This window comes from Sminthopsis crassicaudata, chromosome 1 (assembly GCF_048593235.1).
Source record: "Sminthopsis crassicaudata isolate SCR6 chromosome 1, ASM4859323v1, whole genome shotgun sequence".
Taxonomy (NCBI): domain Eukaryota; kingdom Metazoa; phylum Chordata; class Mammalia; order Dasyuromorphia; family Dasyuridae; genus Sminthopsis; species Sminthopsis crassicaudata.
Window position 1 is genome coordinate 285206443 of NC_133617.1, and position 144179 is coordinate 285350621.

Consider the following 144179-nt stretch of genomic DNA (forward strand, 5'->3'; position numbering starts at 1 on the left):
TCTATAAACCATCCCAAATGCAACACACATATATTATATGCATCCTGAATTCTGACATTCGGAATCTTCTAAAGCTTTTTGTAGAGCTTCTCCTCCATTCGCAGATCATCTTGCCCTGGATCGTATACCAACCTTGCACATTCTGGGAGTTCCCTCTCTGGAAGAAAGGTTGTATGGGTGCCCGTTGTACCAATTACTAGTACATTTTTCTTGAGATCAATATTACACTGATGTCGCTTAAGCATATCCAGACCCAAAAGCATATCCATAGGTTGCTCCTCTATTATAGAAAAAGAACATGCCAGAAAATCTCCTTCAATCTGAACCTGAGCTAGATGCACCCTACCAATTATTTTCTGAGTTCCCACACCTTTAGCAATTCCTGCCCACCGCTGGTCCACAAGTCTCAATATGTTACACCGCACTGCGCAAGCCTGGCTCATGATAGTCATCTGAGCGCCTGTGTCAACAAAGGCTTTCACGGGGTGTCCATTCACTTTACAGTTAATGTATAGCATCACTACTTGGCCAAAGCTCTCGGGGGCCTCTTCCATCGCTATGGACATGTTTTCCTCAATGTTTTGTTGCCTGATGGCTTCTTCTATCTTGGCTTGTGCTTCAAGATCAAAGGGGTCAGCTGCAAAGAGGCGAAACGTCTCTTCATCTCTCATTGCTTGGTCTTCTTGTTGTTCTATCAAAACCCTCGTAAACTCCTCAAGGTCCCCACTGAGCAGGGCTTCTGCCAGGGATGGGTTGCGCTCCCTGAGCAGGGCCAATTCGTGGGGATTAGAAAGGAACATATCTCGGAGCACGGCAGGATTGTCTGTGGCCTGGGGAGGTGAAACCATCTCTGCAAAGCTCTCCGATGACTGGGTGGGTTGCAGGTGCTGGGAGGACGATGTGCTAGGCACGGCAATACTGCTGAAGTCTATCCCTGTGAATTCATCTGGGGAGCCTGGCTCTACATTGTGCAGCTGCCTTAAAATCACCACATCACCATCTTTCAGGCCGTAGGACGCCAAGGATCTGTGGTTATCTTCCAGAGGGCTCTCCGCAAAGACAATTTGTGCCTCCCCTGCAGGGATGCCGGACTCTACCTCACAGAGCACCCGGAAGTTGTAGAGCTCAAATTCCCGGTCCACCTGAAGGGAGAAGGTCACCTCCGTGGAGTCCCTACGCACGCAGTATACAGTGAGCTGCATAGCCGGGCCTCCCTGGCCTGGCCTCGGAGGGAGGTTGGGTCCTGCAGGGCCGCGGGGCCTCACGGCCCCAGCACGGGACCACTTTCCTCAGTCAGTTGAGCATTCAAAGAGCAACTGTCATTGCTAGTGGGGCCGATTCCCGCCTAGGAGGCCGAACCCTTCTAACCCGTGGCGTGGCAAGCCTAGCCGGCCGCCCGGGGCAGCTGTCGCAAACCTCGCTGTAAAGGAAAAGGAGCCGTAAAGAAAGGAGCTATGTCAAGGGAAGCAATATCTAGTAGCCTCATTTGGAGTTCCCAGCCTGCCTTTCAATAGGAACTGGGAGTATGTTGGAGGAATAAGCAGACTCAGGGCCAGAGTTTCTAATTGTTCCCGTTTATTTATTTTTTTTTTCCTTTTCATACCTTTTATTTGATTCTAGCCAAGCATGATAATAACACACTGCCCTAAAGAGATAAAAAATTTGACCCTTCCCAAACCCCTGTGAAAGGGAGGGAACTGAGGCTCGGGGATGTCATCCTGGAATACCTCTCTTCAGCTCCCAACTTAATCGCGCGGCCTCTGCCTGGTTCACTGTCTCTGACCTCTTTCCAAGCTGTTCTGGCCCATTTGACTCATTGTTTCTCCATTTATATCAAAGGACCTTGAAAGTGGACACTGGTTTATGCTTTTTTCTGTTTTTTACCTTTGGATTACTCACATTTTGCACAGTGGCTGTCATATATAAGAATTTATTCTTGAAACGATTGACTTTGACTTCGCAGTCCCACAGATATTACATACAGGAGCCTGGGTTTGAGTAATAACCAAGATTTACAGATGGAAGCGAAAGCAGAACACACCTTAATCCAACCCCTTGATTTTATAGAGGAAGAGACTGAGAATCACTGAGATTAACTGATTTAATAACCAAAATTCAATAGTGGGACTTGAACTGTTATTTTCAGATTACGGACAGCTGCTGCTTCTTTCCCCCTAATTCTGCAGTCTTTCCAGTTGTAATTTTGGAAGAATACAAATACTAAATTTTTTGGGGAAGTCTCTATCGACAAATTTGTCTGGAGGATCTGGGAAGAACATCTGCATTGCCGTTCCAGAGAATATTTTTATAGACTAAATGAAAATATTAAAGTCTATCACAGATTTTTGGCAAATGTTCCTGCTGTTATCCATTCTTGGGTTTTAAGATTTCAAATGAAGGTTTAAGGGTACTTGCATAGGTAATTTTAATGCTAAATGTTTATTTGGGCAATTTCATTACTTCAGCCACTAAACTTCAAAGTCTCTTTCATACATTGAAATCTTTCAAATTCGGTTAGTGTGTGACACAAATAAAAAGAGGGCTTTCACTAACATTTGGAAATCTATATGAGATCAAAGATTTAACTTCAGTAGAAGAAGAATCACAAATAAAAATTAAAGGTAAAGTTTCATAGTCTTTTGGGCCTTTACCCGGCCACTAAATACAGCATATTTTTGTTTACATATCTCCAATCTCACTCTACTTGCTGACTTTCATGAAGCATTTCTGGCAAAAAAAAAAAAAAAAAAAAAATAGTATGTATATGTGTTTACACCTGAATGCGCGTATTATTGGAAGATTCATTACTTCTAAGAAAAACAATTTTAAATACAGTATTGAATAATTTTTTCAAAGCAACTTTTATTTAGGGTGTAAAGAGGACTGTTAGCTGATAGTAATGTGTGGGTTTATGTGCAGCTATTTAAAAATTGAATTTCTATTTTTGTTTATTTGTTTTTCCATGATAGTCATTTTCTAAGACTGTCAGACTGTCCCTCCTCAATATAAAACTAGGTACATAAGCATACATATCAAATTTTGCTTTTTTTTTTTTTGATCTCATTGTTTTTGTTATTTTTCTTCCACTTAGTATATTTATTTTTAATACACATTGTTTTATGAATCATGTTGGGATAGAAAAAAAATAGAGAAAAATGGAAAAATCATGGGAAAACTAATTAAAAAGAAGTGAACATAGCATGTGCTAATTTAGATTCAATTTCCACAGTTCTTTTTCTGGATGCAGATGGCATTTTCTGTCTAAAGTCTATTGGGATTGCTTTGGACTATTGAGAAGAGCCAAGTCTTTCATAGTTGATAATCACATATTCTTGCTATTATTTTGTACAAAGTATTCCTAGTTCTGCTTGTGTCACTCAGCATCAGTTTATGTAATCTTTCTAGGCTTTTCTATAATCAGCTTGTTCATCATTTTCATAGAACAATAATATTTCATTACTTTCATATACCACAACTTTTCCAGTCATTCCCCAATTGATGGGCATTTACACAATTTCTGATTATTTGCAAACACAAAAAGCACTGCTACCACTCTTTTTGCACATGTGTTTTTTTTTTCCTTTTTTATGATTTCTTGGGGATACAGATCTAATAATGGCACTGCTAGGATCAAAAGGGTATGCACAATTTGATAGCCCTTTAGGCATAGTTTCAGATTGCTCTCCAGAATGGTTGGATCATTTCACAACTCCACCAACAATGTATTAATATCCCAGTGTTCTCACATCCTCTCCAACATTTATCATTATCTTTTCCTATCATTTTAACCAATCTGAGAGGTATGAAGTATTACCTGAGTTTTAATTTGCATTTCCTTAATCTAGTGATTTAAAGCATTTATTCATATAACTTCAATTGGATTTAATATCATCTGAAAATTGTCTATTCATATTCTGTGACCATTTATCAATTAGGAAATGCCTTGTATTCTTATAAATTTGACATAGTTCTTTATATATGCATATATATATATATACACACATATATATATATATATATATATATATATATATATATATATATATATATATATATATATATATATTAGAAATGAGATCTTTATCAGAAACACTGTAAAGATTTTCCCCCAACTTTGTATTTCCCTTTTACTCTTGTTTCCCTTGTTTTTGTTTGTGCAAACAATTTTAATTTGTTGAAAATTCATCTGGAAGAAAAAAAGGTCAAGAATATCAAGGGAATTAATGAAAAAAAATACAAATAATTGTGGTTTCGCAGTACCAAACCTAAAGCTATATAATGTATTTCAAAGGAATCTGGGAGATCTGGAGCAGCTTCTTGTCTTTACTCTGCAGTCTTTCTTTTTTAATAAAGAAAAACAGTTAAGGAAGCTCAACAAACAAGTCTGACAAAATATATTGCAATCTACACCTCTTCCCTAGAGTCCAGATCTGTTAAATGAAGGATGAAATAGATGACATCTAAGGTTCTTTTTAGCTCTAAATGCTATGTAAGAAATGGTAAGAACTCATCATCAGTTAGGTCTGAATATGTCTCACAAAATCTAAATATATCAGTGAACATGATGTAGATGAAGATAATAAAGTGATTAAATGATGAATAAAGCAGCTTTGTTAAATTTGAAAGGCAACTTTGTAATGAATTTATTTTATTGTGGCAAATTTTCAATGATTATTTTTCAGTTTATATTATTTTTCTTTCAAAAATATCTCATTCTAGAACTGTAAACTATATTTATTTTTCAATTTATATTTTTTCCTTTCAAAGATATCTCATTCCAGGAGTTCAAATTATATATAGACCAATAGTGTAACTTGAAAACTGATGGAATGGTATTTACTGGTTAATTGAATTTTATGGTGAATTCAGGGTCGATCAGATGCCTTTCTGTTTTAACCTTTTTAAATGAAAATCAGTTTTAAATGTATTAACCAACTTACCTGCCTTAATAAATGAAATTTAGCAAACATATTTCAATATTTCTTCAACAAATGATTATAATCTATCAGGTAATCATTTTAATTAGTAACACTCCCTGTTTTCCCCCTTTTTTATTTCTTTACTTTTATTTTTTAAAGCTTGAAGCAAAGATGATACATCCTCTATGAAAGTCTTCAGAAAGGCTGAATGTTTATTTTTCAAATATATCATTGTGGGGTTTGTGTGTGATTCTGAAGGTCCTTTCTAACTCTCAAAACCTCTGATTCTTTAAAAGATTTTGATTATGAATTATTCTCACCAGATATGTTATCTCAGTTCACCTAATTTATTCAAATTTCACTGCCAAGTTTTTCTGATATTACAAGTTGAAGGGAAAGGCATTCAGGGACTCATGAAATCCCTTATAATATGTCTTGTGGGCTCTTATCCACTTGCATTTTATATCTCCTGTGCTATATGTCTCCATTGCCTATTCATGTTTCTATTAAATGCTTGTCTTTAGTAGCTTATGGATGAATATTTTTTGTTGTTGATTATAAGTAAAGTTTTTCTATTAAGTAAATTCTTTATGCCAGTTTCTTTTTTGTACATTTACTGCCTAAAAATCAAGTGCTAAAAAAAAAATCCATTTAATTTAATTTCTTTAGGTTTTAGTTAGCTGAAATTTAGTGCTTTCTGAATTTTCTTTGCCCAATAAAATTTTAAAATCAGCTAATGGAGCTACTAAGATTGCAACAATAGAGTTTTAAACAAGGGGAAGAATGCTCCATATTGAAAATAATTGTTTTCAATAGATGTTTCCCCTATTTCATCTCTGCCATTACAAATTGAAAAGATGAAGTATTTGAAAGGCCTTGAAAGAATGTAGAGCTGCTTTTAGTGTTTTCCTATTGAAAATACAGAATGATAGAATTTTAGAGTTAGAAGAATGATCTATATCCTCCAGTTCATTTAGTTCAAAAACTCAGGCTTAGTGAAGGGAATTTCTTGAGGTTCATACTGATAGTCAAGCCTAAAACCCATATTTGCCTAAAGTTTTTATTGTTTAGCTTTTCTTGGGAGAAAAACAACTAAATAGCCCCAACTTTTTGTTGATAATTTTGTTTTTTATATCATCTTTACTTCCGAAGGCATTATTTTCCTCACTCTGACCCAGTGAGAAACTGACTTTACTAGATTTTTACAAGAAATATGATGAAAGCAATTAAAAGAAACCAACCCATAAATATATCACCTATATAAGTTACAATCATATTCAGAGGGGAAGAGGTCAATTTTCTCAATTTCAGGTCAGGGATAAGGTCAACATAATTGCACAATTCTTACTTTCCCTATGTTCTTCCCATTAAAACAGCATTTTCAAGTTGAATAAGACTTTGATGACCTTTCAGTCCAACCAATAACTCTGTAAGAATATTGCCTTTGACATTTTTAAGTGTCCAGTCAATCTTTTCTTTGAAAGACCAAGGGTGGTAGAATTGAAGCTTTGACTCAAAAGTCAAAGCACTTGTGTTCAAATCCTGCTTCTGCTTTTATTTCCTATACAACCTGGGATACTTTGCCTTAGCTTTCTCAGTTTCAATTTCCTATTTGTTAAAAGAGGGAGTAGTTCCTGTTAATAGAGTTCCCTCTATCTCTTAATCTTTGATCCTAGTACATTCAGTATGAGTCTATTATAACTTAAAACAATATATTTCATTTTTTGTAACTCTTATTAGTATTATTTTCTTTACATTAATACATAATAAACCTTGCTTTTCTGTAACTTCCATCCATTTCTTCTAATAATCTAGGATCAAACAAAGCAACTCTAATTTCTTTGCCATATATTTAGAGATATCTTATTGTATGCTCTTTCCTCTTCCCCATTTTCTCCAGACTGAATATACCGAGTTTCTTCAACTAATACTGATGGTCCCATCTCACAATCCTTCACCAACCTAATAGTCCTGCTCTGGATGTTTCTTAGCAAATTCATGTCTTTCTTAATTACATGGTACCTAGAACTATATTCTAGATAAGGTCTGGCTTCCTTGCCTCATAAATATTATTGGGAAACATTAATAATTTTTTTATCTCAGTATTCTAGCATTTGGGGCATCCCATTATATAGACAATATTAATGAACTTTTTGTTTCAGTTTTGTCTTTTTATTTGTAGTTACTAATTCAGTGTGTGGCACTGAAGAGATACTAAATAAATGTTAATTGAGTAATTGAAATGCAATATATCGAATATCTGTAGTTTGTAGGAGTTTGGCATTTAAAAAACAAAACAAAACAATGGGTAGCATTTGAAATGATGTTTAAAGCTAGAAACTGGGAAGTTGATTTTTAATTGGAACAGAAAGATTTTACTTGAAAAGAGAAATTTCTTTCTTGTAAACCCTTCTTGCAAGAACCAAGCTTTACCTAAAGAGTCAGATTTTCATGACTAGAAGAGACCTCTGAGAATGTCCTTTGTAACCTTTCCCTGATGTATATATCACTTCTCCTATAATTTTTTTCTCCAATTGAGTTGCAACCAGGAGCTATCAGCAGGTGAAAGCACAAAGTTATAGGGAAAGCTGGCTAAAATACAAAGGCAATATGCTCAGGAAAGTGAGTCATTTCCTAGATATCCTCTTGTCTCTGGACTTTTCCTATATGATATCTGGCATTTTTCTCCTGCATCTAACTTCATGTCAGGGAATCCATATATATCTTCATTACCTTTTCTCCTGTTACCCATAATACCATGTTTTTACTATTAATTAATTTTCTATCCAGGCCTCTTCCTAGACCTACCAATGGATGGTCCAGGAATTGAATAGTAAATCTACAATATCAATTACACTCTGGTCTTCTCGAAGCCTTCCAGTGCAAGTAACCCTGACTTCATTTTCATATGTCTCAAAATGTTATAGCATTGTTTCTTCTATGGAGCAGAATTTCTCCCGGTCATTTGAACAGCTTCAGTTGATTAACAGATTTGTATTCAACTTGTATGTGAATAATAAAACAGTTATGATTGGTGTCCAAATGTCCAACTTTGTTTTGTTTTGATTTTCATTTGAGTTCTATTAATTTAATGAAATAAAAAGACCTAATCCTAATGTATTCTAAAATTCTAAAATATAATTGGAGGTGGTAATACTCATTTACTGAAATACATTTGCTATGATAGATTTTGTGAGTAATTTAAACACAGTGTAAACAACTTTTCATGTAACATTCACTTTGAAAGAATAAAACTAAATTGATATATCAACTTATTTTTTGTTATTGTGGAAATAACTATTATGCATATTTATTTAAAAAGCAACAAAGACATTTTGTTGCATAAGAAAAAATGGGCATACTGAAAATCATCTTGAAAACTTGCAAAATTAGGAAAGGACAGTAAAGGATGGTGTTTTAGCTGACCTCTAACAGCAAAGTTAGCAAATGATTATACAAAGTCTTAACTGATTTGAGTCAGCATTGCTAAAACGAAAAAGAGCCAAGAGAAGAGATCAATAATCAATCTTGCAACAGCTGATGACTTCCATCTTGATTGGAAATACAGAATCATAGTAAGAGATTTTACTTTTTCCTTTCTTCTTTACTTTTTTGTGTCATCTAAGAATACTGAGATTATTACAAAGAATTCAAGAGCTAATAAATCAATCCAGAAAAAAAGTGGATTGTGATGCCTGCATAGGTAAATAAAAATTGTCTTTTACAGTTTAGTAAGATCTTACAGAATTTATATCCATTGGTATAGACCTTGAGAACCTAGGGTCATCCCCACACTACAATAAGACATTAGAATAGAATATTAGGATTTTTCTGTTATTTAGTCATTTCAATATTATTTGACTCTGTAACCTCTTTTTGTTTTGTTTTGCTTTTGTCAAAGATAGTGGAATGATTTTCTTCTCCACCTTATTTTACATATGAAGAAACTGAACCAAATTGTGGTAAGTGACTTGCCCAGGGTCACTCAGCTAAGAAGTATCTCAGACCAGATTTAAGCTCAAGATGTGTTTTTCTGACACCAGTCCTGGCACTCTATGCACTGTGCCACCTAGCCACTCCAGAGCATCAATCTAGACATATTTATAATTTGACATATTATTAAGTATGTTTGCCTTATTTTCTCAATGTGAGCATAAAATGTGAAGGAGGGTATATTTTGCTAGGAAAGGTGTATTCTCTACATTCATGGAGTTTGTTTTTTCATCTGCAGAAGCAAATATTGCTATTCATTTGAGGGTAGCAAGGTAAAACATCAGCAGCAGGTTATTTCTTGCTAATGGAGAGATAGCCCAACATCTAATCTCACAAATTGTCATTAAAAAAAAAAAAAGCTCCAGGTTTTCAAGTGTTCTTGAAGATTTAAAAGAGTTAACTGGCTAAGACTCAAGGATGTAGGTCATGAACAATGTTTTCCATGTGCATTGCTGGGTTTTGACCATTATTGACCTCAGTTGTAAAAAGCTGTGCCTAAGGCTGGGGGAAACTAGGAAGGACTATTTGTCAAAAATATCTCAAGTATAACAAACAGTGATACTGAGACCTTATAATTTTCTGAAGTTATTCAGTCTAATTAATTTGGTTAATCATAAATATTCTAAGCAAGACATTGAAAGCTAAGTGTTAGCTTAAAGTACACACTTGTGAATCTTGGGGATATGGTGTGAAAAGGACACAAATAAATCTTTTGGAAAAGTTAAAGTAAGTTTATTTAAAAAACCTACGAACTTTTTAATATAAAAATATATAAGGCTATATAGGACTGTATTTCATAAAATCTACTGTCAATATATAAGGTGAAATAGTTCTAAATTATACTTTTAAAATAGCTTTTTATTCTCAAAATAAATATAAAAACAGCCTTTAACATCCACCCTTGCAAAATCTTGTAATCCTAATTTTTTCTCCTTCCCTCTCCCCACTTTCTCCCCTACACAGCAAGTAATCCGCATATGTTAAACATGTGCAAGAAAAATCAGATCAAAGAAAAAAAATGAGAAAGAAAGCAAAAAGCATGCAAACAAGAAAAAAGGTGAAAATACTATACTGTGATCCACATTCACTCCCAACAATCCTCTCTCTGAATGCAGATAGTTCTTTATCACAAGTGCATTGGAACTGGTCTGAATCACTTCACTGTTGAAAAGAGCAAAGTCAATCAGAATTGATCATTCATTACACAATGTGATCTCCTGGTTCTATTCATTTTACTTAGCATTGGTTTATGCAAGTCTCTCCAAGCCTTTCTAAAATCACTCTGCTGATTATTTGTTATAAAAAGTAATATTCCATAACATTCATATACCATAACTTATTTAGCCATTTCCCAACTGATGGGTATCCACTCAATTTCCAGTTCCTGGCTACTACAAAAAAAAGGACTGCTATAAATATTTTTGCACATGTGGGTCCTTTTTCTTTCTTTATGATCTTTTTGTGATACAGATCTAGTATAAACACTGCTGAATCAAAGAGAATGCACAGTTTGCTAATCCTTTGGGCATAATTCCAATTTGTTCTCCAGAATGGTTGGATCAGTTCATAACTGCTATTAATATCCCAGTAATGCCTTAGTATCCCAATTTTCCCCACATCCTCTCCAATATTTACCATCTTCTGTCTTGTCATGTTAGCCAATCTGAGAGGTGTGTAGTGGTACCTCAAGAGTTGTCTTACTTAGCATTTCTCTGATCAATTGTGATTTAGAGCATCTTTTCATATGACTAGAAATGGTTTTAGTTTCTTCATCTGAAAATTGTCTGTTCATATCTTTTAACAATTTATCAACTGGATAATGGCTTGTATTTTTATAAATTTGAGTCAATTTTCCATTTGTTTTAGACAGAGGTCTTTATCAGAATCCTTGGATGTAAAATTATATTCCTTCTTTTCTATTTCCCTTCTAATTATCTGCATTGGTTTTGTTTATACAAAAAATTAATAATATAATAAAAATTACCCATTTTGCATTTCATAATGCACTCTAGTTCTTTTTTGACTACAAATTCCTTTCTTCTCCACAAATCTGAGAAGTAGATTATCCTTTGTTTTAATTTGCTTATAGTATCACTTCTTATGTCTAAATCATGAACATATTTTGACTTTATATACCAACATTTTGGTCTAGGTTGTTAGGTGTTTGTCTATGCTTAGTTTCTTCCATACTCTTTTCCTATTGTCCCAGTAAGGACTCACTATGTTAGTTCTTATCCCAGAAGCTTGGAGTCTTTGGGTTTATCAAACACCAGATTACTATAGTTATTGATTATTGTGTCTTTTGAATCTAATCAATTCCACTGATCAACTATTCTATTTCTTAGCCAGTACCAAATGGTTTTGATAACTGTTGCTTTACAATATAGTTTTAGGTGTGATATAACTAGGTCACCTTCATTTGCATTTTTTTTTTTTTTTCATTTATCCCTGTAATGTTCGAGCTAGTTTTCTGGAGGTCCTTCAAATGGGCAGTAAAATCATCACAAGAATAGTCAGGAATAAAGTTCAAGTCTTTATTATTTCCTTCACATTGTGTCTCCTTTGCCTGGGGCTGGGCTAGCTTTCTGTGGGACTTTCAGATGGACCATAGTCTCAGTGGAGAAATGCAGGATTCAGGAGATGGAATGTCTCTCTTCCAGTCCTTGTTGTTCATATGCCTTATTGTAATTACATCATTGCAGCGTACTGATTATATGTGAACTTAGAGAACCATTACATCACCATGCTAAGTACTAAGTATATATGTAAATTAGATAACCATTGTCTCATCAATTCCTTTGAGTTAACACCTTGTTTCAAGTATACTTCTCCAGAGTTCTGGCTCTCTACATCTCCAGCTTTCTTTTGTTTTAGAATACAGGTGCTCTCTACATCTCCAGCTTTCTTTTGTTTTAGAACACAGGTGATCACATCCTCTCTGACTTCTCAGAAAGGGGGGTGAAAACACCAAAAAAGAGATGGTCATGCCCTCCCTGACATCTCAGGAAGGGAGATGAAAACACTAAAGGGAAATGGGGAGTCAAACCAGATTTTGTTAGAAGGTTTCTGAAGAGTCTCACTTGAAATAGGTATATATAAATCCAGCAGCATGGAAAGTATTATACAAGCACATAGTAATATAACATAGGCTAGTAATGATGACTCCTGCTGGTGCAGGCTCAGTGTGGTGTAACAAACACGAATTATATATGCAAGTAGTGATATGACAAACAATATGAATAAACATGGTATTGTAAAATATTTCCATAAGTCCTAGAAGGAATGTATATAAATAACATATCTTCATGAAATCTACAAAGGATTCATTTGGACCTTGCTCAATTTTCATGAAGACTTCCCCTCTATCTTGTTTTCCTGGGAGGGTTCCCCATGCTTTGATAGCAGCAACAGCAATTTGCTCATATACTATCAAAGAGTAATTAATCTGCACTAAAGTGTGTGCATAATAACCTATACATGCTAGTTGATCAATATATTAACTACAGTTTGCCTATTTCATTGGTCTTGCATTTTATAGAGTTCACTATACTCCCAAAGTCACAACAAGTTTTGTCCAGGTTGTAAATATGTCCTTGGTATAGATTTCCAAGACTAGGGGTTAAAATTTCTGTTTTTTTTTTTTTTTTTTCTTTTCTTTTTCTTTTTTCTGAGGCTGGGGTTAAGTGACTTGCCCAGGGTCACACAGCTAGGAAGTGTTAAGTGTCTGAGACTAGATTTGAACTTGAATCCTCCTGAATTCAGGGCTGGTGCTCTATCCACTGGGCCACCTAGCTGCCCCTTAAAATTTCAAAAGACAAATTCTCTAATACCATCTTAACATAAGATGATATAGCCCCATAAAGACTGCAACCCTTTTTCAGATCTTTGATAATTTCCAGATCAAAATCAAAATTTTCAATCATAGGGTATGTTTTTATTCTTAAATCAGATATATCCTGTCCTTTTTTAGCTTCAAATAGTGTCTTTTTAAATGATGTCATAGGGGGTAAACAAAGCTGCTTCATGGCTGGTGCTGATTGGTGCTCCTCATCCTCTCTCCACCCATGAAGGAGAAATTGAGGAGGGTGGGTCAAGGGATGAGGAAACCCCCTAATGGTTCTTGTTATGAAGCACCACATTCCTTAATTTCATCAGCATTGTACTTAATGGTTTTCAGCTACTTTGTCAATACAACCCCCTTCCTTCTCTTTCTCCTTTTTTCTTATTCTAATACTTATGCAATTCCTTAAAGCTAATTGCATTATGTTGTATATATAGAATGTTGCTTCAGGATTTGAATCAGGACATTATCATTATAATCTTTAATTAGTTACTATCCCACTAGTTTCCACTTATCTGGCTCTAATTTTTCCTCTTTAGAGAACCAAGGAGACATGTAATGTAATGTTTCTAAGAGTTCAATGATCTGCTTCCAAGTTACCATCAAACTTTGGACTTTTATTAGCTTAAGTATTCTTTCTACACACTTCCCTTGGAGTAAAGAAGATTCTTTTTTAAGCATATGTCCCAATTCAGCTGAAACACTAGTTTAGCCCTTAGCAAAGTTTTCTGCTTGCCTATTTTTGTCCTCACACTATTTCCAGGTCAGGGGGAACTTCTCCACTGAACTCACAATTATGTTAGTCAAACTGCTGAGTATATATGTCTTTACTTCTGTTAATCTGGTAATGTGTATTTTTGTAAATAGACATCCGTTTTGATTAGATTGTCAGACTTGCTCACATAATAGATGGACAAAATAGCTCCTAATTATTTGATTAATTTCTTTATCATTGGTGGTAATTTCACTCTTTTCATTTTTGATGTTGGCAATTTGTTTTTGTTTTTTCTTTCCTTTTTCTATTCAAATTAACCAAAAGTTTATTTTTGTTGGGCTTTTCCATAAAACAAAATATTAGTTTTATTAATTAGTCCAATAGTTTCCTAATTTCAATTTTATTAATCTCTCTTTTAAGTTTCAGAATTTCTATAGTTTAGTATTTAATTGGGGTTTTTAATTTGTTCTTTTTCTAATTTTTTTTTAGCTGCATGCTGAATTCATTGATCTACTCTTTGTATATTTTATTACTGTAGATATTTAGAGATATAAAATTTCCCCTAAAAGTTGCTTTGGCTGCATCCCATAGGTTTTAGTATGTTGTCTTATTATTGTCTTTCTCTTGGATGAAATTATGGTTTATTTCTGTAATTTGTTGTTTGACTCACCTATTTTTAAATTAGATTATTTAATCTTCAATTAGTTTTTGATCTATCTTCCCTTGCCCTTTGATTGAATATAATTTTATTGCATCATGGTCTGAAAATAAATAAAATTTAAAAAAAATAAATAAATAAAATAAAAAATAAATAAAATAAAAAGTTATTAGAAATAATTCACAACTTTAGCAAAGTTGCTGGATACATAATAAATCCACATAAATCCTCAGCACCTTATACATCACCAACAAAATGCAATAGCAAGAGATACAAAGAGAATTTCCATTCCAAACAAATGTTGAAAGTATAAAATATTTGGGAATCCATCTACCAAAGAAAAGTCAGGAATTATATGAGCAAAATTACAAAACACTTGCCACAAAAATAAAGTCAGATTAAAATAATTGGAAAGACATTCAGTGCTCTTGGATAGGCCGAGCGACTATAATAAAGATGACAATACTCCCCAAACTAATCTATTTATTTAGTACTATACCAATCAGACTCCCAAGAAACTATTTTAATGACCTAGAAAAAATAACAACAAAATTCATATGGAAGAATAAAAGGTCGAGAATTTCAAGGAAACTAATGAAAAAAAAGTCATATGAAGGTGGTCTAGGTGTACCTGATCTAAAGCTATATTATATAGCAGCAGTCACCAAAACCATTTGGTATTGGCTAAGAAATAGACCAGTCGATCAGTGGAACAAATTAGGTACAAAGGACAAAAAAGGGTACATCTATACAATCTAGTGTTTGACAAACCCAAAGATACCAACATTTGGGATAAAAATTCATTATTTGAAAAAAACTGTTGGGAAAACTGGAAATTAGTATGGCAGAAATTTGATATGGATTCATACTTAACACCATATACCAAGATAAGATCAAAATGGGTCCATGATTTAGGCATAAAGAATGAGATCATAAATAGATTAGAGGAACAGAGAATAGTCTACCTATCAGACCTGTGGAGGAGGAAGGAATTTATGACCAGAGGAGAACTAGAGATCACAAAATAGAATATTTTGATTACATCAAACTAGAACATTTCTGTACAAACAATACTAATGCAAACAAGATTAGAAGGGAAGTAACAAATTGGGAAAATATTTTTACAGTTAAAGGTTCTGATAAAGGTCTCATTCCAAAATATATAGAGAACTGACCCTAATTTATAAGAAATCAAACCATTCTCCAATTGATAAATGGTCAAATTATATGAACAGACAATTCTCAGATGATGATATTGAAATTGTATCTACTCATATGAAAGAGTGTTCCAAATCACTACTGATCAGAGAAATGCAAATTAAGACAACTCTGAGATACCACTACACACCTGTCAGATTGGCTAAGATGACAGGAACAAATAATGATGAATATTGGAGAGGATGTGGGAAAACTGGGACACTAATGCATTGTTGGTGGAGTTGTGAAAGAATCTAGCCATTCTGGAGAGCAATTTGGAATTATGCCCAAAAAGTTATCAAACTATGTATACACTTTGATCCAGCAGTGCTTCTACTGGGCTTATATCCCAAAGAAATACTAAAGAGGGGAAAGGGACCTGTATGTGCCAAAATGTTTGTGGCAGCCCTTTTCATAGTGGCTAGAAACTGGAAGATGAATGGATGTCCATCAATTGGAGAATGGTTGGGTCAATTATGGTATATGAATGTTATGGAATATTATTGCTCTGTAAGAAATGACCAGCAAGATGAATACAGAAAGGTTTGGAGAGACTTACATGAACAGATGTTGAGTGAAATTAACAGAACCAGAAGATCGCTGTACACTTCAATGCTGTATGAAGATGTATTCTGAATGAAGTGGATATCTTCAACATAAAGAAGATCCAACTCACTTCCAGTTGATCAATGATGGACAGAAACAACTACACCCAGAGAAGGAACACTGGGAAGTGAATGTAAATTGTTGGCACTACTGTCTATGTACCCAGGTTACTTATACCTTCGGAATCTAATACTTAATGTGCAACAAAAAATCGGATTTACACACATATATTGTATCTAGGTTACACTGTAACACATGTAAAATGTATGGGATTGCCTGTCATCTAGAGGAGGGAGTAGAGGGAGGGAGGGCAAAATTTGGAAAAATGAATACAAGGGATAATGTTATTAAAAAAAAAAACTACTCATGCATATATACTGTCAAAAATTTTATAATTATAAAATTAAAAAAAATTATTTCTAATTTTAGAAATGAAACTATTTCTAGGTTTTCTAGGATCCTATTAACTTCCCTAGTTTCTTTATTTTTTATTTTGTAGTTATGATTTTTTTTATTGCTTCAGCTGAAGCATAATAAATTCTGCTTCAGTCTTTTATACCATTCACATTCACACTTATGATTATGAGCCCTTATTTCCTTCCATCCTATTTTACCCCCTTGGCATACACTTTTGTTCTCTCTTTCCATCCTGTTCCTCCTTAGTAGTGTTTTGTTTCTAACTGACTCCACCCTCTATGTGCCCCATCTTGTATCACCTCCCCTCCCCTTTTTTAGCCTTTCTCCTGGTGTTTCTGTTGTCCCTTCTATCCAGCCCCTCCCTTTTCTTTCCCTTTTCTCTCCCTACTTCTTTATAAGTTAAGATACATTTATATCCCAACTGAATGATTCTGTTATTTCCTCCTTGAGCCAAAACTGACTAGATCAAGTTTTGGGCAATGGTTATACCTGTCCCTTCTTTCCCTTGATTGTAATAAACCTGTTGTGCCTCTTCATGGGATCTAATTGGTTCCATTATATCTCCCTTTTCCTCTGCTCATAGTACAATAGACCCCTTAATGTCTTTTTCTTTGATATCATCACATCACAGTCCATTTACAACCATACCTTCCAACCATATATGGCCCTTCTACCTGCCCCAATAACAAATTCAGTCCTTAAGAATTACAGATGTCATTTTCCCATCTATGAATGTAAACAGTTTAACTTTAAAATAATATAATCCTTATTTATCTTTCTGTGCTTCTCTTGAGTCCTATGTTTCAGATCAAAATTTTCAGATTAGTTCTGTTTTTTTTAATAGAAATGATTGAAAGCCTTTTACTTCATTGAAGAAGCATCTGCTCGCATGAAAGATGATGCTCATTCTCACTGATTGTAATCAAAATTACCAGAATATGGTAATCTAGCCTTGATCTCTTATTGTAGAAACTGCCAGATCCTGTATAATCCTGACTGTTGCTCCTTGATACCTGAATTTTGTTTGTCAGCTTAGTTTTTCCTTTGAGATTATAGTTCTGGAGTTTTGTCACAATGTTCCTTGAGATTTTCTTTGTGGAATCTCTTTCTGAAGGTAAGATCTCTTTCTGAAGGTGATTTATGGATTCTATTTCCTCCTCTGTTTCTAGTAAATCAGGTCAATTTTCCTTGATGATCTCTTGAAGTTTGCTATTCAGGCATTCATATAGACCAATAATTTTTAAATGGTCTCTCCCAGATTTATTTTCCAAGTAGAGTGTTTTTCCAATGAACTTGTGATCAATGATAGTAGTCCTTTGTATTCTAGTGTCATAGAAAGGAATGATAACTACTAGCTAGAATACTTAAGTGCATATGATGCTGATCATTAAAGTGGATGAACCATGAATTTTCATGCAATGATTTGAAAACTTTCATTATGAAATGATACTTTCTTGTAATGGAATTTGGTAGATTATTCAATGTAAAGAATATTGGGCCTGAGTAAGGAAGACCCGATTTCAAATCTGACCTCTGACATCAGCTGTATGAGCCTGGGAAATCATTTAATTTGTGTGCCCTAATTCATCAGAGAAGAAAACTGGCAAAGTACTCCAGTATCTTTGTCAAGAAGACTACATGGACAGCATGGACACACTATGGTCCATGGGATCACAAAAAGTGAGACGTGATTAAAAAACTGAATAACAACAATAATAATTAAACTTGAAATATCTTGCCAGTTGTAGGCAAGAGTTTCAAAGTTTTGTTTTATTTTTAACCATACAATATATTTCTGATCTGTGAAAGATAATCACTAAAAAAAAGAACTCAATAAAATTTGAAGCACCCAAAGTAATTGGGGAAAAAGCAACCAAATACAATAACCAAATAACCAATAAATGATAACCAACAAAACCCCCCAAAATCCAAATAACTTCAGTTCTTATATCTAATACAGACAAAAGGAGCATAATATCATAAAGTGTTTTTTAAAGGGAGATGGACATACGTAGAATGGAATTTTGAAAAAAAAAGTATTTTTTTTAGTTTGATGGAAACTAGAAAAATAAATTATATCAAAACATTAACTCCAAGAAAAACTAGTAACTGCTATCCCCATGTTATGAAAGCATTCTCATGTAGCATTTAACAAAGTTTAAAAATATTTCAATCCCTCCTTTCATGAGCTTATGCAGTGATTGTTACAGTAAAATGAATAGAGTAATGCTGGAGTCATCAAACAATACCCCTTAGGATAGACAATAGGCAGAAGAAAATTGAGAGAATTATTGAAAATCTGTAAAGCCACTAGAAAATTAGATATCTATCTAGCTGATGCACACAGTAGAAAATTTGAATTTTTCAAAGCCCCATTAAAAGGCTACTAAACAGAAACATTCACAAAACAAAAACCTAAGAGAAATTCTAGTTTATCTTAGCAGTTTCAAGAAAATAAAAATAGCAAGGCACTATCGGATTCAAGAAACACAAAGAAAAAAATAAGCTACTCAATGTAATTTAAATATAGAGATAGAGATATTAAAATCTTTATAAGTAAAGAAAAAGTGAAAGAAAATATAAGGATATGGGAAATTTTTGATTGTTTACAAGATAGTGAAAAGTCAAAAATAAAAAAAAATGCAGGTTCAATCAAATAAGACCCTCTTCCTAAAACTAAATAAATAAATAAATAAACAAATAAACAAACAAACAAACAAATAAATAAATAAATAAAAAATGAGCCTTACTTTAAAATTGTAGAAGTTGAATGAAACTCTCAGCTCTTTAAAATTAGACAGCAGCAGAATAGGGTACAGATAATTTACTCTACTTTAAGACACCTTTGCTGCTGGAGAAAGGAAAGAAATCCCTACCCTGCATTCTACCTCCCAAGGCAAAATTATTCTATCCTACAGATAAAGTTCTTTTACATACTGCTTTCCTTTTTATGTCCGCAAATGATTGTTTTGACTAACTCTGTAGAGTGGGTAACTTATTAAAGGCCACAGGTATGTGGTGAATACTTCAGTCAGCTAGCTGTTAGCTCTTCTACAATTCTATCAAGTTTGGCGCATGAATCAATCAATTTTCACACTTCATTAAGAACTAATAGAGTGTAAACACTTTTTAATACTTGTTTTATTGGCTCAATACTTTATTATCTCTATCACTTACTTCCTCCTTACATCTTATAATTTCATCAAGTGGACTGGGAGAAATTCCAGTTGATTTGAGGTTATCTGATCAACTCTCCTTCATTAGGCTTTTTGCCTAATTTTATGCCCTCAATAAATTGATCTGGAGGATGTTATGTTTTTTGTATATCTCCTGTTTTGAATACTATAATAATGATTTGGGAGGGGGTGCTTAAAGTTGTCCTACTGAATGTCTCCTAAGTGCCTTTTCTTCTAAAGAATCTCAGTAAAGGCCATATATTTCATTTCTTAAATAATCTTCCAAAGACTTTTGGTAAGATTTCATTTATTTCCAAATGAATGTTTGAGGAAACAAAACAAAACAAAAATAACTTAATGAAAATAATGGGTGAGCTGGCCTAGCCTTCTTACATATGTACTGTTCTGCTTGCATTCATACTCTTGTAGGTTCCAGAGGCTGTACAGATATTTTATGAATATTTCCAGTTCACTTACTGTATAGTAAAGAATTGAATATTCATACAAAAGGATACCAAAGAAAGGGCAAAGAAGGTTCTCTTTCTTTCCTAAAGGCAAACAAAGAGGAGCTACCAGGGGCCTCCCAGTCAAGGAGGTGCTTTAAAGCCTATACAAAGCTAGGAGGATATGGTTCTCTACCTGCTTCTGTTTCTTACTCTATCTTCTAAATTTCTTTAAGGTGCTTAATGTATTCTGGGGAGAACAAAAATCTTTTTAGAGTTAATAATCCCTTTAACAAACAAGGGCACATTCTAAATTAAACTTGAAACTCATCACTGATTAGGATTTGTGGGAGAACTTAAAAAACAAATGCAGATAAGCTTCAAAGAGATTTTTGGAATCCCCAAACTATATCAAATACTTTGATGGATTATTTAGGGTTTATTAAGCCATCTGGAAAATTTTATGTTATAAAATTGTTGTTTATAAGACTCTTACATAGGCAATCCAAATTCATGCCAAAATCAAATAAGAAAAAAAAAATCCCTGAGAATGCTTGGGGTAGAGTCAAGATGGCAGAATAGTCAGGAAGCTGCTCCAGCTCTCCCATTTTCCTTAGAAAACAACATGAATCCAAGTTTCTGAATAAGAGTCTGATGGAATGAAACCCCTTTCCAGTTCAAGATGGATGGAAAAAACTGCAAGAAAGATTAGTCTCACTGGGATGAAAAGGGTGTTCAGACCAGGTCAGATATTTTCTGGAAAAGCCAAAGAGTCTTAATCACAGCAAATTAGCAACTAACACTCTCAGTCCTGGCTCAGTAGAGGAGCAAATTAGTGGAGCAGCTTGCAGACCCATCTCAGAAGGCAAAATATGGGAAACCAGGCTGTTTACTGAACAGAGGAGGCAATGCTAAACCTGCAAACACAAGGGGGTGCTGTGCTCAAAGCCAAGGCTCAGAGATGAATAGGAAGTTTGGGATAACGGCACATTTACCCCAGGAGTAGTGCTTCACCATAAAAGTTAAAAATAAAAGAGAAAATAACAAAAGAAAAGGAAAGAAAATGAGCAAGAAACAGAAAAGAACCTTAACTAGAAAGCTACTTTGATGACAGAGCATACCAAAACACAAACTCAGACAAAGACAATGTTTACAGAAGAAATCTCAACAAGTGACATAAACTGGTCTCAAGCTCAAAGAAGCTTCTTGAAAATGCTCATAAAAGACTTCAAAAAGCAAATAAGAGAGGTAGAAGAAAAAATGAGAAAAGAAACAAGAGGTATGCATGATAGAGATAATGTTTGGAAATGAAAGGAAAAAATTGAAGAAAACAACTACTTCAACAGTAGAATAAACCAAATGGAAAAAGAGATACAAAGAATAACTGAAGAAAATGACACATTAGTAACTGGAACAGCACAAATGGAAGCTAATGACTTTGTGAGATATCAAGAATAAGGTAAAAAAATAATGAAAAAAATGGAAGAAAATGTGAAATCCCTTATTGGCAAAAGAGATGACCTGGAAAATAGATCCAGAAGAGACAATTTAAAAATTATTGTCTTACCTAAAGGCTATGACCAAAAATAAGAGCCTGGATAGCATTCTGCAAGAGGTCATTAAGGAAAATTGCACCAATAGTCTAGAAACAGAGGGAAAATACTCATTGAAAGAATCTATCAATCACCTCTGGAAAGAAATCTACAAGTAAAACTCCAAGTAACATTGTTGCAATAGTCCAAAACTATAATCTTAAGGAAAAAATATTGGAAGCTACCAGACAAAACAATTCAAATAATGAGGAGCAACACTCAGGATTACCCATCATCTGGCAGCTTCTACAATAAAGGATTTGGAGGGCCTAGAATATGAAATTCCAGAATTCAAAGGACTTGGGGTCAGCATCATCTTTCAGGGAAGAGGATGAGGCTTCAATTAAGTAGGAGACTTTTAATCATTTCTATTGAAAAAAAAAACAGAACAGAAAATTTAGTATAAAACACAGGACTCAAGTGAAGCATAGGAAGGTAAACAGGGGAAAAACATATATTACTTAAAGGTTAAATTGTTTACATCCATAGATAGGAAAATAAAACAAGAAAGAAACTAGAGAGCTATTAACCTCTCTAGTTCCTTTCTTGTTTTATTTTCCTATCTATATATTACATATTATATATTATATTATGAGACCTAAATATGATAGACCAGTGGAAAAAATTGAATAGGGACAGAAATGAATATGTATTTTGCTTGGCAGTATAGGGTACCTACACAAATATTGACCATGTATTAGGACATAAAAACTCCACAATCAAATTCAGAAATACAGAAATAGTAAGTGCTTCGTTTTCAGACCACAATGCAATAAACATTATATTCAATAAAGGGCCATGGAAAGATAGACTAAAAATCAATTGGAAAATAAATACTCTAATACTAAAATATTGGTAGGTCAAACAACAAATCACAGAAGTGATCCATAATTTCATCCAAAAATGACAATAATGAGAAACATACTAAAATCTATAGAGCCGAAACAGCTCTTAGGGGAAATTTTATATCTCTAAGCAGCTACATAAATAAAATAGGGAAAGAAGAGATCACTGAATTCAGCATGCAACTAGAAAAGCTAGAAAAAGACAAATTTAAAAAAATTAATATCAAATTATAAATTTTGAAACTCAAAGGACAGATTAATAAAATAGAAACTAAGTACACTATTGAACTAATAAACAAAGCTAATAATTGGTTTTATGAAAACTCAACAAAATAGATAAACCTTTGGTTAATTTCATCAAAAACCAAAATAACAAAACCAAAGCACCAGCATCAAAAATGAAAGGACTGAACTTACCACGAATGAAAAAGAAATTAAAGCAATAATTACAAGCTATTTTGCCTAATTCTATGGCAGTAAACCTAACAGTCTGACAGAAATTGATGAATATTTACAGAAATATAAATTGCTCAGGTTAACATAAGAGAAAATAAATTACTTAAATAGTCCCATTTTAGAAAAGGAAATTAAGCAAGTCATTAATGAACTACCTAAGAAAAAGTTTCCAGGGCTACAAGTGATTTCTAAAAAAAATTAAATTAAAATTAATTCCTTCGATGATACAAATATGGCATTGATACCTAAATCAAGAAGGGCCAAAACAGAGAAAGAAAATTACAGATCAATCTCCCTAATGAGTATCGATGTAAAAATTTTAAATAAAATATTAGGGAAGAAATTACAGCAACATATCTGCAGGATAATACACTATGATCAAAGGGGGTTTATACCAAGAATGCAGAATTAGTTCAATATTAGGAATAATATTGTCATAATCAACCATATCAATAATAAAATGAATAGCAATCATATGATAATCTCAACAGATGCAGATTTAAAAGCTTTTGACAAAGTATAGCACCCATTCATATTAAAAAACACTAAAGAACAGAGGGATAAATGAAGCTTTCCTTAAAAGAATAAAGAGTATCTATCTTAAACCAGAAGCATACATTATTGATAATGGAGAGAAGCTAGACACATTTCCAATAAGATCAGGGGTAAACAAGGATGACTATTATCACCCCTATTATTCAACACTGTACTAGAAATGTTGGCTTTAGCAATAACAAATGATAAAAAAAGAAATTAAAGGCATTAGAATAGGCTCTGAGGAAATAAAAAGTATCATTCTTTGCAGATGATATATATTTAGAGAATCCTAGAAAATCACCCAAAATCCTACTTAAAATAATTCACTGCTTTAGCAAAATTGTAGGACATAAAATAAATCCACACAAATCATCAACATTTTTATATATTACTGACAAAGCCCATCATCAAGAGATAAGAAAGAGAATTTTACTGTGGACAAAATAGAATCTTTGGGAGTCTACTTGACAAGACAAACCCCAAAACTATATGAACCCAATTATAAAACATTTCTCACACAAATAAAGTCAGATCTAAAAAAATGGACAAATGTCAATTGCCCATGAGTAGGCTGAGCTAATATAATAAAAATGACTATTTTGCTAAATTGGTCTACTCATTTAGTGCCATAGCAATCAAACAGCCCAAAAAATTATTTTATACAACTAGAAAAATAGTAACAAAATTCTCATGGAAGAACAAAAGATCAAGAATATCAAGGGTAGTAATGAAAAAATACAAAGGATGGTGGTTTAGCAGTACCAGAATTAAAACTATGTTATAAAGGATCAGTCATCAAAACTATTTGAGAATGGCTAATAAATACAGTGGTGAATTAGTAAAATAGATTAGATACATACACATGACAAAATAATCAAGGACTATAGCAATCTAGTATTTGATAAACCCCTAAACTTCAGCTTCTGGAATAAGAATTCACTATTTGACAAAAATTTTGCTGGGAAAACTGGAAAATAATATATCAGAAACTCAGCACAGATCTACATCTCACACCTCATATCAAAATAACATCAAAATGAATAAATGATTTGAACATAAAAGATAATAACATAAACAAATTAGGAGAAGAATGGATATTTTACCTATCAGATCTATGTATGGCAAAATGGACAACTTTGATTACATTAAATTAAAAAATGAGGGAATAAATTAAAAGGGAAGTACAAATCTGAGAAAAAATGTAGACTGTATATCTGATAAAGGTTTCATTTCTAATATATATATATTAAAAAACTGTGTCAAATTTATAACAAAACAAGTCATTCCCCAAGTGATAAATGTTCAAAGTATATGAACAAGTTTTCAAAAAATGAAATTAAAGCCATTTATAATTATATGAACAAATCACTATTGATTAGAGAAATGCAAATTAAAACAATTCTGAAGTACCACCTTACATGTCTCAGATTGGAGGATGATAACAGCAAGATAACAAGAAAAGTTAATGATAAATGGTAAAAGGGATATGGGAAAACTGGGACACTAATTCATTGTTGGTGGAGTGAAATGAGCCAACCATTCTGGGAGCAGTCTGAAACTATGACCAAAGAGCTAAAACTGTGTATATCCTTTGACCCAGCAATGCCATTACTGGATCTGTATCCCAAGGAAATTATAAAGAAGGTAAAAGGACCCACATGTGCAAAAAGAGTTGTAGCAGCTCTTTTTGTGGTAGCAAAGACTTGGACAAGGAATGGATGCCTATCAATTGAGGAGTGACTGAACAAGTTATGGCTTACATTGTACACAATAACAGCAAGAATGTACAATGATCAACTATTAAATTCATCTCAATAGTTCAGTAATCCAAAGTAATCCCAATAGACTTTGAACAGAAAATGCCATCTGCAGCCAGAAAAAGAACTAAGGAGACTAAATATAAAATCAGCACAGGCTACGTTCACTTCTTTTTTTCCTGTTCTTTAAAATTTTTCTCCCATGGTTTTTCCCTTTTTTTCTGATTTTTTCTCTCCCAACATAATTTCTAAAGGGATACATATTAAAAATTAATAAAATTATGACAATAAAAATAAATAAATAAAATGAGAAACATTGAGGGAAAACAAAAACAAAGCCATCCAAGAAAAGCAAGATTATGAAAAAAAAGTTAGAAAAGGAGGAACAGAGTCTCAAGGATGAAAATAATTCTTTGAAAATTAGAATTGGCCAAGGGGAAGCCAGTGAAGCTATGAAAGATTAAGACATATCAAAACATATTATAAAGAATGAGAAAGTAACAAATCTGTAGTACATATCAAAAAAAGAAAATATAAGAATAATTGGACTGCCAGATACTTGTGACCAAAAAGTGAACCTTGACACAATAATGCAAGAAATAATCCAAGAAAATTATTCCGGTGTGATAGAATTTGAGGGGAAAGTAGAAATAGAAAATTCCACCAATCATTACCACAAAGAGATCCTCTGTGGAAAGCACACAGGAATAAAGCCCCACATCAAAGAGAAAATTTTGCAAAAAGTGAGAAAAAAAAAACACAATCGAATACACTGGAGCTACAACTAGAATTGTACAAGACTTATTAGTAAGTGCAATAAAAGTCTGCAGTTCCTGGAATCATATCTAATGACAATCAAGAGAGTGAAGCATGCAGCCAAAAATATCATATCCAGAAAAATTGTAATTTTTGAATGAGAAGAAAAATGGATATTTAATGAACTCTCATATTTTCAGGACTTTCTATTAAGCAAATTGAAACTTAACAAAAACTTAACATATAAGACTCAATATTAAATCAGTTTTAAGGAACTCAACATCATCAAACTGTTTAAACATGGACAAATTATGTTTTTTTAACACGTGAAATGTATAATATATTTAATATTCACATCAACAATAAGGGAACTCAAAAGAAATATTGGTGGAGTTAAGGTAAAAATAGTAATCATATTATACAAATGAGGGGAAGAGAAAGAATTGACACAGAGGAATTAGAGGGGAAGGACTTGAAGTTCTGAAAACCTACTCACATAGAGAATAGAGTTCAATAGGCAACACTACATATATACCAAAAAGGATAGTATAGCACCCTCCAAAATATGTAAAAAAAATAAGGAGGGGAGGGATGGGCAAATTGGGAGCAAAAAGTGAGGAAAGAAAACAAGAGAGGGATCCTTGGGTGGAAGGAGGTTAAACAATATCAAGGCAAGTTATGGAGCAGAATTTAATTAAATTTAATTAAAGAGTCAGCAGGGATAGGAAAGATGTGTATGAATATGAGGTGTGTGTACATGTGAGTGTGTAGTATGTATATATGTATATACATAAATAAATATATATTTTCTTAACTGTAGCTTGCTTGAGGGTTAGTAAGAACGAAAGAAGGAAAAAAAATAAACTCAATAGGGTGCACAGCAGAGAATCAAAAAACAATTTACAAGAAAATAAAGAAAAATTGTCATTTATTTTTCAAAAAATAAAATAAGTAAAAAAAAAAAAAAAGAATTACAGTGAAAAAATAAATTTGTTTTTTGTAAACATCATACTGGAGGATTCTGGTTTTTTGTCCAATCTGCTGTTATCATTTTGTGGGAGATTTCAACTCATTCACATTCAAAATTTTGGTTATTGACTATATATTTCTCTATATCCTCTTTTCCTTCTTTTCTTTCTTCTTTCACCCTGTCCTTCCTCACCAGTGTTTTGCTTCTGAATAGTATTTCCCCCAGTATGCCTTTCATTCTATCAGCCTTCCTCCTGTTCCTTTCCCCTTTTCCGTCCTACTTCTACTCTCTATTCTATCTTCCCATCTATCAATAGCCCCCATCCCCAATTTTATTTTCCTTTTCCTCTCAGTGGACTCTTTAAATGTTTTAAATGTTTAAATAACTGTTTTGCCTTTTTCCTAGGATTTCATCATTGCTTTCAAGTGGTATAATAATTTTTAAATTATCCCCATTGGATCTATTTGCTATGTCATTTGTTTTGCCAATGAGGTATTTTACACTTTCTTCTATTTTTTTTTTCATTCTTTTGATTTTGTTTGCCTTATTCTTGTTGTTTCATAGGATCATTAGCTTCTACTCATCAATCCAAATTTTTATGGAATTATTGTTTTCAATTAGCTTTTGAACCTCCTTTTCCACTTGGTCAATGCTACTGGAGCTGTTTTATTCAGTAGATTTTTTTCCTATTTGACCAAGTCTTTTTTTTTTTTTTTTTTTTTTTAAGGAATTCTTTTCTTCCGTCATTTTTTGTGCTTTCTTTTCTGAGCTGTTGATTCCTAATTTTCATAATTCTCCTGCATAATTCTCATTTCTTTTCTCAATTTTTCTTCTACCTCTATTACTTGACTTTTAAAATTCTTTTTAAGCTTTTCCAAGGGTACTTTTAAAGTTGGTGACCAATTAAGTTGAGCCTCTTTAAGGATTCACATGTTGACATTTTAATGTTTTTTTGAGTTTATGTTTTGATCTTCCTTTTATCCACCATAGCTTCTTATAATCAGTGCTCTTTTTGCATTTTATTTTTGCTCATTTTTAAAAAGGTGAATTCTGCTTTTGGGGTACAAGGGTCACTATTGTAAGTTGTTTGCACTGAGGACCAGGAGCCTAATCACTTATTTATTTATTTGCATCAGGGCTTCTGTTGCTTGCAGCTTGCTCACTAAACTAGAATAAACTAGAATACCCTGGCCTAGTTATATTTCTTGTGCCCTGAGTTTCAGGGGCTGGCAGTTTTCTTGCTGTACTGGGGATGGTATCTGCATAGCTGGCCTGTTGTACCACTACTAGCCTGCTGAACCAGAATTATGGGACCATTGTTGCTGATCTCAAGACATGACTCAGATACTATCTGTACCAGGCAAGGATCCCTTTTACTGCAGTGACACAGAGGTTTTCTGAAGTCCTTCTAAATTATCTTGGGGTGGAAATTTGTTTTGTGCTATAGTTTTTTATGAATTCTTTCACTCCAGAGTGAGTGAGGCTTGATTTAATGTTCTTTCTAATGGGAAAGGGAGAGTTCAAGTAACTTTCTGGATTCCCAACACCATCTTGGCTCTATTATTACTTTTAATACATACGGTACTACAACAGACAACAACTTAAAACTTCAACCAAATGCAAGTTATCTCAACAAAACTGTTTGGATTTGTAAAATAATTTTAAAGGAGAATTAATTCTCTATTTATGGTCTTAAAATACAATAAAACAAAACAAACTGTTAATATTTCTCAAATGTATCCTACAAAAATACAGGATCCACCATACAAGAGAATCAAGAAAAAGTCCTAATAAAAAGCATCTTCTCTGAGGCTATCCTGTCAACTCAGTTTTCAACCAATAAACATTTGATTTGTGAAGTGTCTACTATGTATTAGGTAAACTACTGGGCATATAAATGCAAAGAAATATAGTCCCTGCTTTCAAGGAGTTTGCAATTTAATGGAGGGAAGACTATACATGAAAGGAAGCTGAAAAGAGAGGGTGCTATTGGGGGTATTTGGCTAACAAAGGTATCTGATGAAAAAAATGTCAGAGAATTCCCTAATTGTGCAGTCAGGTAAGAAATAAACATTTGAAGGCTGTGTCCAGAGAAGCATGGTTGAATCAATACTTTGAAAAGTACTATGTAATACTGCATTCCTAAACTTAGAACCTGCAATCTAATAGCTTTTACCTTCAGTAGGTAGCCAGAGGACAAAATAAAAGTTTTACTGAAATGACACAACATAAGCAATAGTAACATAGAATATCACATAAACATAGTGAGTAATTTAAGCAATTTTTCTGGAAACTAGAATATACTTTCTCATAAATATAGATAGCATCAGGAGGAGAATGGGAAGCATATAAAAATAATACAACAATAGAGGTATACATACAGCAAATAGATGGTCAAGACAACAGTGAATGGTCAACGATAGGCCCTTAATAAGTATGGGTGTGTGTGAATTTAACAATAATACTTTGTCCTTCAATACGTTGACTGATATCCTTAAGTGAGTACTAGTTATTCATCTCTGCCTTTGAATCATTGTTGCCAACCATAATGTTTTCTCAGGGGAAAAAAAATTGTGTTCTCCAAGTTTGAGAGATCTAGGCACCTCAGTTTGATTTAGGCATTTAAAAATAGATTAGTTAACATATATACACCCTAAATAACAGGGGAATTAGGTTGACAACTTAGCTCAATTTCTTTGTAAGTCATCTTTGATTCTATGAAATTGAGTCTTCCTTCTTATTTGACAGTAATAAACATTTATTAAGTGCCTACCATGTGCCAGGCAATTACCAAAGTACTGAAGATCCACAGTATTGTGTATTTATGAACTTTTCATATTTTAATTTAAATTATATTTATTGGTGTGTCTAATACCAAACTTATTAGTGTGTCATACCCAAGCAATCTCTAGGGTATAGTTAGATATCCAGTATCTTCTTTAGTTCTCACCTTAGTCCTTTCTACATAGCAGGCACTTATGCCTGTATAGGGAATGAGTTAATGAATGAATAATGTAGAATGGACTAGTATGGAGTAGCAGTAATAACCCTTATTGGCCTACTAAAATATTTTATTAAATATCTTGACATATTTTCATAGTTACTTAAAATTATCAATAGCATATAAGTCTAGATATCACTTTGTGAAAGAAAAAACTTTTAAACTACCTTTGACATTCTTCTGTGATAGTGAGAGAAACCTGGGGGTGAGAATTTTAAAAGAGACAGTATTTCTTGCAATTGTCATGGATGGTCCTATTTCCTATAATTAGTTATTAAAAATGCATTTGGGCATCAGTGCTTAGAATGCTCTTGAAACTTGACACTGTCTCAAATCAGGGTTGGGATAGCAGCTCCAGGGGCAAAAAGAAATTAAAGATTTCAGCTTATTTGTATTCTACCTCAGAGTACATGGTTCTCAAAAAGATAGATTGTTCTATTCTTTAGAACTACAATATAATGCATCTAGAGTAACTGCTCTGCTACTTTCAGAATTAGCTGGGCAATCCTTGTTGTTGCCTTAAGAGATTTTTAATTATATAGTTTATTTCAATAATACTTTATTTTATAGTGCTCTTACTTTCTCTAAGTGCATTTTGTATGTGTGACAACTGTTATTCCTTTAATTATATGGTTAAGTATCATATAATTACAGGGTAAACACATAGTTATTTTTGTCCACTGTGACCAGTGTTTGGGTTACACAGTATTCTTAACAAAAGAACAAAATGGTGCTTGTGAGTCCTTCCTGTGATGCCCTAAACAGGTTCAAGCACAAACCTAAACCTTTATCTGATTTTTTCCCCTTTCAAATCAAAACTGCAGTGCCAGTCTAAAGTGCACCTTTATGTGGAAAGCCGTGTTACTTTGAAAGTGAAAGCTCTCATACCACTGAGTTTTTGATGCTGTTTTAACATCTTAGTAATACAAATATCAAGCAAAAAACATTCCAAGTTCAGTTCTCATATTTGTCAAAGAATCACAGATGCTCAAAGTTAGAAGGGACCTTATAGGTCACCTGTTCTAATCCACCCCTGAAGCACAAATACCCTTTCCATCACTACATATTCTTAGAAATTCGCTTCCAATTCAATGGACTTATCTGAAATATACACAATGATTTCAATCTAAGAGCTATTCTTTATATTTTAAAGGGAAATGGGGAGTTAAAATGACAAAGTTTCAATAAATAGAAGTGCATGATTTTGTTAGGGGCAAATTATACTTATTACTCTCTATTCAGTGGAGCATTAAATTTTAGAATGTTATAAATTGTTATCATTGCCATTTGAAGTTCTCGTTTGATCTTCATCAATTTAATAATTGCTCTTTTTATCATGAAATTGTGTGCTTATGTTATCATTTTAATGTTTCATAAAACAAGCATTATTATTTCTTTGCAAAATGTTGAAAGTGTGCATGAAAAGATATCTTAGATTTTAGAAATTTGTTTTTTTTTTAGTTTTATAGATATCATTCATTGTTAACTATTACCTGAAATTCCCTTTTATTAAAAAAACTGACAGTATATCTTACCTTTGTTCTTTAGAAAACTAGAGATGCAGTAACTTTTCTTTCATTAGTCTGCTCCCTTTTTTGATATTTTTCTTTTGCTCAAATCAAAACCATCATTTTCCTTTGTTGTTGTTAATCATATATAATGGACAATAGAAAACCAAACTCAGTTTTCTGGGGAGAAATAAGTTAAGTACTATTCACAGAGTGTTATGGTTATTTTTTTGTTTTGTTTTGTTTTGTTTTTGTTTGAAAATGAAATCTTAATAAGATTCACTCCAAATAAAGTAGCTACAGGATCTGACAAAGTAAGTGAAAATTTATCAATAGCCAGTCAATATACATGTGCTAAATAAACATTCTTAGTTCCTGTCAAAATCAAAATAAGTATAAAACCATCCTTACTTCATGGATGGTATAGTCTATGGGAGGAGCTCATATAAATATATCTAAATGCAGGCAAAATAAACAGGAAGTAATTGTAAACAATGGACTGTCAATCAAGGCATCAGATAAAAGTATTACTTGAGCTAAATTTTGAAGGAAATCAGAGATTATCCAAAGATATCTGGAGAAATTACTTTTTGATATGCAAAGTAACTAATGTGAATGTTTAGAGATGGGTAACTGAAAGGCTAGAATATATCACAAAGCATTTAGTAAAAACCTGCTATGCAAGTATATTAAATGCTTAGGATATAAGGTAAAAATAAGGTCACCCTCAATGAGTTTACAAGAGAGACAGGCTGAATAAATCATGGCAATCCTGAAAGGATTCGTATCTGCTTTTTAGTAAATAGGTGACCTTGGACATAGCACTTAATCTCTCAAAGTCTCAAGTTTTTCATTGGCCAAAAATTGGGCTAGATTAAATAACTTCTAAGATCTTTTGGTCTCCTCTCATTGCAAATCTACAATTCTAACATCCATAATTATTTTCCATTAATTATGCAATGTCATATTTTTGCTATTGTGTTATTCACTACCAAGTGAATAACCAAATTTTAACCAAGTGTTAGAACATTTGGCAACTTCATGTTGGGCATACTAGACACCCTACACATATGAAACACTGTATCCTCATCCTCAGTATACTTCTCTAGGAAAGTGCATTCTATATTTATAAGCAGTGTTTTGTTTCTGACAGTGAAATTTGAAGATTAAAATTTTCTTCAGGCAATTGTCAACACTTTGTTTTTCATATATTTCATTCTGTTACCCATATTAGTCTTTCTACAATAATATTAATATGGAGAGATTTGTGAAATATGCATTGTAATCATATTTTCACTTATATGTTTGTTATATGTCATATCAAATTATCTCATTCTCTTGACATATACATGCATTCCTAAAGAACAGAATTTAATATAAGCAATCAAGAGTTTTGAAAGTAAGTCTAGAAGATACTCCCCCTTCCAATTTGTATATGTTGTCACAGGTTCTCTCAGGAAAAAAAAAAAATCTGCATTTATTTACAATGTGAAATTCTTTTTGTAGCTTGTCATCAAAATTGTCTATTTTTATATTATTATTGAATGAATCGATACAATTCTGGAAGCCCCATATTCATTATATATTTTCATAGTGTTTTAAGTCATACAATTATGTACATATGCATAAGTCATATGGGAGTAGTTATATTTAGTTGGGACAGAATAACCAAGTATATGATATAATTATTTTCTATTCTTCTCTACACTCCATAATTAAGAACTTAATTTCCCATAATTTCCCATTATAATGATAAAAAAGAGAACTCTCCATGCATATATCACAATCTGAGGTGATTTTTTTCATGGATAAAGTACTAATATAGATAGATAGATAGATATAGATATAGATATAGATATAAATGTAAATATCTATCTATCTATCTATCTATCTATCTATCTATCTATCTATCTATCTATCTATTTATCTATCTATTCCTTGATTCAGAGATTTCCCTTGACTCCAAATGTTATCAACTGCTACTCAACCTTTGCCCTTTGATCTCTGTCTTTAAGATTGTTATTTTCTGCTTCTGTGAGAAATTGTTCTTTGCTATCACATGCTAGAGATCCCATGTGTGGTTGAGGTTGCTGTTTTTTTCACATTATTACTACTATTATATGTTGGAGAAATTCTCTATTGTCTGCAATTTCTTTTTGCTGAGATAATTTTATTGATCTTTTGTAAAATTGATCTCTGCTGACATCATTATTTAATAACCTTTTTGTTAATTTTTAGTTTAAAGTAATTTACTCCCATGGAATACTTATTTTAAATTTAATGTTTTAGCTTTTCTTTCTGTATTTTGATAGTATTATATAGATATATTTCGTATTTATGTGGGTTTATTTGATCTCCTTCAATTATGACAAAAATTTTAATTATCTTGACAATCAGTCAGTTTTTAGAGTTTTCCAAGTATAACATCATATCATTTCAAAAAGTGAAATAGTTTTGTTTTCTTGTTGCCTGTTCTTATTCCTTCAATTTCTTTTTAAAGGTTTCAGTTCTTTTCTAATTACATATAATACAGATTTATTATTCATTTTTAAAAATTGATATCCAAATTTTCTGTCTCCCTCCATCACCTTCTCCATCACTAAGACAATAAGCAATTTCATATATTTACGTATGTACAATCATGGAAAAACATTTCCACATTACTCATGTTGCAAAAGAGGAAACAGAACAAAAACATACAGCAAAAATACTATCCTTTGATCTGCATTTAGAATCTATTAGTGCTTTTTCTTGATGTAAATAGGTTTTTTATGAGTCATTTGGAATTAATTTAGATAATTGTATTTCTGAGAAGAGTCAAGCCTATCATAATTTATCATCATTCAATACTGCTATTATTATGTACAGCATTCTCTTGGTTTTGTCTACTTTGCTTTGCATCACTTCATGTAGTATTGCCTGTTTTGTTTCTGAAATCTGCCTGCTTGTCAGTTCTTATAGCAAAATAAAATTGCATTATATTCTTACATAAGAACTTGTTCAGCATTCCCCAATTCATTAGAATTCCTTCAATTATCAATCTCATTGCCAGCACAAAAAGAAGTATTGTAAATGTTTAAATGTTTTAAATGTGTTTATATAAATGTTTTATAGGTCCTTTTCCTTTTTTTCACCCAAGCTCTTTGGAATATAAATCAAGTAGTGGTATTGCTAGATCAAAATCTATCTATAGTTTGATTACCCTTTAGACATAGTTCCAAATTGTTCTCCAGAGTGGTTGGATGAGCTCCAACAATGTTGTGTCAGTGTCCCAATTTTCCCGCATCTCTTCTAACATGAATCATTTCTCTTTTATGTCATATTAGCCAATCTGATAGTTTTAAGTTGATATATCAGAGTTTTAATTCGAACTTCTTTAATCAAAAAAAGGTTTAGAGAATTGTTTTTTATGACTATAGGTAGCTTTGATTTGTTGATCTGCAAACTGCCTGTTCTAATGTCTTTTTATCATTTATTTTGAGAATGGTTTTTATTCTTATAAATTTGAGTTGGAAAAATAAAGCCTTTATCAGAGATATTTGCTATAAAAAGTTTGCTAGTTTTCTGTTTTTTTTTTTTTTATTATTTTGTTTGCATTGGTTTTGTTTTGTGTATTTTTTTTTTAATTTAATACAATCAAAATTAACATTTTACATTTTGCAATGCTCTTTCTTCTTTGGATATAAATTCTTCTCTTCATTAGTTATCTGACAGGTCAACTATTTCTTCTCATTTACTTATGGTATCACCATTGTTATCTAAATCATGTATCCATTTTGATTTTATCTTGGTATACAGTATAAAAAATTGGTTTTGTAATATGGTTTTTCAGTTTCTTTCTACATTTTTGTTTTTCATTAATTCCCTTGATATTCTTGACCTTGTGTTATTCCCCATGAACTTTTTTTTTTTGCTCTATAAAAATAATTTTGGTAATTTTATTGGGAAGGAATTGAATAAGTAAATTAAATTAGGTAGAATTAATTATCATTTTTATCAGCATTATCATTATTATAATTATCATTATAATCATTGACTTTTTCTCTCCATGAGCAATTTTACATTATTTAGGTCTGACTTCATTTGTGTGAAAACTATTTTTTATATCCCAAAAAGATCATAAAAAAGGTGAAAAAAGACTCACATATGCAAAAATACTTGTAGCATCCCCTTTTTTTAGTGGCAAAAAACTGGAAACTGAGTGGATACCCATTAGTTGGAGAATGGCTGAATAAGTTATGGTATATGAATGGTATGGAATATTATTGTTCTATAAGAAATGATCAGCAGGAGGATTTCAGAAAGACTTGGAGAGACTTACAAGAACTTAAGTGAAGTGATTAGAAGCAAGCGAACATTGTACACAACAATAATAAAATTATACAATAATCAGTTCAGGCCAGTTCCAATAGACATGATGGAGAGCCAACTGCATCCAGAGAGAGGACTGTTGGGAGTGAATGTGGATCACAACATAGTATTTTCACCTTTTTGTTGTTGTTGTTTGCATGCTTTTTGCTTTCTTTCTCATTTTTTTTCCCTTTTTGATATGCTTTTCTTGTACAGCATGCTAATTGTGGAAATAATGTATAAAAATATTGCACATGTTTAACATATATGGATTATTTACCATTTAGGAGAGGAGGTGGGGGGGGAAAGAAAGAAAAAATTAGGAATACAAGGTGAATGTTGAAAACTATGCATATGCTTTGAAAATAAAAAGCTTTAGAAAGAAAAAAGTGTTTTATAATTTTTTCATATAATTCCTGAATTTAGTCAGATAGACTGCCCAAAATTATTTCATTTACTTTATGTTATCTACAATTATTTTATTTTGTGTGTCTGCATATGCATATAGATTGATAGATGGATAGATAGTAGATATTCATGTGCATACATGAATACATCCTTTCTTAACTATAACTGCCTTGGGAGTGATAGGGAGCCTGAAAGGGGGAAAAAGAATAAAGTGAAAACGGTTTGCAGCAGAGAACTTTAACTGGTTGATTTATTGTTCTATATTTTGAATCCTCCCTGATGTTGTTCTGGGCACATAGCTATGTTCTTTTTGTATTGTTTTATTTTGTTTAGTATTCTTTTTCTAATTTTCTTTCCCCCCCTCTGTTTTTGAAATAAACTAAATTAAAAAACAACAAAAAAGAAATTTGGAATGGTTTGGGGGAGACGTTTGGGGAGTTCTTGCCTTTATTCCACCATCTTGACTCCACCTCCTATCTACAGTTACTTAAATAGAATTTTTTTTCTATATTTTGCTGGACTTTGTTGGTCATATAAAGAAATGCTGATGATTTCTGAATTTATCTTATATTGTATGACTTTGCTAGACTGCTAATTATTTGAAGTAGTTTTTAGATGATTCGCTAGGCTTCTCTTCAGTATACCATTGTTTAATCTGTAAAAAAATGATAATTTCTTTCCTAATTAATATAGCTAATATTTCTCATATAGTATTGAATATTAGTGATGATAATGGGTATCTTGTTTCATTGCCTGCTCTTACTGGAAAAACTTAGCTTATCTCTATTTCAAATAATACTTGCTAATGGTTTTAGATAAATTCTGTTTATCATTTATTTTCATAGTGTTTTTCATAGGAGTGTGTATTGTTTAAAAAACATTTTTTTTATTTAGTGACATGATCATATGATTTCTTTTTTTTATTGATATATTAAATTATGCTGATATTTTTTCTAATATTGAACCAGCCCTGCATTCTAGATATAAATCCTGCTTGGTCAAAGTTTATGATCCTTGTGACATTTTTCCCTTGTTAGTATTTTATTTAATTTTTTTTTGCATCAATACTCTTTAAAGAAATTGATTTTTAATTTTCTTTCTCCATTTAGTGCTTTCTTGTGAAATATGAGCATTATATCTGTGTGAAAAAAGTAATTTTTGGATTTTTTGCTTATTATTATTTTTTTTGTTTGTTTACAAATAGTTTGCGTTATTCCTTAAAATGTTTGGTAGATTTCACTTGTGAATGCATCTGACTTTGTAGATTTTTTTTAGGGAGTTTAGCAATAACTTGTTCAGTCTCTCTTTCTCTTTCTTTTTTTTTTTTTTTTTTCCTAATATGGGCTCTTTTAGTAATTTGTTTCCTCTTCTTTTAATCTAGGCAAGTTATATTTATATAAATTTAGATTATATAATTTTAGATTGTCAGACTTATTGGCATATAATTGGACAAAAGTGATTCCTAATGTTTCCTTTAATATCCTCTTCAGTAGTGGTGAATATTCCCTTTTCATTTTTGATTCTAGTAATTTGGTTTTCTTCTTTCTTTCTTTTTTAAATCAAACTAACAAGCTATTTTATTTACTTTTTCATAAGATAATATTCTAGTTTTATTTATTAGCTCACTATTTTCTTACTTTCAATTTTATTAATCTCACCTTTTATTTCCAGGCTTTCCAATTTAGCATTTAATTGGGAACTTTTCACTTATTCTTTTGCTAGGATTTTTTTTTAATTAGTTGCAGGCCCAATTCATTGATCTGTTCTGTCTAGTAAGAGGTTAGAGGTATACATTTCCTTATAAGTTCTAGTCTGGCAGCATCCCATAAATTTTGATATCTTATTGTTGTCCTCATATAAAATTATGTTCTTTAACTCTTTCATTCAATCTGTTTCCATAGCCATTTATTTATTTTGGTTTTCATTGCAATATGATTTAAAAAGTATACATTTGATTGTGAACTTTTTATGCTTCAATCTCTGATCACTTTTTGTATAAGTATTATATACCCCTGCAAAAAGGTATATATTTTTTCATTATCATTCAGTTTTTGTTTATCATATGTTTTATCATATCTAATTTTTCTAAAATTATATTCACCTCCTTAATTACTTTTTTTGGTTGTTGTTAGATTTATCTAGCTCTGAGAGGAAAAAAGTATATTTATATTTTAAAATTAGATCTATTTTTGGTTTTGTTTTTGTCTGAATTCATGATTGACGTCTTTTTTTTTTTTTTAACATCAGCTGAAAAATAATAGATTCTTTTCCACTTCCTAATCTTTACTCTGTAGGTGTCTCTCTTCAGATACTTTTCTTATAACTAACTCATTGTAGAACTCTGGTTTTAAATCCACTTTGCTCTCTGCTTTAATTTTATGGATGAGTTCATCTCATTCACATTCATATCTGTAATTATATATGTATTTCCTTCTAGCTTATTTATTCTTGTATAACCTTCTGTTCCTTTCACCATTTTCTTACTCACCAATGTTTTTCTTCTGACCACCAGCTCTCCCTTTGCTCTCCCTTTTGTCAGCCCCATTTCCTTTTTTTTTAAACCCTCCTTCCTTCCTACTTCTTGTAGGATAAGATATATTTCAATACTCAATGGTTATATATGTTATTCCCTCTTCTGGATAATTTCTATGAAAACAAGGTTCAAGGGATGCCCATTACTCCCTTCCTGTCTTCCCCGCACTATAATAGACTTTTTTGTGCTTCTTCATGTCATATTATTTATCCCACTCTACACCAGTTCCTTCTGTTTCCATTGTAATCCCTTTTCTCACTGCTTAATTTTTAAAATAGCGTTCCATCAAAGTCACTTTCTACTTGCACCATCTGTCTATGCCCACTAATAGTTATTTATAACTTACAAGTTATAAATATCATCTTCCTGTGTAAGGGTGCAAGCAGTATTGCTTTATTTGGCCTTTCAATTTTCTCTTTCTCTTTTTTCACATTTTTAATGTTTCCCTTGTATAATTCAAAAAATTTTACCCCCAGTTCTGGCTTTTCTCTCAGGAAAACTTGAAAGCATTTTCTTTCATTAAACAACCATTTCCCCCCTCAAGGATTTTACTCAGTTTTGCTTAGAAAGTGATTCTTGATTGTGGTCTTAGCTTATTTGAATTCTGAAATACCATGGATGTTCCATGATATTAGATCCTTTAATAAGGAAGCTAGTTCTATGTAATCCTTATTGTGGTTTCATAACATTTGAATTGTTTCTGGTTTCTTGCAATATTGTCTTCTTGACTTGGGAGTTCTGGAATTTGGTTATAAGCAGCTTATATTGTGGAATCTCTTTCTTTAGTTGATTGGTGGATTCTTTCAATGTCTATTTTATCCTCTGTTTCTAAGCTATCAGGGCAATTTTCTTTAATAATTTCTTAAAATATGATGTCCAAGTTCTTTTTTTTTTCTTTTTTCTTTTGTTCTTGTTGTTTGTAGTTTGTTAGTATTGTTTTTTATCATGGATTTCAAGTAGAAATGCTTAAACACTCTCTTGGATCTATTTTTCCAGGTTTGTTATTTTGCCAATTAGATATTTTATATGTTCTTCTCTTTTTTCTTCTTTTGCTTTTGCTTATTTGATTCTTGATATCCCATGCAGTCATTAACTGCCACTTGTTCAATTACAATTTTCAAGGAGTTATTTTCTTAAGTTATTTTAAACTTACTTATCCATTTGGCTAATTCTACTTTTTAAGGAATTATTTTCTTCAATAAATTTTTATATATCGTTTCCTTTTTTTGTTGCTTTGTTCAGCAAGGTGTTAATTCTTTTTTCAAATATTTCTTGTATCATCTTGATTTCTTTTCCCAATTTTTCTTCTATCTCACTTCCTTGATTTTAAAAATCCTTTTAAGCTTTTATAACTCTTTGTGGACCAGAAACCAGTTCTTGTTTTCTTTAAAGACTTTCAATGTAGTTATTTTAACATTGCTGTCCTCCTTTGAACTTGCTTTTGTTTTTATCTTCCCTGTCACCATAACAACTTTCTAAGCTCAGATTTTTTTCTTTTATTAATTGCTCATTTTCCAATCTATTTCATTACTTTTGCATCTGAGCTCTGTTCTTATGTTGAAGGAGGACTGTTCCAAGATTCTCTTTTCATGGGTTGCAGGCACTACTGCTAGCTCCAGTTCACTCCTACTTTCTACCATGCCTGTTATTCCTATTAGATAAATGAGTGAGGAGGGATAGGTTAAATAGAGTATGAATTGGATGAATTGACTTATAAATTGAATAACAATATGTTGCTTTTAGAAAACATAATACTAATGAGAGATAAACACAAAGATTTTTTTTTTAAAGAGTTGTAGAATTTATTATGTGAAACAAGTAGGAGTAGTAGTCATGATCTCAGACAAAGTTTTTTTTTTATAATTTAATTTTTATTTTATTTTATAATTATAACTTTTTTTTTTGACAGTACATATGCATGGGTAATTTTTTTTTTTTTTTGCTGTCACAAATTATATTTGCTATGGTACTTTCCAAATGCTAAAGTACTTTACAAATTAAAGATAAAATGTTTTCCTAATGACAATTACAGAGTTTCCAATAGTTCATGGCATTATGAGGGATTTAGAAGGGGAAGAAAGCTCCCTGGGTCATCTAGTCCAATCTTATCACTTCTAAGAAATGAGGACTCTGAAGGTTAAGTGGTTAAGTAATCTTTCCCAAGGTTACACAGCTTGCAGGTACCAGGAGCCAGCATTTATATTCAAGTTCCTTAGTTTTGCATACAACAATATGCTCTACAATCATTCTTGAAACAGGCAGAATTAAAAGAGGATGATTTGGTTGCTGCTATGGTGATTCCATTCATGATCGACTCTTTGTAGATCTCAGACAAAGTTAAAGCTAAAATACATTCAATTAAGAAGGAAAAACTTAGAAAATAAGTGCTATTCAAAATTATTTTATACCATGTAAAATACTTAAACATTATAAAGTAATCATTTCAAATTATTTCCAAACCAATTGCCATGCTCTCACCATTACACATCCTGATCTACTTTCCAATTTGAAATATTTGCTTCTGATCCTTGTTATGCTAGTTTTGTTCTTGGAAAAGTTTGTTTTTAATTGTATATAATCAAAATCATCTATTTTATCATATATCTTTCATTCTTTCTTCAGTTAAGAAATCTATCTCAGATATAACTATGAAAATTTCCTGATTTGTTTGTCTGGGGTTGTTTGTTTTTGTACAGCTTTTGTATTTATATGCATTTGCAACTTGTTTTTATCATATTGTATAGGATAATCATTTATATCAAACTCTAGTTTTCTAGCTGTAATGTCCAGCTAGCTCTCTGGAGGACTTTGGCATCAGCCAGAATCCTTGGTCTTTAGGTAGAGAAGTGAAGGAGGTAGGAGAGCTATCATGTGGCTGGTCAAAGATGGATTCTGGAATCGAGTCTGGAGCCTAAAGTCTTCTCTGTCTAAGAGTACTACAGTCAAGAGAGCTCTCTGACCCTCCTTCAGTACGATTACCTCACTATATCGCATTGAGCATGGGCAGCCATAAGCACCATGCTGTGATCCAAGTGCATCTTTTCAGAGTTCCAGCCCGGCCTGCTACATCTAGCAATTTTTAATCAAGTAAATTATGTTCATAAGTTCATTAAATTAATTTATTTATTTATCCAAGTTTATTTTTTCTTATTTTTCTCTTATAATCTGGTCCTGTGATCTCTTTTTTTTAAACCACATAGTTTTGTGCATTGCTGCTTGTAAAATTAGGGTCTGCTATCTTCTTGATATTCCATACCTTTTGGTCTTTCAAAAAATTGTTATTATTTTTCTATATAAAGTGTAATATTTAGAGTTTGATAACACTAAAGTGTAAATTGATGTAAGGATTATTGTCATTTTTATTATATTGGGGAAGCCCAACTTTCAACCTTGAATTTCTATTCAGTTATTTTCAGTTATTTGTCATTCAGTATTTCTTAGTATTTCTTTAAAAAATATTTAGTAATAGTATAAATCTTAAATGCCCCTCTTGTCGATGCACATCAATTGGGGAATGGCTAAACAAGTTATAGTATATGAAGATAATGGAATATTATTGTTCTATAAAAATGATGAACAGGTTGTTTTTAGAAAGGCCTAAAAGATTTACACTAATTGATGCTGAGTGAAGCAAGCGGAACCAAGTATAATTTGTATACAATAAACAGCAAGAATGTGTGATGATCACCTATGAAAGACTTGGTTCTCAGTGGTTCAATGATTCAAAGCAATCCCAATAGATTTTAAGAAAAAATATAATCTGCATCCAGAAAAAAGGACTAAAAAGAATTGATACAAATCAATATGTTATGTTCCCTTCTTTTTTCTGTTTTTTTTTTAAATTTTCTCCCATGCTTCCCCCTTTTACTCTGATTTTTCTCTCCCAATATGATTTATAAAACATGTATATACAAAGTAGATAAATTAAAATAAAAAAGATTGTTTAGGGAAACAATAAAGATGTACAAAAGAGAAAACAAAAAGAACATATAGGTTCTTTTCCTTTTTCTCTCTTTGCTTTAGGAAATATATCTAATAGGGATATGACAGAGCCTGTGTTATTTTGTTCTTTGGATGTGGTTTCAGATTGTTCTCTAGCATTTCAGAGTTCTGCCATTTGTGTCTCAATTCCAATTTTTCCATATGTCCATAATCATTGCCTTCTTTCATTTTAGCCAATCTAGTTGGTATGAGATAGTTACTCAAATTTGTTTTATTTTGTATATCTCTAATCAGTATTCATTTTGAACATTTTTTCATATGACTGCAGAAAGTTTTAACATTTTTCATCTGAAAACTGATCATTTTTAAATTAGGAAAATGATTCATTTTTTTTTTAAAAATTCATCACTTTTCTATATATTTGAGAAATGACACCTTTATTTGAAAAACATTTTCCCTTTAGAAAAAAAAATTCCTTTAAATCTTGGCTCTATTTGTTATATTTGTAAAAAAACATTTAAAATTTAATGTTATCCAAATTATCAGTTTTAGGTTGTACTCTGCTTACTGGTTCTTATTAATTTATAAATTCTTCTATTTACCAATGTAATAGGTAATATGTTTAATATTCTTCTAATTACTTATAATATCTCACTTTATGTTTAGCTCACATATCCTTTTTGGCTTTATCTTGGTGAAGGGTATAAGAAACCCAGTTTCTGCCAGACTGCTTTCTAGTTTTCCCAGCAACTTTTACCACATAGTGGGTTCTTAACTCCAACACTTAGATCATTATGTTTATCAAACACAATTTTACTATAGTCATTTACCACTGCATTCTTAAGACTATGCCAATATATGAGAAATTCTATCAGATTCTAAAGATTTTGGATCTAATTGTAGAAGCAATCTATGCCTTTTCTCTGAGGTTTATACTATACCTTCTATCCAGAAAGCAGCCTAAGTATGTATGAAAAAAATAATTTTCAGCTGGTTGACTCCTATGTGTCATATATGTCTGAATATAATTCAGAATCTTTTGTCTATAATGATTCATGAAACAGATGAAAATATACACAAACATAGAGACACACAAATAAAAAAAAAACTTTTCTATCCTATACACTTCTCTTCTTCTAATATGATTGTGGTAATCTTATGCTTTCCTCTAAGATTGCTTCCAATTCATTCTGTCTGATTATCATATTTATATATCATTCTTTACATATTGTCTTCAGATTATTCTGTGGACTCTTTGAAGTCAGGGACTTTGTTTACTTGCTTGCTTTTTGCCTTTCTTTGTATCCCTAATGCTTATCACTGTTCCAGGCACAGAAGAGGAACTTGATAAATGCTTCTTGATTTGATTTGACTTGTGGTAGAATGGTGGAAAAAAGAGAGAATGAGAAAGAATGTATCATCTACAAATACACATTTTATTGATGGTAATATATAGACCAGATCTTTGTTTAAGGTTTGGTACATGACTGGAAGAATTAAACCACATGTATATTGGCATCCTTACATAAATGATTCCAAATGAAATAAATAATAGTACATGAAAAAACATACCACATTCTCTTCAAAAAAGAAAATAAAAAGAGATGGCAAAATCATTTCAGAAGTAGCATTTTTAATACTGTATTAAATTTATAGTAACAAGATCCTACTTGACTTAAATTCTGTTGTGATCTAGAAAATGAAATGCCCTCTTGGGAACCAATAGTTTGCCCAAATGAAACAAATTATCTCAGGCAGCTAGAATAAATTGCAGAATTCTCTGGAGAAGTACCACAACTGAATCAATAGCTTCTGCATAGGGTGTATTTTTCTTACTCTAGTGAACCTGGGAACAGTTTTCTGCCCTTCATTTAGAGCACTTCTGCACTTCATTTAGAACTCTCAGAAATTCCTCAACCACTCCAAGTCTCCAGATCTATTACTGTTTTGCTTCCATTTACCTACAAACTTCTTTAGTTAACTATTCTATTTGTGTCATAATAATAAAGTAAATCACTGCAAAATAAAATGTCACAAGTTTCTAACTTTCTTCTGATTTAGGTATCCCCTTAACACTTCTCTATTGTTTGGAATTCATCATTCTATTCATAGTTCTCTGGAATCAGTCTGCTCTTGGACTTGTTATAATTTTCTTTTATCTATATATTCCTATGGTGGGCAGAATAGCATTGCAGAAAGAGTACCATATTTGTACATGACAGAAAACATGAGTTCCAATTTTGACTCTCCTAGAGCTAACTTAGGAACTTAGGAAGTTATTTCCTTTTATAGATCATTAGTTTCAATAGCAGCAAGAGAGGCTGAACTAAATTTCTCACTTTGTTCCAGCTTTAAAAGCATATGCTTATTTTTATGGATGTAGGTTGAAATACAAGATATGGCCTTCGGTTCTTCCAGATCTCTGGTTAGCTTTGTCTGTTGTTCAATTATTGATACTTGATGGTATCTTTCCTTGTGTGGGTATCTTTGGCAAATTTATTTTTGTCTTTTGGAACCAGCAAAAACTACTCTAAAAATAGTCATTTCCCCCCTTTTTCTTTTATCTGTTTTTGGTGAGAAGGGAAAGGAAATATACCTTTTCTCAGAAGACCTCATAGAGAGAGGTCATTTTAAAGAAAGTTAAAAATAAGCCTAAGATTCTAGACTGAAATGGACATTTATATATACTTCAAAGTTTTCAACACATATTACATATTAGCATTTGTCCTTTTCACTATACTATAAGTCATATATTATAGGTAGTATTATTCCCATTTTATAAATGAAGAAACTGAGGAACATTGGAACAATGTAGAAGAATACAATTCATAATCCAGAGAACTTGGATTTGAATTATATCAGTCCTTCTGATATTTATTAAGCACTTACTATGTATTAGGTACTGTGCCTTCTGGATACAAAGAAATGAAAAAAAAGTCATCCTCTCTTGTTAAAGAACTAATAATCTGATGGGGAAGACAACATGCAAATAGCTATGGAATAAACCATGTGTAGGATAAATTAGAAATAACTAATAGAGAGAAACCACAGATACTAAGGATATCAAACATGATTTCCTGCAGAAGTTGAAATTTTAATTGGGATTTGAAGGGGGTCAGGAAAATTAATAAGCGGAGATAAAGAGAGAGAGTTCATTCCAGGAATGAGGGAGCTCCAGAGAAATTGTCCAGAAGTGGGAGATGGGGATGTCTTAATTGAGGAACAGCAAGGAAGTTAAAGCCCTGGAGTGAAAATTAGTGAAAATAATAGAATATGAAATAAGACAAAAAAAGATTGGGGAGGTGGGGGAAGCAGGATTAATAATAGTTGATGCCAAGCAGAGGATTTTATATTTGATCTTTGATGTGATGGGCAATTACTGAGTTTATTGATATATATATGACATGATTAGATCTATGCTCTGAAAACATAATTTTGATAGTTGAATGGAGGATGAACTGTATTGAGGAGAAAATCTGCTATGTAATATCTGTGACTTTGGAAATTCAATTAACCTCCCTGAGGCTATTTCCTGATCTTTAAATGACTGAGATATATGAGGTGATATTTCAGATCTCTGTTAAAGTTTAAAATTTATGATCTGTTTAGAGTAACATAAATAGTATGTGTCATAGTTGGGAATTCAAATTCAGTTCTGTCACTATACTATACTACCTCAATATTTAGGAAAAAACCACTTCTGGTGAAGGTTGTGGTCAAAACCTTCAGTATGTATGTATGTTTTCTTCATGGAATCATGTAACTGGATAGATTGGCACTTCCCTCTGACTGTGTGACCAGGGACAAGTCTTAAGAAAGTGTGTAAACTTAGAGATTTTAATGACTTGTCCCTGGTCACACAGTCAGAGGGAAGTGCCACAGGTAAAATTTCGAGATCTTCCTATCTAGAAATCTAGTTTTCAAACCCTTATGCTAGAGCATAAGGCATATGGTTGTCACTTAACAACTTTGTGAAGATTTACTTGATAATTGAGTGTGAATTTAAGTTGATGATTGAGGAGGTTGTTTAGAGTTACAACTTTCTATTAACTTCAGTAATGTTTCTATAAGCTTATACTGGTAAATATACAATTAAATATTTCTCTTTATGCCTAATAAAGCCTGATTGATAAATATACTTTTTGTTGGGTCCTATCCTTTTCCCTAACTGAGCTGGCTTTAAAGGAAGATGCCAATCTTCTAACTTCCCTTCCCCATGTTCCCTTAGCCTTGTGATCCAGTCATTCAATAAAAATTTTTGGGACACTGTCAAGTCTGGCCTAGCTCCCTCTGAAGGGCTCAGAATCAGCCTTTGCCCCACATTGGGCGTCAAAAATGTTATGTTCTGATTGTCCCTCAATTGTAATCCTTCTCTGGGAGCAGGTTTCTTGGGAGGCTTCTGGAGCCTCCAGCCAGAGCGAAGGTAGATGTGAGAATGAAATCTTGACTCTGAATCTCCTAGAGTGTGGGAATCAGACTCTGCCTCCAAGAGTGTGGGAAGTCTTCTCCTTTATCCAATCCAGACTCTTCTCCAGAATCAATGTTGCCTCTTTTTAGAACGGGCTTGTGGGTACTCCCAGGGGTTTGTGGGAACTACTTACAACTAATGAATTTGCTCCTTTTAAAGGTGTGAACTAAAGGTGTGAACCCTGAGCTAGAGAATTGTTAAGTACCAACTTAGCACCTAGTAAGAACACTACTACAGCAAGCAGTTTTTTTTTTTTTTTTTTTTTTTTTTTGTTGTTGTTCCATTCAACTTTCATAGAATCTTCCATATCTTTCTTTCCTTTTTTTTTTTTTTAAACTCATGCAATCTTCTGGTTCAAACTCTAGCCTAGTAATCTAGTTTTGCCTATAGTGAAAGCTCTTGAATATCTTCCCCACACTTTCTTGCCTCCATTCTCCAATCAATTCTTTACACAACTGCCAAAATATTATCACCTTCATTTATCCATCCCTTTTCTCAAAATCCTTGTGTAACATCCTTCCTCTAGCATATGACATTTTAACTTGATAGTTAAGATCTTCTACAGTTTGTATCCAAGCTGCAAAATTAAAATTATAGTTCTCTGAAGACCCTCCTACACTTGCCATCTCTAGGCATTTATACAAACTTTCCCCTTAATCCAGATTGAATTATATTATATATCTTTGCCTTCTAAGAATTCTTACTTCTTTCCTGATCTATTTCAGTTTATCTCCATCAACATAAAGTTTTCTTTAGTCCTTTGTTAAAAATTTATTTCTACATCTATTTATTTAATCACATATTTTTGTTTAATATTGCTATTTCTACTTATAGTTTTTTTTGTTTGTTTGTTTGTTTTGTTTTTAACCACTGCACCAGCCCTACATTCCTGGTATAAACTCAACCTACTTGTAGTATATAAACTTTGAGATACATCAATATTTATCAAAAAAACTGATGTATGTTTTGTTGTCTCTTCTGTTTATGTTCTCCCTAGTTTAGACATCAAAATAATATTTGTGTCATAGAAGGAATTTTGTATGAGAGTAGTCTAATTTTGATTGCCGAATAAAATACATGAAAGTAGTGGGGCAGTGTCTAAAAAGGTACATTTGGAAGTCAAATTATAGAGGGTCTTTAATATTTCAGAGTCTGAACTTTATTTAGTAGAACATAGAACCAGTGAATGCTATTGACTAGATGAGTGAAAATCAGACCTATGCGGTAAATAGCAAAATAGCAGATATAAATCCTCCCTTATGGAAATGTGTTGGGAGAAAAGGAAAGTGTTTCTGTAGTCTATTTCAGATAGAAATCATTAAGATGAATATGAGAACACTTGACTCATCTTGTTGCCCTAGTCTCCACACTATTTTAATTCAGAGGCCTACAGAGATAAAATGACTGGCACACTAGAAACCAACTTTCTTTAGGAAAGACAAGCATGTCATACTCTAGTCACGTTCCATCAGAGAATCCAAGAGATTGTGGATTTAAGATTACCCCCAAATTCTTAAAACCTCATCAGCTTCCTCTATGGGTTATGATTCTGAACTCTCATTTCTACCATTGAGACATCTGGCTCTTAGCTGCTGCAAAATGGCCTTATTCTGTTTCCTGTTCCCCAGTGATATTCTACCACTGAAATCCTCATTAAAATATCCTGTTGTTAATCAATAATCGTGCTTAAAGAGAAAATCTAAGTTTTATGTTATGTATGCCTCCTGCCTCTGCCTACTTCTAACTATAGAAAGGATTTCCTCTAGAAGAGGGAAGGGATCAGAATTGAGAAGGAAAAAAAGAAATGTCAGAGAGTAGAGGCAAGGAAGACTATTAAGAGATTATTATTCTATTTCTTTTATCCCTCATAAATTGACATTGCAGTATAAATTATAAGTGTTTAGTAAATAAATTATATAATGAAATTTATTTATTATATTATTTATATATATTATAATGCTGAAGGAATTGAGGCATGATAGAGTTTAGAGAATATTAAATAATTTATTTAAAAGGGAGAGATTTCCTGGGACCAAATGGATCTATGGTTTGGAACCAGGGCTGGATGAGACAATCATCTCTAAGAATCCAGCAAACAATGTGAGTTCACAGTGACTTATATACATGTAGCTCAGACTCAGGGGGGTAGAGTAAAGCAGGGCAAAGTCAGCATGCTGAGAGCAGGAACAGGACTCTGACAGCATTGGGTGAGCTCCAGAGAGGGGAATGACATACTATGGGGAGGCACCCAGAGATGGGGAGAAGCATCTTGATAAGATAGTATCTGATATTCTGATAGCTTGGGATGGGGAAAGGCATTCTGGCATTCTAAAACATAAGATATTTTATCCTTATCAAATATCCTGATAAAGAGGGAGGGGTGGTTTTGCAGGATTGAGCAGAACAATTATAAACTGAGGCAGAACAATTAGGGAAACTGAGTCAGGATAATTAGGGAAACTGAGTCAGGACAATAAAAGAGAGCTGTTGCATAACATTCCACACTCTCTCTTCTGAATATTCAAATCATTGAATTACTTTCCTCTAGAAGGTCTTAGCACCAAAATTTTGACCAATTCTATGTAAAGCAAATAAACTAGAAAAATGGAACGACTTATGGCAAGGACAAGTCTCCCCCTAATAACTGCAGAGTTATTAGCATAAAAACAGCATTCCCCATTTATTCTGTTGCAGAAATAGCAGGTCCTATGCAGCTGGGGAGCATCTCAGCCAGAGAATCCAGTTTGAAATGGACAGTTCACTGTGAATTAGGTCTGTAGTCATTTGTGCATTTAATTCAGCCTCTGCTTATATAGAGAGTAACAGTGCTCAAGACAGTCCTGCTGCCCATCCTAAGAGGGCACCCCAAGTCTGTCAGGGAGTCCAAAGGCAGGAAAAGTGAGGCCTGGAGTAGCTACACCTGTCCCCTCTGATAGAACAGGAGTTGCTACTAGGAAACAGATTTCTAAGCAAATTATTCAGTTAGACCAAGGCAGGTAACCCCAAACTATTAGATGCCAGATATCAAAATGCTGAAATACTAATTAGGGAACTGGGGTAACAGGAGTGGATAAATAGTCCCAAGACAGGTGTCTGATTTCTGGTTCTTTCTAAAAAATAATCCATAAAGCTGAGTCTGCCAGGGCAATTCCAGCAGAATAAAGGACTTCAAAGTTAAAACATAACTAGTAAACCATAGTTCAATAAATTTTAATCAAGGAGTAAAAAAAGAAAAGGACTGTTTAAATAATTTCCAACTCAATCTGAACTAATGAGATGAGGGTGGGGCAGAAGTGCCTAAGAAAAATATATCAATTTCTCCAGTTTCCTAACCAGTTTCTTCCTCCCTTTTTTTTTTCTCTCAAGGAAAGGAATTATCAAATGACTATTCCACATATAAATCCCAAAAGTGAATTACAATTCCTATACAAAACAGACTAATACAGTAAGTTTCATAAAAATCCCTCAAACATACAGCAATAGTTACACAGTTTTAACAAATGCCAGGTTTTAACAAATCTTAAACACAGTAATACAATTAAAATTTTAACAATAACTCAACCACTTTCCCACTCCCCTATCTCAGTCCAAATTACATAAGGAGCAGTGGTCTTCTCAAAAACTGCTTCCTGCTGGAGAGACACTCAGTCCAGTGAGGATATGGGCATGGCTATGTTGCCTGCTACCAAAGCTTCAGATAGGCTGATCCATATTTCAGAAGCAAGTCAATTCCTGTAAGTTGACCAAAATCTAGAACAAAAAACACAAATCTAACAAACAAAGGTTAGAACAGACTGATACAAAACATGGCAAATGGCTGTCAGATAGAATCCATATAAATAAATAGCAGTTAGGTCTCACCTGTGCTAACTGTCCTCTCATTATTTAGAAACCTTTAAAAACCTGAATATTCACACACAAAAATATTCAGTAACAAATAGATGACCAGGGTAAATACTCATTAGCTATGTATTCAGAATAATATGATTAGATATAACCAGGTTGGAAATAGTAAGGTATGACATGATTGAATTGCATTAACAGTTTTTATTGACCATTGCTCTGATCATAGAAATTAGTTACAGGAGAAAAAATTCAGGGACATAAGTATAACATAATATAAGCAATCAAAACTGATCCCTAAGCTCATACATGTTAGGATTACTAAGTGAGAACTGAGGTTGTCTGGATAGTGACAAGGTGAGAATTCAGGTTTTCTGGACAATTACAAGGTGAGAACTCAGGTTGACTTGATAGAGGGGGCAAGCTCATTGGCTGGGGTGGTTCTTCCCAGAAGCCCTTGCATTATCCCACACCCATTCTCTGGGAGGATAAAAGAGACAGCACTGGGCGCAGAGAGCAGATCGGCCTAGAGAAGGATAAGAGGTGGAGGAGATTCAGAGCCAGGATTCAAGAAAAAGACTCTGCATTGCATCAGGCTTGACGGGGCTCTCTGCAGGAAGGGAAGTCACTTCTAAGGACAAGAGTTAACAGAAACTGCCTGGAGACAACGGTTCTCTACAGGAAGAAGAATCTGTCTGAAAGATTTGAGTAGACACAGCAGATCTCTTCCCAGAGAGTGATCCGGCAGCTTCTGGAGACGACAGCTCGTTACAATTATTGATTACAAAATAGAACATTGTGATTACATCAAACTAAAAAGCCTTTGTACAAACAAAACTAATGGAAACAAAATTATAAAAGAAGCAACAAACTGAGAAAACATTTTACACTTAAAGGTTCTGATAAAGGCTTCATTTCCAAAATATATAGAGAATAGACTCTGATTTATAAGAAGTCAAGCCATGCTCCAATTGATAAATGGTCAAAGGATATGAAGAGACAATTTTGAGATGATGAAATTCAATTATATGAAAGAGTGTTCCAAATCACTATTGATTAGAGAACTGCAAATTAAGACAACTCTGAGATACCATTACACACCTGTCAGATTGGCTAAGATGACAGGAAAACATAATGATGAATGTTGGAGGGGATGCAGGAAAACTGGGACATTGATGCATTTCTGGTGGAATTGTCAACAAATCCAATCATTCTGGAGAGCAATCTGGAACTATGCCCAAAACGTTATCAACTGTGAATATCGTTTGATCCAGTAAAATAAAATTACTACTGGGCTTATATCCCAAAGAAATACTAAAGAAAGGAAAAGGACCTGTATGTGCCCAAACGTTTGTGGCAGCCCTTTTCATAGTGGCTAGAAACTGGAAAATGAATGGATGCTCATCAATTGGAGAATGGCTGGGTAATTATGGTATATGAATGTTATGGAATATTATTCTTCTGTAAGAAATGACAAACAGGATCAATACAGAGAGGTTTGGAGAGATTTACATGAAATGATGTTAAGTGAAATGAGCAGAACCAGGAGATCATTATACACATCGACAACAATACTGTATTAGGATGTATTCTGATGGAAATGGATATCATCGACAAAGAGAAAATCTAATTCACTTCCAATTGATCTACGATGAACAGAATCAGCCACATCCAGAAAAAGAACATTGGGAAATGAGTGTAAACTGTTTGCACTTTTGTTTTACTTCCCAGGTTATTTTTACCTATGGGTGTGCCACAAGCAATAAAAACAGACAATGGACCTGCATATGCGTCCAAACATTTTACACACTTTTGTGCACAGTATAAGATTTTACACACCATGGGCATACCCTTTAATCCTCAAGGGCAGGCAATAGTAGAGAGAAGAAACAGAGATATTAAGACACTCCTCCAAAAACAAAAGAAAGGGGGAGCCACAGATAGCCCTAGGGAACTTCTAAATTTAGTTCTCTATACCATTAATTTTCTAATTTTTGACAAAGATGCACTGGCTCCAGCAGACAGGTTTTACAACCCACCAGAAGGGCAGTGTCCAGTGAGAGCATCTCCACTGTCCTTAGATAATCGCCAGGTGATGTGGAGAGATCCAGAAAGTGGTGAATGGAAGGGACCAGATAGGTTAACTGCCTGGGGGAGAGGGTTTGCTTGTATTTCTTCAGCAGGAGAAGGAATCAGATGGGTGCCAACGAGTCATATTCGCCTTGTCCATCAGAGAGAGACAGAAAAAGAGAAAAACCTCAAAATAAAGGAGAAGATCTAAGAAACATCTGACACTGAAAGAGCATGGATAATAAGAAGACTGTTAAAGAACTTTAAAAACCAGCAGGAATCATTGGACTTCCTCACACAAGATGAGACTAATGGACAATGGACTTATGGACATTTATAAATTTTCAATTTATGATTATTTGATTATGATTATGTTATATACTTCTAGCATGTGTTATGTTACTATGTTACTATGTGCTTATGTAATTTATGTAATTATCTGTAATACTTCCCATATTGATGGATTTATGTTTCAAGGTCATGACTGTCCTATGTTCTAAATCAAAAGAAAGGGGGAGATGTTAGGATTACTAAGTGAGAACTGAGGTTGTCTGGATAGTGACAAGGTGAGAATTCAGGTTTTCTGGACAATTACAAGGTGAGAACTCAGGTTGACTTGATAGAGGGGGCAAGCTCATTGGCTGGGGTGGTTCTTCCCAGAAGCCCTTGCATTATCCCACACCCATTCTCTGGGAGGATAAAAGAGACAGCACTGGGCGCAGAGAGCAGATCGGCCTGGAGAAGGATAAGAGGTGGAGGAGATTCAGAGCCAGGATTCAAGAAAAAGACTCTGCATTGCATCAGGCTTGACGGGGCTCTCTGCAGGAAGGGAAGTCACTTCTAAGGACAAGAGTTAACAGCAACTGCCTGGAGACAACGGTTCTCTACAGGAAGAAGAATCTGTCTGAGAGATTTGAGTAGAGACAGCAGATCTCTTCCCAGAGAGCGATCCAGCAGCATCTGGAGACGACAGCTCGCTACACATACAGGATAAATAATCCACTTTAACCCAATTTACTTCAGATGATTCCCCCAATGGAGTTTTAAAACTCTCAAATAATATTAAATACAAAAAAAAAAAAAAAAAAAAAAAAAAAAATTACATCCAATAACAAATCCCATTAACCAAAGTTTCAGATAAATCCTAAACAGATATTTATCATAACCTTATATTTGTACAGTAAGAATTTGTCTTAGTAATTCACTTCTTTCATATCTAAGTAGATATTTCCATAAGCGAACATTATATATACAAATCAGTTTGCTTTAAAAAATACCCAATACATAGATAAATATCCCAAATTACCTATTGTCCATTATAGAAATATTTTCAAAAGGACAAAAAAGATATTATTTTCAGAGGCTTTTTAAAAGGACCTCAGGATGACTCAATACAATCAATTAAAACATAGAATATCCTATACAGAATATCCTAATACCACATAAAAGAATCCAAGAGGTTCATAAAACTATTAAACTTATAGAAATACCATATAACCTCAAATTGATAACAGTAATAAATTTGTTTCAGTAAGTTCACAAGTTATTTTTCATATTTAACAGAAACATTTTCAAAAGGACAAAGAAAAACTATTATTTTCAGGAGCCCTTTAAATGATGGGCATAACCTCAGGATATAATAATTAAAATTATACAGAATACCCAATTCCACATAAAAGAATCTGAAAGATTCTTAAAAATATCCTTTAAACAGTAGAAATAGCCCTACCAAATTATAGATCAGTCAATTAACTTAAAAGCAGGCCTATCTCTTGAAATCATTTTGTCAAAGCCAAGTCTCTGCAGAAAGAGGCTGGAACCGACTTAGTATGTGTGTGAGGCAATTCTACAAGGCCGACTTCCCCCCACTCCACCTCCAAAGAGGCAGGGGGGAGGGAAGGCAAGCTAAATTTTAGCCCTATCTAACTAAGTTCCATAGCTGAAGTAGCAAAGAGCAGTGGGGGTGACTTTAATCTTGACCTTTGAAGACAAAAGATCCCTACCCTACCCAACATTTAAAGTAGCAGAAAGCAGTGGTGGAGATGGAGGAGGAAGAGTCCACTTGGCTGCCCTACCCCCCACTCCATTTAAATTATTAATTGCTTTTGCAAATCAATCTTTCTTGTCCCTTGTCTTAAAATCATTTTTTTAAAACTTTAAAATTCAAGGTTCAAAAATAACTTTGAACCAAATTTCATAAATCTTATACATATAAGCCAACAGAGCAAATAAATTTTTAAGGCATAACTTATAGTTTACAAATTACCCAATACTTCTAGAAAGCAACATACCATTAAGTAAGGGAGATACAAACATGACCTACTGAGGTAAGCTAGTGGCATTTTATTTTAATAACCTATATTTTAACTTAAAAGCAAATCAAATACAACTTTAAATTCCCAATAATATAAAACTGATTTTCCTATCATATTTCAAATAATGAATTTCACTAAACAGCATTTTTTGGTGTTTGTTTTGTTTTGTTTTTCTGTTTTTTGTTGTCTCTGGCCCCACGTGGCCATTATTCCCAATGGACTTCTCCTAAGCTCCAACTTTGGCCAGAATTGGAGCCTTTAGAAAAATGGGACCTTTTTTTTTTTTTTTAACCTAATTAGAGACACTTGACCCCTTTCAGGTAAGTTAACTTCACTCCAACAAGTTATTAAGGTCTTACATTCAAATATAACTAAATCTAGCCTTCATAGGCCACAGTAAAATTATTTCGGACAATTTTAAAACTGCCCAAACGAATACTCAGAACAAATCTGGCATGCAAAGGCAATAGTAAAATTATTTCTCACAATTTCAGAATCATCCTAAAATTCTTAATCAAATGTTTTCTCCAGCTAGAGTTCAAAGCAATTAGCATAAGCTCCTTTGTTCTCCAGAGGCCTTATCTAGGCTAGCTCAACCCAAGCCATGCCTGAATTTTAGTCTACTTCAAAGAAAAACCCAAGTGTCAGTTTTTAAAAGTTTAACATCACAAGCAAATTTTATACTAATACAGTTGCAACATTGAAATAACCAATTCCTAAATTTCTTAATTTAGCAAAGCTCCCAACCAACAAGACAAACAAGTCACACAGAACAAACTGACATAGACTGCACAGTCAAAACATTTAATACAGACCAGGGGCTATCTGGAAACTCAAAAATAGCCCTGAGGGAAGTTGTCAGCTCCAGAGTCTTCCATCCCAGAATCCAATCAGAAATTTTTAATTTTTTTTTTAAGCTCCATTTTGGTGCATTTCTCTGCCTTCACAGAGAATGCCCAGATTAAAACCAGGTAGCACCAAAAAGTACCCAGAACCAGGTAGTACAAAAAAGTACTCAGGTACCCAAAGGGTACTTCAGATTCAGAACCAGATAATGCCACATAGCATCCTATTGGCATTTCCCAGACTTGTATGGCTCCTTAGCCCAACTGTTTCTGGGGACCAGATTTGCTAGCAATCAGACCAGACAGAAAACTTGCCCTGCAGGGGTTTCAGACCATATTCTCCCATGTGCACCATCAGGCCAGTTGTGGCTTGAAACTTCTCTTTTTTGGAGGATCTGGAAAAAAATCTAGAGGGCCGGCCTCTCTGAGCCAAGAACCCAGATCCCCAGCCATCCTGAGACCCAAACTGGAGACTCTAAGATCTTCTAATCTCTAATCCTGTTCATATTTTAACATCTTGGTGGGAAGCGTTCAAAATGTAATCCAGAAGAAATTGAGTTAAGATAGAGATTAGAGAGTATTTAAAAGGGAGAGATTTACTGGATCCATGGTTTGGTTCCAGGGCTGAATGAAACTATTATCTCCAAGAATCCAGCAAACAATGTGAGTTCTCAATGACCTATATATACATGGCTCACACACAGGGGGTAAACTGAGTCAGGGGCAGAGTCAGGGGAGAGAACAGGACTCTGATAGGGTGGATCAAGCATTGGAGAGGGGGATGACATAATGAGGGGAGGCATCAGAGATAGGGAGAATCATCTTGATAAGACAGTATCTGATATTCTGATAGCTTGGTATGGGGAGAGGCATTCTGATATTCTAAAACATAAGATCTTTTATACTTATCAAATATTCTGATTAAGAAGGAGGTATGGTTTGCAGGATTGAGAAGAACAATTATAAACTGAGGCAGAACAATTAAGGAACAGGATAATTAGGGCAACTGAGTCAGGACAATAAAAGAGAACTGTGGCATAACAATATATCACATTATTTATCATAATTCTATAAAGGAGTGGATGTCTAAACATTACAATTGTAATGGAGGAGTTTCACTATGTACAGGGCTGAAGGAATATTGTTAAATAATAATTTAGTTTATTTAGTTTAGTTAAATATTTAGTTCCTTAAAGAGAGATTGAAACTGTAGGCTACAAATGTTAAAGTATAAATATTGACAAAGACTCAGAGTTTAAAGTTTTAAAGCAATAAAACTGATTTTCTTCAAGGAAATGTGGCTTTTCTTACTAAAGTTCATTTTCCCTAGAGATTCAGTCAGTCAGGCAACCGGAGGCACTGAAACCCAACTAAGATTTTCCCATTGAACTATCAATAAGGTACCTATGGCCATAAGAAGAGGTACTTATCATTTGTCTGACTCACTCTCCTACCTCATCAAGCTGATTGAGGAGTGCATTGAATTTATCAGGGATTTCCCTTGATCAGCCCTCCTTTTATCACAATTTAAAAAATGTCACCATAGGAAGATTAGGTATTGTTCTGTTCACTACTGTCTGCTACTTAAACTTCACTTCTGGACTTGTTTCTTAGTGTGAAAAGACTATACTATATTTCATACAGGAATAACAGAACTGCAAAATATACAAAGAAGAGAAAAATGAGGAAATGACACATTTGAGATTTAACTTTTTTAATTTTAGAAATATTTTTTCTTTGTATGTCCTACTTCAAGTTGGTACAATTGGCTTTTCCAGTAAATATTTTGTGGTGCTCCCTAGAGAAAAGGGAAGGTGAGATAGTTTGTGTGTTGCTTACAGGGAAAGAGCTCCTCATGTACATATGGCTCAGGACATCTCTGAGGAATTCAACAGTGCTTCAGGTCTACAATGTATGCATTTGCCTTGGTAAGATTGGCCAACTTATCATTTTTTTTTTATTTTAGAATATTACCCATTCCTATCCTAAAGGGAAATCCAGTTGTAGTCCAATCGTTTCAGTGCTGAAAGGTATAGTTGTATTCCACAGTGAGGATCACTTAAAGGGCCATGCCCCCCAGTAGAAAGAGCACTAAAATGCAGAACTCCTAGGGCTTATCTTTTCTCCCCAAAATTATTGAATTTCTATCTCTGGCCTACAGAATTTACTTTCAAATCCTTCAGATACCTCTGGCCTCTCACTGTAGAAAGAGAAATAGTCTGTCCTCTAAGTGAAAGTTTAGCAGAAGAGTAAGAATTGTCCCTATCTGGCAGTGAGCCATTATTTCCAAGAGAGAGAAATTAAAGGGTCACTAGTTTGCTCTTCTTTAAAAAATGTTGAAGGATTCTGTGGCTTGCTGAAATTGACACTGGAACGTTGGTGTTTGCACCTTAAGTGGATCAAAGACCAGTGGGATACTTTGTCTTTATTCAACAAACATCAAAGCTCTGCTCTTTGGCCATTATATTACCATTGCTTTACCACAAATGGTGAACTGCAAAGGAATAGATTTATGTTCTTTCTTCATAGTGTTTGGCAGGATGCTGCCTGTGGTCTATATGGTGTTCATGTGTGCTTAATTGAAATATTTATGAGTGGTTGTATCAGAACTGTACAGAAGCTGGAAGGAAATGCTCCAAATGCCACAGACTTGTCTGGTAAAAGTTACTCAGAACAAGGGGTCATGGCACTCATCAAAGAAAATGCAACTGGCTCTGGAAGATGAGAGAATGCAGAATCATGGGCCTGGTCCCCCATTTTCCTGAAACTGAACAGAAGAATATTGCTTTGCCAACTTAAATTATTTCTTTTTTTGCTATTACCTGAATTTATGTTTTTAGAGATTCATTATACTATGATAGGAAGAACACTCTCTCTGGAATCATAGGATCTAGGTTCAAATCCTAATGCTTACTCTCCGTGTGACCTATGGTCAGACATTTAATCTCTCTGAAACTCAGTTTCCTCAACTGTAAAATAAGGGAATTACACTTTTTGATCTTTGAGGTCCTTTTCAACAATTAACCTGTGGTCCTTTGGTTATCCTTTCATGTTAGGATTTCAGTGACAGAAGGCAGATATCTCTGGGAATATGGGTATCTAATAATATTGGAATATTTTATTAATAACTTGCACCTTGCTGTGAATAAAAGAACTAGGAGATTTTCTTTCTAAGGCCATTAGAGAGATTAGAGCATGATGGAGCAGTATTTGGTATCTAGAATAGGATAATTGGGGTAGGGCAGAACCTAGGAGAGAGGAAAGAAGTTGTGTTCAGTTAGGTAAAGAATAAGGCATAGAACCGGAGGCTGGGACATCCTAGAGAATTTTTCTAACTTTGAAGTTTTGTTCAAGGATGATCCTGGCTATGGAATATCTTCTAAGAGCCTTTTCCAGATTTCTATTGCTTCTAATAAATTAAGAAAACTTAGTCATCTCCTCTGGAAATGATTATAGAAAGAGGAGCCTGGAATTAAATTTCTCTTAATCTCTTACTATTGGTCACATTCTGTATGTAGGTATGATTCCAATGTTCTCTTTCAATACCTATATAATTTTAGTCTTGTCACGATGGAAGTTAAAAATAAACAGAAGTGATTCTCCCTGCCATCAAAAAATTTACATTCAGTTGAGGAAACAAAACACATAAATTGGAAACTATTAGAAAACAATAGAAACTATTCATTGTTAACTGGCAGAATACCAAACAATTAGGATCTAACTACAATATGGAAGAGAGCCAGGATCAAGGCTGACTTGGAACTTAGTCACATGAGAATGCCAAATATCAAGAGGGCTGAGCTTCAAGTTTTCTGAGATCTAAAAATTAAGAGACTGGGGAAATAATGAATCAGAGGAATTAAATTTAGAGAGCTTGGGGTAGAGTAGGGCTTGATTCAGTGAGAGGAACCATAGTTTCATCCTTATTCTAAAATCATGGAATTATAAATTTAGAGCTGGAAGGAATCTTAGAAACCATAAAAGTTCAGCCTGCATATTTTGTTTATCAGGAAATTGACACTCAGGAAGGTTAATGGTCTAAGAGGGCATAAAAGACAGGTGGGATTTAAACCCAAGTCCTTTAATTGAAAAGCCCTGGTTCTTTCAATTAAACAATGAAGGCATTTATAGTCCTTTCAAGAAACTAGTTTCATTTTCCTCTGGTTTTAAAGTTTCTGTATAAAGAGTTGAAGTTCTATTTCAGGTGAAAGTTAGACCCAGCATCAAATGATTTAGGCCCAAATCTTTAGGATTACAGGAAGGAAGTAATACATGACAGAGAGGAGATTCTTTTATTATGGCTCTCTAGAAGAATACTTCTTGGAAGAATTAAAGTAAGCAGGATAATAACACTGACATAAGAGAGAAAGTTGAGACTGGAGGCAAACAAACAAAACTAAACAAAACAAAACAAAAACAAACAAACAACAAACCAAATACCTGTAATGCATCATGAGATTTGGGGCTAGTAGCAGGGCATACTTGCACTTTAAATAGAAAATATATTTCTATCTATCCAGTGATTATTATGTGAGTCTTCAATCAAGTCAGTCAGATTCCTATAAGCATGCACACATATAGATTTTGTCACTCTACACCCTTATCTTTCAGATAAGCAACCACATTAAGCCCTCTGTCATCTGGCATTATCAGGAAAGAGTTTATCAGATTATCCAAATAGTGTTTCTTAATAAATATAGCATATATGCTAGTGGCAGTATGGTTTAATTGATAGGTATTTAGCCACAGAGTCAGGAAAACTTGGTTTAATGTTCTTCTTTCCACAGTTTTGAAAACTCATGGCCAGTTACTTAACCTGTTGGTGCTCCACACAATCACTAAAACTATAAATTGTGGAGAAGATGTTAATCCATAGCATAGAGGTAATTTTTTTTTTCTGTAGTGTCCTGAAATAATAAAAATCAATCTCTATTACATGGGCATATATATATATATACACACATACATACTCACACACACACATATGCACAAATTCTAATTACAGAGTTACATTGAATGCTAACATTTAGTGGAAAAGAATATTTACTCCATAGGAATTCACTATACTAATTAAATCATAATCCTAGTCACAGCAACAACTTTTTCCCTCCAAGAAAAAAAAAGACAACCAAACATGTATTCCATTCATGGAAATATAAATGGAATATAATAATTAGAATAGAATAAATATTATTTTTATTATTAATATAATTATTATTTATTAATAATTAATAGAACTATTAGAATAATATTGTATAATAAATGTAATAGAAAAACTAAATAGAATATAATAAAAAGCTTTAGACATCTTATTGTATATTGGACTTTGATATTTTAGAGATTTACAAACTAACATCATGTTGTCAATTATGGGTGTATTCTGATTATGTAAAATTATCTGCTAATAGTGCTCCAGAGAAAAGAAATAGCAGAGTATGGAGAGAAGATGAGGAATGGGGAAGGTAAGAGGGAAAGGAATGGAAAGAAAAAGGAAAGAAAATAAAGGGAAAATATAGTAAATGAACGTGTTTGTGTAGCACTAACTTTGTGCCAAGCACTGTATATTTTACAAATATCTAGTTTGATTCTCACAAAAATCCTTTAAAGTAGGTGCTATTATTACCCTTATTTTACAAATGAGGAAAATCCTGGCTGCCTTATGAACAAAACTATTCATCTTTTAACTCCAGGTATTTTCTTTGATTGTTCCCCATTTTTCCCCCCTCCACTCCAATTATTGACCTCTCTAGCTTTCTTTAAATGCTAATTAAAATCCTCCAGGATTAAAATCTTACATGTTTTAATTATAAAGCTTTCCCTCTCTTAATTATTTCCTGTTTGTCCTGTAAATAGTTTGCTTTATATATATCTATCTATATATATCTATCTATATATATTTATACGTGACATCTCCCATTAAGGTATAAGGTGTTTTGTAGCAAAGACAATCATCTGCTTGTTTCTCTATCTTTAATGTTAGCATAATGCTTGGGATGTATCCATCTCTTAATAAACTCTTATTGAGACAGTCAGAGGTGAAGTGACTTATTCAAAGTCACATGACTGATAACTTTTTGAAACTAATTTAAACTAATTTCTTCCAGATTCCACATGTGATCTTCTGTCCACTGTTATACCTAACTGCCTCTAGAGTTACAAGATTTAGGATTTAAAGAAAGCTTAGAGATCATCTACTAAAAATAATTTTGCAGTGAATAATATTCTTAGAACACAAATCTAAATGCGCTACTCCCATATTCAGTGAATTCAGTGGCTACTATTATCATTGGTCACAAAACAAACTCCCCTGTCATTTTAAAATCTTTACAACATAGTTCCAACTTACTTTTTCATCTTCTTTACGTATATGTATAATGCCAGAGAAACTGAGGCAAGATAGAGATTAGAGAGTATTTAATAATTTATTTAAAAAGGAGAGATTTACTGGGACCAAATGGATACATGGTTTGATCCCAGTGCTGAATGTGACAATCATCTCCAAGAATCCAGCAAACAATGTGAGTTCTCAATGATCTATATACACATGACTCAGACCCAGGGGGTAGATTGAGGCAGGGGCAGAGTCAGGGTGCTGAGAGTGGGAACAGGACTCTGACAGGGGGATGACATAATAGGGGGAGGTACCCAAAGATGGGGAGAGGCATCTTGATAAGACAGTATCTGATATTCTGATAGCTTGGGATGGAGAAAGGCATTCTCATATTCTAAAACATAAGATCTTTTATTTTTGTCAAATGTTCTGATAAACAGGGAGGGGAGGTTTTGCAGGACAATCATAAACTGAGGCAGAACACTTAGAGAAATGAGTCAGGACTGGGTCAGGACAATTAGGGAAAAAGAGTCAGGACAATAAAAGAGAACTGTGGCATAATATTTCACACACTCTCTCTCTTCTAAATATTCAAATCATTTAGTTACCTTCCTCTAGATGGTCTTAGCACTATAATTTTGACAAATTCTATGTAAAGCAAATAAACCAAACTAAAACTAGAAAAATGAAAGTGATAAGGTTGAGGTCCTTTTAAGATTCCTTTCTGATTTTCCAACCCCCATGGCTGAACTTTGATTCACAAATCCTGGTCAAAAAGCACCCTTTTGAATATCCAGGCCCAGCCCCCACCTGATATGAGCTGGCTTGGGTTTTCCCAGCCCCCACCGGATCTGAGCTAACTGAAAGCTCCCCAGGAGCCTGAGACTCCACCCACCTTCAACATCACCAAGAGCCTCTTTATAAAAGGGCAACACTAGATACCATGCTTTTGCAGAAGTCCTAAGTATGGCATCCTTATGCCAAGGTATGCCCACTGGACCTAATCAGATGCTCTTCTACCTCTACCCTCAACTTTATTTACTAACTAAACTTTCCTTCTAAAATCCCTACAATAAACCTTTTTATCAATCTAGGTTTCCGGCCTGTAAATTCATTTACAGAGGACACTGCGCCTCATGGGACTATCTTACTATCTTTACTCCTGCCAATGGGGTTCCCCCTTTCCTATCTCTCATCACAAGGACTTATGGCAAGGAGAAGTCCTTCCCTGATGACCTCAGAGTTATTAGCATAAAAACAGTATTCCTCATTTAGGGAGACCTACAGGCCTCCCTGTTATAGAAATAGCAGATTCTCTGCAGTTGGGGAGCATCTCAGCTGGAGTATCCAGTTTGAGATGGACAGTTCACAGTGAGTTAGGTCTGTGTTCATTTGTGCATTTAACTCAGCCTCTGCTTATGCAGAGAGTAACAGTGATCAAGACAGTGCTGCTGCCCATCCTAAGAGGGGCACCCCAAGTCTGTCAGGGAGTCCAAAGGGGGGAAAAGTGAGCCCTGGAGTAGCTCCACCCCCTTTGATAGAACATGAGCTGCTACTAGGAAACAGATTTCTGAGCAGATTATGCAGTTAGACCAAAGCAGGCAACCCCGAACTATTAGAGGCCTGATATCAAAATGTTGAAATACTAATTAAGGAACTGGTGTAACAGGAGTGGAAAAACAGATCAGAGAGACTGCCAGTCCCAGGACAGGTGTTCTGATTTCTGGTTGTTTCTAAAAAATAATCCTTAAGACTGAGTCTGCCAGGGCAATTCCAAAAGAATAAGGGATTTCAAAGTTAAAACATAAAAACAAAAATGACTGTTTAAATAATTTCCAACTTAATCTGAACTAATAATATAGGGGGCAGGGCAGAAGTGCCTAAGAAAAATACATCAGTTTTCCCATTTCCTGACCAGTCTCAACCAGTTTCCTTCTTCCCCCCCTTTTTTTTTTTCACAGAAAAGAATTATCAAATGACCATTTCACATATAAATGCCAAGAGTGAATCAAAATTCCTATATGTAACAGACTAGTACAGTAAGTTTCCTAAAAATCCCTCAAACATACAGCAATTGTTTAACAGTTTTAACAAATCCAATTTTTACCAAATCTTAAAAACAGTAATATAGTTAAAAATTTAACAATAATTCAACTACTTTCTCATCCCCCCTGCTCCCTGTTGAAGAGAAGCTCAGTCCAGGGAGGGGATGGGTGTGGCTGTGCTGTCTGCTACCAAAGCTTCAGAAGGGCTGATCCATGTCTCAGAAGCTAGTCAATACCTATAATTTTGACCAAAATCTAGAACAAAAAACACATATCTAACAAGTAAAGGTTAGAACAGACTGATACAAAATGTGAAGAAACCCAGTATGAATTGGCCAGCAGTTTCCCAATAAATAAAACAGCAGTTAGGCTTTTGTCCTAACCTGAATATCCACAGACACAAATATTCAGTAACAGATAGGTGACCAGGGCAAATATTCATTTGGCAAGTATTCAGGATATAATGATTACATATAACCAGGTTGGAAACAGCAAGGAATAACATATAACAAAATTTGAAATAGCAAGGTATGACATAGTTGAATTGCATTAATAGTTTCTTATTAACAATTGCTCTGATCATAGAAATTAGTTATAGGAGGAAAAAATGCAGAGACACAACCATAACATAAGCAGTTAAAACTTAACTTTCAGCAAAACAGGATAAAATAGCTTTAATTCATTTTTGCTTCAGTTAATTGTCCCACTAACTGTGGAGCTTTAAAATTCCCAAATAGTATTAACTATAAGCCCAAAGAATTTTACTTCTAATAACAAATTCTATTAACCAAGTTTCAGAAAAATCCTAAACATTTATTTATCATAACCTTATATTTATAACAGTAAAAGTTTGTCTCAGTATGTTCACTTCTTTCATATCTAAGCAGATGTTTCCATAAGTGAACATTATATATATGATTCAGTTTGCTTTTAAAAATACCCAATCCATAGACAAATATTCCAAATTACATATTGTCCATAAAAGAAACATTTTCAAAAGGACAAAAAATATTATTTTCAGAGGCTCTTCAAATGACCTTAGATGACCCAATATAATCAATTAAAACTTAGAATATCCTATACAGAATATCCTAATACCACATAAAGGAATCCAAGAGATTCTTAAAACTATTAAACTTTTAGAAATACCATAACTTCATATTGATAACAGTAATAAATTTGTTTCAGTAAGTTCACAAGTTATCTTTCATATCTAACAGAAACATTTTCAAAAGGACAAAGAAAAACTATTATTTTCAGAAGCCCTTTAAATGATGGGTATAATCTCAGGATATAATCAATTAAACTTATACAGAACCAAATTCTACATAAAAGAATTTGAAAGATTCTTAAAAATATTCTTTAAATGGTAGAAATAACCCTACCAAATTATAGATCAGTCAATTAACTTAAAATCAGGCCTATCTTTTGAAATCTTTTGCCAAAGTTAAGCCTCTGCAAAAAGAGGATAGAACATACTTACTGGGGAGGGGAGTTCCATGTGTCTGCTCTTCCACCCACTTCACCTCCAAAGAGGCAGGGGGAGGGAAGGTGAGCTAACTTTCACCCCAGGCTAACTAGGTGCTGTGTAGCTGAAGTAGCAGAGCTGTGTGGGTGATTTAATCTTCATTTTTGAAGACAAAAGATCCCTACCCCATCCAACCTTTAAAGTAGCAGAAGGTAGTGGGTGTGGGTAGGGGAGGATTCAATGTTATTCCCAATGGACTTTTCCTAAGTTCCAACTTTGGCCAGAGTTGGAATCTTTAGAAAAGTCAGACCTTTCTTTACCTAATTAGAGGCACTTGATCCCTTTCAGGTAAGTTAAGAGAACTTCACTCCAACAAGTTCTTAAGATATTACAATCAAAGATAACTAAATCTAGCCTGCATAGGCCACACTAAAATTATTTCCCACAATTTTAAAACTGCCCAAAAGAATACTCAGAACAAATCTGGCATGCAAAGGCAATAGTAAAATTATTTCCCAAATTTTAAAAATCATCCTAAAATTTCTGATTGAATGTCGATCATCTCCAGCCTGAGTTTCAATCAGATAAGGTTTTATTGCCCTTTATTCTAGCAGGCTCTGAAAACCTGTTTCAAGGAAAAGCCATCTGCTTTTTTTTTTTTTTTTTTTTTTTGGGGGGGGGTATTGTTTTTATTGTTTCTTTGCTAATGGGAAAAAATAATTTTACCAAAACAAAACAAAACAAAAAACCCAGGACCAATCCTACATATCAGAATAAGTTTCAAGTGGATAACTGTCAAGCTCACATTTAAATAAGCATATAAGACATAATATGAGTGTTAATCAGTCACCAAGCATTTGATATTTACTATTTGCCAGATATTGAGCTAAATACAAGAGACATAAAAGCAAAATACAGTCCCTGACCTAAAGTAACTCACATTTTTTTTATTATATATATATATATATATTTTATAATATTATCCCTTGTATTCATTTTTCCAATTTACCCCCCCTCCCTCTATTCCCTCCCCCCGACGACAGGCAATACCATACATTTTACATGTGTTACAATATAGTTTAGGTACAATACATGTGTGCGAATATCATTTTCTTGTTGCACAATAAACATTAGAATCCGAAGGTACATGCAACCTGGGCAGACAGATATTAGTGCTAACAATTTTCATTCCCCTCCCAGTGTTTCTTCTCTGGGTGTATCTACCTCTGTCCATCATTGATCAACTGGAAGTGAGTTGGATCTTCTTTATGTTGAAGATTTCCACTTCCATCAGAATACATCCTCATACAGTATTGTTGTTGAAGTGTACAGTGATCTTCTGGTTCTGCTCATTTCACTCAGCATCAGTTGATGTAAGTCTCTCCAAGCCTCTCTGTATTCCTCCTGCTGGTCATTTCTTACCGAGCAATAATATTCCATAACCTTCATATACCACAATTTACCCAACCATTCTCCAACTGATGGACATCCATTCATCCTCCAGTTTCTAGCTACAACAAAAAGAGCTGCCACAAACATTTTGGCACATATATGTCTCTTTCCGCTCTTTAGTATTTCTTTGGGATATAATCCCAGTAGTAGCGCTGCTGGGTCAAAGGGTATGCACAGTTTGATAACTTTTTGGGCATAATTCCAGATTGCTCTCCAGAATGGCTGGATTCTTTCACAACTCCACCAGCAATGTATTGCCATCTGCTTTTGTGTTCCTTTTGATCACAAATTAGTACAACAGGTTAAAAAGTTTAAAATCACAAGCACATTTTAACTAATTCCCAAATTTCTTAATTTAGCAGAGCTCTCTCAAGTCACAAACAAGTGACACAGACAAATAAGTCTCATAGAACACATGGACATGACTGTACAGTCAAAAATTTTAACACAGATCAGGGGCCATCTGGAAAGATGAGAGATGTTGTCAGCTCTAGAGTCTTTCCTCCCAGTTTGGTACATTTCTCTGCCTTACAAAGAATGCCCAGATTAAAACCAGGTAGTACCAAAAGGTACTCAGAATCAGATAGTACCAAAAGATACTCAGGTTCCCAAAGGGTAATTCAGATTAAGAAACAGATAATGCCACATAGCATCCTATTGGCAATTCCCAGAATTGTATGGCTCATCAGCCCAACTTTTGCTGGGGACCAGATTTGCTAGCAATCAGACCAGACAGAAAACTTAACTTGCAGGGGTTTCAGATTTGCCCATGGCTAAATAGAGGTGTCCACCATCAGGCACCATTTCTGTGGCTGGAAACAGATCTTTCAGGGAGGCTCTGGAAAAAATTCTAGAGAGCCGGCCTCTCCAAGCAAAGAACCCCAGCCACTCTGAGGCCCATGGTGGAGACCCAAAAAGTCTTCTAATCTCTAATCCTGTTCTCATTTTCTAACATCTTGGTTGGAACTCCAAAATGTAATGCCAGAGAAACTGAGGCAAGGTAGAGGTTAGAGAGTATTTAACAATTTATTTAAAAGGGAGAGATTTACTGGGACCAAATGAATCCATGGTTTGGTTCCAGGACTGAATGAGACTATTGTCTCCAAGAATTTAGCAAACAATGTGAGTTCTCAATGACCTATATACGTGTGGCTCAGACTCAGGGGGTAGACTGAGGCAGGGTGCTGAGAGTGGGAGTGGGACTCTAACAGGGTGGGGTGAGCCTCCAGAGAGGGGGATGACATAATAAGGGGAGGCACCTCAGACATGGGGAGAGGTATTTTGATAAGACAGTATCTGACATTCTGATAACTTGGGATAGGGAAAGCCATTCCGATATTCTAAAACATAAGATCTTTTATCCTTATCAAATATTCTGATAAAGAGGGAGGGGAGGTTTTGCAGGACAATTATAAACAGAGGCAGAACCCTTAGAGAAACTAAGTCAGGAATGGTCAGGATAATCAGAGAAACTGAGTCAGGACAAAGAAAGAGAACTGTGACATAACATACTCCAGAGTTGAATGACACTGATATCTTACTCTTCTTGCTCTTCCTCATGTGATTTCCATTCTTAATCTCCATGTGTTTATAAAGATTATTTTCTATGCCTAGAATGAACTCCCATCTTCACTTTAATCATATAGAATCCCTAACTTCCTTGAAAGTTCAATTCAAATTCCACATTTTAGATGAAGCTTTTTTCTGATCTATAACTTCTGCTTCTATTTTTTTTTAAAGGAAAAGGCCTACATTTGTAAGGTCATTTGTTTTGGAAAGCCATTGCAGTTCTAGAACTTATAGCCTGTCAGCATTAAGAAGTTAAGTGACTTTTCCATTCATTCAGCTTTTATATGGAAGAAGTAGAGGTTTCACTTTTCTGCCTCTAATGTCAGATTTCTATCCAGTGTGTCATACTTTAACTACCTGACCTGCCCAAATTATCTTGTATTTATTTTGTACCATTTTATATATATATATATTTATGTATATATATATATATATATATATATACACATGAATAGGCAGATATCTATCTATCTATATATGTATATACATATACATATATATATATGTGTTTGTGTGCATGCATACATATATTATATATATGCATATATATAATGTATGTATGTGCTAGGTACTAGGGTTACAAAGACAAAAATAAAACAAATTTAAAACTTGTCATCTAATATCAATAAACACTTAGTAAATGTTTATTGTTTGATAAGAAAATTTCCAGTGAGATTAAATGAATTGCCTAAGGTGAAAAGTAGTAAAAAGTAGTAAATAGAAAGATTATGATTGGTATTCCAATTATTTTACTTTGAATTCTGTATTTATTCCATTCTACTAATATTTGTCTTGTTCAAGATAAAACTTTATCTTCTTAAGGTCAAAATGGGTTCATGATCTAGACATAAAGAATGATATTATAAACAAATTAGAAGAACACAGGATAGTTTATCTTTCAGATCTGTGGAAGAGGAAGCAATCTGTTGACCAAAGAAGACCTAGAGATCATTATTGATCACAAAATGGAAAATTTTGATTATATCAAGTTAAAAAGTTTTTGTACAAACAAAACTAATGCAAACAAGATTAGAAGGGAAGCAATAAACTGAGAAAACATTTTTTACAGTCAAAGGTTCTGATAAAGGCCTCATTTCCAAAATATATAGAGAACTGACTCTAATTTATAAGAAATCAAGCCATTCTCTAATTGATAAATGGTCAAAGGATATGAACAGACAATTTTTGGGTTATGAAATTGAAACTATTTCTACTCATATGAAAAGGTGTTCCAAATCACTATTGATGAGAGAACTGCAAATTAAGACAACTCTGCCATACCACTACACACCTGTCAGATTAGCTAAAATGACAGGAAAAAATAATGACGGATGTTGGAGGGAATGTGGGAAAACAGGGACATTACATTGTTGGTGGAACTGTGAATGGATCCAACCATTCTGAAAAACAATTTGGAACTATGCTCAAAAAGTTATCAAACTGTGCATACCCTTTGATTCAGCAGTGCTACTACTGGGCTTATATCCCAAAGAGATCTTAAAGAAGGGAAAGGGACCTGTATGTGCCAAAATGTTTGTGGCAGCCGTTTTTGTTGTTGCAATAAATTGGAAACTGAGTGGATGCCCATCAATTGGAGAATGGTTGGGGTAAATTGTGGTATATGAATGTTATGGAATCTTATTGTTCTGTAAGAAATGACCAGCAGAATGATTTTCAGATTGGCTTGGAGAGATCTGATGTATGTGATTCTCTTCAACAATGAGATGATTCAAACTAGTTCCAGTTGTTCAGTGATGAAGAGAGCCATCTACACCCAGAGAGAGAACTATGGGAACAGAGTGTAGAACACAACATCGCATTCTCATTTTCTGTTGTTTTGTTTGCATTTTGTTTTCTTTCTCAGGTTTGTTTGTGTTTTTTTTTTTCCTCTTCTTTTTCTTTTTTTTTTCCCTGAGGCTGGGGTTAAGTGACTTGCCCAGGGTCACACAGCTAGGAAGTGTTAAGTGTCTGAGACCAGATTTGAACTCTGGTCCTCCTGAATTCAAGGCTGGTGCTTTATCCACTACGCCACCTAGCTGCCTCCTTTTTTTCTCTTCTTGATTCGATTTTTCTTGTGCAGCAAGATAACTGTATAAATATACATATATTGGATTTAACATACAATTTAACATATTTAACATGTATTGGACTAATTGCCATCTAGAGGAGGGGGTGAGGGGAAGGAAGGGAAAATTTGGAACACAAGGTTTTGCAAGGCTCAATGTTGGAAAAATTACCTATGCATATGTTTTATAAATAAAAAAGATTTACTGGAAATTGAGTGGATGTCCATCAGTTGGAGAATGGATGAATAAACTGTGGTATATGAATGTTATGGAATATTATTGTTCTGTAAGAAACAATCAGCAGGATGATTTCAGAAAGGCCTGGAGAGACATACATGAACTGATGCTAAGTGAAATGAGCAGGACCAAGAGGTCATTATATATTTCAACAACAATACTATATGACGATCAATTTTGATGGATGTGGCCCTCTTCAACAATGAGATGAACCAAATCAGTTCCATTTGTTCAATAATGAATAGAATCAGCTACACCCAGTGAAAGAACTCTGAGAAATGAGTGTGAACCACTACATAGTATTTTCAATCCCTCTGTTTTTGTCCACTTGCATTTTTGATTTCCTTCACAGGTTAATTTTACATTATTTCATAGCCTGATTCTTCTTGTGCAGCAAAACAACTGTATGGATATATATATTATGTATATATATATATACATATGTATATATGTACACACATATATTATATTTAACATATACTTTAACATATAACAGGTATTGGTCTACCTGCCATCTAGGAGAGAGGGTAGAGGGAAGGAGGGGAAAAGTTGGAACAGAAGACTTTGTAAGGGTCAATGCTGAAAAATTACCCATGCATATATCTTGTAAGTAAAAAGCTATAATAAATACATACATATGTACATTTAAAATAAAATAAAAAACTTTGATAAAAAACTTTATCTTCTTAGAAAATATTAAGTTTGCAGTTGCTTAAAGTGTCCTATTGATGGTTAAATGATACCAGTCAGAGATATTTTGAGGAGGAGTACTGTTCAGTTTTTGATTGGACTGGATATGTTTTGAAGCTTTTTCTTAAAATTTTATGATTCTTGTACTGAATTGATGAATAATGATTATTTGTTTTCTAGTGTATATTGATAGTCTTTTTTTGCTAATCCTAGTAAAGAAATTCTCTTTCAAAATTTTAACCCTTTTTGTATTCAGAATCAAAAAGGAAAGAGCTAATAAAAGAGGTAATTATGGGCTGACAGAGAGATATCCCAGTAATTTTTATAGCAAAATGAAGTCAATAAATGTTTATCTATGTTGTTTGTTTATCTATTGTTCTCAAAGAAGACCATGACATCCATGAGGTGATGCTTTGACATCCATCTGAGTTGTATTTAAGAGAGGGAGCTGTTGAAAGTCACCAGCCTTACTTTCTCCTCCAGAGCTGTCTGGGTCTAGTGGTAAGATATAAATCAGTAAAATCGAAGATTGTTCACTCTTAATAAGATAAAAGACAAGGAATAGGCAGCAGTATATTAACAGTGCTCACATTGTGTGTGTGTGTGTGTGTGTGTGTGTGTGTGTGTGTGTGTGTGTGTGTGTGTATGTATGTGTGTGTGTATGTGTGTGTGTGTGTGTGTGTGTGTGTGTGTGTGTGTGTGTGTGTGTGTGTGTAGTGGGGAAGAGAGAAATTATTAAATCATTTTACTTTTTGACAACATTTGATTTTACTAATTTGGGCAATTTCTAGTGAAGAACTTCTATCCAGGCAGATCAGAGACTTGTCTACAGCTTCTAGTCTTAGATATTTGCCTGAGGGTACCGAGGGCAGAGTGACTTAATAGAACAGAGGCTGGGTTAGAACCTAGGACTTCCTAACTGAGATTGGAACAGGGCCTGTCATTATTTCACTACCAAATATTTTGTCTTTTTGGTTCCCTGAAACTTTCTTGTTACTGACTCTTTAGGGATTGGAAGTACTCTCCTAAGAAGGACTATTATACACATTTCAAGGAAATGAGCCTTGTCCAATAGAATTGATCTTACCAGAAAGTATTTTCATCTCTCAAAAAAATTGACTTTGAGATTTTTTATCACATTTTAAAGCACATATATAAAACCTCCATGTACACAGAAATGTTTTTAAAATTTCAATTTTCATTTCATTTGCCAAATGTGCAGTTTCCTGATATGTGTGCTTTCCTGATTAGTAGATATTACATGGAAAAAAATCTAACCAACCCACTGCTGAGGTCCCAAGAACACAGGTTTTTTTTTTTTTTTTCTGACTCATTTTTCTGTTTTTTGTTTTTTGAGGTGATTTTGTCCATTGTGGAGTTATGGTAAACATTTATGAACTCTAAGGAGGAGAGTGTGCTACGGACAATTCCAGACTTTTATGTAATTATTTTCCTGTCTTAAATTTTTATTCAATCTCTTCTTTCATTTGAAATAAAAAAAAAAACAAAAAACAAACAAACAACAAAAAAAAAACTTCCTTGCATTGTACACAAACAACTTTAGAAGTCAGAATCCATCTTAATCCAGACCTGTAATCTGTGCCAAGAAAAAGTGAAAAAGTTTTGTCTTGGTTTCCATGGTCCACTCCATGTCTGTAGCCTTCTAAGGGTATGCTAAAGAAACACACACAGACCATACATGTACACGCAACTATTATTGTCATTGGAGGGTTTTGTTTGTGAATTGATGATGACCTCTATCTTGTAGAGTATATCTGGCTCTAGTAGAAGCTTTCCATTCTTTATTTGACATATTGCTGCATAACGTCTTTAATGAACATGATCTACTGTATAATAAGTATTACTGACAGTTCAGAATAAATATTCATTGTGGTGAAGAGGCAATAGATTACACTGCTCCCTTTATTGTAAAGTAAGAGAAAGTGAAACTGAGGAGTTTGTGTAATTCTGCTCCACTTAAATCCATGTGAGCCAAAGATATCACTCATACCATTTATTATTTCTTGCTAACATTGTTTTATTATTTTATAATTGTAATATTTACTATTTAACTATTTACTATGTTATTATTATTTTACTATATCACTATCTTACCTGTTTTAAGTCTGTGTCAGTAGAGTGGTGATAAAGCAGCAGGTGTAGATAAACTGGGAACTATAATCATAACCTTGCACACAATAGGCTCAAGTCATAAGATCATTTTCTCACTGAATCAAAGCAATAGTGGGATTCTGCCGCTTCCTGAATATCTAAGCAACCTTTTATATGGACCATGCTGTTCATTTTCCATAAGGAAGAAGCTAAAAAAGGTATCCTTAAAATTGGTGACTTCATCCATGGCAGACAGGTATCAAACCCTGCATATGAAGCGAAGCAAACATGATTTCAGTCAAAATTGGTACGTGAAATGTGGGCACACTTATTAACAACAAGCAATCTAGTATATTTGAAAGGCAAACAACTCTTGTGAGAGAACAATATCCAAATGGCAGACCTGAGTGAAGCAAGATTGACAAATGAAGGTCAACTTATTGAAGTTGGAGATTTTTTTTTTAATTTAATGGCCACAGTGATGGGAAACAAAGAGAAGGTGGCTTAGGTTTGACAATCTGATCTAGGCAACAAGTTTATATGTTTTCCAAAAGGAATGGATGACAGAGTCACAGAATCATGATAATATGATTGTTACTTGCAGGAAAGCACAATTCTACTATTATTAATACATATGCTTTCATCATGATAAACCATTTCACCATGACAAACCCTGATGACATAAAAGAGAAAAAAATATAAATACCTGGAGGCTCTTATCATTAATGTTCTGAAAGAAAACAAGCTAATAATTTTGGGTAACTTTAATATCAGAAAAGGCAGAGACTCTTAAACATGATAGAGTCCTGAGGAGAAATGGAGTTAGAAACAATAACAGCAAGCCATTTGCTGTTGAAGACTTGTGCATTTCGTTGCCTTCTCATTATCAATGTCATCTTCTGCAAAACAACAAAGTAAATCAAAACAAAAGTTCATGGATGCACCCCCAGATAGCAAACATTGCAATTTAATAGACTTTGTCATTATAAAAAGAAAGAGGCAGGATGTGAGAATGACAAAGGCAATATGTGGTGCCAAGTGCTGGCCTGATCATAGACTTATCTTCTCCAAACTAAATGTTCCCCTTCAATAAAAGAAGTAGCTTTAAGTATCTTATCCCTTAACAATGATCAACAATGCTTCCATTGTTCATATCTATAAAGGAAAGGAAAATAAGTTGTTAGAAGGTAAGAGGAAGTTTTTTCTTAGTCATTGATGACAATATTCTTGCTAGAGTCATCTTTAATAGGCTGGTCCTTCGCCTGGAAAATAATCATCTATCTGAGAGTTGTGACTTTAAAAAGAGCAGAGGTTGATGCATTTTGCTATCTAACAATTCCAGGAGAAATACCAGGATTTGTTGATTTAAGGCCTTTAATACTATCAGTCATCAGGACCTCTGAAAGATCATCACAAAATTTGTCTTCCTTGAGAATTTTATCAGTCTTGAACCAGTTTAATTATGGCATGTTTGCATGGGTCTCAATAGTGGATGATGCACTTGCATTTTATCAATCACCAATAGAGTGAAGTAGGATTATGTGCTTGCTCCCATAATGTTTAGCATAATGTTGTGAAAACACTTTTAATAAAAACAAAAATGATCTCAAGGTCAACTACTGCACTGATGGTAAATTATTTAACTTGAAAATTCTTTAAGCTAAGACAAAAGTTGAGGGAGATAAGACTTTGCATTTGCAAATTATTATGAGGTTGAGATGCCACAAAATATGGATCAATTCTCTGCCACTTATGCTAATTTTGGCCTAATGATTCACATGGAGAGAATGGAAGCCCTTTACCAACCAGTACTACACCAGTCATATGTGAAGCCATTGGCTATAGTAAATGGAAAAATTGTGAATGCTTTGGATAAGTTCATTTACCTTAGCAGTATATTTTTCAGGAATAGATGATGAGGTTGACATATATATTGTCAAAGGTAGCTCAGAATTTGAGAGCTCTAAATGAATGTGTGGGAGAAAAGTATTAAAAGTATTAGGCTGTCTAACAAACTGAAAGTCTGCAAAACAATTGTGCTAATATCATTATCCTGTGCCTAGGAAACCTGAGCAGTTTACCAATACCATGCCAAAAAATTGAAATACTTCTATTTGAATGGTTTTAGGAAGATTCTGAACATCACCTGAAAGATAAGATACTGAATGGTGAGATCATTGTTTGAACTTCTGAACTGCATTCATACTCTACTGCAGAGAGTGCTACTCTGATGGGTTGACTACGTTGTTTGAATAGCAAACATATATTTGCCTAAAAGAATGATTTTATGGAGAATTCACACAAAACAAGTGCCCACATGAGATCAGAAAAAGCAATACAAGGATACTCTCCATGATTTTTTGAAAAACTTAGGAATTGTGAAATGGAAGACAAAGGTGCAACAAAAATAATAATTATCTCTGGAATCATATAAGTACCATTGACTTCAAAATGTCTAATTGCAAGAAGAACAATTGAGACTCTGTGCCAATAAACATTTATTAAAGGAATCTAGTCCCCTTTAATGAATAGGACTTCAGATCTGAGATGCTCCCTTTTTCCAGGCCCTTAATTTTCTAATACTTAATAACCAAACAATACAGATGAAGCAAACTAATAATAGTCTTATTGATAGAGAAACCTTGCCATTGACCTTCCAAGATCATTGTAAAGGAAATTGTTTTTGTTTTTGTTGTTTATTAATCTATCCTGTCCACTCTCCTTCATATTGAGAAAAATACTGAAAAATATTTTTAAAGGCCATAATATATAACTGCATAACAGAACAAAATAAATTGTCACATTGCTCAGATATAAAATGTATGTCTCTCTTTGTGTTTTAAGTTCATTATTTTCCTGTCAGAAGATGAATGGTAGCGACTTTTGTTTTGCATTCATAGTATATAGTAGGTTGATCAGAGTTTTAAAGCTAATTCTGCTCATGTTTCTCTGTATCAATTCATAGTGATCTTCCAAGTTTCCTTTGAAATTGTGAATTCTATCATTTCCTGTAGAACAGTAAAATTCTATCACATTACTATACCTCAATTTATTTAACCATTCTCTGATAGGAAGACACTCTTATAATTTTTAACTATTATGAAAAGAGCTGTTATAAATATTTTATAGACTTTCCTTCCTTTTTGGTCTCTGGGGTATAAGTCTAGACGTGGTAATGTAATTGGGTCAAAGGATATGCACAATTTAGAAACTTTGGGGACATGATTCAAATTGCTTTTCAGAATCTCTGGAAGAATTCACAGTGAAAATATTTTAAAGTATATGACTTTATTTATTTATTTTTTTAGGGTATGATATATACTGTTTTAATTATTTATTTTATTTTTTAAAATAGTTTTTATTTACCAGATGTATGCATGGATAATTTTAAAACATTGAAAACTGCCAAATCTTTCGTTCTAATTTTTCCCCTTCTTCCCCTACCCCCAAATGGCAGGTTGAGCAATTCATGTTAAATATATTAAAGTATAAATTAAATATATATATATAAAACCCCATTATTTCTTCTCAAACATTTGGCAGTCCTGCTTCCTATTGGATTCTAGGATTTTTTTGATTTTCCTTTTCCCTTTAATTGAGGTGAATTAGATAGAGGAAAGAAGATTCTATAAAGTATCTCTATTAGTCTTTCTACTTTGATTCCATCAGAGACTGCAAGTATACTAGCTTTTTAGCTTTTTTTCCTCCCTAATCATATTCATTTATAAACAGATTTTTTTTTTGAGCTCTTAGCGGAACCTCTTCCTCTAATAAACTTCATTCTTTTATTTCCTCTTTTTTTTATATACTAAAGAATTAAGATGAGTTTTGAGTTTTAAATTTAATCTTTCTTACCCTGATTACAAGCTCTCCTTTTAGTGTCTCCTGGTTTCCATTTCTAGTTGGTGATTAGATAAGAATCTGTCTATGCTACTCCCCTTTAACTGTGCATGAGTAATCTGATAGTTTGAAGCTTCTGGGTTAAGATTAGAGAAATATGCCTATCTTAATAGGATTTTTTAAAAAAAGAATTAGTCATCCTTTACAGAAGAGTATATAATTAATTTTAAAATAAATTTGTTTGAAATAAGCAATATTTCCTTAAAAGATAATGGATATTGTGGTTTTGTATGTTAATTTATTAAAAATTAAATTGTACATAATGGAGAGATTGATGTGTCTAGGTTTTTTCTGGTTTTATCTCTTTGCTAGAGAAATTATATTTTTCTACTCTATTTAAAGCATCTAAAGTAATAAAGAAATTGAAAAGAACATTATTTGGAAACACTTTAAAAAGTAAATGTAAAACATCAAAGCCCAAGTTACAAAAGTTAGACTGGAGATGTATTTTGTGTAGTTTTTGGTGTGTTCATATGTAAAAACAAATAGTAATAATAACTGAAACAAGACTACTTGAATTAATCAATGAGATGATAGATAATGACTTGGATTTTGTTAGCATGGTTGAGAACAAAGGAGAGACATGTGTCACTGGGAGAAGGAATAAGCATTTGTTGGGGTAATGGTTTTTTTTTTTTTGAATTTTTTTTTTTTTTTGCACTTCTGAAATGAGTCTTTTTTTTTTTCCAGTAATTTCAGTCATGTCAGAATCTTCATGACCCCATTTGGAAAAAGAAAAATCACTTACATACTTTGGTTACTGAAGTACTTTGGCATTTCCTTCTTCAGTTCATTTTATATATGAGAAAAGTGAGGCATAAGGGATTAAGTGACTTAACCATGGTCACATAGCTAGTGTGTATCTGTGGCTGAACTTGACCTTGGAACTTCCAGATTCCACTCCCAGCATTCTATTCAATGTTCAGTCTAAGTGTGAATAAAATAATAGTCAGGAGAGAACAAATTAATCAATTTTAATATAATACTAAAGTGCAAACATATTTTATTCTCAATATTTTTTCTACTTTAAAAAAATTCCATATATATATGGGAAAAAGGAGGTAATAAGGGAAATGTAAACATTTATCTTCAAAATGTTATTAATCAAAAACATGCAAAAGTTGCCAAATTTTTATTTTTACTTAATAGTATATTATTTTTCAATTACATATATAGATCGTTTTAAACATTCATCTTTATTAGATTTTTGAGCTCCAAAGTTTTCTCCCTTCTTCTTTTCTCTCTGTTCCTACCCAGGGATACAAGCAATCTGATATAGGTTGCATATCTACAATCATGATAAATATTCCTCCATGATAAATGCTCTGCCATTAATCATGAAAGAAGACTCAAAACATAAGAGGCTCTCCATAACAAGGAAACAAAAAAACAACCAAAGAAATGAAAATAATATGCTGTGGACTACATTCAGACTCAATAGTTCTCTTGATGTGGTAAGCATTTTCTACCATGAGTCCCTTGGAATTGTCTTGAATTACTGAATTCTTGAAAAGCGCTAAATTTTGCTGTTACTATATACAGTGTTCTACTGTTTTGGCTCACTTCACTCAGTATCAGTTCATATAAGTCTTTCCAGATTTTTCTGAAATCCACCTGAAATCCATTATTTCTTATGAAAAAAATAGTATTCATTATATTATAATATCACTGGTTGTTCAGCCATTCCCCAATTGAGGAACATCCCTTAAATTTCTAATTCTTTGCCACCACAAAAAGAACTGCTATACATATTTTTGTACAAGTAGGCCTTTTCTCCCTTTTTATGATTCTTTGGGAAACAGAACTAATATTGATATTGCTGGATCAAAATAATACATACTTTAATACTTCTTTGGACATAGTTCCAAATTGCTTTGCAAAAGACCATCCAAATTCAGATTCCAGATCAGTTCACAACCTCATCAACAAACTATTAGTGTTTCATTTTTTCCTAACATTTACTGTTTTTCTTATCTGTCATATTAGCCAGTTTGATAGGTATCAGATGTTACCCAGGAGTAATTTTAATTTGCATTTTTCTATTCAGTAATAATTTAGATCATTTGTTCATAAGACTACAGATAGCTTTAACTTCATCTAAAAGCTGCTTGTTCATATTCTTTGACCATTTATCAATTGGGAATAAATCATATTCTTATAAATTTTGCCTCATTTCTCTAGATATTTGAGAAATGAGGCCTTATAAAAATACCAGCTGTAAAAGTTCTTTTCCATTTATAGTGTGCTTTCTAGAGCCCACAAATTGAGGTGCCAAAATGTACTATGCTTTCTAGAGCCTCCATGCTGGGGTGCCAAAATATACCATCCAGACTAGCTCTCTGGGGGAATCTCAGGACCAGTCCTTGTCCTCAGTCTTAGTGGAAGAATGAAGAAGGCAGGAGACCCATGGAGCTGGCCAAAGATGGAGTCCCTTTTTTCAAGTCCTCTAAGCCCTTAAATACCTTAGTAAGATTACATTACTGCAGCATGCTGAGCACCACAGCACATTGCTAACTGTGCAACCTGCTATTGATATGTAAATGCCTCCTTACAGTAAGTATCCCTTGTTTCAAGTAGAACACAGGTGGTCACGCCCTCCTTGACTTCTCAGAAAGTGTGAACAGCACCAAAGGGAGATGGGGAGCCAAACCAGGCATTGTCAGCAGGTTCCCTCTTATACCTTACCCAGAGTTCCCCCACTATCTGCAGCCATCTACATTCATTTTTCTGCATCTCTTCTAATCTTGGCTGTATTGGTTTTGTTTGGGCAAACTTTTTTAATTTAATGTAATCATTTAATTAAATGCAATCAAAATCCATTTTGCATTTCCTAATGTTCTCTATCTCTTGTTTGGTCATAAATTCTTCTCCATAGATCTGACAGATAAATTATTCCTTGCTTTCCTAATTTGCTTATGCCATCATTAGTTATATCTAAATCATGTACCCAATTTAACCTTATAGAGTGTGAGATGTTGGTCGTCTATGTCTTCTTTGTGTCTGCCATACTATTTTCCAGTTTTCCTAGAAGGTTGTTTTATTTTATTTTATTTTTTTTGGTCAGAGAGTGAATTCTTATTCTAGAATATGGAATCTTCAGGTTTATCAAAAAGTAGATTAATATAATCATTGACTATTATGTCTTATGTACTTCACCTATTTCTTAGCCAGTACCAAATAGTTTTAATGAATGTAACTCTACAAGTAAATCTGGTATACCTAGATCATCTTCCTTGGTCTTTTTTCTTTTCTTATTTCCATTGATAAACTTGGCCTCCTGTTTTCCAGATGAATTTTGTTTTAATTTTTTTCTAACTTCATTAAAATATATTTGGAAGTTTTATTGTTATGGCATTGAATAAGAAATTTATTTAGATGGAATTGTCATTTTTATCATATTAGCTATGCCTAACCATGAGCAACTGATATTTATCTAGTTGTCTAAGTCTGACTCTATTTGTGTGAAAAGTATTTAATATTTCTGTTTATACAGTATTTGGGTTTGTCTTAGCAAATAGAATCACAAATATTTTATTTTGTTTATAATTATTTTAAATAAAATTTCTCTATCTTGTCCTGCTTCACTTCATTGGTTATATATAAAAATGATGATGATTTATGTGGGTTTATTTTATATCCTGCAATTTTGCTAAAGTCAATCATTTTAAGTAATACTTTAGTTGATTCTCTAAAATTCTCTAAATATACCATACATCTGCAAAGAGCAATAGTTCTGTTTCCTTATTGCCTATTCTAATTCCTTCAATTTCTTTGTTTAACCTCTTCTTGTAAAAACTAATATTTCTAGTGTAATATTGAATAATAGTGCTGATACTGGGCATCTTTGTTTTATCTCTGATCTTACTGGGAATGCTTCCAGCTTATTTCCATTACATATAATATCTGCTGATTGTTTACAAAGATATTGCTTATTATATTATGGAAAAATCTATTTATTTCCCTGCTTTCTAATGTTTTTAAAAGGAAAGACTATATTTTTTCAAAGGATTTTTTTTTGCATCAATTCAGATAATTTGATGATTCCTGTGAGTTTTCTTATTAGCATAGTCAATTACACTGATAACTGGTGTTTATTTATTTTTTTTTTAAATTCTGAACTAGCCCTCATTCCTGGTATAAATCCTATCTATTAATAGTTTATTATCCTGAAGATAAATTGCTGTAATCTTTTTGCTAATATTTTATATAAATTTTTGCATCAATATTCATTGCAAATATTGTTCTATAACTTTATTTTTCTCTTTTGGTTCTTCTTGGTTTAGGCATCACCACCATATTTATATCACAAAAGGAATTTGCTAGGACTTCTTCATGAATTATCCCAAATAGTTTATATAGTATTGAAATAAATTATTCTATAAAGCCTTGATAAAATTCACTTGAAAATCAATCTGACCATAGGAATTTTATATTTATATTATTATATTTTTATAATATTTACATCATATAAATATTATATATTATATGCTATATATATTACATTATATATTATATAATTATATATTATTAGTATATAATATATTATATTTATATTTATATATATTTGCAAATATTCATCCATTTCATAAGGATTGTCAAATATATGGACATATTGTTGGAAAAAATAGTTCTTAATTATTTCTTTCCTTTCCTCTTTCATTGATAGTAAGTTAAGTTTTCCATTTTTGATAAGCCAGGAAATTGCCTGAGCTCTCCCTCAGCTTTCCTCTGCTAGATCAAATCTCTGAATGGCTATTGAAGTGATAGAACCCACAAACATTCAAAGTACAGTAATTTTCCATCTTAAAATATCTTGGAAAGACTTGAGGAATGATTTGTTTGAATTGGGTGAGAGAAACACAGATCAGCAGAGGTATAGAGAAGTACAGTAGCATGGGCTAATCTGTCTTGGATCAGAAGGCTAGTGAATCCACAAGAGAGCTGTGAGATTACCAACACAACCACAGAAACCAAATTATGAGCCCCTGAATTCCAGTACAAAAGGCTGGACTAAGCCATGGCCCCACAGGAGGCTTTGGCTGGGGTTTGTGATGCTTTTACTGTTCAGCCTCTAGCCTCAGGGCAGTCGCTAGGCCGCACAGCAGGGGTCCCTCACTGGGCAATCCTTGCAATGCAGCCATGGTAACCACCTCTGAGTCACTTCCGGGGGGGGAGGGGAACTCTTTCCCAAAGCTCTCTCTTAGCCCAGTCACAGGATTGCTGCATCCTATCCCTAGTCTGGGAGGAAACTGGTAAATTTCCTGTCCAAGAGCAGACCACCCACAGAGTGTTAACAATGAGTAAGAAATTGAAGAGAACGATTAACACCTTCTATACAGAGAAAGAACCTGTATCCAACCTCAAGGAGGCTAACAGCAGACAGTCTCTAGATAATACCCTAAAGGGGAATGATACCTGCCCCCCCATCACATAACTCTCTCCTAGAAGAGACTATTAAAAAGTTAAGAGAGTTTGAAGAAAAATGGGGAAAGGAAAGAGAAGCATGATAGACAATAACAATGTCCTGAAATTTGAGTTGGAAAAAATAAAGAATTCACAGGAGCTGCAGGCAAACAAAATCTGTGGATTAGAAAAGGTTAAAAAAATTCCCAAGAAAATAGGATTTGTGATTTGGAAAAAGAACATAACTCACTAAAAAAAATAGTGAAATGGAAAAAAATTCCACAGAGTAAAATAATTCATTTAAAAACTCAATTGGACATATACAAAAAGAACTAAAAAATGTGAATGAAGAAAATAACTCATTAAAAATCAGGACTGAACAAATAGAAATGAATGATTCATTGAGAAACCAAGAATCAGTCAAACAAAACAAAAAAAAAATGAAAAGCTGGAGAATAATGTCAAATATTTACTGGGAAAATCTATAGACCTGGAAAATAGATCTAGGAGAGATAATCTGAGGATCATTGGACTTTCCGAAAATTATGATGAAAAAAAATAGCCTAGATTCTATTTTACAGGAAATCATCAAAGAGAACTGTCCAGAGATAATAGAAACAGAAGGGAAAACAGGAATTTAAAAAATTAATCGAACACCTTCTGAAAAAGACCTTAAAAAAAGAACACCACAGAATAGAATTAGAGGATATGATGGTATACTTAGAGAACCCAGAGATTCTAATAAAAAGTGATTAGAAATAATTCACAATCCTCAGCATTTTTATATATCACCAACAAAATGCAACAGCAAGGGATACAAAGAGAAATTACATTCAAAACAACTGTTGAGAGCTTAAATATTTGGGAATCTATCTACCAAAGAAAAGTCAGGAATTATATGAGCAAAATTTAAAAAAAACACTCGCCATAAAAATAAAGTCAGATTTAAATAATTGGAAAGACATAAAGTGCTCTTGGATAGGCCGAGTCAATATAATCAAGATGACAATACTCCCCAAGCTAATCTATTTATTTAGTGCTATACCAATCAGACTCCCAAGAAACTATTTTAGTGACCTAGAAAATATAACAACAAAATTCATATGGAAGAATAAAAGGTCGAGAATTTCAAGGAAATTAATGAAAAAAACAGTCAGATGAAGGTGGTCTAGGTGTACCTGATCTAAAACTATATTATAAAGCAGCAGTCATCAAATCCATTTGGTATTGACTAAGAAATACACTGGTCTATCAGTGCAACAGATTAGGTACACAGGAAAAAATAGTGTACAACTATAGCAATCTAGTGTTTGACAAACCCAAAGATAGCAACATTTGGGATAAGAATTCATTATTTGGGAGGCAGAGCCAAGATGGCGGAGAAGATACACGCGATTTTTGTGAGTTCCCTTCTTCCCTCAATACCAATTAGTAAATCAGCCTCAAAAATAGCGCTGGACTGATAGAAACCCCAAGGACTGGAAGCATGACTTACCAGCTGAAGAGAATCTGGAGTTTCAACAGAAAAGGTCGGTTCCCAGGGGAGGAAAAAAAAAAAAAGAGGCCAGAACAGACTGTTGAGTGCTAGCACATTGCACTGAGCCCGCTGGGGAGAACTCTGGGATCAGAGAAGCCACTGAGATAGAAGAATCTGACACAGGCTGATAGCTCTTCTCTGCTTATAAAACAGCAGTTCAGAAGAGAAATCAAGCCACTTTAAAATATAAAGCCAGATACTAGAACCACCCCCCATCTGGAAGTGACCTAACAGATCTTGGCAAGGCTGTGCAGCCTCCATCTGCAGTCCGGGACTTCACCTTGGGGTAGTTCAGAGCTTGAAAAGCGGGGACACAGCCCAAGGCAACACATAGTGCCTGGCTCGGCTGGAAGCTGTGGAACTCAGCCGGAAGTCCCAGAGAAGCGGAACCTTTGAAATAGGGACCGCTGTTTCTGGGCAGACACTTCCAGTTTGAGTGCAGGGGCTTTTCACATCAGCTGCTGATATCCACGCCCAACAGGACGCATTGACTGGGCTTTGTGTTGCCTTTACTGTTCAGTCCTAAACCTCAGGGAAGTCGCTAGGACACACAGCGCCCTCATAGTGTAGCCATACTAATCACCTCCGACACACTTCCAGGGAGGGGGAGGGGAACTCTCTCCAAGAGCTCTCTCTTAGCTCAGGCACAGGAGCCACGGCATCCATCTGGTCTGGGAGGAAGCTGGCAAAGAAATAAATAAATAATTTCCTACCCCAAGGACAGACCCCAAAAGATTTTTTAAATATGAGTAAAAAGCAAAAAAGAACCATTGATTCCTTCTATACAGAGAAAGAGCAGGTATCCAACCCCTAGGAAGTTAATAGCAGAGAGTCAGCAGGGTAACAGCCTAAAGTGGAATGGTACCTACCCCCCATTACATAACTCTCTCCTAGAAGAGACTATTAAAAAATTAAGAGAGTTTGAAGAAAAATGGGGAAAGGAAAGAGAAGCTATGATAGAGAATAACAATGTTCTGAAATTTGAGTTGGAAAAAATAAAGAATTCACAGGAGATGCAGGGAAATAAAATTTGTGAATTAGAAAAGGTTAAAAAATCACAGGAAAGTAGGATTTCTGAATTGGAAAAGATAAAAAAGTCTCAAGAAAATAGGGTTTCTGAATTGGAAAAAGAAAATAATTCTCTAAAAAAAATTAGGAAAATGGAAAAAATTCAATAGAGCAAAATAATTCATTTAAAAACTCAATTGGGCATATACAAAAAGAACTAAAAAATGTGAATGAAGAAAATAACTCCTTAAAAAATCAGGACAGAACAAATAGAAATGAATGATTCATTGAGAACCCAAGAATCAGTCAAACAAACAAACAAACAAACAAAAAAAAAAAAAAAAAAAAAAAAAAAAAAAAAAAAAAAAGAAAAGCTGGAGAATAAAGTCAAATACTTACTGGGAAAATCTATAGACCTGGAAAATAGATCTAGGAGAGATAATCTGCGGATCATTGGACTTCCTGAAAACTATGACCAAAAAAGAGCCTAGATTCTATTTCACAGGAAATCATAAAAGAGAACTGTCCAGAGACAATAGGAAACATAAGGGAAAGTAGATGTGGAAAGAATTCATCGAACACCTTCTGAAAAGACCCTAAAAAAAAAAAAAAAAAAAAAAAAAAAAAAAAACTCCATGGAATATTGTGGCTAAGCTGCAGAATTACCACACAAAGGAAAGAATATTGCAAGCAGCTAGAAAAAATCAATTCAAATATCAAGGGGCCACAATAGGGGTCATACAAGTTCTGGCTGCCTCCACATTAAAAGATTGAAGGGCCTGGAACCTGATATTCCAAAAGGCAAAAGATCAAGGATTGCAACCACAAATAAACTACCCAGGTAAGTTTAGCATTTTTTTCCATGGAAGAAGATGGTCATTCAATGAAATAGAGGAATTCCATATGTTTCTAAGAAAAAAACCAGACCAAAAGACTGAAGAGAAACAGAAAAAGGTACACAGAACCCTTGAGAACTGTATCTCTGTTGTGGATATATAGAAAGTCCTCATGGATAATTTGATTCTTTTGATATAAAAAAGGGGGGGTGTAGCAAAGGGAAGGGGGTAGTATCAGAAAAAGGGAAAGGAGTGATGAAAAGAAGGAAACTACATCCCAGGAAGAGGCATAGAAAATCTACCACATCTGAGGGAATTTAGAGATGGGGAGAAACATTGTGTGAATCTTACTCTCATCAGAAGAGGCTCAAAGAGTAAATAATTGACATATTTGTTTTTCAGAGAATTCTCTCTCACCTCATTAAAAGGGGGAGAGGAAAAGGGAAAAGGAAAAAGGGAATAAGGGAAGGAACTTGGAAGGAGGGGGGAGGGATACTAAAAAAAGGGAGGGCTGCGTGTCACAAGTGGGGTCTATAAATTAAATATTGAGGAAGGAGTTCAGGGGGGGTCAAGGGAAAAAGCATAATCTGGGGATAATATGATGGCAGGAAATTACAGAATTAGTAATTTTAACTGTAAATGTGAATGGGATGAACGCTCCCATCAAATGGAGACAGATAGCAGACTGGATCAAAAATCAGAACCCTACAATATGTTGTTTACAGGAAACACACTTAAAGCAGGGAGATACATACAGAGTAAAGGTAAAAGGTTGGAGCAGAATCTATTATGCTTCAGGTAAAGCCAAAAAAGCAGGGGTAGCCATCCCTATTTCAGTTCAAGCAAAACCAGAAGTTGATCTAATTAAAAGAGATAAGGAAGGAAACTATATCCTGCAAAAAGGTAGCATAAACAATGAAGCCATATCAGTACTAAACATATATGCACCAAGTGGTATAGCATCTAACTTTCTAAAGGAAAAGTTAAGAGAATTGCAAGAAGAAATAGACAGTAAAACTATAATAGTGGGAGATCTCAACCTTGCACTCTCAGATTTAGACAAATCAAACCACAAAACAAATAAGAAAGAAATTAAAAAAGTAAATAGAACAATAGAAAAACTAGGTATGATAGACCTTTGGAGAAAACTGAATGGCAATAGAAAGGAATATACTTTTTTCTCAGCAGTTCATGGATCCTATAAAAAATTGACCATATATTAGGACATAAAGATCTCAAAATTAAATGTAGGAAGGCAGAAATAATAAATGCCTTCTTCTCAGATCACAATGCAATAAAAGCTATATTCAGTAAGAAGTTAGGGTAAATAGACCAAAAAGTAATTGGAAAACGAATAATCTCATCTTAAAGAATGACTGGGTGCAACAGCAAATTATAGAAACAATTAATAATTTCACCCAAGATAATGACAACGATGAGACACCATACCAAAATCAGTGGAATGCAGCTAAAGCAATAATAAGGGGAAATTGTATATCTTTAGAGGCTTATTTGAACAAAATAGAGAAAGAGAAGATTAACGAATTGGGCCTGAAACTTAAAAAGCTAGAAAAGACCAAATTAAAAATCCCCAGAAATACAAAAATTAAAAGGAGATATCAATAATATTGTAAGTAAAAGAAAAACTATTGAATTAATAAATAAAACCAAGATTTGGTTTTATGAAAAATCCTTTGGTAAATCTGATCAGAAAAAGGAAAGAGGAAAATCAAATTGTTAGTCTTACAAATGTAAAGGGGGTCTTTCCACCAATGAAGAGGAAATTAGAGAAATAATAAGGATTTACTTTGCCCAACTTTATGCGAATAAATTTGGTAACTTAAGTGAAATGGATGACTTTCTCCAAAAAATATAGGCTTCCTAGATTAACAGAGGAGGAGACAAATTGCTTAAATAGTCCCATTTCAGAAAAAGAAATAGAACAAGCCATTAATCAACTCCCCAGGAAAAAATCCCCAGGACCAGACGGATTTACATGTGAATTCTACCAAGCATTTAAAGGACAATTAGCCCCAATGCTATATAAACTATTTGAAAAAATAGGGGATGAAGGATTCCTACCAAACTCCTTTTATGACACAGACATGGTACTGATACCTAAACCAGGTTGATCGAAAACTGAGAAAGAAAATTATAGACCAATTTCCTTAATGAATATTGATGCTAAAATCTTAAATAAGATATTAGCAAAAAGACTTCAGAAAATCATCCCCAGGATAATACACTATGATCAAGTAGGATTTATACCAGGAATGCAGGGCTGGTTTAATATTAGGAAAACTATTAGTATAATTGACCATATTAATAATCAAATTAATAAAAACCATATGATCATCTCAATAGATGCAGAAAAAGCATTTGATAAAATCCAACATCCATTCCTACTAAAAAGGCTTGAGAGTATAGGAATAAATGGACTATTCCTTAGAATAATCAGGAGCATATATTTAAGACCGTCAGTAAGCATAATATGCAATAGAAATAAACTGCAACCTTTCCCAGTAAGATCAGGAGTGAAACAAGGTTTCCCACTATCACTATTACTATTCCATATAGTACTAGAAACGCTAGCCTCGGCAATAAGAGCCGAGAAAGAGATTCAAGGAATTAGAGTAGGAAATGAGGAAATCAAACTATCACTCTTTGCAGATGACATGATGGTATACTTAGAGAACCCCAAAAACTCTGCTAAAAAGCTATTAGAAATAATTCAGAATTTTAGCAAAGTGGCAAGATACAAAATAAATCCACATAAATCCTCAGCATTCTTATATATCACCAACAAAATGCAACAGCAAGAGATAAAAAGAGAAATTCCATTCCAAACAAATGTTGAGAGTATAAAGTATTTGGGAATCCATCTACCAAAGAATAGTCAGGAATTATATGAGAAAAATTACAAAACACTTGCCACAAAAATAAAGTCAGATTTAAATAATTGGAAAGACATTCAGTGCTCTTGGATAGGCCAAGCCAATATAATAAAGATGACAATACTCCCCAAACTAATCTATTTATTTAGTGCTATACCAATCAGACTCCTAAGAAACTATTTTAATGACTTAGAAAAAATAACAACAAAATTCATATGGAAGAATAAAAGGTCGAGAATTACAAGGGAACTAATGAAAAAAAAGTCAGAGGAAGGTGGTCTAAGTGTCCCTGATCTAAAGCTATATTATATAGCAGCAGTCACCAAAACCATTTGGTATTGGCTAAGAAATAGAACGGTAGATCAGTGGAACAGATTAGATACAAAGGATAAAAAAGGGTACATATATAGCAACCTAATCTTTGACAAACCCAAAGATACCAACATTAGGGATAAAAATTCATTATTCGGAAAAAAACTGTTGGGAAAACTGGAAATTAGTATGGCAGAATTTAGATATGGATCCACACTTAACACCATATACCAAGATAAGATCAAAATGGGTCCATGACTTAGGCAAAAAGCATGAGATCATAAATAGATTAGAGGAACAGAGAATAGTCTACCTCTCAGACTTGTGGAGGAGGAAGGAATTTATGACCAGAGGAGAACTAGAGATCATTATTGATCACAAACTAGAAGATTTTGATTACATCAAACTAAAAAAGTTTCTGTACAAACAATACTAACGCAAACAAGATTAGAAGGGCAGTAACAAATTGGGAAAATATTTTTACAGTTAAAGGTACTGATAAAGGTCTCATTTCCAAAATATATAGAGAATTGATCCTAACTTATAAGAAATCAAACCATTCTCCAATTGATAAATGGTCAAAGGATATAAGCAGACAATTCTCAGATGATGAAATTGAAATTATATCCACTCATATGAAAGAGTGTTCCAAATCACTACTGATCAGAGAAATGCAAATTAAGACAACTCTGAGATACCACTACACACCTGTCAGATTGGCTAAGATGACAGGAACAAATAATGATGAATGTTGGAGGGGATGTGGGAAAACTGGGACACTAATACATTGTTGGTGGAGTTGTGAAAGAATCCAGCCATTCTGGAGAGCAATTTGGAACTATGCCCAAAAAGTTGTCAAACTGTGCATACCCTTTGACCCAGCATTGCTGTTATTGGGATTATATCCCAAAGAAATACTAAAGAGCGGAAAGGGACCTGTATGTGCCAAAATGTTTGTGGCAGCTCTTTTTGTTGTAGCTAGAAACTGGAAGTTGAATGGATGTCCCATCAATTGAAGAATGGTTGGGTAAATTGTGGTATATGAAGGTTATGGAATATTATTGCTCTGTAAGAAATGACCAGCAGGAGGTATACAGAGAGGCTTGGAGAGACTTACATCAAGTGATGCTAAGTGAAATGAATAGAACCAGAAGATCATTATACACTTCAACAACGGTATTGTATGAGGATATATTCTGATAGAAGTGGATATTTTCAACATAAAGAAGATCCAATTCAGCTTCAGTTGATCAATGATGGAAAGAAACAGTTACACCCAGAGAAGGAACACTGGGAATTGAATGTAAATTGTTTGCACTACTGTCTTTCTACCCAGGTTAGTTATACCTTCAGAATCCAATTCTTACCATGCAACAAGAAATTTGGTTTTACACACATATATTGTATCTAGGTTATACTGTAACACATTTAATATGTATGGGATTTCCTGTCATCTAGGGGAGGGAGTAGAGGGAAGAAGGGGAAAATTTGGAAAAATGACTACAAGGGATAATGTAAAAAATCACTCATGCATATGTCAAAATATTATAATTATAAAATTAATAAAAAAAGAATAGACTAGTTTACTGAAAAAATTATCTCCTGAAAGAGACCCCAAAGTGAAAACCCCAAGAAATATTGTAGTTAAATTCCAAAATTATCAGATCCAGGAGAAAATATTGCAAGCAACCAGAAAGAAACAATTCAAATGTTGAGAAGCCACAATCAGCATTATCCAGGATCTGTCAGGTTTCCCAGTAAAGAATCAGAGGGTCTACAATATGATATTCTGGAAGGCAAAAGAGGTTCAACTATAACCAAGAATCAGCTACCCAGCAAAATTACCCATTATTTTTCCAGGGAAAATATGTACATTTAATGAAATGAGGGATTTTCAATCACTTCTCATGAAAAGACCAGAACAAACCAGAGCCAAACAGAAAATTTGATATTCAAATACAAGACTCAAAAGAAACATAAAACAGGAAAGAAAAAAAAAATCAAAGTTAATATGTTTACATTCCCACACGGGAAGATGTTACTTGTAATTTTTGAGAACTGTATATTTGGCAGGGCAGGTAGGTATAAGTTGACTTTAATGTGATGATATAAAAATAAATTAAGGGCTAGAAAAAACTGTACTGGGAGAAGAGGAGGGGGGAGGTAAATTCAGGTATGATTCAACATCAGAAAAACTATGTAACCATATCAATAGAAAAACTAACAAAATCACATGATTATCTCAACAGATACAGAAAAAGCCTACGACAAAATACAATACCCATTCCTAATTAAAAAAAAAAAAACACTAACAAGCATAAGAATAAATAAAGTTTTACTTAAAAGTCATAAGTAGCATCTATCTAAACCACCAGAAAACATTATATTTAATAGGGAGAGAAGCTAAAAGATTTCCCCGTAAGAACAGGGGTGAAACAGGGTTGCCCATTATCACCAGTATTATTCAAAATTGTACTAGAACTGTTAACTTTAACAATAAGAGAAGAAAAGAAATAGAAGGAATTAGAGAAGGTAATGAAGAAACAATATTATCACTCTTTGCAGATGATATGATGGTACATTTATACAATCCTAGAGAATCATTTAAAAAATAACTAGAAAATAACACCTTTTTCCTCAATCTGTTTTCTCTTCATTCAGTCTCTCATTTTCTTTTCCCTTTCCCTTTATATCTCTGCCCTCCCTTACAGTAGGCCTAACTTTTGCTTTTACTTTCTCCTTTCCCTCTTATTTTCCAATATAATAAGATAAATTTCAATATCCAGCTGAGTGGATATTGTTCTCTCTTTGAGCTTAATCTGATGAGAGTAAGGTTCAAACAATGCTCACACTAGCCCTTATTTCCCTAAATTATAATAGGTATTTTATTTCTCTTCATATGATGTAATTCATCCTAGTCTGGCCTTTTATCTTCTTTCAGTAAAATTCATTTCACCCCTTTTTATATCATCACATCAAAGTCATCTTTTAATCTACACTTTCTATATATACTACTTTTAACTGCCCTAATAGAAATATAGTTATCAAGACTTACAAATGTTATTTTTCTATATAGGGATGTAAGAAATTAACCTTATTGAATAACACATGTTTTCTTTCATATTTATCTTTTTATGCTCATGATTCTTGTATTTGAAGATCATATTTTCTCTTCAATTATGATCTTTTCATTAGGAAAATTTTAAAATCCATACTTCATTGAATATCCATCTTTTCCCCTGAAATATTATGCTCAATTATACTGGGTACTTTATTTTTGGTTGTAATCTATGTAAGTTATTTTACCTTCCAGAATACCATAATCCAAGCCCTCTATTTTTTTTTTTTTTTAGTATATAAACTGCTATATCCTGTGTAATCCTGACTGTTGCTTCTTAACATTTGAATTATTTCTTTTTGACTACTTGCAGTATTTTCTCTTTGACCTGAAAATTCTGAAATTTTACTACAATATTCCTTGAAATTTTCATTTTGGGACCTCTTTCAGGAAATGATCAGTGAATTTTTCTGTGATCATTTTACTCTCTGGTTCTAGGATATCAGGGCAGTGTTCCTTGATAAATTTTTGAAAAATTCTATCCAAGCACTTTTAATAATCATGGCTTTCAGGTAACTTTAAGATTTATCTCCTGGATCTATTTCTAGGTCACTTGTTTTTCAAGTGTTGTATTTAATATTGTCTGTTTTTTTTTTTTTGTTTGTTTGTTTTGTTTTTATTCTTCTGATATACTTTGGTTGATATTTGGTATTTGAAAAAGCAGTTAACTTCTACTTGTCCAATCCTTACTTTAAGAACTACCTCTCTTACTCAATTTTTGAAATCATTTTTGTTCTCTTTGAAAATATTTTTTTTGGATTTGAAATTAATTCATAGTCCCATTTAAGGCTTTACATATAGACATTTTGATAGTATTATCTTCTTTTGAATTTGTATTGTGATATATCCTATCACCACAGTGGCTTTCTATGGTCAAGATTTTTTTGTGTGTTTCTTACTCATGTTTTAGTCTGTTTTGTGTTACAATTGGGTTTTATTTCTGAGGCAGAGGTGCCTGGTCACTGGCCTTCCATGCTGGAGCTGAAGGGGCTTATGGCTTGTTCTGATGGCCTGTTTTATTCATGCCAGGGTTGTGGGGCAATTCTGTTTCTATGTCCACACTGGAGGCCTCACAGCTAGCTTGTTGTGCCACTGGCATGCTGAGCCTTAATTGCTGCTCTGTACTGTGACTAAAAGCCTCCCACTAACTTGCAAGGACACCATCTGTGCTGGACTGTGATTCCCTTTTAAGGCCAAAAAAGACAGCCCTTTTCTAAAGTTTATCTAAGTTATCTTAAACTGGAAAATTATCTCATTCTGTTTTTTGTGGGTTCTGTTGTTCCAGAATCCATATAGGGGCTTGATTTAATATTCTTTCTGAGAAAAATGGGAGAATTCAGGCAACATCCTGGCTTTTTTCTTGTCATCTTTATTATTATAACTGAATTTTATTAAATTTTATTACTAAAACAGTGCTATGTATTTAGGCAATAATGAAGTTATTTAGGAATATACATATTGGAAATAAATTATATTTTTCAAAACTAGCCATTTTATGCACAGGCATGTACTGAATTTATGAGTGTAAACATTACATTTAAACACTTTATTTAAAAGGGAATATGATCCGTACTGATGTATATTATTTGTTCTCTATTTTATAGAGTAATTCTTTCTTAACCCTTTGCATTTATATTTCTAGTGTGCCATGATTTGGAAAAGAAAGATGCTTGTCAATAAATAAGCATTTATTTTCTTTATTTCCTATCCTGTTGAACAGCAAGAAAAAAAGTAACATATACATAATCAAGCAAAACATATTCCTATATTGGCTTCATCCAAAAATATAAATCTTATTTTGCATTTTTACTTCATTTCTCTGGAAGAGAGTGGTTAATTTATTCCATATTAGGTACTCTGGATCATGATATAGCTTTCAAAGTCTTTCAACGATGATTTCTCTCCAGTGTTGTCATCACATAGAATTTTTCCTATTTCTTTTTGCTTTATCAATTTATCAATTCATAAAGATCCTCCCTGTTTCCTCACAAATTGTTTACTTTGCCATTTCACACAAGGTAGTTATGTTTCATTACATTCATATATCATAATTTGCTTAGTCTTTCCTCTATAGTTGACCATTTCCTTAGTTAAGTTTCTGTTACTACAAAAAGAACTGCCATTAGTATTTTTGTACAAGTGAGTTCTTTCCCTCTTTAGTATCTTTGAAGCATATTCATAGTAATGGTATTGCAAAGTTAAAAAAAAAGATTTAATGACTTTTGTAGCATAGTTCAAAATTTTCACAAGTTTTTGGAGAATTCAAAGTTTCATCATCAGTAATGCCTATTTCCTCTAGTTGTCATAACATTTGTAATTTTCCTCATTTGTAATATTTTCCCTTCCATTGGATATGAAGTGGAACTTCAGAAGTATCTTAGTTTGTGTATTTCAAATTTGGAGTATTATTAAATGTGATTTTGCATTGCTTGCCTTTTAAAAAAAATTGTCTTTTAAGTCCTTTGACTACCTGTTGAAGAATATATTTCATAAATTTCAATCAGTTCACTACATATCTTTAATACAAAGCCTTTATCAGAGAAACTTATTGTAAATTGTAAATTGTCTGCCAAACTGTACATATGAATACCTAACAGCTTTCAGATTGACTCAGGAACCCACATAATAACATCATCTATGTTTTATTATTAATTTACTTATTTTATTAAATTGTTATCAATTAAATTTTACTGTTTCTGACTACTCTACTAAATTTGCCTGGATTTTTATTTTTGATTTCCCATGTCACTTAATACAATTTTTCCCTATCTAGCCTTTTCTACCATGTTTCCTGAATTCTCTGAATTTTATTCTAGTTTCAATCAAAAGTATTCTGAGTACCTCCTGCTAATAGTATCAAGAGAATAACTTTTTCTATTTTTTGTATTCCCAACTTCAGATGAACTTTAAAAGGATAATTACTCTTTAATGGAAAGCAGTAAAATTTCAGACTTCAAATATAGAGACAGAGTGGAAATAATGGAAATAATTCTTACTTTGCATCACAGAATTTAAATTCTGTACCTGCTTGGCTAATCATGGGTAAGTCATTTAGTTTCTTTACATCTCAGTTTCCTTATTTGTAAAGTAAGCAAGTTGGATAAGATGATCTTTTAAGGCCTCTTCCTGGTCTAAATCATATGTCCTGTCCTTTAAATTCAGAATCACACAGGAAAATAAAGTCCTTGTTTCCTAAGAATCATGCATTAGATAAATTTAAATTATTTCAAGTACAATAGCTCATTAGGTTTTCAGTTTCATGACCTCTGAGCTATCCTTAATATAAGCTGATTATCTTGGGGAAATCCAACTATTAAGAAGGATATATTTTAATAGGAATATGAGCATTAGAAATATGTGAATTTTTAAAAATAAGGCTCTTTATTTAAATTGTAGACTTAATGAATAGGATATATATTTATTTGTCATTTATTCTTGTGACTCCCACTAAATATCCATTCGATTACAACACAGGTAAAATATTCAGTGTTATGTTATAGCTACTACAAGCATTGATTAAACTCTCTAGCATTCATGAAGGCTGACAGGGATTCAAAGGAGGAAATGTAAAACTTGAAGGTACAACAGTATAGTGACATTTCACTCTATAAAGCTGCCAATATTTTAATCCTGCACGTAAATCATTTTCATCAGTTCAATTCCATATCTTAATTTGTACAGCAAAAAAAATATTCAATTGGCATTATCTTTAATAATTAACAATGCAATATCAATTTTCATCTACCTCAGTAACCTTATAAGCAAGCAACAGACCTTACACTTTGGACTTCAATTTGTTTACTTTCCAATGAGGATATCATTAATGCATATTTCTCATTATCATTCTGTGATCAACCCGTTTCATTACTTGCCTTTACAGAACCTTTAGTTTCCCTGCTTAAGTGATGTCTTCGTCAATGATAATGTTGTATTCATTTAGAGTGATGATTGATATGGTAATAGATACAGCGTGATTGAAAGCAACCTTTGTCAATAAGAAGGCCAAATACTCAAACAGTATATTGGTCTGAATTTGCTCATTATTGGAGACCTTTCATAGCCATATTGACTTGCTGTCCAAATGTTGTTACTTACCTGATGCTTTCATTGTTTAAATGGTATAGACATTGTTATTGAACATTTCATTTCCCAATATTTGACTTAAAATACACACGGCTCAATTATCCACTGAAAATGTTAAAGCATGCTTTTAAAGTATTTAAAATCAAGAGTTTGGGTCAAAAAGAAAATATTTCTTCAATTTTTACAATATTAAATCATTATAACTGGAACTGTAAAGTCATTGGATTTTTGGTCATCTTTTTCTAATAGCACTTACTATGAGTTTTTAAAAGAAAGAAAAACGATCAACACAAAGGTAATTAAACCATATGTAGAAATGCCTCTACAGAGAGGTAAGAAAATTCTACAAACAGTATATAATAAGATCTTCCCTTCCAATTAAATAAATAGGTTTTTGTTTACTGAGGAACTTCAGTCCAGAAGTGGTCATAGAAGAGAATAATGAAAATATATTGAAAGTATAAAGGGAAAGAAAATAAAGGCTTACAGGCTACATAGAAGCCACAGATCTATATATTTTTCATTCTTCTTTAATCAGAGGATCAGAGAGTGCTCTAATACTTATAGAATATAGCCCAAGAAATTGGGATGGAAAAAAGGTATGTCACTTTTTGGGGTCACCAAGTAACATCAGAAAATTTGCACCAATGACATTAGTGTGGAATTGTTAAATTAGCTATTAATGTATAGTCAGACCATTCACTTCTTAAAGCAAAAATCAAATTCAACACCAAAATTAAAAGAAAATAAAATAAGGAGATGTGTTTCACAGTTATTATTGCTCCAAGTTGATGTATTTAAAGACTTTGCATATACAATTATTTCTAAAATATTAGAGAAGAGGATGGTTGAAATAATTCATTTTGTTTCATGACATTGAAAATCAACATAATCAAGGGGATTATCTCTTTTCTTTTGAAATTAATTCAGTTCATAAGAATGATTTTATCTAATAATTTATTGGACCCCCTTTCATTTTCCCCTCCTTTCACAATGAGATTAGTAACTAGTTTGTTTTCTCCATACCAACATCTTTAAGTTTCATACACAGGATCTTCAATATATATTTAATTGGGAGTAGCGAAGTTGTGTAAAGTGCTTGACTTGAATTCAGGAAGACCTCAGTTCAAATCTGTCCTCAGAGTATATTTATGGCCCTGAGTAAGTCACTTAATCTCTGCCTCAGTATCTTCTTCTGTAAAATATGATTAATAGTGATAATTACTCCCCAGAATTGTGTGAGGATTGAATGAGATAGTTATTGCAAACTGTTTGGCATATATTCAGTACTATATAAATGTTAGTTATCATCATCATCATTATTATTCATTATTTCCCAGAGCATTCTTGGAAACAATGAATAATGAGGATGATGATAATAATAATAATAAACATTTATTTAGAGCACTCTTGACTGCTTGATCAATCTCCTCAGTCCTCATAACTTATATCTCCACTCTATGAATATAGTTGTAACATATCTTTACATCATTCACAATTGTGATGCCTCCAAGACCCAAGGAAATAAACAAAAATAAAATTTCAGTTTCCCTGGCATAACATAAGCTCTTTCAAGAACAGAATTCTTGAATGTTATGGAATATTATTACTCTGTAAGAAATGACCAGCAGGATGAATTCAGAAAGGCTTGGAGAGACTTACATGAACTGATGCTGAGTAAAATGAGCAGAACCAGAAGATCACTATACACTTCAACAACAATACTCTATGAAGATGTATTCTGATGGAAGTGGATATCTTCAACATAAAAGAAGATCCAACTCACTTCCAGCTGAACAATGATGGACAGAAACAACTACACCCAGAGAAGGAACACTGGGAATTGAATGTACATTGTTAGCACTACTGTTTATCTACCCAGGTTACTTATACCTTCGGAATCCAATTCTTAACATGCAACAAGAAAATTGGATTTACACACATATATTGTATCTAGGTTATACTGTAACACATGTAAAATGTGTGGGATTGCCTGTCATCTAGGAGAGGGAGTAGAGGGAGGGAGGGGAAAATTTGGAAAAATGAATATAAGGGATAACGTTATAAAAAATTTGCTCATGCATATGTACTCTCAAAAATTTTTATAATTATAAAATTAATAATAAAAAAAAGAACAGAATTCTTGGCAATTTTGTCTTTGAACCTCCAGCATCAATATTATCTGACATATAAGAGGTACTTAATAAATGCTTATTGAACTTAAGCATTCTTTCTTTTCATCTCTCCCTCAATGTTATTTCTTTAAAACGATTCTTTGTCTTTAACATGACCTCCAGAATCTTCAAATTTCTCTTCTCTAGGCCATTATCCCTTCTTTATCCTAATTTTCTTTCTTTATAAATCAATTAAAATATGTACTTCTCTCAACTCTTGACTTTCTCACTTTTCTCATTAACACTCACATCTTGTGAAATCCCATCCCTAGATTATTTCCACAATATTATTTCTTCATTCTTTTTCTCGTATCACTTAATAATGTTAGAGAAAGTCATGTTACCTCTACATAAGTGCATTATGGATTTATTTTATCTAATCTCAATTGGGCTCTCAACTGCTTCATTCAGTCCTTTCTTTTACAATAATTGATCCACTTCCCTTCAGTAATTCTTCTAAACCTTGCCTTCTCTTTTCCATCATCAGCCCTTACTAGCCTCTCAGTGTAGAACTTAACCTTCTATCTATATAATACAAACAAGACCAATTTTTTTCTCTTACTCAAAACCTCAGTATTCATATTAACTTAATTTCATTTTTCTTTACTTCAGTCTGAGAAGTTTGTGATTTTTTTCTTTCAGTTGCTGGAGTCAGAATAGGGGAGAGGAATGAAGACAATGATGCCTTGGGCACTTTCTTTGAAATTAAAGTTTTGGAGGAACTGATCAATTAGAATGACCATATTCAGAGAATACTTCCACTGTGAAAAGGCCAGGGGTGGAGAGAATTACAATCAGGAAGCTTGCCATTTGATCCATTAAATACTATCTCTTTTCTTTCATTTTTAATGTGTCTTTATCCATTGGTTCCTCCCATGATTCTTACATTTTCATGTTTAACCTTGAAATATCTACATGACCCTAAAATTCCTTCAGGTATCATCATGTATCTATATATGAAATAAATTACTTATTAATAAAAATCAGGCACTGTGTTAACTACTGATACTACAAATTTAATAAGAAAAAAAGTAGTCCTGATACTCATGGATCTTTTATATAATGAGGAAAACCACACATAAAAAGAAACGGAAAATTTGATGTTGGGAAGTACCTGAGTTGACTCATGGCAGAAAAATTCCAGAGAGTCAGGAGTTGAATCTGAAAAGGAATGAAGATATGGTTAGTCTGGATGCTTTCTTTGAGATGGAAGTTTTAGATAAACCGATCAGTTAGAGGAAGGAGTCACAGAGAAAGAGAAATTTGTGTGAGAAGGCTAGGTGTAGAATAAGCTGCCAGGATGAAGAAACCAGAGTAATTTCTAGTATGAGAAAGTTCTGTGTGATAGTGGACAAAGACTGGAGAGTCAACTGTGTAACCCCCAAAAATGAATCATAATCAAACTTCTAGAAGAATTCCCTTATACTTCCATTTTCTCACCTCTCACTTATACATGTCTTACTTTCCTTAAACCTGGATTCTGAGCTCATTTATTGACATTTCTGTCTCCAAGTTTATCTGTGACTGATTGACTACTAAATCCAATGACTTCTACCTTATTTCACTTGAACATTGAAGCTTTCAATGCTGTTGAAATTCTTCTTCAGAATACTCCATCTTCCTTTGACCTCACTGGCACTATTCTCTCTTACTTGTCAGACTCCTTATTTGTAGATTCTACTGCTGAACTACTCCCTATTCCTTAATGCCTAACAATAATTTTCTACTAAAAATTGTTCCAGGCTCTTCTTTTTTTTCTCTCTCTTACATAAAACCATTTGGTGATTCTATAAGATCCCTTGTATTAAAATGATCATCTCAGTGGAGATGACTTCTAATTCTATATACCAGGTCATAGCTTTTCGGATTTATAGAAAACTTGCTGAAATCCACACTTGAATGTTACAGAAGCATCTACAACCAACCTTTCCAAAACCAAATTAAAATTTATAATCAACCCTCTTCAAAGCTTTGCTATTTTTCTTCTTCTTATCTACTTCCTTTCTCTGACTAGAGATTCCACTGGGTATAGAGTTGCCATTCCTGATGTTTGTTTGGCAACAATAATGATAACAAAAAATATATATTGTGATTAGACAAGGTAACAATAAACAATTCATATTTGGGGATTTATTAAGTTTTTACAGTAAATTAAATGATAACTTTTGACTCCAAACCTCCAAATTGAAATTTATATTATGTAAATTTAAAGCATAAAATTTTGTTAAAAGACTAATTATAAAAGTATTATTCAGTTCAATAAATATTTATCAAACACATTTTATGTGCTAGTCACTCTATTACTTAATAGGGAACAACAAAAAAAAAAGAATCAGTCCCTGACTAAAGCAATTTACAACCTAATGGAGGAAAATAATACACAGAAAGTAGTTGGAAAAGAGAGAGAGAGATTCTCCAGGGAATATCCATGCATATTGTTCCAGGAAGCTTGGGGGCCTTCTATAAAGGAAAGGTTTTGGAGAAATTTAGTTTTCACGCTCCACTTCTCCAATCAGAATGGAAAAGCAACTGAATGTATAGAGTGTCAAAACCTGAGTTATTCTTTGTGGTGATGAGATTTCATTTGATCAATTAATGCTAGAGCTGGAGGACCAGGGAGATAAGTTATTCTGTGGAGTAACAAATGCTCTAGGAATTAATAAATCACTAAGTGAGCTTCATCTGTCTAAGGAATTTCCATTGAGGAAGATTCCTATTTAATGTAGAGGAATATGGTATCTGTTTTGAAGAAATTTTTTTCTGAGATATTAGAGGATAATTACTTGTTTGTGATTGTATATCCAATAGATGTCAGGCTTGAATCTACATTTTATTAAGTTCAAAGCCATTATAACATGCTTTATTATCTCAGACTTTTATATTTAGGTTGATGCACCACCATCCCAGTCAGCCACATTCCAGTCAGCCAGGTTCACAACACCAAAATTCAGTCAGGACATCTTACATAGTGATCATGATGAGCACTTGAAAATTAGGCTACTTAATATTTTCTAACCTTGACTATCTTATCTTGACTGCCATGACTAGATTGTACTGTTTCTTCCTCTTTACCTTTTAGAATTTTGTTTCCTTCCTTTCACCTCAGGCAGCATGTCACACATGTCATTTAATCATGTCCAGCTTTTTCTGACCCTATTTGAGATTTTTTGGCAAAGATACTTATTTTTTTAAATGAGAAAACTGAGGCAAACTGGATTAAGTGACTTGTCTAAATCCTACACCTAATAAGTGTCTAAACCCTGATTTGAACTCAGGAAGATCAGTCTGTCCAACTCCCAGACCAATATTCTATTCACTATGCCATCTAGCTGCCCTCATATATACAATAAGATTTTCCTGATTCCCTCTGACTTGGTATTCTTTCACTCCTGAAGTTAGCTTGTAATTATTTCTCTCTGTTCATGTAGAACTTAGCTTTTGGAGATAGTGACAATTTATTTTTATTTATAGTATCAGTATCTAAAACAGTGCCTTGAATTCTTAAATTAAAATAAGATATGAAAAGGGTTTTAATGTTAAGACCAAGTGGAAGAGGAGAATTCACCTGACTTGTTGATACATATAAGAACTGCAAATTTCAGTCATTCCTGACATGTTGGAAAGTAAGAAATAAAATAATTAAAAAGAATTTAAATTTAACTACATATAGGAAAAAAAGAAATTGGATAAACAGTATTTATTGTTTATACTATGATATTCTGTTTGATCAATGGTCCATTAACTACCATATCTTGGATCGATGCTATATGTAGATGTTGAACTGGGCCTAAAATTGAGTGGGAAGGAAAGAGAATGTTAAATTGCATTTATTAAAATAAATTTCATCTTTTAAAGACCCCATACTTCTCCTAGAAGCAAAGGTCCATCTTTCAATATTGATATTCTTCTGGTGAAGTCAATCAATAAATATTTCTACTGTGCTATATGCTGGAGAGAGAAGTAAAAGTAATAAAGCAATGTGTATTCACAAAAAGCTTACATTATCAGTGAAAAAACATTTGACAATGGTCAATTCTGTACCTGCTACTATGCTAATAAGCACGAGATATAAATACGAAACACAGACCACCCTTGCCCTCAAAAAGCTTCCATTATATATGGCTATAATTTTTAAAATAACATAAACATCAAAGAATCAAAATTGTGGACTATCTAAAGGAAAAAAAATGGTAAAAACATGATGAAATAACAAAGGCTACATTATATTGTTATGGAAGAATGACATACAAGAAATGTCATAAAATATCATCAAAGAAAATGTCTAATAGGAAAAGAATATGAGCCAGCTATATAGCAAGAATAAGCATCCAGTGAATAGTAAATAAGCATGTAATGTCAGTTGATCTAAAAAAGACTCTCAAGGTGGTTATTTTTTTAGTTGTACCAATTTATTTCATTTTTCAAAAATATATTTAGTGAAATATTTTTTCTGTTACCGACATTTCCCAGTGAAACTTTTCTTATTTACCTTCCCAGAGAGAAATACCTTACAATAAAGAACAAATGAAGAAAATAGTTCAGCATAACTAATCTACATTTTAAAAATATTTGACAAACTCACTACTCCCCATCTATAGTCCTACACAATTTTAAAGAAGAGGAGGTAGATGCCTTCTCATAGCTTCTTTCTATGTTTCACTCTTGATTTCCTTTAATTTAGAAACATCTTCATCATAGATTCTCTCCTTCTTATTGGATGGTTTCACCCTCCTCCTCCTAAAACGCCATTTAAAGAGGACACACAAGCTCAGCAAGTCTTGTTCCTCTCTAGGCTGGACTACATACTTTCTCTACCATGTAGACATGGGTACTTTTAATTCTTTTCAACTTCCTTTTCTATGATATCTGTCTTCATTAGAATATAAATTAAACTACGTGGACTGTCTTACTTTCTTCTTGTTATTGTATTCCCAGGGCCTAGCACTGTATCTGACATATAGCAGTCACCACTTAATAAATGCTTTATTAACTGACTTTTCTTAGGGACCAAGCTTGGTCATCATAATTTTATAGCATTGTGTTTTTATTTTTTAGTTTGTTTTTATTGTTCTCATAATTTACATTGATTAATTATTATGTATATTATTTCCTTGTTTTGCAAATTTCATATTAGTTCGTACACATAGTTCAAATATACTTCTTTGTATTAATTATATTCATGTTTTCTTACTGCTCAGTAATATTCCATTATAGTCATGTATCCCAACTTGTTAGTCTTTCCCTATTTGATGGACCCCTACTTTGTTTTCAGTTCTTTGCTTTCAGAAAAGGTGCCTCTATAAATATATATATATATATATATATATATATATATATATATACACATATGTATTTTTTTTTTTTTTGTCGCTGCCCTTCTGAGAGTAAATTTCTAGCAAGAAACTCTCTGGATCAAAGGTTATTTTCTTTACATAATTCCAAATTGCCTTCTAGAATGGACCAATTCTTAGCTCCAATGCTTTGATATATCATTTTTCATAATTACTACCACATTGAGTGTTTTCGTCTTTTACTATTTTTGTCCATTTATTTTGATTGAAGTGAAATATCACAGTTGTTCTGATATGTATTTTTCCAGTGACTTTGAACATTTTTTTCCTCATTTGATGGTGATTTCTTTTAGGAACTTTTTTCTCTTATCCTTTGATTATCTATTTCAAATTTTTATTCTTCTCTTTCTGTTAGTTATCTATATACCTTGGATAGCAGATATTTATCCAAGATATTTGATACAAATTTTTGTTTTTCCCCCAGTCAATAGCATCTATTCCTTTTCTAACTGAATTAATTTTGTTTGTATAAGAGCTTCTCAATTTCATTCTATTAGATTTAACTACTTTCTTTTTTTTAATTGTCTCTGTTCCTTGTCTGTTTAAGAATTCATCCCCTAGTCATAAATGGGAAATGTTCCTAATTTGATTCTCTTCTATTTCTAGTGAGCTTATATTTAATATTCAGGTCATATATCTATTTTGGTTTTATTCTGGCATATACCATAAAATACTTGTCTAAACTGTTTTTCTGTCAGACTGTTTTCTGGTTTTCCAAGGAATTCTTATCAAATAGGGATCATTCTTATAGGTAATTTATGTTTGGGATCTTGTTTTACTCTGGGCTTTTGAGAATTATTTCTGGGTCACCTTGTCTAGTCTAATCCATTGATCTACACCTTTTGTCTTTTTTAACCCAGCATCAAAGAGTTTTCAAAATTACTGCTTAATAATATAGTTTCATAATTACTGCTTAATAATATAGTTTAAATTCTAAAACTTCTATTCCTCATTTATATTTACTTTTTTCAGTATTTCCCTTGATATTCTAGACCTTTTATTATTATTTTATCTTGTTCTCTACACTATCCCCTAGGCATATTGTTTATTTCCCTCTGTAGGATTTAGGGGAGGAAATGCAGAAGAGTCACACAATATAAGAAGATATTATTTAGTAAAAAACTATACCTTTGGAGGAACCAGTCATGTTGATGAGATCATAGATCTATTGAAACAATGAAGTATTTGGAACTACAAGAATATTGTTGTATCTCTGAAATGTGAAGTAATGTTTTGTGTAGTTTTACCTAGGTTATTTTGTGATTCTAAAATATAATCTTAGTTTGCAGAAATATGTGAAAAAAACAAACTATCAATATCACCTTATTTTTCAGTCATTTTTGTTTGTTTTTATTTTTAGTGAAACTAGTGAAAATTTTGGTCTGATCATGGTGGACCTGGTCATCTATCTGTAAGAAACCAAAATTTTTAGTACTACCAATCTGTGAGGGTCTTTCCTATGGTGTTATTTCCCCTTAACATTAATCAGTTATCCCATAACCTGAATCAAAAAGATGCTATGTCATCAGTTTTACCTGGACTTTGTCTCAGATAATATGATTTAAATTCCAATTAGATTATTAGTACTCCAGTTTAGATATCACAATAAATATAACAGAATAGTTTTCCCTCCATTATTTCATCAAATTCTACCATTTAGTCTCATGATGCTCTCAATTCTTCCAAGAGCTCTACTATCCCCCAGGCTAAGGTTGAATATTTTCCTGGCATGAAACACCAAAGCTGAATACCTATTTCACTAGGATCCTGCATGTTTCTTACAATTCAGCTTATTACTATCTTAATTATTGGGAAATTATTTGTTAACTTGTGAATTTTTCTCACCCATGTTTTTCCTCTTTTCCTGCTACTTTGTTAATGTGTTATCTTTAAATATACCTTTCCCTTGCCCCCTTATAGTTAGTAACTATCAGTTAATTCTATCAGTCTTCTCTTTATCTCTCCCTCCCAGAATAGCCCCAGAATTTATAAACTGAAACTTGAAATTGATATTTTTCTTGTTATCATAATTAAGTGAAATGAGTGTGCTGAGGGAACTAAGTACATGATAATGTTCTCCACAAAACCTTTGGCCAAATTATTCTAGTCATTGTCACTTGAATATAATATTTTCTTTCTCATCTTTATGTCTCTATTCATGCCATTACTCCAATATGATATGCCATAGCTTTTTCTCTACTAAACAAAAATGTCAACCAATCATCAAGAATCAGCAGTACTTTCACATTATTCTTAAATCCTTTATGATCTCTCTATCAAGATGCTATTTTTTCTCTATAGTGAGCTCCAAGGATGCATATTACTCATATAACACCTTATCACATATTGACTTGTATCAATATATGGTTTGCATTTTATGTCTTATCTCCTTGCATTTCATACAGATGCTACTTTTTTGTATCATTAATTATTTTTCCTAAACTAAGATAATATTTTCCTTACTAAAACATGTATCTTTTTTTTTTTATTTAAGATTTCCTATTTCTATCATTGAGACCAAAACATGTTTAAAAGAGTTGACATTTTCTTTTCTTCTTCCCCTTCCTTCATTCTGCATAATCAATCAGATAGTGATTCATGTTAATTTTACCTTTAAGGGAAATAAAGTAATCACACATTTGCCTCTACATTTCTACATACTATCTAATTACTGGCTCTCTTTAACACTACCTGGACTACTGTTATAGCCTCTTAACAGTAATTCACATTAATCTCTCCTCTTGTAACTATTCCTTTCATCCTTGACAGACTTATCTTCCTTATGAATTGACCTGGTCATCTAAATCCTCTGCTCAGAATCCTTTCAGTGGCTCCTTATTGACTACCAGGTAAAGTTGCATACAATTTTATAATCTGGAATCACATTGCCTCTCTGGATGGATTTATTAGTTTTATTACTACTCTCCACATAACAATAAACTTCAGCTAACAACTCCAGCTTGGCTACAAACCAGCCAACACATATATACAAAACTCTTTTATTTTTTGCTCTCCTTGTTCCTAAAACATTGCCCCTGAGCCTTTCATTTTTCAAGTTGCTATTCATTTTTGGAGGAAAGTGGGGCCCAAGAAATTGGGGTTAAGTGCCTTGTTCAGGGTCACAAAACTACTGTTACGTATCTGAGGCTAGATTTGAATTCAGGTCCTCTGACTTTCAGGGCCAGTGCTCTAGCCACTGCTCTGTACTATTCATGTTTTAAAACACAATTCAAATACATCTCCCTTGGGAAGTCTTCCCTTATCACTGTATTCTGAAAAGAAAAGAAAAGAAAAGGACTCATTTTTACATAACATTTTAAAATTTATATTTTCTTCAAATTAACTGTGTGAAGTTGGTAGGTAATATATACATTGTTAACCTTATGTTACAAATTAGAATGATTCTCCTCCACATACCACCATATATGCTACTTATATACTTTATTTGTATTCTTTTGTCATTTAAATATTTGAATCATAGTTATCCTGCTTCTGACACTTGCTAGCTGTATGACCATTGACAAGTCACTGAATCTCTCTGCGATGCAACTCCCTAAGATTTATCTACTTATTTAGTGATGGTTTATGATCCATATTAATTGAAAGAGTTACCATATTAGTGAAATCAAAAGTAATTGAAATATTCATAAATTATTATTGATGTAAGTATCATATCCTACTATTAAATTTAATATTTCATGAATCATAATCATATTATCTCAGACTTAGCTAGAAATTCTTTTAGAATACCCAATCCAACCACTAGTCAAACAGAAAAATCATCAAGGAAAAAGGAAATCTAGTAGATGGTTTTCTATTGCTTATATTTGAACATTCAGTTGAAAACACCATTAGTACACATATCTGGCCTAGATAATATGAATAATCAAGAAGTTTGGCCAAATTTAAATAGTAGAGAGATAAGGATTTCTTTCAGGAAATTTTAAAATTTACTTTACTGGTCTTAAATTTTACAAGAAAAAGCAAGGGATTTTAATTTTTTTTTTAAATTTTACAAAAATGCTCACATAAACATAACTCAGAGATATTATAGGTGTGAATCACACAATTTTTTTTTTGTTTTCCAGTGAGTAAAAAGTTATAGTCTTATTATACTGTAGTCTACTAAGTGTGAAATAATATAGTATCTAAAAATGTATATAACTTAATTAAAAAATGCTTTACTGCTACAAAATGCTAACCATCATCTGAGCCTTAAAAATCATTTTTTTTCCTGGTGGAGGGTCTTGCCTCATTGTTGATGTCTGCTGACTGGGATGGCATTTGCTGAATGTTGGAGCAAGTAGGGCAATTTCTTAAACTAGAATGACAATGAAGTTTTCTGTATTAGTTAACTATTCCTTTCATATGACCACTTAAAGGCCACTGCAGGATTATTAATTGGCTTAATTTAAATATTGTTGTGTCTCAGGAAATAAAGAGGCCTAAGGATAGAGACAGAGATGGAAGAATCACCAGTCAGTGGAGCAGTAAGAATTATAAATTTGTTGATTAAGTTTGTCACCTCATCTAAGCATGGTTCATAGTGCCCCAGAACAATTACAATAGTAACATCAAAGATCATTGATATCAAATTACATTATAGATATAATAATGAAAATATTTGAAATATTGCAAGAATTACTAAAATGTTACACAGAGACACAATAGGAGTACATGCTCTTGAAAAAAATTGCACCCATAAACTAGCTCTATGGAGCTTTGCAAAACTTAAATTTGTAAAATCAAAAATAATCAACAAACAAAAATACAACAATAATAAAACACTGCTTTCTGCAAAGTTCAATAAAGTGAATTACAATAAAGTATAGCTATTTTATAACGTTACTATATGTCTAGATAGCATGAATTGCAGTTATCTGAAAAGAAGTAATAATAAGTGTCAAACAGAGGTCAGTGAGGATTTAGTCAGTGAACAAGCATTTATTATACTTTACTTTGGGTCAGGCACTGAAGTTAGTGCAAGAAATACCAAAAACCAAAACCAAAAAAACAAACCAAAAGCCATATAGTTTCTGCCCTCAAGACCTTTCATTATAATCGAGGAAACAACTTAGAAATAATTATGTACATAAATGATATATACACTTAAAAAAGAAAGTACTATCTGGGGAAAATCACTAATGGGAAAGATCTTTAGAATGTGGCATTGAGTCATGAAGGAAGCCAGCAAGGAGGGCTGAGAAATTATAGATGGTAGGAGGTGATAGGGTATAACATATTACAATGAGAAATGACAAAAAAGAATAAGGATAAAAGATATTGCCAAGGAACTGTATAACCAGAAAAGGAGATGGGTGGGGCATAAGTAAAGAATAAGGGATAAAAAGATTATCCTACAGAATTTTCCACTGTTTTCTTTGTAATGTCAGGAAAAAGCAAGCAAAATCTCTTACATGTCAGATACACTCTTGGGAAAATAAGAAAAAGAGTCATGAGAAAAGAGAAAGTAGGTATGAGCAGGTATTTTTCAGCATTATTGCAAGAAATTCCCAAAGTAATACCCAGCCTCTGCTCAAAGATTGATTGTTCCCAGGAATGTATTATCTAGTTCCTAAACATCCAATCCCATTTTTGAAAGTTTTCCTAGTTGGAAACTTTCCCATTGTGAGAATCCTAAATCTCTTAGTTTGTAGCTTCATCTTTCACTCCTAATATTGTTGATTATCAGGAACCATATCATATCTGATATTGAATTTTTCCAGCACTTACTACTTTGTGTTGAATTGAATTCAATCAAATGTTTGAATGTATTAACATCTATCTCTTAACTCAAATCTAAGGTCCTATGGGCATATCTAACCTTATGTGTTTTAAAAAAATCTTATGCTAGTCAACAAATATCTGTTGAAAAAAATGGTAGTGATTTGTTTTTATTTTCTTCATTATTGTCCCTTACTTGGCATAGAAAGAGGGAAAAATGCAAAAACTCAAATCAGATGGAATTTTCTTAAAGATATGCTTTATCATTTAAATTTTGAATTGTTTTAAACAAATGTCTAAGCTGAACATTAGTATCTGTTGCTGCTTTTGATTCTTATATTTCTGTTGCCAGAGGTAATAGACAATTGGTTCACTGGGTTAGTGTTAGTTTGGAGTAGCAATAAAGATGAGGCTAGGTATTATTTTTTCACATTAATATGTATATTCATAACAATTTCTTTATACTGCTTTCTAAAATATTAATCCTGTGATTAGAAACATTATAATGAGCATCAGTGTTTATTGAATGGTATAATTCATTGTAATGAGATTGTTTATTGGATTTTTTTTCTAAAAATGAATGTGATTATATGAAAAATCTTGAAAAAAAAACCAAAAACAAATATATTTAAAAAACAAGAGTGAAGCCAATATGGCAGAGAGTAGTCACATCTGTACCTGACCTCCTCCAAATGTCCCTCAGATTAACAGCAGATCAAGCTTCTGAACTGGTTTTGGAGTAACAGAACCCACAAATATTTGGAATAAAACAAATTTCCAGAAGAAGATACTTTGGAAGAACTACAGAAAAGGTCTGTCTCAATCAAGTAGGGGGAGAGGCTGCCAAGCCTAGGCTGCAGCACAGGGAGCTGGGGCAGGGAGCCACACGTTGCAGTGTCCAGGGCACCAGGGAATATACTACAAGGCTCTTAGGCAACTCTGTCCTGGTTACAAGTCTCTGGTTCAGCAGATTTGCTGTGAGACACCCAAAGCAAATACAAAAGCAAATTTTGAGCCCATGAAAACTGCAGAAACACACAGGATCTGGCCACATCTGCCCAGCACCAGAAATAAATCAGCAGCACTGTTACAGGGCAGAGTAAAACAGTTGTCGCCCCTTTGCCTTAAAAGCAGACCTCAATCTTTAAAATAAATGAGCAAAAAGAACTTTGACCATAAATAGCTTTTATGGAGAAAGGGAATAAGAGATTTCAAACCCTGAAGATCCTAAATGCTAATCAGCTCCAGGTGAAGCTCCAAAGGGTGATATGAACTGACCTCCATTTCACATGGATCTTTTGGAAGAATACAAAAAGGATCTTAAAAGAAAGTTAGCAGAAAAATGGCAGAAGGAAATTAGATCTTTGAAAGAGTGTGTGGAAAAAGAAAAACAGAAATTATTTGAAGAAAATTCCTTAAAATAAATTTGACGAAATGGAAAAAGCCTATAACTCCTTACAAAATAGATATGAAAAAGAAAGCAATTCATTGAAAAACAAAATCTGTGAAGTAGAAAAAAATGCAATGAACAAAACATCTCATTTAAAAGTTTGATTGGTCAAATGCAAAAGGAGATAAAAAAGTAATTGAATAAATTAATTCACTAAAATTAAAATTGAACAAATGTAAGTGAATGACTCAATGAAATGTCAAGACTTAGTCAAACAAAACGAAAAAAAGAAAAAAAATAGAAGAAAATGCAAAATACTTCAATGAAAAAACAAGTTATCTGGAAAATAGGTCTAGGAAGACATTCTACAAATTGTTGGACTTCCTAAAAAACATGATTAAAAAAAAAAGATCCTAGATATCATCTTTTGGGAAATCATCAAGGAAAACTGCCCAGTTATCCTAGAACCAGAAGGTTAAATAGGCAATGAAAGAATTCACAAATCACTTCCTGAGACTCCAAAATAAAAACTTAAAGAACCATCACATCTAAATTTCAGAATTATCAAATCATAGAGAAAATATTGCAAGCAGCTAGAAGGAAACCATTCAAATATCAAGGAGGCACAATCAGGATTGCCCAGATTCCACTTTAAAGGATTGAAGGTCATGTAATCTGATATTCCAAAAGGCAAAGGAACTTGGATGGCAGTCAAGAGTCAACTATCTAGTGAAATTGAGCATCATATTTCAGGGAAAAAGATATTTCAATGAAACAGGTAGATTTAATTTATTTCTGATGAAAAGACAAGAGCTGAATACAAAATTTAATTTTCAAATATAAAAAGAAAAGAAAAAATAACTTTCTTTTCAAAGTTAAAAAGTTTATAGCCCTATATAAAAATATTATACATTTAACTCTTTAGATCTGCATCTCTGTTATAGGTTCACTTAGATGGGGCAGTTATAATTTGATTTTATTGTGATGACCCAAAAAAAGAACCTAGAGAAAGAAAGGTAATTCTACTAGAAGTGGAAATTGGAGTTTAAATGAGATAAATTACATTGTAATGAAGAGGCAAAAAAAGACCTATTAGAATTAAGGAAAGAGGGGATGGCAATGAACATTAGAGAATCAACTAAGAAACTATTAGAAATAATCCATAACTTTAGCAAAGTTGCAGGAAACAAAATAAATTCACATAAATCATCAGCTTTTGTATATATTACCAACAAAGTCCAGCAGCAAGAGATACAAAGAGAAATTCCATTTAAAATAACTGTTGATAATATAAAATATTTGGGAGTCTATCTGCCAAAGCAAAATCAGGAACTATATGAACACAACTACAAAATATTTTCCACACAAATAAAGTCAGATTTAATCAAATGAAAAAGTATCAAGTGCTTATGGGTAGGGCAAGTGAATAATACAAATGATAATACACCTAAATTAATCTACTTTTTTAGTGCTACGCCAATCAAACTCCCAAAAAATTATTTTACATACCTAGAAAAAAATAAAGACAAATGGTTCATGGTGCCCCAGAACAATTACAGTAGTAACATCAAAGATCATTGATCTGAGATTACCATTACAGATATAATAATGAAAATAGTTGAAATATTGCAATAATTACAAAATGTGATAGAGTCACAATAGAAGTACATGCTCTTGAAAAAATTGCACCCATAAACTGGCTCTATGGAGATTTGCAAAACTTAAATTTGTAAAAAACAAACAAACAAAAATACAACAATAATAAAACATTGCTTTCTGCAAAGGGGCAGGCTAAATATAAAGGAATACAGAAATAGAAGTAAAAGGTTTAAGAAAGGGGGAGGGACTCTAAGGGAGAGGCAAAGATTCTAAAGAGGGAGGACTGTGTGAAGCAAGTGGTGCACATGAGTGTAATGCTGGGAATGGGGGTAAGAAGGAAAGGAAAGAGGAAAACATAATATGGGAATAATAAGATGTCAGGAAATACAGAATTAGTAATTTTTACCATAAATGTGAATGGGGTGACCTCTCCTATAAAGTGGAGGCAGATAGCAGATTGCATTAAGAGCCAGAATCCTACAATATATTGTTTACAGGAAACGCATTTGAAACAGGGTGATACATACAGAGTAAAGGTAAAAGGCTAGAGTAGAATCTACTGTTTCAGGCTAAGTCAAAAAAAGAAGGGGTACCCATCCTGATCTTAAATAAAACCACAAAATAAATAAGAAAAAAGTTAAAGAGGTAACTAAAACACTAGCAAAGTTAGGTATGATAGATCTTTGGAGAAAACTGAATGGAGACAGAAAGGAGTTATACTTTCTTTTTGGTACTTTCTTTTTGGCAGTTCATGGAACCTATATTATGATACAAAATATACAAAATACAAAAATTTACTATATGTTAGGACATAAACACCTTAAATTTAAATGCAGAAAGGCATAAATAGTAAATGCATCCTTTTCAGATTATGAGGCAATAGAAACTACTTTCAATACAAAGCCAGGCAAAAAATAGACCAAAAAGTAATTGAAAACTAAATAATCTGATCCTGAAGAATGAATGGGTAAAACAGCAAATCATAAACACAATAATTTCACCCAAGAGAATGACCATAATGAGACAACATACTAAAATGTGTGGGATGCAGCCAAAGTGCTAATAAGGGGAAAATTTTATATCTCTAGAGGCTTCCTTGCATAAAATAGAGAAAGAGAAGATCAATGAATTAGGCTTGTATCTAAAAAATAGAAAAAGAGTAAATTAAAAAAAAACAATCAAACAATAAACTTAAAATTCTAAAAATAAAAGAAGAGAATAATATTTCAGGTAAAAAACTATTGAATTAATAAATAAAACTAAGAGTTAAAAAACCAACAAAATAGATAAATCTTTGGTAAATTTGATTAGAAAAAGGAAAATCAAATTGTTAATCTTAAAAATGGAAAGGGAGAACTTTACATTAATGAAAAGGAAATTAGAGCGATAATTAGGAGTTATTTTGCCCAAATTTATGTCAATACATTTGGTGACCTAAAAGAAAAGGATGACTAACTTCAAAAATATAGATTGCCCAGATTAACAGAGAAAGAAGTAAATTGCTTAAACTGTCCTATTTTAGAAAAATAAATAGAATAAGCTATTAACCAACTCCCTAAGAAAAAAATCCCGAGTACCAGATGGATTTACATGTGAATTCTACCAAATATTTAAAGAATAATTAACTCCAATACTATATAAACTATTTGAAAAAATAGGGAATGAAGGAGTCCTACCAAATACCTAAACCATGTAGGATGGAAACAGAGAAAGAAAATTATAGATCAATCTTCCTAATAAATATTGATACAAAAATCTTAAAGAAAATAATTTCAAAAAGATTACAGAAAATCATACCAAGATTGCCATGACCAAGTAGAATTTATTCCAGGAATGCAAGGCTGGTTCAATATTAGGAAAATGATTAGCATAATTGACTATATCAACAACCAAATTAACAAAAAAAATGATCATCTCAATAGATGCAGAAAAAGCATTTAATAAAATCCAAAATCCATTCCTATTAAAAACACTAGAGATTATAAGAATAAATGGACTTTTCCTTAAAATAGTTAGTAACATCTATCTAAAACCATCAGTATCACATGTATTGGTGATAATCTGGAACCATTCCCAGTTAGATCAAGAGTGAAACAAAGTCCATTACTATTAAATATTGTATTAGAAATGCTAGCTTTGGTAATAAGATATGAAAAGGAGATTAAGGGAATTATAGTGGGTAATGAGGAAATGAAATTATTATTCTTTGCAGATGATATGATGGTATATTTACAGAACCCCAGAGATTCTACTAAAAATATTAGAAATAATCCACAACTTTAGCAAAGTTGCAGGATACAAAATAAATCCATGTAAATCCTCAACATTTTTATACATCACCACCAAAATCCAACAGCAAGAGATACAAAGAGAAATTCCATTCCATTAATTGGAAATTAATATGGCAGAAACTAGTCATGTACCCACACTTAGCACCATACATCAAGGTAAGGTCTAAGCATAGAGAATGAAATTATAAATAAACTAGAAGAACATAGGATAGTTTACCTCTCAGACCTGTTGAGTAGGAAGGAATTTGTGACGAAAGAAGAACTAAAGATCATGATTGATCACAAAATAGAAAATTTTATTTATGTCAAGTTAAAAAGTTTTTGTACAAACAAAAGTAATGCAGACCAGATTAGAAGGGAAACAATTAACTGGGAAAATATTTTTATAGCCAAACGTTCTGATAAAGGCCTCATTTCCAAAATATATAGAGAATTGACTCTAATATATAAGAAATCTAGATATTCTCTAATTGATAAATGGTCAAAGGATATGAACAGTCAATTTTCTGATAAAGAAATTGAAATTATTTCTGGTCATATGAAAAGGTATTCCAAATTATTATTGATCAGAGAAATGCAAATTAAGACAACTCTGAGGTGCCACTAAACACCACTTAGATTGGCTAAGATGACAGGAAATGATAGATGAATGCTGGAGGGAATATGGAAAAACTGGGACACTGATACATTATTGGAGGAGTTGTGAACGAATCCCACCATTCTGGAGGGCAATTTGGAACTGTGTTCGAAACGTTATCAAACTGTGCATATCCTTTGATTCAGAAGTGTTATCACTGGGCTTAAATCCCTAAGAGATCTTAAAGAAGGGAAAAGGGATTTGTATGTGCAAAAATGTTTGTGGCAGCCCTTTTTTTAGTGGCTGGGAACTGGAAAATGAATGTATGTCCATCAATTGGAGAATGGCTGAATAAATTGTAGCATATGAATGTTATGGAATATTATTTTTCTGTAAGGAATGATCAGCAAGGATGATTTCAGAGAGGCCTGGAGAGACCTGCATGAACTGATGCTAAGTGAAATGAGCAGAACCATGAGATCATTATACACAGCAACAACAACATTATATGTTGATCAATTCTGATAGATATGGCTCTCTTCAACAATGAGATGATCCAAATCAGTTCCAATTGTCCAGTAATTAAGAGAACCAGTTACATCCAGCAAAAGAACTATGGGAAATGAGTATGGACCACAACATAACATTTCCACTCTTTCTCTTATTGTCTGATTGCATTTTTGTTTTCCTTCTCAGCTTATTTTTACCTTCTTTTTGCAGCAAGATAACTGTATAAATATGTATAAATATATTGTATTTACCATATACATTAACATATTTAACATGTATTGGACTATCTGCCATCCAGGGCAGGAGACAGGGGTAAAGAGGGGAAAAGCTAGTATAGAAGGTTTTGCAAAGATCATTGTTGAAATTACACATGCATATGTTTTGTAAATAAAAAATTAGAATAAAAATACATTAACACATGAATAGTTTTACTTATCTCTTTAAAATCCTAATTTAGATAAATATTGGTATAAAAACACAATCATTTGGAACTCTTCAGTATTTTTTAAGAGAGTAAAAGGCTTCTGAAGCCAAAAATTTTGAGAATTACTGATGTATATGAAAACCACAAAAGGATTTCCATATTTCTGAATCATTAAAAATAAGAGTCCTGAATATCACAAGACTAACTTTAAAGATATTTTTCTTTTTTTTTCTTTCTCTTCAAAGTGTTTAGCTGAGACAGGAGGGAATGAGGACATATATGTGGTTGGGAATCCCAAGGAGAATTGTCATATATCATCAGAGACAATAGAGGGCAATATCAAATTTATGGGAAATAAAGAGGATTGGAAAAGAGGGAACACTCAGGAGGAGATGCGGAGTTGTTAGAAGTGAAGTATTAAGCAACATTTATCAGAGAAGATTCAGGGAAGGAGAATGGTGTGAAAAGGTGGAAAAACAACTTGTAACAGTTGTGTTGAGTGGTATAGGGAATCAGTAAGGAAGGAGAAGTAGAATTGTCTTACTTTAAAGTAAGTGCCCAATTAAAAGCAAACACTGTTTGTAATTTTTTTTTAATTCCATTCTAGTTACTTATCTGTCTCTGTCTCTCTCTTTCTCTCTGTCACTATTTCTATCTCTCCCTCTGACTCTCTTGGCAAAGATATTGGAATGTACACTCTGTGTACAGTAAATATACGACTCATTATTTGCCAGTTTCCTTGCTCCATGCACTTCTACAGGTCATGTCTTTAATTGAAATGTACTCCTTTCATGGCTCTGCTTGTTAAAATTTCCTTTCCCTTCAAGCCCCAAGAACTCAAATACCTCCTTTATAACACTGTAGTTGATACTGCCAATTCGATGTGTTTTCTTTCAGCTTTAATTTTCTTAGATCACTTGTCTAGTTCTTTTTTTATATTGATCATACATAATCTACTTTAAGGCAATCATTTGTGTGTCTCTTTTAATTCCATAATTATGATGAGATTGAGTGCAGGCAAATGATGAAATTGAGAAGAACCATTGGTACCAACTGTTGGAATTCAATCATTTGACTAATTCACGATGGCTTTTTCTGCTTGGCAAAAGTTATTTTTATTTATGAGAAGAGGTTACAGACAAAATGAAGAGATAAAATAGACACCAGATAGAAAGCAGGAGTAGTAAATATGAAATAGAATTAGGACAAGCATATAGAGAGCAAGGAAAGAGGTTTTAACAATTAACAATGAAAAAGTAAAGTTTCTTAGTAGAGCTCACAATTAACCAGGAGAAAGGTAATACTCCAGGGAGTGAGAGTATACCACTAACTGGCAAGCTAAATCCACAGAGGAATTTAGCACCCCAAAGGAGTAAATTAGCTATAAGAAGGAGAAAAGTACCATAAGGCATGGTGGAAAGGATGGGAAGAAAGACACTATGAGGCAGAATACTCACTGATGAGCTAACCTAAAAGGGATTTAGCAAGAATGGCATAGAGCACATGCAGATTTAATGGGGAAATTTAACAGTAGGAGTTTGACATCATAACTTGGCTTTCTATTGGATACAGTACTATAACTGATATACTTGAACTGATCTCCATCAATGTGTTTTCCTCCTTATCTCATGGAGTAATCAGTACTTCAGGCTTTTTCTGCCAACCCCACCTAGTGACTTAGGACTTTGTCAATTACACTATCATATCTTTGAGATCAGAATCCAAGCCATTTTTTCATATTTATATAGCAAAATATAGCATTTAGCATAGTACTTATACCCTTTGGCTACACAATAAATCTTTATTTAATTAATTTGAATTCAATTCAATTAAATTTATTTCAAAGAGAAAGATAGGACTGGGCAATTGGTTATATGCAGAAATTGAAGAAGGAAACAATTACACACATGTTTAAACATGCTTTATTAGGAAAATGATGGTGTCATTCATAAGCATTAGGTGGATCAAACTGTAGGGAAAATATAATAGTTTATAGATGTCTGTGAAATTGGATAGTAGATAGTTGGAAAGGAAAATCTGATTCTAACGAAGGTTTCACCTAGAGGTATGAAATTACTCTTCTGTTAATTACAATGATAGGTCCATCTCATCTGTACTCTATAAACTACATCAATAGGTTGCTTTTTTCACACTTTAAGGTTTAGAAAAATCTTTATGTGTCTCATACCAGTTAATGTTCACAACAACCCCATTTTATAAAATTTTTCAATCTTCCACAAACATCTTCTGATTATATTTCATTTCTTATTCTTTCTCTCCCTGTGGCTTCCACTTTCATCAAACCAATCAAGGGACAACATGGTTCACTAAAAAGAGCATTATGGTTTATGGAGGTGATGGAATGTTATTGTTCTATAAAGAATAAGGAGATAAATTATTTATGGGAAGGCATAGAAAAGAGGCATAGGAAAACTTATGTGAACTGATGCAAGTCAAAGAAAGATAACAGCTTCATTTTTATTCATGGATAATAATAGTTAATGGAATAATGATAGTTTATGATGTTGTAGCATAAATCATCCTATAACAATCATGAATGAACAATTTTGATGATTTTTTATAGAATGATAATGAATGAAATAAGCAGTTACATGGGGACAACTTATACATAACAACACAGTAAAAACAAACAACTTTGAAATCTGTAAGATCTATGATAAATACAGTTACCATTAATGATTCCAAAGGATCAGTGAGGAAATATGCAGTCCATTACAAAGACATTACAGATTTAAGGTCAGGTCACTCTTTCTTTCACTTTCTTTCTTCCTTCCTTCCTCCCTTTTTCCTTTCCTTCCTCCCTCCCTCCCTCCCTCCTTTCATCTCTCTCTCTGTCTGTCTCTGTCTCTGTCTCTGTATCTCTTTCTTTCTATCTCTCTCTTCATTTCTCTGTGTATATATATATATATACGTATACGTATATATATATATATACACAGAGAAATGAAGAGAGAGATAGAAAGAAAGATATATATATATATATATATATATATATGTATGTGTGTGTCTATATATATACCAGTATGTATATGTGTATGTATGTGTACATATGTATATATGCTTATCAAAGGTACATGCATACATGCATATACATATATGTATAATTGCATACAGATAGATGAAGGAGTATGTTTTGTTTGACTATAAATATTTGTTACTAGAAATTTATTTTCCTTCTTAGCTGGCATTGAGCTTGTAGTGGTAGGAGGAGAAAAAAAATTCTTTTTTTTTAAATAGAGCACTGAAGTGCTGCAGATTAGAGATATTGTATACATTTTCAAATGAAGTCATTGTATTATTAGTTTTATCTGTTTTATTTCATTACAAGCTCTCTCATTAAATGTGAGTAATCTACAAATATAATGTAAAATAAACAGATGAATAACCAAGAATTCACAGACCTCTTGGTTTGGATACTGCCTTTGAGGTGAAAGTTTTGACTCTTTTGGCCTTAGTTTCCTTAATTATGAAATGGGAATGATTTTACTTATACTCACAGAGTTCTCATAAGATTATTTTGTAAACCTTAACATGCTTCAGAAATGCACCATATGACATAATCATATAATAATAGGCAGTCAATAAATATGTGTCAAATGAACTATCTGATTTACTCAAATGCTCATACCCATTATCCCTTCCATCTTCTTGCTTCTTTACCTCATAAAGTTATTACATTTGATTTTTCCATTGTTCAAAGCTAATGACCCCAAGTTTGTTGGGAAAATTGATAAAACATTTATCCTAATGAAAGTCATTCAAACCAATTTGACTCTTAAAATATCTGAGATATTCATATACCCTTTTTTCTTTCTTTTTTTTTCTTGAATATAGAACCAAATTTAGTGTAAATACTACACTCATATTTTTCTCCTGGAATATTTAGTTCAGAGAATTATAAGGATTGATTTTCCTTTATACCCATAAGTACTAATTGAGTAATCTGATATATACATATATATATATATGTGTATATATATATATATATATATATATATATATATATATATATATATATATATATATATATATATATATATATATATATATATATATATATACATATATATGCAAAAAGATCTGCATCCAATATTCCACTACAGAAAGAAAATGGAGATACATTTAAGACAGCTGTCATGATTGTTAAGTATCCAAACGATATTTTCCTGGCTTATAAAGAAATAACTTCTTCTCAGAGTTAATTAACCTATTTCATATTTTGTATTCTGGGCAAGTGCTTAAAAAATAAACATTTCATTGGTGACTGTCTATCTAAGTGATGCAGTTCCACCTGTATGCTAATAATGTTTGCTAATATCTCTTTCCTTGATGACACATGACTTTAGTAATTTTCTGAGCGTACCTCATCTATTTAGTGCTGTCCAATGTATAATGGCATGTAGATATAAATACTAATGGAGAAAGTGCACTGCCTTGGGGAACACCCATCATGACAAGTAACTAATTGCTTTATGTACATTAGTACCAAGTGAAGCATTTTATATCTTTAGAAAGGCACCAGCATCCACTATTTTCTAATTTACCAAAATGTCATGTCCTCCTCTAGAAAATGCAGGATTAGAAGATTAAAAAAAAAAACACCACAAACTAGACTCACTCAAATCACAGTGCCCTGAAAGCTGAGTTAAGAAAAATTCTAAAGTCCAGTATCCTGGCTTCGTGCACTGAGTTTTCTATGGTTGGGTGATTTTACTTCTCTTAATGCTTAACCTTTCATTATGTTTATCCCGACTATGGACCCCTATTCCAAGAGGAATTAAGATATGAGCAAGGCTGAATTGAATGTAATTTATATGGATGAATAAAGGTTGAAACATGGCTTCCCTGGTCAACATGAAATTAGTATTCATGCAAAGCAAGGCTAAGAAAAACAAAAATCACCTCTTTTTGAATGCAATAAAAAATCTTGGAAAAGCCAGATTCACACATTAAAGGCAACTTTAACATGGCATAAAGTATTTTACTTTGATGTATGTATCTTTAATGTGAGTACTCAGAGATGATACACCGTTATTAGAGAGTTAGCATGCATGATAGGATATGCAGAGCTGTTTAGTTTGATGAATTGAAATTTCCTGTCATGAATCCCATCACCATCAGAGAGACATGTTGCTACTGCTGGCACCAAGGGGGTTAGTATGATAATTATCCAATATTAATAAATACAATTGCTAGCAGGTTAGAAGCAAGTTAGGACAAGTCTTTTGATCCATTTGTCTTGTTGTAATTCTCCCACTCTTATTTGAATCCATTTTTTACCCTTTTATTTAAAAGTTAGTCCTGCTTAGAAAAACAACTTATATTTCACTTACAGATTAGACCATCTATTCAGACCTCTAAACATTACATTGTTCCATTCTCGTTTCTGTGGTATTCATGCATACTTTATGAGGGGAAGCACAAAGCATGCTCTGCTACAGAATGAGTGTGGTTTCCTGAGAATGTAAGAGGACACCTCTCTGTTATGCACTGGAGAACAGGGAATAAGGGAAAATGAGTTATAAAAGGGAATTTTTCTGTGGCATATAAACATCTTCAATGAGATAAATAAAACATTTAGATGAAATATCTGAGAACTCCCATAATATTAGAGCTATAGTACTAGGGATAGATATGTATAACATGGTTCCAACATCAGAATTTGCTTTAAGATAACTACTTTAAGCAATCTCTTTTCCATTAATTTTATTTTTATGTTCTTTCATCTTTTAAATGTCCACTGCTGCCCATATTTGTGCCATCACAAATTGTGTACCCAACATAGAGTTAAAGTTACTTGAAGCTTCTAAATCAGTATAGAAGAGTTCTTCACTTTATCCAGCAAAATTCATTTTCCATTTTTTATAATATAGCGCAATACAATAAAATATATAGATATTAAATGAGTAAATAAATATAAACAAATGAATAAGAGAGAATGTAAATTTGTTATCTTCATATCTATTGATGGGAAGACTAAGACCAAAGAATCACTCATAAAGGTAAATCTGATAACAGGCAATCATCAGATGCAATTACAGCAATATAATATTTTTATGGTTTAAGAGGTAGAGAGCTTTTCTTCCCCATCATTCAATTCAATTCAATTCAATACAATTCCATTCAAGACAATTCTAATCAAATCATTTAAGCCAATTTAGTTCATTATTTAAAACTGAAAAGAGAGTAGGGAGCAATACCTTCCCAAGGAATTGAATTACAGTTTGACTCTGTCAGTGAGGACCTAGGTTATATATGCCATAAGTTAAAAATGATAACTTTATCATTATTACCTGACTACAATATTAAATCCAATGTGAAACAAAATTCAGTTCAATTAGTAAACACATTTTTTGAATACTTTTTACAGTGACTTAAGATCAAAGTATGTAAGGCAATATGATATAAAGTTGGATTTGGAGTCCAAAAAATTAGATCCAAATTCCAGGTCTTCCATTTTATTATTTGTGTGGCCATGGACAAAGTAATATCTCTGAACCTTAATTTCATCACCTATAAAGTGAAAGAAGATTGAACTAGAAGATTCGAAGGTCCTATGATTATATTTAGATCATTATTTAGAATTGGGCCAACTGATTATTTTATAGATCATGAAACAGAGTTTCAGTGAGGAATGACTTATCATAATAATATATATCAAAGCCACAATTTGAGCATGTCTTCTATCTCCAGAATCAGTGTGCTTTTCACAATAATATTTTAAAATTCAAATTACTAAAGTATCATAAATGCATCAATAAAAATGGAATACATAAAGCCATCTGAAAGCTTGGACCTTAAGGAAATTTTAAAAAGACTTCAATATAGGTTCCAGTAATATATTCATTTTAATTTCATCCACATTAAATTTAATGATGTTTAAGACACTAAGGAAATAAAAGCAAAAATAAAGCAACACTTGCCTTCAATGAGTCTACTGAGAATATATAGCATACCCATAATTGAATAGTTAATCTTTTCACTAATATATGTCAAAAAGGAGCACTTGAGGAAGTAATCTAATAAAAGTTACAAAATGTAGAATCATTGCAATAGATTCCTATTTACCAATTTAAGTTTTTATTGTAAATGGAAATGTAATTTTAAATTTATTAACAGTTGTCAATATTAGAATTATTTGTATGTGTGATTTTGGAATACTGTGCAAAGTGTTAAGGGACAGGTTAATTCTCTAAGAGCTTCCACAGCTGTGGATCATAATATCTGAAGGAGTTGCTGGGCAGCCTTTGATGAAACAGGTGTTGCAAAGTGGGAATGAGATAAATTGGAGACAGAGGGAAGAGGAGAGAGATCAGACAACGCAATGGCCTCTCAGTCAGAGAGGTCAGAGAACAGCAACTGCCTCCCAATCTCCTTGTATCATCTTCTCACATTAGGAGATCTATTCCACAGGTCTGGCTTGGTCCAGCAGCCACTGTCAGGTGGCTCCCATGTATTCCAACAGCTCCCATGTATTTTAGCAGCTCCTATGTATTCTAACATATGGTGCCCAAACATGGGATATACAAGAAGAACCAGAGTTGTTCGTGAGAAGGATCCTTCCAGATTTCCTTCAGTAACTCGAGGGGAAGGAAAGGAAGAAGAGCCCTGAAAAGATATTTTTAGTTGGGGTAATTAAATGGGCCAGCACATCAAAGGGCTGAGCCAGGAGACTGATGAGAGATTTAAATGCCTGTTCTGACTATAGTCCTCTTCTCCATTTGAAAGTTTGCCTCCATGATATTTCACAAGATCAATACCTGCTACAACCATTCAGAAGTGATAGTACTGCTTGCATTCCTCAGTATATGGACCATGCTTTGGGGGGGAAATAACAACAAAAAACAAAAATGTGCATTGTTAAGGGACAGGTCAATTCTCCAAGAGCCTCCACAGCTGTGAATCATAACATATGAAGGAGTTGCAGGGCAGTCTTTGCTGACACAGGTGTTGTGGACTGGGAATGAGATAAGGCAGATGGAAATAAGATGAGGCAGAAGGAAGAGGAGAGAGATCAGACAACACAAGGGACTCTCAGTCAGAGAGGTCAGAGAACAGCATCTGCTTTAAATCTTCTTGTATCATCCTCTCACAAGAGGAGATCCATTCTGCATTGGATCTCTAGCAGCCACTTTCAGGTAGCTCCCATGTATTCCAACAGCTCCTGTGTATTCCAATAGCAAAGGAAAATCAAAATTTATATATCATTTGATCCATCAATATCATTACTAGGTCTGTATCCTAGACATAAAAAAAGCAAAAGGACCTATTTGTACAAAAATATTTATAGTAGCTCTTTTTTTGTGAATACAAAGAACTAGAATTTGAGATAATACCCTTCAACAAGAGAATAACTAAACAAATGATGTTATATTATAGCAATGGGATACTATTATTGTGTTATAGTAAATGATCAGGATGATTTCAGAAAAACTTGGAAAGACATACAAACTTCAAAGTGAAGTGAGCAGAACCAGGAGCACATTGTACACCATAATAGCGATATTGTACAATGATCAACTGTGAATGATTTATCAACTTTCAGAAATATAAAGATCTAAGAAAATTCTCAAACTTATGGTAAAAAATGCTATTCACCTCAAGATAAAGAACTGATAGAGTCTCAATGCAAATTGAATAATACTGTATTTCACTTTAAAAAAAATGTTGCTTTTATCTTCCTTCTTTTTGACAACATAAATAATATGATAATTTATTCTACATGATTGTCCAAATAATATGATAATTTATTCTACATGATTGTCCACATACAATATCTCAAATGAATGTGTCTTAGGAAAGGGAGAGAAGTCATGAGGTTAAAATTTTGGAACTTAAAATTTTTTTAAATATTAAAATTGTCTTTATATGTAATTCAGAAAATTTTAATTAAAAATAAATTTTGTTCTGTTAATTTTCCCAATATCCAATAACTCTCAACAAAATAATATTTATTAAACTCAGGTGTCTATATGTTCAGGAGATCTAGCTGTATTGGGGCTTTCAAATTTATCCTCATTGATGCATTGTGGCCCATCTTATAATAATAGTTCTTTAGAGAGCCATAATGCCTTTTGCTTATTGCAGAGCATTCTTTTTATATTTAATATTTTTATTTTACCCCATTATATATAACTTTTTTTAAATTTTGTTTTTAAAATTTTGAGTTTTAGATTTTCTTTCTTCTTCCTCCCTGCCACTCCTCATTAAGGAAGTACATGTGAAGTTAAACAAAACATTTTCACAAAAATCATGTTGTGAAAAAATATACAGATTTTCACCCCCCAAAAAAAAACTTAAGAAAAATAAATTTTATAAAGAGAATTTGCTGCAATCTGCATTCACAATCAATTCTTCCTCTGAGTATGAATAACATTTTTCATCATAAATTCTTCAAAGTTGTTATATATCATTGTGTTGCTGAGAATAACAAAGTCATTCAAAGGTGATCATTGCACAATATTGCTATTACTTTATACCAGTACATTTTATTTCACTTGAACTCAGAGAGGACTTTCTATATTTTTTTTTCTGAGAGCATCTTTCTCATCATTTCCCATAAAATAATTATATTCCATCATAAACATCATAATCACATGCTACAATTTATTCAGCCACTCTCCAATTTACAGTCTTTTCTAAATTTCTAATTCTTTTGCAAGAGAGCTTGCAAAAAATCTTTTTAAAAAGTTTATATTTTTATATGACCTACATTTCTTCCAGCACTCTTCCACCCCCTTTTATTTCATAAAACATTTAACCATCTTATATAATAAATATTTTTAAAGAAAAAAATGAATAGAAAGAAAAGAAAAAGTCAGTAAAATCAAATGATGCATCAAAAGCATCTGAAAATATATGCAATTTTTCAAATCTATGAATCTTCCAACTGCAAAGGAATGGAGATAAAAGGGTTAGGTGTCTTCTTATGTGTTCTTTGGTAACATATTTATTTGTATTTTATTGTCAAGAATTCCTAATGCTCTATGGTACACAAGATAGCCCACAATGTTTGGTATCTCTTAAAATCATCCATTTACCCCAGCTGATCAGAGAAATGCAAATTAAGACAACTCTGAGATACCACTACACACCTGTCAGATTGGCTAAGATGAGAGGAACAAATAATGATGAATGTTGGAGGGGCTGTAGGAAAACTGGGACACTGATACATTGTTGGTGGAGCGCTGAAAGAATTCGGCCATTCTGGAGAGCAATTTGGAATTATGCCCAAAAAGTTATCAAACTGTGTATAACCTTTGATCCAGCATTGCTGCTATTGGGCTTATATCCCAAAGAAATACTAAAGAGGAGAAAGGGACCTGTATGTGCCAAAATGTTTGTGGCAGCCCTTTACATAGTGGCTAGAAACTGGAAGATGAATGGATGTCCATCAATTGGAGAATGGTTGGGTAAATTATGGTATATGAAGGTTATGGAATATTATTGCTCTGTAAGAAATGACCATAAAGGTTTGGAGAGACTTACATGAACTGATGCTGAGTGAAATGAACAGAACCAGAAGATTGCTGTACACTTCAACAACAATGCTGTATGAAGATGTATTCTGATGGAAGTGGATATCTTTAACATAAAGGAGATCCAACTCACTTCCAGTTGATCAATAATGGACAGAAACAACTACACCCAGAGAAGAAACACTGGGAAGTGAATGTAAATTGCTAGCACTACTGTCTATCTAGCCAGGATACTTATATCTTTGGAATCTAATACTTAATGTGCAACAAGAAAATTGGATTTACACACATATATTGTATCTAGGTTATACTGTAACACATGTAAAATGTATGGGATTGCCTGTCATCTAGGGGAGGGAATAGAGGGAGGGAGGGGAAAATTTGGAAAAATGAATACAAGGGATAATGTTATAAAAATTACTCATGCATATACTGTCAAAATTTTTTTATAATTATAAAATAAAAAAAAGAAAAAAAATCATCCATTTACATATCAAGTGGTTTAAGCTTTAAAAATAATCAAGTAGCAAATAATAACAGTGCATAGCACCTTCTCTAGAATCACTCTCATACAGCTCACACTACACTAGCCTATAGAATCTCCAGAAGATTGTGGCATTAGAATGCTGGGGTAAAACTTGTAAGGGTTAATGGATTCTGAAACTATCATTCATGATAGGGATATCCCTCAGGGATACCTCACAGATATTGGTCAATCAGCTTATGCCAATTAACTTTTACAAAGATGTATTTATCATAAAACTATAGCAAAGATGAAAGCACAAAAATGACTCCCTTCACTCTGGGAGTATTTCCCCCTGAAGAGAGAATGACCAGAGTTAAAAACTTTGGTATAAAGAATCATGAAGCTGTGAGCACACTCTCAATCTTAAATCATCAAAAGGGTTAGATAATCCTTTCCTAAAACTAGAAGTAAAACAATTTTGAGGTTTCCATGTTAGAAACTTATGAAATACATTCTGGTCTTAAGAGTCATTTTCTCCATTTATAGGTATCCATCAAGTTTACTTCAAGATGTGATATTGATAGATTAATCACTTAGTCACTAAATTAGCTTCTTGGAGGATAAAATATCTTCACTCTTGTGTCAATAAATTTCTGAACTTGGTCAAACAGATGATTCCACATTATTGACTCTTCACACAAACATTGTTGCTATATGAACCTCTGCTAGCAGATCCAATTTCTGAAAACACCTCTGATGGCTCCTTAAATCTTTCAAAGATAAAGATATCATATTCTCATACCTTTCTTTCTCTGTGTACTCATTCACTTAAAAACAGGAAAATAAAAAACACTACAGGGATAGATGTGTTCATAGATATGTGACTGAAATGAATCCTCTCAATTTCAAAGCTTCCAGGAAATGGGAAGTAGAAAATTAGCTGAGAAAGATAAGGTTCATTCTTTTTGGCATATGAAAAAAAAAAACTTTTGGCTACATCATTAGTCTTTCTGATTCTGAAACCAATTGAAAACTCTTTGTTACCACAGAGCACTAGTTCTTCAATCAATACTGTTCAGAAGAAGACACAATCTCTGTCTTCTTCTCTCTTTTTTTTTTCCCTGAGGCTGGGGTTAAGTGACTTGCCCAGGGTCACATAGCTAAGAAGTGTTAAATGTCTGAGATCATATTTGAACTCGGGTCCTCCTGAATTCCGGGCTGGTGCTCTATCCACTGTGCCACCTAGTTGCCCCTCTGTCTTCTTCTCAATTACTAATGTAATATTTTGCATACTTTGAGAATTGGACCTTAACTTGCCAGCCCAATACACTAGTATATGTTTAAAACACTGTAGTTATAGGGTATATAATGAGAACAACATATCCCTAACCTCAAGGACCATATATGTCAGACAAGACATACATAATATATACATGCATGTGTGCATGTATGGATTTATATAGATATAGATATACTTACACAAAATCTAATTATATACATTTAGACAATAGATAAGTAAATGTATGTGTTGCTTGTATCATGTAGTAACTGAAGACAGAATATGTTAATTATCCAATAATGATCGTGATAACTCCTGCATGAGTTCAGAGAAAGAAATCACTGTGAGTTGAACTACTCATTTCTTCACAGAAATAGGTCATTAGCCACATCTTAAAGAGGAATAGAATTTAGGTAAAAATTAAAGAGGTATCATAGAAAAGTGAAACAAAGGAAGCAAAGAAGTCACAATAGCTACAATATGTATGATATATTTGGCAACAAAATTTTTGTCAATGATAGAAGCAAGGGTGGATTAGAAGGGAGCAGAAAACTGGGAAAACATTTTTGTAAGTTTTTCTTTCTACTGAGAAAGAAAATTATAGACCAATTTCCTTAATGAATATTGATGCTGAAATCTTAAATAAGATATTAGCAAAAAGACTTCAGAAAATCATCCCCAGGATAATACACTATGATCACGTAGGATTTATACCAGGAATGCAGGGCTGGTTTAATATTAGGAAAACTATTAGTATAATTGACCATATTAATAATCAAATTAATAAAAACCATATGATCATCTCAATAGATGCAGAAAAAGCATTTGATAAAATCCAACATCCATTCCTACTAAAAAGGCTTGAGAGTATAGGAATAAATGGACTATTCCTTAGAATAATCAGGAGCATATATTTACGACTGTCAGTAAGCATAATATGCAATAAAAATAAACTGGAACCTTTCCCAGTAAGATCAGGAGTGAAACAAGGTTGCCCACTATCACTATTACTATTCAATATAGTACTAGAAATGCTAGCCTCGGCAATAAGAGTCGAGAAAGAGATTCAAGGAATTAGAGTAGGAAATGAGGAAATCAAACTATCACTCTTTGTAGATGACATGATGGTATACTCAGAGAACCCCAAAGACTCTGCTACAAAGCTATCAGAAATAATTCAGAATTTTAGCAAAGTTGCAGGATACAAAATAAATCCACATAAATCCTCAGCATTTTTATATACCACCAACAAAATGCAATAGCAAGAAATACAAAGAGAAATTCCATTTCAAACAAAAGAATTTGAAAATCCATCTACCAAAGAATAGTCAGCAATTATATGAGAAAAATTACAAAACACTTTTCACAAAAATATAGTCAGATTTAAATAATTGGAAAGACATTCAGTGCTCTTGGATAGGCCGAGTGAATATAATAAAGATGACATACTCCCCAAACTAATCTATTTATTTAGTGCTATACCAATCAGACTCCCAGGAAACTATTTTAATGACCTAAAAAAATAACAACAAAATTCATATGGAAGAATAAATGGTCGAGAATTGCAAGGGAACTAATGAAACAAAAAGTCAGATGAAGGTGGTCTAGGTATACCTGATCTAAAGCTATATTATATAGCAGCAGTCACCAAAACCATTTGGAATTGGCTAAAAAATAGACCAGTCGATCAGTGGAATAGATGAGATACAAAGGACAAAAAAGGGTACATCTATAGCAATCTAGTCTTTGACAAACCCAAAGATACCAACATTAGGGATAAAAATTCATTATTTGGAAAAAAAAAACTGTTAGGAAAACTGAAATTAGTATGGCAGAAATTAGATATGGATCCACACTTAACACCATATACCAAGATAAGATCAAAATGGGTCCATGATTTAGGCATAAAGAATGAGATCATAAATAGATTAGAGGAACAGAGAATAGTCTAATTCTCAGACCTGTGAAGGAGGAAGGAATTTATGACCAGAGGAGAACTAGAGGTCATTATTGATCACAAAATAGAAGATTTTGATTATATCAAACTAAAAAGTTTCTGTACAAACAATACTAATGCAAACAAGATTAGAAGGAAAGTAACAAATTGGGAAAATATTTTTACAGTTAAAGGTTCTGATAAAGGCCTCATTTCCAAAATATATAGAGAACTGATTCTAATTTATAAGAAGTCAAACCATTCTCCAATTGATAAATGGTCAAAGGATATGAACAGACAATTCTCAGATGATTATATTGAAATTATATCCACTCATATGAAAGAGTGTTCCAAATCACTACTGATCACAGAAATGCAAATTAAGACAACTCTGAGATACCACTACACACCTGTCAGATTGGCTAAGAAGACAGGAACACATAATGAAGAATGTTGGAGGGGATGTGGGAAAACTGGAACACTAATACATTGGTGGTGGAGTTGTGAAAGAATCCAATCATTCTGGAGAGCAATTTGGAACTATGCCCAAAAAGTTATCAAACTGTGAATACCCTTTGATCCAGCAGTGCTGCTATTGGCCTTATATCCCAAAGAAATACTAAAGAGGGGAAAGGGATCTGTATGTGCCAAAATGTTTGTGGTAGCTCTTTTCGTAGTGGCTAGAAACTGGAAGATGAATGGATGTCCATCAATTGGAGAATGGTTGGGTAAATTATGGTATATGAAGGTTATGGAATATTATTGCTCTGTAAGAAATGACCAGCAGGAGGAATACAGAGAGGCTTGGAGAGACTTACATCAACTGATGTTGTGTGAAATGAATAGAACCAGAAGATCGCTGTACACTTCAATGTTGTATGAGGATGTATTCTGATGGAAGTGGATATCTTCAATATAAAGAAGATCCAACTCACTTCCAGTTGACCATTGATGGACAGAAACAACTACACCCAGAGAAGGAACACTGGGAAGTGAATGTAAATTGTTTGCACTACTGTCTATCTACCCAGGTTACTTATACCTTCGGAATCTGATACTTAATGTGTTACAAGAAAATGGTATTTACACACATATATTGTAACACATGTAAAATATATGGGATTGCCTGTCATCAAGGGGAGGAAGTGGAGGGAGGGAGGGGATAATTTGGAAAAATGAATACAAGGGATAATGTTATAAAAAATTACTCATGCATATATAATGTCAAAAAAATTATAAATAAAATAAAAAAAAGTTTTTTTCTGATAAAGTCCTCATTTCTCAAATATGTAGAGAACTTAGATCTATAGATCATTCTCAAATAACAGTTGGTCAAATATTATAAATAAGCAATTTTCAAGTGAAGAAATCATATCTATTATCATATGATAAAATTCTCTAAATGACCACTGATTAGATAAATTAGAATTAAAACAATCATGATGTACTACTTCACACCTATCAGGTTGGCAAAAATAATAGAAGGGAAAAATGATTAATGTTGGAGGAACTGTAGAAAAAATGGAGATATTACTACATTGTTGGTAGAGTTACGTACTGATCCAATTTAAGAGAGCAATCTTTATCTTGCCCAAATAATGATAAAACTTTATATCTTTTTACTTAATAATTAGCACTATTACGTCTGTTTCCCTAACATGGAAAAAAGGGAAAAGATCCTATGTGTTCTAATATAATATAACAGCTCTTTTCATGGTTTCAAAGAATTGGGAATTTACTGGATATTCATCATTTAGGAAATGGTTGAACAAACTGTGGTATATGATTTTATTGAAAAGCTGTTGTGTGATCAGAAGGAAATATGAGCATGAAAATTTCAGAAAAACTTGGAAAGACTTGAAATGAATTGATACAAAGTGAAATGAGAAGAACCAGGAGAACATCGGACACAGTAACAGCAAAATTGTATAATTAGTAACTGTGAATGACTTAATTGTTATCAGTAATACAATGATCCAAGACAATTCCTAAGAACATGAAAAATCCTATCTACCTCCAAAAAAAAAAGAATTGGTGATCTGAATACAGATCAAAACATACTTTTAAAAACTTTTTTTCTTCCCTTTTCTGGTCTGTTTTCTTTCACAACATGGCTAATATGGACCCGTGTTGCATGACTGAACATGTATGTTTTGAATCAAATTGCTTGCCTTTTAAAGAGAGGAGATAAAAGGGAAAGAGAATTTTGAGCTCAAATTTAAAAAAATTGTTACAATTGTTTTTACATGTAATTGGAAAATATTAATTTTAAAAAGATTATCAGGTATCAAGAAAAATAATAGCAACAAGGAATAATGTAGAGTGTTCAGCTATAACACAGTCTTACAGAGCAATGGTGGAGCAGTACAGTAGAGAAGAGACTGAATTGGGGAATTGTTGGGGATGAGATCAGAGATAGTTTAGGGACAATTTTGATAAGGCCCTTAATAATAGGTTATAGACCTTAGATTGCATACAGTACCCAGTAAAAAAAAAATCACTGAAGTTGTTAGAACAGGTTTGATTATGGACAGACCATTGAGGATAAAGAACTGAAAAGGCAATGTAATATATCTGCTAAAAAGTCAGCCTAGTCTCACATAAGAAATAAACTGGTTATATTACAGTTTCTATATTATCTAAATTTTCAGTGTTGCAAACTATAAATTACATTGTAGTTTTCAACTGTATGAGTAGCAGCAGATTCCTTACTAGTTTTCTATACTATCATACTGGATCTGTAATTCTATTGCCCCAAATTAAAAAAAAATAAATAAAAGAATGATTGGGTGGTAAAGCAAGTGATTTAGACTTCTTTTTGAAGAAGTTTATTATGAGGATGTTTGTATAAGATAGCTATACACTGAACATTTAGGAAAAAAACTTTTGGAAATCCATTATAATGGATAAGACATAAGTTTATAAAGAAAAGACTGAATGGTAAAAGTGGAAGTAGAAAAGAAGGAAAAGACAGATGAAAAGGATCTGGAAGGATAAATTTCCAAGTAAAAATTTATTGAACTTGACATAACTGGTTACATGTGAGACTGAAGAAAACAGAGAAATCAAAGATAAATACAATATTTTGAGCCTCAATGCCTGGGAGATATATAAGACTATTGGGATAAGGGAATTAGGAAAAGAAGCTGGTTTAAGAAGCAAAATAAGGAAGCTGGTCTTATATGTATTGGATAAATTCTGTAATTATGAAGAAGTATATCCAGAAGCTAAAAATATGAGAATAAAGTTTGGGACAGAGAATGATAAGAAATGGATTTGGAATACATTTTTGTATAAGTTATATATAAAATAATAAGAATAAATGGGGACTAAGCAATAATCAAAACTACTGAATACATGTTTAAAAATACTTTAAAAAGCCAAATCATTTAAATTAATTAGGTGAGGCATAATTTGAATGCAACCAAACATAATCAACAAGTACTCAATAAATTCAAGGATTCCAACTACCAAAGAAAAATACTCTGACAAAACAAACACATAAAGAAAAAACCTGCTGTTAAAAATAGAAAATAATATCTAGAATTTAGGAATAGATAAAGAGTTGGAATTTTAAACTAAACAATATATGTAGGTGATTATAAAATAAGGAATTTACATTTTCTTTTATGTAAAATTTAAAAGCTTTTTCATAAAGTTAATGCAGTCAAAATAAAAAGAGACTCTGCTAAATGATGGGCCATCTTCATAGTATCTCTGATAAAGATCTAATTAGACAATAGCAATTCCCTAATAAATGAGTAGTTTTAAAGTGTATGAACAGAAAATTTTCACTCAAAAATTCAAGCTGCCAACAATTAAATGAAAGAATGCCAGAAATCACTAATAATAAGAAAAATAAAAATTAACAATCCTCGGACAAATCAGACTAGCAAAAATGACAAAAAGATGAAAATGATAAATGTTGAAAGGGCTTTGGGAAATTAGTCAATTCTATTATTATTGAAAATGTGAATTAATATAGTTGTTTCAGAAAAAGCAATTGTACTTCAAGAAGCCACTAAATAATAGGTGTGTTTGGCCCAGTGGTATAATTACTAAGTATTTAACCAAAGGAGATAAAAAATGGTCAAACAAATGAGTCTATTAATTTATTGCTAGCCATTAAATACATTACATATATACATATGTGTGTACACATAGACACACACGTTTATTTCTGTGTAGCAATGAAAAATGGAAAAGAAAACAGATGACCATGATTGGAATATAGTATCTGTGTCATAGGAAATGACAAATAATTTGAACTCAGAGAAATTTGGGGAATTTTATATGAATTGATAGATATTAAAGTAAACAGACCTCAGAACTATTTAAATGATGACCACAGAAATATAAAGGAAAATATATTGAAATGTGATCAATGAAGGGATTAACTGTCATTTCAGAAGATAGTAATGTAATAGACATAAATTGAAATGAAGCGTATGTTATTAATGTTTAAATATGAGCAATGCATTTATTTCTTTTACTTTCCCATTTCTTATAACAATTAGTTGTGCCGATTGGTGAGGAAGACTAAAAATGGTAAATGATATTAATTTTAAAATAATGTTAATAGAAATATATTTTTAAAAAGTGTTGACATTAGGAAAGAGCTGAAGCCATAATACAGAGAAGTTTGAACTTTAGTATAATTACATTTGTGGTAAAAGCATCGAAAGAGACAGATAAGGATAAGTGGAAGATGTAGGAAGAATCACTTCCTACATGACTTTTGAATGTCATGAAAAGCATGGAGGAAGGAATTTCAAAAAGTGGTTGATGAATGTACAGTGTTTATACCTATATGTGTGTATACACATGTGTGTGTAGAAGAGAAACACACATGCACATTCACACACAGAAAGAGAGAGAAAGAAAGAGAAAGAGAGAGAGAGAGAGAGAGAGAGAGAGAGAGAGAGAGAGAGAGAGAGAGAGAGAGAGAAAAGGAGAGAGACAGACAGACAGAAAGTTAAATTGGTGAAAGCCATGCATCCTTTCCACCTTTGCTCCTTAGAGGTGTGGGACTATAGTTGTGATCTGCTCTTGTTCTTGATAAAGCTGCTTTTTTGCTTTGATCTACTCTCCTCTGGCCATTGCTGCCCATTTGTGTAATTTTTTGATCAAAATATATTTTCCCAGCTGCCATTTTTCTAAGCATGTTTTCCCATTGGAATATGCATTCCTTGATGGCAGGAACTGTTCTTTGCATTTGTATTTAAAAATGCTTTGCATTTATGTATTCAATTATTTATTCAAAACTAAACAAAAACTATTTGATCTGGCAGTTGAAAAGACTAAAAATGCTAGAGGTAGAATAATTGATGGAGTATAATCCTAAAGGATTCAGGTGGAAATGGAATAAAACATAAAATTGGAGAATTAATATGGAAAACAAAGACACCTCTTCCTCTAATACCTGAAGGAAGAAAAAAAGAATAAGTGAAAGTAAAGAGATATTGTAATGTGGAGAGGAGGGTAGTCTCCCTGTGTTATATTGAATTCAATAAAGTTATCTCAAAAATCAAGATGGGAAGATGTTTAAAACTAAAGAAAACAGAAGAACAATGACTTCTGTTGCTCTATCTAGGATATTTATAATTTATTCCTAGAGTATGGTGAATGCTTTTAAAAGCTGATCCTTTTATCTATTTGTTTATTTTTGATAGATGAAATTTGAATGACATCAAAATGTATGATTATTAACTATTTTTCCAAATAGCATTTTTATTTACATGTTACATGATACTTATATCAATGCTTAGCATCAAACATTATTAAAAATAGCAAATTCACAAATGATTATCACATATGCACACTTTAATATTACTTGCTGGTATTTAGAATTTCTGCTATGTTTCTGTAGTTTTAATAACACATTAATTTCAAACAGTGAAGATATTTAAACTATTTCTTGAGTTTTGTTTGTAATGCTATGTACTACAAGAAACAATGATTTTGTTAGGAAAAATTAAAAATACATTTTCATAAAAAAGAGAACACATTATTGATAAATACATCTAAGTTGTAGATTGGTTATTTCTCAGAGGTTATTTGGGGTCATAATTGTAAATCTCATTACCTTGCTTGAAGGAGGTCTCTTTCATTATTACGGTGCTGAGGTCCATATCCCTGAAGCTAATTGCAAGGTATAGCTGCAGAGTTCTAATTGTTTGCCATCAAAATAGCTGTGTAAGCTTGATTAACAGTGTTCAGCAACATTCATAATAGTCCAAGCCTGGTCCTGCATAAAATAGAAACTGGGAAAAATCAATAAGATTTAATAAGATCAGGAACAATCACTTACAATAGTACATCAATCACACAAAGTAATAGGTGCAGGATTTGATAGGGTCCTGAACTGCCTGAGAGATTCATAACCAGTACTCGTTAATGATTTGTTCATTTGCATTTTATCAATCCAGCTACAGCTGACAAGCAGAAGGAGCAGTAAGGAAATATGTTGACTTAAACTCATCAGCTTTGCAATTAAAAAAATAACAGATAATAGTAAATGTCTTGTCATATGGAAATCAGGTGTTGTTGCAAAGATGTAGGCAATCGTCTGCTCTTTGCCTTGAGCCTCTGTTAGATTTACAGAATACAGTGGCTAATGGTGTCCCTGTGGTCACCAGAAAGCTTCATCAGGTTAGAGAGAATGTACAGGAGAATATAAATTTTGCACCCCTCTATACCATGGTTGCATAATATTATTTAATATGTAATGTGCAGATTCCCTTGTCTTTATCCTTTTGAAATAAATGAAACCCTTGGCTATGCCTTAGGCAAAACCCCTATAAAATGCTAAAACATTCATAATAAGGTGGCTTTCTGGTGATTATTGCTTAACATTATATCCTTTTTCAGCTGATTTTATGATTTTATAAAGTAATCATGTTATATTTACTATCTATATTTAAAAAAAATAAACCTTTTGGAGATCAAAAGAAATGGATCAAATTGTGTAAACAAATTTCTGGTTCTGAATAAATGCTTTTTGGGAATATGAAATAAGAGAATTCCACTATAAGCATAGAAAACATAAGGAAAAGCTTCAGCTATGTCTATCATAGACTATCAAGTCACATGGAGACTTCTTAGTGAAATTTTACACAGGTATCAGGTTTTCTATAAGGAGAATTACTAGAATGATGAGTGCAACTTCAGAAGCTGGTGGTTGTGGCATCTAAAATGTGGATTAATTAGCAGCTGTTTCAAAGTACCATAAACCACATTCTCCTTCAGAATAAAAACAGACATCAGCCACTGTGAAGATTTTTTAAATAGGTGACTCCTACAAAAAAAACAATTCATTTTATTTAGAGCAAGGTTATAGATAAAGACACATTATATAAAAATTGATGACTTCAGTTTAAAATAATAAGTTAGTAATAATAAAGATTATAATTTTTATGTATATATATACAAATATACATATCAACTCATATATACACATGTGGATATGTGTTTATATATTAATATATATTTATATGAGTATGTTTACATATATATTATCATGCATGCATACATAATGTATGGTATATGCATACTATATCTTCTACTTCCATGCATTTCTCCATGCATTTTCACTGGTGATCCTCCTTGTCTAGAATGCATTCCCTCATCATTTTGACTTAAAATCTCTACTTTTCTTTGACTCAGTTGAAGGATAATTTTCTTCATGAAGCTTTTACTGGTATACTCAAATAGTTTCCCCTTTTCAAATTACTGGTACCTTCTTTATATGCATTCCATAGATATTCAGTTATTTGCTTGTGATCTTTACCAGTAGAATTTAAGCTTTTTAAAGATAAGGACTATTTAGTTCATACGTATTTCTATCTCCAGAGTATAGGACAGAGCTAAGGGGCACTTAATAAATTTTTGCTTACTTGATTGATTGATATTCCTTTCCATCCTTCTTTCACGTCACTCCCTTGAAATCTGTTCTTCATTCCAACCATCTAGAGCTTCTAGCAGTTTCATGACTTGGACATTTTCCCTTATATTTTCCTCCAAGTTGTCATTTGTTTGTCTTTGTATACACCAGCTGAAGAAATAGGGTTTTTTTGGAGGAGTCACATTCTTCTTCTTTTCTGTCCCCTTATCTTCTTCTTCTTCTTCCTCTTTCCCATCCTCCCCCTCCTCCTCTTCTCTCTCCTCCCTTTCCCCACTCTCTCCTCTTCATCCTCTCCATCCTCCTCTTCCTCCACCCTCTTTTCTTCCTCTTTTTCCTCCTCATTTTCCCTTCCCCTTCCCTTCCCTCTTCCCTCCTCTTCCTCTTTTTCCTCTTCTTCTTCCTCCTCCTCCTCTTACCTTCTTATATGCCATTAGACCATTCTGCCTCTTTCAAACTAAATTACTTTTGTCATATTCTTAGCACATGGAGCACACAGAAGAAAAAGAGTTGATGTGTAATGTAAATTTACTGATTTACCAAATGAAGTGAAATGCTTTGAAGACAGAAGAGAACAGAAAAGAAAGAAGAATACTTCGTACATATTTTTCCTATCCTTTTGGCTCTTATTTTTGTTTAGTTTCCGTGAAGGGTTTGGGCATTTAGGTGAATTTTGCTTAGGTACTTGTGACTTTGAAGTTAGGAGAGGTAAGTAAACTGAACAATTATTATTAAGTAAAAGGAATAAATAATCTTTAAGTTATTCGATTCAAACAAGAAAAGTGGTTCTTCCATGCACAGGAAACAAAGAAGATCTATGTTATATAGGGTTAATCTCTCTAAGACTTTCTCTGTAACAGATTACCAAATTATGAAAATAACTTTATATCCAGAACTGAACTTTTTGATGACATTTGCTTGAAAGGGCATTTTTAATTGTTTGGTAAAGATTGTGGATTTTCTTTCACAAAGAGATGTGTATGTGTGAATGTGTGTGTGTACTGAAGGTTGTTTAGTCTGGAAGACTAAACTATATATAAAACTGTAGCACATGTAGCACTTCTACATGTAGTATAAGAGTCATTCCAGTATCTAAAAACTCAAATATGTTCACAGAGAGTTGGAAACAACTGAACTAAATTAACAACAACAAAAATAATTCATAACACCACCAAAAGTATTTTAGCATATTATCTTTTCACAACTCCTTGGACATATTTTTGGATTTTTAATTTGTGTTTTACTGTTTTATTTCTCTTATTAGTGATTTTATGTATTCTTTCACATATTAGAAGACTATATGAGAATATATCCTTTCATATATTTGGAGTAATCCTATGATTAACAATAGTTTGAAGTTCTTTGGAGAATGATTTATTAATGGCTTTTGACTACTGACTGTTATGAAATGGCTTTTGATTGCATATAATGTTATTTGTCTATTTATCTTGAATATCAGACTTTTTGAGATTTTTGGTGCAAAGATTTTCTCCAACTAATTGTTTCTCTTTTTTATCTTACTTGCATTAATTTTATCTGAGGGGGAAAATCAAACTTTTCTACTGCAAATCATGAGAATTACTTACTTTATTGTTATTATTATTATATTTGTGAATATGCCCTCCCTTGTCTGATTACATCTATTTACTTTAAATGATACCTACAGAAACTGGAAATTGAGTGCATGCCCATCAATTGGAGAATGGCTGAATAAATTGTGGCATATGAATATTATGCAATATTGTTGTTCTGTAGGAAATGACCAGCAGGAGGACTTCAGTAAGGCCTGGAGAAACTTACATGAACTGATGCCGAGTGAAATGAACAGGACCCGGAGATCACTGTATGTATCAACAACAATAATATATGATGATCAATTCTGATGGACATGACTCTCTTCAACAATGAGATGTACCAAATCAGTTGTAATAGAGCAGTAATGAATTGAACCAGCTATATCCAGTGAAAGAACTTGGGGAAATGAATATGGACCACTACATAGAATTTCCAATCCCTCTATTTTTGTCCACCTGCAGTTTTTATTTCCTCCACAGGCTAATTGTACACTATTTCAAAGTCCGATTCTTTTTGTACAGCAAAATAACTGTATGGACATGTATACATATATTGTTTTTAACTTATACTTTAACATATTTAACATGTATTTGCTAACCTGCTATCTGGGGGAGGGGATGGGGAAGGAGGGGAAAAATTGAACAAAAGGTTTTGCAACTGTCAAGGCTGAAAAATTACTCATGCATATACCTTGTAAATAAAAAGCTATAATAAAAAAATGATGGCTATCATTTCTCTTTCTCTTTTTTCATTTTTCCTTTGTCTATGAAGTGAAAATGAATATAACAACAGCATCAACCTCCAAAAATTGTTGTGTCAAATGAAACAATAATTATGTTATTAGTTATTATTTTAGTAAGAATATTGTAAAGTGCTTTGAAAACTTTGAAGAATTATATAAATTTTAGCTATTATTTTTATTTTATAGTGTTTTAAGGTTTTTGAAGAAAAGATCTGTAGAGTGAAGAACGCTTTGGTACAGATAGTCAGGTTGTATAGTCAAACTAAAATATTTTCTATTCCTACCTCTCCAAAACCTTAATGAACTAACTCTGATGGCATTTCAGCAAGGGAACTACAAATCCAGAACAGAATCAAATTGTAACTGAATCTACACATCCTCTACTCAGACATTGGAAGCTATAAGACTACCATTTCTGATCCTGTCCCCAAAATGGTGCAGATCTTAAACTCCTTGGGGACAGTTCTAGACCACTTGGCATCCAATGCTTTACACCACTGTCTCTAGAGTTTTGGATGTTTTTACTTCCAGATACCACCTATAATCCTGGCTCTCCTGGGATCTCATGAAATAATTCTTTTCCATCATATCCCCTCTAATGTTTTGGTAGTAAGCCATGCTAAATCTTTGAGTTATTGCTGTATAGTGTGAGGGCATCTTATAGTACAAATGAACAAACCAAGAAATTAGTGGTTAATCTCCTGTTATTCTGTTCAGTTTTATATAGATTCAATCACAAGGAAAAGTTTATTATTATTATTGCTTTGTTGATGGTTATGTTTTTTCCTATTTAATTATTCTTTGTTCCTTATTATTATTATTATTATTATTATTATTCCCAATTTCAGTTCAAGAATGGATAAATACATACATGCATACATGAACACACACATATACATATATAAGCATATTTCACTCAGTTATTTTGATCACTGGATTTCCTTCCACATCACCACCATCACCATCATAATCACTAACATTCATACAGAGCTTCAAGATTCACAAAGTTCTTTGCATGTGTTCTCACTGTATTCTGAAAACTTTGTGAATTAAGTTATTATTCTCCTTATTTTTCAGAAGAGGAAAATTAAGATTGTAAGGGATTAAATGATTTGCCCAGTGTCACACAGCTTCCTGTAAGATATGTAATGCTATCCTATACATATTCACTTTACTTTTTTGCCCATATCTATCCTCGGGGCTATTAACTTCATCACAACCAATTATTAACATAAAACCCCCTGCTATATCCATGCCAAACACCACTCTTCGTTTGATCAGTAATAATTACAGCAGTTCTTCTTCTCTTATCTCTACCAGTTCTAGCTGCTGGAATCACTATACTTCTCACAGATCACAACTTAAATACAACATTCTTTGACCTAGCTGGGGGAGGCGATCCAATCCTTTATCAACACCTATTCTGATTCTTTGGATATATATATATATATGCAAATATATATATATATATTATATATATGTTATATATAATATATTAATTATAATATTAAATATTATATACAATATATTAATTATAATATTAAATATAATAATATATTAATTATAATATATATATATATATATATATTATATATATATTATTGCTGCTTCAGAAAATGATGTAGCAATCACTTTTCATTTACCTTTGAGTACCTAGGACAAAACTCTCATCCCTGACTATCACTTCCCTATATAATTTACCTCACTTCATTACAATGCTGACACCTTGAGGGAAAACTTTTTGGTTTTTGCATTTGTATTCCCAATCTCTAGCACATAGTAGGCACGAAATAAATACTCCCCCCATTTATTCATTTCATCCTTACATTCATCCAATGATAGTTTTTGATGACCTTTTCAAATTATACCACAAATTACCACAGCCAAATTATATTATTATAGAAATAATAATGGAGTAGAAATAACTCCAAACCTGAGGAAAATTAGCACCATCAAGTACATAAAAATTTCCTGATGAACATGATTAACACTTGAAGAATATCATTGCACATTTGGAGAAATGTCCACTACTCCATTGTGGAACAATATATCCTGCCTCTTTCCAATGTTCTAAAACTTCACTGTGATTATATTATGAGGATCATTTTAAATGCTTGATATGGGAGCTTTGCCTCTCCATGCTTTTATGTTTTTTTTCCCCTAAAATCCCAAAATAGGAGAAAGATCAGCACATTCCCAAATTGCTGCTTTGGACCATTCCTGCACTTGACTTCCGTTTAGCTACTCTGCTTACTTTACTCTATTGATAGAAGCATCTTTTTGTAGGAGTCCCATAATATCTCTTTCATTCCTTCACTTATTCTCTAGCTGCCTTGGATTTTGTCTATGGAGTTTCTATGAATAAAATCTGCTCTCACAGAATTAGAAAATCCCAGAACTTAACATAATTCCAAATTTTATATTTAGAACCCACAATTCCTTGGTTGTCATATATCTCTCACTGACAAAAATATTAAGTTTTTACTTTCTTAGATAAAGTTTCTATATATGCTCTTTGGG

The 144179-nt window shown here is 32.9% G+C and overlaps 1 pseudogene; it reads right to left on the bottom strand.

Moving 5' to 3' along the window:
- LOC141549399 (protein DDI1 homolog 2 pseudogene) overlaps positions 1 to 1285 on the bottom strand; it is a 1317-nt pseudogene extending 32 nt beyond the window's left edge.
- Between the last annotated feature and the right edge of the window lie 142894 nt (positions 1286 to 144179).